General features: G+C 45.9%; 2 protein-coding genes and 1 long non-coding RNA gene across 4 annotated transcripts; 2 read left to right on the top strand and 1 right to left on the bottom strand.

Moving 5' to 3' along the window:
- Positions 1 to 17,566: 17,566 nt before the first annotated feature.
- Positions 17,567 to 87,570, top strand: MYO3B (myosin IIIB). The gene is made up of 7 exons (XM_083152174.1): positions 17,567 to 17,677; positions 20,433 to 20,496; positions 23,023 to 23,131; positions 26,907 to 27,013; positions 38,701 to 38,747; positions 40,914 to 41,078; positions 87,381 to 87,570. The coding sequence occupies exons 1-6, from the start codon at positions 17,601 to 17,603 to the stop codon at positions 41,041 to 41,043; spliced, it is 534 nt and encodes a 177-aa protein (XP_083008300.1). The 5' UTR covers positions 17,567 to 17,600; the 3' UTR covers positions 41,044 to 41,078; positions 87,381 to 87,570.
- On the bottom strand, positions 19,613 to 55,635 carry LOC146019696 (uncharacterized). Of its 2 annotated transcripts, none has more exons than XR_014450664.1 (3): positions 55,525 to 55,635; positions 49,632 to 49,754; positions 19,613 to 20,662 (listed from the first exon to the last, which is right to left on the bottom strand). It is a non-coding gene; the product is annotated as an uncharacterized LOC146019696 (long non-coding RNA). The 2 variants fall into 2 exon arrangements; XR_014450663.1 differs by having other exon boundaries at positions 54,972 to 55,619.
- Positions 87,571 to 96,735: 9,165 nt separating the features above from the next.
- On the top strand, positions 96,736 to 99,411 carry SP5 (Sp5 transcription factor). The gene is made up of 2 exons (XM_083154839.1): positions 96,736 to 97,119; positions 97,967 to 99,411. Exons 1-2 carry the CDS (start codon positions 97,066 to 97,068, stop codon positions 99,038 to 99,040), a joined length of 1,128 nt encoding a protein of 375 aa, XP_083010965.1. The 5' UTR covers positions 96,736 to 97,065; the 3' UTR covers positions 99,041 to 99,411.
- The last annotated feature ends 32,168 nt before the right edge of the window (positions 99,412 to 131,579 follow it).

Genomic DNA, 131,579 nt, shown 5'->3' with positions numbered 1-131,579 from the left:
TGTACCTGGTATGCTGTGATTACCTGTATGCGGCTTGATGTAACTGTACTTCCCTATGCTGTGTACCTGGTATGCTGTGATTACCTGTATGCGGCTTGATGTAACTGTACTTCCCTATGCTGTGTACCTGGTATGCTGTGATTACCTGTATGCGGCTTGATGTAACTGTACTTCCCTATGCTGTGTACCTGGTATGCTGTGATTACCTGTATGCGGCTTGATGTAACTGTACTTCCCTATGCTGTGTACCTGGTATGCTGTGATTACCTGTATGCGGCTTGATGTAACTGTACTTCCCTATGCTGTGTACCTGGTATGCTGTGATTACCTGTATGCGGCTTGATGTAACTGTACTTCCCTATGCTGTGTACCTGGTATGCTGTGATTACCTGTATGCGGCTTGATGTAACTGTACGTCCCTATGCTGTGTACCTGGTATGCTGTGATTACCTGTATGCTGCTTGATGTAACTGTACTTCCCTATGCTGTGTACCTGGTATGCTGTGATTACCTGTATGCGGCTTGATGTAACTGTACGTCCTATGCTGTGTACCTGGTATGCTGTGATTACCTGTATGCGGCTTGATGTAACTGTACTTCCCTATGCTGTGTACCTGGTATGCTGTGATTACCTGTATGCGGCTTGATGTAACTGTACTTCCCTATGCTGTGTACCTGGTATGCTGTGATTACCTGTATGCGGCTTGATGTAACTGTACTTCCCTATGCTGTGTACCTGGTATGCTGTGATTACCTGTATGCGGCTTGATGTAACTGTACTTCCCTATGCTGTGTACCTGGTATGCTGTGATTACCTGTATGCGGCTTGATGTAACTGTACTTCCCTATGCTGTGTACCTGGTATGCTGTGATTACCTGTATGCGGCTTGATGTAACTGTACTTCCCTATGCTGTGTACCTGGTATGCTGTGATTACCTGTATGCTGCTTGATGTAACTGTACTTCCCTATGCTGTGTGCCTGGTATGCTGTGATTACCTGTATGCTGCTTGATGTAACTGTACTTCCCTATGCTGTGTACCTGGTATGCTGTGATTACCTGTATGCGGCTTCATGTAACTGTACTTCCCTATGCTGTGTACCTGGTATGCTGTGATTACCTGTATGCTGCTTGATGTAACTGTACTTCCCTATGCTCTGTACCTGGTATGCTGTGATTTACCTGTATGCTGCTTGATGTAACTGTACTTCCCTATGCTGTGTACCTGGTATGCTGTGATTACCTGTATGCTGCTTGATGTAACTGTACTTCCCTATGCTGTGTACCTGGTATGCTGTGATTACCTGTATGCTGCTTGATGTAACTGTACTTCCCTATGCTGTGTGCCTGGTATGCTGTGATTTACCTGTATGCTGCTTGATGTAACTGTACTTCCCTATGCTGTGTACCTGGTATGCTGTGATTACCTGTATGCGGCTTGATGTAACTGTACGTCCCTATGCTGTGTACCTGGTATGCTGTGATTACCTGTATGCGGCTTGATGTAACTGTACTTCCCTATGCTGTGTACCTGGTATGCTGTGATTACCTGTATGCGGCTTGATGTAACTGTACTTCCCTATGCTGTGTACCTGGTATGCTGTGATTACCTGTATGCTGCTTGATGTAACTGTACTTCCCTATGCTGTGTACCTGGTATGCTGTGATTACCTGTATGCGGCTTGATGTAACTGTACTTCCCTATGCTGTGTACCTGGTATGCTGTGATTACCTGTATGCGGCTTGATGTAACTGTACTTCCCTATGCTGTGTACCTGGTATGCTGTGATTACCTGTATGCGGCTTGATGTAACTGTACGTCCCTATGCTGTGTACCTGGTATGCTGTGATTACCTGTATGCTGCTTGATGTAACTGTACTTCCCTATGCTGTGTACCTGGTATGCTGTGTTTTACCTGTATGCGGCTTGATGTAACTGTACTTCCCTATGCTGTGTACCTGGTATGCTGTGATTACCTGTATGCGGCTTGATGTAACTGTACTTCCCTATGCTGTGATTACCTGTATGCTGCTTGATGTAACTGTACGTCCCTATGCTCTGTACCTGGTATGCTGTGATTACCTGTATGCGGCTTGATGTAACTGTACTTCCCTATGCTGTGTACCTGGTATGCTGTGATTACCTGTATGCGGCTTGATGTAACTGTACTTCCCTATGCTGTGTACCTGGTATGCTGTGATTACCTGTATGCGCTTGATGTAACTGTACTTCCCTATGCTGTGTACCTGGTATGCTGTGATTACCTGTATGCGGCTTGATGTAACTGTACTTCCCTATGCTGTGTACCTGGTATGCTGTGATTACCTGTATGCTGCTAGATGTAACTGTACTTCCCTATGCTGTGTACCTGGTATGCTGTGATTTACCTGTATGCGGCTTGATGTAACTGTACTTCCCTATGCTGTGTACCTGGTATGCTGTGATTACCTGTATGCTGCTTGATGTAACTGTACGTCCCTATGCTGTGTACCTGGTATGCTGTGATTACCTGTATGCGGCTTGATGTAACTGTACTTCCCTATGCTGTGTACCTGGTATGCTGTGATTACCTGTATGCGGCTTGATGTAACTGTACTTCCCTATGCTGTGTACCTGGTATGCTGTGATTACCTGTATGCTGCTTGATGTAACTGTACGTCCCTATGCTCTGTACCTGGTATGCTGTGATTTACCTGTATGCGGCTTGATGTAACTGTACGTCCCTATGCTGTGTACCTGGTATGCTGTGATTACCTGTATGCGGCTTGATGTAACTGTACTTCCCTATGCTGTGTACCTGGTATGCTGTGATTTACCTGTATGCGGCTTGATGTAACTGTACGTCCCTATGCTGTGTACCTGGTATGCTGTGATTACCTGTATGCTGCTTGATGTAACTGTACTTCCCTATGCTGTGTACCTGGTATGCTGTGATTACCTGTATGCTGCTTGATGTAACTGTACGTCCCTATGCTGTGTACCTGGTATGCTGTGATTACCTGTATGCTGCTTGATGTAACTGTACTTCCCTATGCTGTGTACCTGGTATGCTGTGATTACCTGTATGCTGCTTGATGTAACTGTACTTCCCTATGCTGTGTACCTGGTATGCTGTGATTACCTGTATGCTGCTTGATGTAACTGTATTCCCTATGCTGTGTAACTGGTATGCTGTGATTACCTGTATGCTGCTTGATGTAACTGTACGTCCCTATGCTGTGTACCTGGTATGCTGTGATTTACCTGTATGCGGCTTGATGTAACTGTACTTCCCTATGCTGTGTACCTGGTATGCTGTGATTACCTGTATGCGGCTTGATGTAACTGTACTTCCCTATGCTGTGTACCTGGTATGCTGTGATTACCTGTATGCTGCTTGATGTAACTGTACGTCCCTATGCTGTGTACCTGGTATGCTGTGATTACCTGTATGCGGCTTGATGTAACTGTACGTCCCTATGCTGTGTACCTGGTATGCTGTGATTTACCTGTATGCGGCTTGATGTAACTGTACGTCCCTATGCTGTGTACCTGGTATGCTGTGATTACCTGTATGCGGCTTGATGTAACTGTACTTCCCTATGCTGTGTACCTGGTATGCTGTGATTTACCTGTATGCGGCTTGATGTAACTGTACGTCCCTATGCTGTGTACCTGGTATGCTGTGATTACCTGTATGCTGCTTGATGTAACTGTACGTCCCTATGCTGTGTACCTGGTATGCTGTGATTACCTGTATGCGGCTTGATGTAACTGTACGTCCCTATGCTGTGTACCTGGTATGCTGTGATTAACCTGTATGCGGCTTGATGTAACTGTACGTCCCTATGCTGTGTACCTGGTATGCTGTGATTTACCTGTATGCGGCTTGATGTAACTGTACGTCCCTATGCTGTGTACCTGGTATGCTGTGATTACCTGTATGCTGCTTGATGTAACTGTACTTCCCTATGCTCTGTACCTGGTATGCTGTGAGTACCTGTATGCGGCTTGATGTAACTGTACTTCCCTATGCTGTGTACCTGGTATGCTGTGATTACCTGTATGCTGCTTGATGTAACTGTACTTCCCTATGCTGTGTACCTGGTATGCTGTGATTACCTGTATGCGGCTTGATGTAACTGTACTTCCCTATGCTGTGTACCTGGTATGCTGTGATTACCTGTATGCGGCTTGATGTAACTGTACTTCCCTATGCTGTGTACCTGGTATGCTGTGATTACCTGTATGCGGCTTGATGTAACTGTACTTCCCTATGCTCTGTACCTGGTATGCTGTGATTACCTGTATGCGGCTTGATGTAACTGTACTTCCCTATGCTGTGTACCTGGTATGCTGTGATTACCTGTATGCGGCTTGATGTAACTGTACTTCCCTATGCTGTGTACCTGGTATGCTGTGATTACCTGTATGCTGCTTGATGTAACTGTACTTCCCTATGCTGTGTACCTGGTATGCTGTGATTACCTGTATGCGGCTTGATGTAACTGTACGTCCCTATGCTGTGTACCTGGTATGCTGTGATTACCTGTATGCTGCTTGATGTAACTGTACGTCCCTATGCTGTGTACCTGGTATGCTGTGATTACCTGTATGCGGCTTGATGTAACTGTACGTCCCTATGCTGTGTACCTGGTATGCTGTGATTACCTGTATGCGGCTTGATGTAACTGTACTTCCCTATGCTCTGTACCTGGTATGCTGTGATTACCTGTATGCTGCTTGATGTAACTGTACTTCCCTATGCTGTGTACCTGGTATGCTGTGATTACCTGTATGCTGCTTGATGTAACTGTACTTCCCTATGCTGTGTACCTGGTATGCTGTGATTACCTGTATGCGGCTTGATGTAACTGTACTTCCCTATGCTGTGTACCTGGTATGCTGTGATTACCTGTATGCTGCTTGATGTAACTGTACTTCCCTATGCTGTGTACCTGGTATGCTGTGATTACCTGTATGCTGCTTGATGTAACTGTACTTCCCTATGCTGTGTACCTGGTATGCTGTGATTACCTGTATGCGGCTTGATGTAACTGTACGTCCCTATGCTGTGTACCTGGTATGCTGTGATTACCTGTATGCGGCTTGATGTAACTGTACGTCCCTATGCTGTGTACCTGGTATGCTGTGATTTACCTGTATGCGGCTTGATGTAACTGTACTTCCCTATGCTGTGTACCTGGTATGCTGTGATTACCTGTATGCGGCTTGATGTAACTGTACTTCCCTATGCTGTGTACCTGGTATGCTGTGATTTACCTGTATGCTGCTTGATGTAACTGTACGTCCCTATGCTGTGTACCTGGTATGCTGTGATTACCTGTATGCGGCTTGATGTAACTGTACGTCCCTATGCTGTGTACCTGGTATGCTGTGATTACCTGTATGCGGCTTGATGTAACTGTACTTCCCTATGCTGTGTACCTGGTATGCTGTGATTTACCTGTATGCGGCTTGATGTAACTGTACTTCCCTATGCTGTGTACCTGGTATGCTGTGATTACCTGTATGCGGCTTGATGTAACTGTACTTCCCTATGCTGTGTACCTGGTATGCTGTGATTTACCTGTATGCGGCTTGATGTAACTGTACGTCCCTATGCTGTGTACCTGGTATGCTGTGATTACCTGTATGCGGCTTGATGTAACTGTACTTCCCTATGCTGTGTACCTGGTATGCTGTGATTACCTGTATGCTGCTTGATGTAACTGTACTTCCCTATGCTGTGTACCTGGTATGCTGTGATTTACCTGTATGCTGCTTGATGTAACTGTACTTCCCTATGCTGTGTACCTGGTATGCTGTGATTACCTGTATGCGGCTTGATGTAACTGTACTTCCCTATGCTGTGTACCTGGTATGCTGTGATTACCTGTATGCGGCTTGATGTAACTGTACTTCCCTATGCTGTGTACCTGGTATGCTGTGATTACCTGTATGCGGCTTGATGTAACTGTACTTCCCTATGCTGTGTACCTGGTATGCTGTGATTACCTGTATGCGGCTTGATGTAACTGTACGTCCCTATGCTGTGTACCTGGTATGCTGTGATTACCTGTATGCTGCTTGATGTAACTGTACTTCCCTATGCTGTGTACCTGGTATGCTGTGATTACCTGTATGCGGCTTGATGTAACTGTACTTCCCTATGCTGTGTACCTGGTATGCTGTGATTACCTGTATGCGGCTTGATGTAACTGTACTTCCCTATGCTGTGTACCTGGTATGCTGTGATTACCTGTATGCGGCTTGATGTAACTGTACTTCCCTATGCTGTGTACCTGGTATGCTGTGATTACCTGTATGCGGCTTGATGTAACTGTACGTCCCTATGCTGTGTACCTGGTATGCTGTGATTACCTGTATGCGGCTTGATGTAACTGTACTTCCCTATGCTGTGTACCTGGTATGCTGTGATTACCTGTATGCTGCTTGATGTAACTGTACGTCCCTATGCTGTGTACCTGGTATGCTGTGATTACCTGTATGCGGCTTGATGTAACTGTACGTCCCTATGCTGTGTACCTGGTATGCTGTGATTTACCTGTATGCGGCTTGATGTAACTGTACGTCCCTATGCTGTGTACCTGGTATGCTGTGATTACCTGTATGCGGCTTGATGTAACTGTACTTCCCTATGCTGTGTACCTGGTATGCTGTGATTACCTGTATGCGGCTTGATGTAACTGTACTTCCCTATGCTGTGTACCTGGTATGCTGTGATTACCTGTATGCGGCTTGATGTAACTGTACGTCCCTATGCTGTGTACCTGGTATGCTGTGATTACCTGTATGCTGCTTGATGTAACTGTACTTCCCTATGCTGTGTACCTGGTATGCTGTGATTACCTGTATGCTGCTTGATGTAACTGTACTTCCCTATGCTGTGTACCTGGTATGCTGTGATTACCTGTATGCGGCTTGATGTAACTGTACTTCCCTATGCTGTGTACCTGGTATGCTGTGATTACCTGTATGCTGCTTGATGTAACTGTACGTCCCTATGCTGTGTACCTGGTATGCTGTGATTACCTGTATGCGGCTTGATGTAACTGTACGTCCCTATGCTGTGTACCTGGTATGCTGTGATTACCTGTATGCGGCTTGATGTAACTGTACTTCCCTATGCTGTGTACCTGGTATGCTGTGATTACCTGTATGCTGCTTGATGTAACTGTACTTCCCTATGCTGTGTACCTGGTATGCTGTGATTACCTGTATGCGGCTTGATGTAACTGTACTTCCCTATGCTGTGTACCTGGTATGCTGTGATTACCTGTATGCGGCTTGATGTAACTGTACTTCCCTATGCTGTGTACCTGGTATGCTGTGATTTACCTGTATGCGGCTTGATGTAACTGTACTTCCCTATGCTGTGTACCTGGTATGCTGTGATTACCTGTATGCTGCTTGATGTAACTGTACTTCCCTATGCTGTGTACCTGGTATGCTGTGTTTACCTGTATGCGGCTTGATGTAACTGTACTTCCCTATGCTGTGTACCTGGTATGCTGTGATTTACCTGTATGCGGCTTGATGTAACTGTACTTCCCTATGCTCTGTACCTGGTATGCTGTGATTACCTGTATGCGGCTTGATGTAACTGTACGTCCCTATGCTGTGTACCTGGTATGCTGTGATTACCTGTATGCTGCTTGATGTAACTGTACTTCCCTATGCTCTGTACCTGGTATGCTGTGATTTACCTGTATGCTGCTTGATGTAACTGTACGTCCCTATGCTGTGTACCTGGTATGCTGTGATTACCTGTATGCGGCTTGATGTAACTGTACTTCCCTATGCTGTGTACCTGGTATGCTGTGATTACCTGTATGCGGCTTGATGTAACTGTACTTCCCTATGCTGTGTACCTGGTATGCTGTGATTACCTGTATGCGGCTTGATGTAACTGTACGTCCCTATGCTGTGTACCTGGTATGCTGTGATTACCTGTATGCGGCTTGATGTAACTGTACTTCCCTATGCTGTGTACCTGGTATGCTGTGATTACCTGTATGCGGCTTGATGTAACTGTACTTCCCTATGCTGTGTACCTGGTATGCTGTGATTACCTGTATGCGGCTTGATGTAACTGTACGTCCCTATGCTGTGTACCTGGTATGCTGTGATTACCTGTATGCAGCTTGAAGTAACTGTACGTCCCTATGCTGTGTACCTGGTATGCTGTGATTACCTGTATGCTGCTTGATGTAACTGTACTTCCCTATGCTGTGTACCTGGTATGCTGTGATTACCTGTATGCGGCTTGATGTAACTGTACGTCCCTATGCTGTGTACCTGGTATGCTGTGATTACCTGTATGCGGCTTGATGTAACTGTACTTCCCTATGCTGTGTACCTGGTATGCTGTGATTACCTGTATGCTGCTTGATGTAACTGTACTTCCCTATGCTGTGTACCTGGTATGCTGTGATTACCTGTATGCGGCTTGATGTAACTGTACTTCCCTATGCTGTGTACCTGGTATGCTGTGATTACCTGTATGCGGCTTGATGTAACTGTACGTCCCTATGCTGTGTACCTGGTATGCTGTGATTACCTGTATGCGGCTTGATGTAACTGTACTTCCCTATGCTGTGTACCTGGTATGCTGTGATTACCTGTATGCGGCTTCATGTAACTGTACTTCCCTATGCTGTGTACCTGGTATGCTGTGATTACCTGTATGCTGCTTGATGTAACTGTACTTCCCTATGCTGTGTGCCTGGTATGCTGTGATTACCTGTATGCTGCTTGATGTAACTGTACTTCCCTATGCTGTGTACCTGGTATGCTGTGATTACCTGTATGCGGCTTCATGTAACTGTACTTCCCTATGCTGTGTACCTGGTATGCTGTGATTACCTGTATGCTGCTTGATGTAACTGTACTTCCCTATGTTCTGTACCTGGTATGCTGTGATTTACCTGTATGCTGCTTGATGTAACTGTACTTCCCTATGCTGTGTACCTGGTATGCTGTGATTACCTGTATGCTGCTTGATGTAACTGTACTTCCCTATGCTGTGTACCTGGTATGCTGTGATTACCTGTATGCTGCTTGATGTAACTGTACTTCCCTATGCTGTGTGCCTGGTATGCTGTGATTTACCTGTATGCTGCTTGATGTAACTGTACTTCCCTATGCTGTGTACCTGGTATGCTGTGATTACCTGTATGCGGCTTGATGTAACTGTACGTCCCTATGCTGTGTACCTGGTATGCTGTGATTACCTGTATGCGGCTTGATGTAACTGTACTTCCCTATGCTGTGTACCTGGTATGCTGTGATTACCTGTATGCGGCTTGATGTAACTGTACTTCCCTATGCTGTGTACCTGGTATGCTGTGATTACCTGTATGCTGCTTGATGTAACTGTACTTCCCTATGCTGTGTACCTGGTATGCTGTGATTACCTGTATGCGGCTTGATGTAACTGTACTTCCCTATGCTGTGTACCTGGTATGCTGTGATTACCTGTATGCGGCTTGATGTAACTGTACTTCCCTATGCTGTGTACCTGGTATGCTGTGATTACCTGTATGCGGCTTGATGTAACTGTACGTCCCTATGCTGTGTACCTGGTATGCTGTGATTACCTGTATGCTGCTTGATGTAACTGTACTTCCCTATGCTGTGTACCTGGTATGCTGTGTTTTACCTGTATGCGGCTTGATGTAACTGTACTTCCCTATGCTGTGTACCTGGTATGCTGTGATTACCTGTATGCGGCTTGATGTAACTGTACTTCCCTATGCTGTGATTACCTGTATGCTGCTTGATGTAACTGTACGTCCCTATGCTCTGTACCTGGTATGCTGTGATTTACCTGTATGCGGCTTGATGTAACTGTACTTCCCTATGCTGTGTACCTGGTATGCTGTGATTACCTGTATGCGGCTTGATGTAACTGTACTTCCCTATGCTGTGTACCTGGTATGCTGTGATTACCTGTATGCGGCTTGATGTAACTGTACTTCCCTATGCTGTGTACCTGGTATGCTGTGATTACCTGTATGCGGCTTGATGTAACTGTACTTCCCTATGCTGTGTACCTGGTATGCTGTGATTACCTGTATGCTGCTAGATGTAACTGTACTTCCCTATGCTGTGTACCTGGTATGCTGTGATTTACCTGTATGCGGCTTGATGTAACTGTACTTCCCTATGCTGTGTACCTGGTATGCTGTGATTACCTGTATGCTGCTTGATGTAACTGTACGTCCCTATGCTGTGTACCTGGTATGCTGTGATTTACCTGTATGCGGCTTGATGTAACTGTACTTCCCTATGCTGTGTACCTGGTATGCTGTGATTACCTGTATGCGGCTTGATGTAACTGTACTTCCCTATGCTGTGTACCTGGTATGCTGTGATTACCTGTATGCTGCTTGATGTAACTGTACGTCCCTATGCTCTGTACCTGGTATGCTGTGATTTACCTGTATGCGGCTTGATGTAACTGTACGTCCCTATGCTGTGTACCTGGTATGCTGTGATTACCTGTATGCGGCTTGATGTAACTGTACTTCCCTATGCTGTGTACCTGGTATGCTGTGATTTACCTGTATGCGGCTTGATGTAACTGTACGTCCCTATGCTGTGTACCTGGTATGCTGTGATTACCTGTATGCTGCTTGATGTAACTGTACTTCCCTATGCTGTGTACCTGGTATGCTGTGATTACCTGTATGCTGCTTGATGTAACTGTACGTCCCTATGCTGTGTACCTGGTATGCTGTGATTACCTGTATGCTGCTTGATGTAACTGTACTTCCCTATGCTGTGTACCTGGTATGCTGTGATTACCTGTATGCTGCTTGATGTAACTGTACTTCCCTATGCTGTGTACCTGGTATGCTGTGATTACCTGTATGCTGCTTGATGTAACTGTATTTCCCTATGCTGTGTAACTGGTATGCTGTGATTACCTGTATGCTGCTTGATGTAACTGTACGTCCCTATGCTGTGTACCTGGTATGCTGTGATTTACCTGTATGCGGCTTGATGTAACTGTACTTCCCTATGCTGTGTACCTGGTATGCTGTGATTACCTGTATGCGGCTTGATGTAACTGTACTTCCCTATGCTGTGTACCTGGTATGCTGTGATTACCTGTATGCTGCTTGATGTAACTGTACGTCCCTATGCTGTGTACCTGGTATGCTGTGATTACCTGTATGCGGCTTGATGTAACTGTACGTCCCTATGCTGTGTACCTGGTATGCTGTGATTTACCTGTATGCGGCTTGATGTAACTGTACGTCCCTATGCTGTGTACCTGGTATGCTGTGATTACCTGTATGCGGCTTGATGTAACTGTACTTCCCTATGCTGTGTACCTGGTATGCTGTGATTTACCTGTATGCGGCTTGATGTAACTGTACGTCCCTATGCTGTGTACCTGGTATGCTGTGATTACCTGTATGCTGCTTGATGTAACTGTACGTCCCTATGCTGTGTACCTGGTATGCTGTGATTACCTGTATGCGGCTTGATGTAACTGTACGTCCCTATGCTGTGTACCTGGTATGCTGTGATTAACCTGTATGCGGCTTGATGTAACTGTACGTCCCTATGCTGTGTACCTGGTATGCTGTGATTTACCTGTATGCGGCTTGATGTAACTGTACGTCCCTATGCTGTGTACCTGGTATGCTGTGATTACCTGTATGCTGCTTGATGTAACTGTACTTCCCTATGCTCTGTACCTGGTATGCTGTGAGTACCTGTATGCGGCTTGATGTAACTGTACTTCCCTATGCTGTGTACCTGGTATGCTGTGATTACCTGTATGCTGCTTGATGTAACTGTACTTCCCTATGCTCTGTACCTGGTATGCTGTGATTACCTGTATGCGGCTTGATGTAACTGTACTTCCCTATGCTGTGTACCTGGTATGCTGTGATTACCTGTATGCGGCTTGATGTAACTGTACTTCCCTATGCTGTGTACCTGGTATGCTGTGATTACCTGTATGCGGCTTGATGTAACTGTACGTCCCTATGCTGTGTACCTGGTATGCTGTGATTACCTGTATGCTGCTTGATGTAACTGTACTTCCCTATGCTCTGTACCTGGTATGCTGTGATTACCTGTATGCGGCTTGATGTAACTGTACTTCCCTATGCTGTGTACCTGGTATGCTGTGATTACCTGTATGCGGCTTGATGTAACTGTACTTCCCTATGCTGTGTACCTGGTATGCTGTGATTACCTGTATGCGGCTTGATGTAACTGTACGTCCCTATGCTGTGTACCTGGTATGCTGTGATTACCTGTATGCGGCTTGATGTAACTGTACTTCCCTATGCTGTGTACCTGGTATGCTGTGATTACCTGTATGCTGCTTGATGTAACTGTACGTCCCTATGCTGTGTACCTGGTATGCTGTGATTACCTGTATGCGGCTTGATGTAACTGTACGTCCCTATGCTGTGTACCTGGTATGCTGTGATTACCTGTATGCTGCTTGATGTAACTGTACGTCCCTATGCTGTGTACCTGGTATGCTGTGATTACCTGTATGCTGCTTGATGTAACTGTACTTCCCTATGCTGTGTACCTGGTATGCTGTGTTTTACCTGTATGCGGCTTGATGTAACTGTACTTCCCTATGCTGTGTACCTGGTATGCTGTGATTACCTGTATGCGGCTTGATGTAACTGTACTTCCCTATGCTGTGATTACCTGTATGCTGCTTGATGTAACTGTACGTCCCTATGCTCTGTACCTGGTATGCTGTGATTTACCTGTATGCTGCTTGATGTAACTGTACTTCCCTATGCTCTGTACCTGGTATGCTGTGATTTACCTGTATGCGGCTTGATGTAACTGTACTTCCCTATGCTGTGTACCTGGTATGCTGTGATTACCTGTATGCGGCTTGATGTAACTGTACTTCCCTATGCTGTGTACCTGGTATGCTGTGATTTACCTGTATGCGGCTTGATGTAACTGTACGTCCCTATGCTGTGTACCTGGTATGCTGTGATTACCTGTATGCTGCTTGATGTAACTGTACGTCCCTATGCTGTGTACCTGGTATGCTGTGATTTACCTGTATGCGGCTTGATGTAACTGTACTTCCCTATGCTGTGTACCTGGTATGCTGTGATTACCTGTATGCGGCTTGATGTAACTGTACTTCCCTATGCTGTGTACCTGGTATGCTGTGATTACCTGTATGCGGCTTGATGTAACTGTACTTCCCTATGCTGTGTACCTGGTATGCTGTGATTACCTGTATGCTGCTAGATGTAACTGTACTTCCCTATGCTGTGTACCTGGTATGCTGTGATTTACCTGTATGCGGCTTGATGTAACTGTACTTCCCTATGCTGTGTACCTGGTATGCTGTGATTACCTGTATGCGGCTTGATGTAACTGTACGTCCCTATGCTGTGTACCTGGTATGCTGTGATTACCTGTATGCTGCTTGATGTAACTGTACTTCCCTATGCTGTGTACCTGGTATGCTGTGATTACCTGTATGCGGCTTGATGTAACTGTACTTCCCTATGCTGTGTACCTGGTATGCTGTGATTACCTGTATGCTGCTTGATGTAACTGTACGTCCCTATGCTGTGTACCTGGTATGCTGTGATTACCTGTATGCGGCTTGATGTAACTGTACTTCCCTATGCTGTGTACCTGGTATGCTGTGATTACCTGTATGCGGCTTGATGTAACTGTACGTCCCTATGCTGTGTACCTGGTATGCTGTGTTTTACCTGTATGCTGCTTGATGTAACTGTACGTCCCTATGCTGTGTACCTGGTATGCTGTGATTACCTGTATGCGGCTTGATGTAACTGTACTTCCCTATGCTGTGTACCTGGTATGCTGTGATTACCTGTATGCGGCTTGATGTAACTGTACGTCCCTATGCTGTGTACCTGGTATGCTGTGATTACCTGTATGCGGCTTGATGTAACTGTACGTCCCTATGCTCTGTACCTGGTATGCTGTGATTTACCTGTATGCGGCTTGATGTAACTGTACTTCCCTATGCTGTGTACCTGGTATGCTGTGATTTACCTGTATGCGGCTTGATGTAACTGTACGTCCCTATGCTGTGTACCTGGTATGCTGTGATTACCTGTATGCTGCTTGATGTAACTGTACGTCCCTATGCTGTGTACCTGGTATGCTGTGATTTACCTGTATGCGGCTTGATGTAACTGTACTTCCCTATGCTGTGTACCTGGTATGCTGTGATTACCTGTATGCGGCTTGATGTAACTGTACTTCCCTATGCTGTGTACCTGGTATGCTGTGATTACCTGTATGCGGCTTGATGTAACTGTACTTCCCTATGCTGTGTACCTGGTATGCTGTGATTACCTGTATGCTGCTAGATGTAACTGTACTTCCCTATGCTGTGTACCTGGTATGCTGTGATTTACCTGTATGCGGCTTGATGTAACTGTACTTCCCTATGCTGTGTACCTGGTATGCTGTGATTACCTGTATGCGGCTTGATGTAACTGTACGTCCCTATGCTGTGTACCTGGTATGCTGTGATTACCTGTATGCTGCTTGATGTAACTGTACTTCCCTATGCTGTGTACCTGGTATGCTGTGATTACCTGTATGCGGCTTGATGTAACTGTACTTCCCTATGCTGTGTACCTGGTATGCTGTGATTACCTGTATGCTGCTTGATGTAACTGTACGTCCCTATGCTGTGTACCTGGTATGCTGTGATTACCTGTATGCGGCTTGATGTAACTGTACTTCCCTATGCTGTGTACCTGGTATGCTGTGATTACCTGTATGCGGCTTGATGTAACTGTACGTCCCTATGCTGTGTACCTGGTATGCTGTGTTTTACCTGTATGCTGCTTGATGTAACTGTACGTCCCTATGCTCTGTACCTGGTATGCTGTGATTTACCTGTATGCGGCTTGATGTAACTGTACGTCCCTATGCTGTGTACCTGGTATGCTGTGATTACCTGTATGCGGCTTGATGTAACTGTACTTCCCTATGCTGTGTACCTGGTATGCTGTGATTTACCTGTATGCGGCTTGATGTAACTGTACGTCCCTATGCTGTGTACCTGGTATGCTGTGATTACCTGTATGCTGCTTGATGTAACTGTACTTCCCTATGCTGTGTACCTGGTATGCTGTGATTACCTGTATGCTGCTTGATGTAACTGTACGTCCCTATGCTGTGTACCTGGTATGCTGTGATTACCTGTATGCTGCTTGATGTAACTGTACTTCCCTATGCTGTGTACCTGGTATGCTGTGATTACCTGTATGCTGCTTGATGTAACTGTATTTCCCTATGCTGTGTAACTGGTATGCTGTGATTACCTGTATGCTGCTTGATGTAACTGTACGTCCCTATGCTGTGTACCTGGTATGCTGTGATTTACCTGTATGCGGCTTGATGTAACTGTACTTCCCTATGCTGTGTACCTGGTATGCTGTGATTACCTGTATGCGGCTTGATGTAACTGTACTTCCCTATGCTGTGTACCTGGTATGCTGTGATTACCTGTATGCTGCTTGATGTAACTGTACGTCCCTATGCTGTGTACCTGGTATGCTGTGATTACCTGTATGCGGCTTGATGTAACTGTACGTCCCTATGCTGTGTACCTGGTATGCTGTGATTTACCTGTATGCGGCTTGATGTAACTGTACGTCCCTATGCTGTGTACCTGGTATGCTGTGATTACCTGTATGCGGCTTGATGTAACTGTACTTCCCTATGCTGTGTACCTGGTATGCTGTGATTTACCTGTATGCGGCTTGATGTAACTGTACGTCCCTATGCTGTGTACCTGGTATGCTGTGATTACCTGTATGCTGCTTGATGTAACTGTACGTCCCTATGCTGTGTACCTGGTATGCTGTGATTACCTGTATGCGGCTTGATGTAACTGTACGTCCCTATGCTGTGTACCTGGTATGCTGTGATTAACCTGTATGCGGCTTGATGTAACTGTACGTCCCTATGCTGTGTACCTGGTATGCTGTGATTTACCTGTATGCGGCTTGATGTAACTGTACGTCCCTATGCTGTGTACCTGGTATGCTGTGATTACCTGTATGCTGCTTGATGTAACTGTACGTCCCTATGCTGTGCACCTGGTTTGCTGGGACTTGTTTTCAAAACTAAAGATCAATACTTCATCTCGATCCAGTATATGTGATTCCTTGTCATTACTTATAGGTGTCTATACATATACGTGTAATGCATATACAGGTTGAGTAGCCCTTATTCAAAATGCTCAGTACCAAAAGCATTTTGGATAAGGGATTTTTTCGGATTTTGGAATATATTTTTTTCCATACTTGCCTGGTCCCCTGATGGTCCCCCGATGTCCACGGTGTCACCCGGCATCCACAGCGGCCTTCAGGATCCTCTTCAGCTGCATCTCCAGTCCCAGGGGTGCATTTCGCAAGGGCACGCAATGCACCCCTGGGACGGGAGATGCCGCTGAAGAGGATCCCGGAGGCCAACGTGGACATTGAGGGACGAGGTAAGTATGAAAAGGGGGGGGGGGGGACAAAACAAAACCAAAAAAATATTCTGGTTTTCTCAATATTTCGGTTTGTCACACCACAAAGCTTACCAGTAATAATGCCTTAGCTTGCCACACATGGCAGTATCACAGTTCATAGTGGGCAGCTGCTCCTGCTATGGCAAGGTGTGTTGCCCTTTAACAGTATTAATACCAGACAGAGGAGCAGATGTAATAAGCCTTAACAAGAGATAAATGATAGGGTAATAAAGAGAGATAAACATCCAGCCAATCACATCCTAACTGCCATGTTACAGGCTGTGTTTGAAAAAAGTCAGTAAGGAGCTGATTGGCTGGACGTCTATCTCTCTTTATCACCCTTGCATTTATCTCTTGTTAAGGCTTAATACATCTGCCCCAATGACCCTTATATCCCCTATCCTGACTGTGCGAATGAGCCACATGACGCATTCCAACCTATGAGATGAGACCCAAGAGATGAGTGGCTATATCCTAACTCGAGTATAAGTAGAATTCACTTTGATTGGACCATAATGTTAGTGCGAAATCTGCATCTGAAGTGCTTCCTGACAACCATACCAACTGTCCGGGCATCTTTTGCTGAGACCAGATAAAAGACTTGTTGTTGGACTGGGTAAAGCTTTGATATTGTATTATGCTCAATTATCAGACATTAGCTCCAAGAACCCAACAGTGTATGTCTTGTGTATTTGGGATGCTGACCTTGGACCACCCTCCCATCTCCTCCTCCTCCTAATGTCTATCTTAGCCTGTAGCAACATTATTGAATGTGCTAAATAAGAATGTATCCGAATACTCTGGATGAGAGTAACAGTGTTATCTTTTATATCTGGTATTATTGGGTAAGAATGATGTTTTATGGATGTTTAACGCCATGAACTGTGAATACACAGATTTCTGTTCTGCTTTGAATACCTGTATTGCAATAGAATCAATAAATATTCTGTTATATACAATGATTTATAAACTTGTGCCACTTTGAAGTTAATAATATTTTCCAAGAAGTAACCTATGTTTCTTGCTTCCTGTATAGCTTTTAAGGGATACATTGCAAGAAGGAATTATATTGTAATGAAGAATAGCAAATTATTCTCACTCACAGATGAAATGTCAGACTATACATGTACCAACCACAGCAATAGAACATGGTAAGTCTAGATATTTAACAAAATGTGAATGCATAAATAAACATTACAAAGTGATTACTAAGCACATAGGGGTAGGTGTATGAAGCAGTGATAACGGAGGAGAAGTGATAAAGTGCCTGGTACTTTATCACCGGCCAATGACATGGCCGGTGCAGTGCAAAAACATGCGATGTACAATACCAAATGGATAATGGCGCAGCAATTGGAGCTTATGTGAGTAAGGACACATCTCTAAATCTAACTTATACTTGCCTCACTTCAGGCTGTCTCGGTGACCTTAGGTCAGGTAAATTTACTAAGACTAGAGTTCTTTTGAAGATGGACTGTTGTCCGTAGCAACCAATCACATTCTACTTCTTGGGGGTTATTCTGGTTCACACGCAAAGGGAAATTCATTCTCTAATGGACAAAACCCTATGCACTGCAGATGGGACAGATGTAACATGTGCAGAGAGAGTTAGATTTGGATATTATTTTGTTTCTGTGCAGGGTAAATACTGGCTGCTTTATTTTTACACTGTAATATAGATATCAGTTTGAAGTACAGATGGAGTCCCTCTCTTCCTTGCCTGGCTCTCGCCAGATCGTCCCAGATGGCAAGAGCCGGTGAAGAGGGATTCCATTAAACTGGTCCCTGCCCATCTCTGCTTTAGGGAGATGGGCAGGGTTAAGGGGGGTCGGGGCGGCAATGGGGACAGTCGATAGCGGCGGGGGAGGCGGTGGACGGTGGCGGCGAGCTCTGTCGCCACAGGGCGCGTGAGCGTCTTGTGCGTGCGTGCCCCCTGGCAGGAGCTGGTGGTTGAAGCGCAAGCCCCTGCAAGAGAGCCGAGAGTCTCCATCTGTACAGATGTGCGAGAGACGCTCCATCTGTACACCCCCCACCCAAATCTAACTCTCTCTGCACATATTACATCTGCCCCACCTGCAGTGCATATGTTTTTGTCCATTAGAGAGTGAATTTGCCTTTGTGAGTGAACCAGAATAACCCACCTTATATAGCACCTAGATGATAATAGGTAGAATCTGATAGCATAGCAGCATCCCATCTTCAATAGAACTCCCGTCTATTTCAGACAATTACTGCCTACATGGTAAATTACCTGCAAAGAACAAAGAACAGTTAACCCATAGAATTCGGGATGCGATAATTATTAGCTGCGAATAAACCCTGGCATAAATGCTCATTTAAATTTGAGTATCCCAAGCCTACAGTAACTGGCTACGAAATGGTAGTTACGTACTTGGTGAAAGCTTTTAAAGACACAAAAGGCCGAATGCAATTAGTAGTGGTAATACACTGCACTGGGAAAAGAGGGGCAGCCTCAGGTTCTACTGCCTGGGGCTATTCAATTACAGCCTATTTTACTTGCATGGTAAATTACCCGCAAAGAACAGTTAAACCATTGGGGGGGGTTGTTACTAAGATGGGAGTTCTATTTCACATGAGATGTTACAATGGGCAACCAATCAGGTACTATTTATTATCTTCTAGATTCAGGTGCTAAATAAACAAGTAGTAGATTCTGATTGGATGATTGGATGATTGGATGGCCACAGCAACCTCCCACGTGGAGTAGAACTCCTGTCTGTAACTACTGAGGTGCTATGTGGTAATAGGTTTGCGTCACCCGCGATCAGCGCATTTCACATGGATTTCTGTTCCAGCCTCAGGCTCAGACAGAAATCTGCATTAACGGCAGCCCGCCGGCTATATTTGTGAATGGTGGCCTGGCCGCCACCCATTTGCAGCGTGCACTGGCTGCGAATGGATGTTTGACATAAACATCCATTCGCAGCCTGCTGGGGAGCACCCACATCATTCAATGGTTGCCGACCATAGAATGATGTGCTCAGAGCAACCGTAGATCTGCGTGCATGTTCTGAAGGAAGTGGGCAGGAAGCTGACATCCAGTGATGTCAGCTACTCGCCCCTAGAAACCATGTCACCGGGCAATCTCCATGGGAAGCCCCAGCATTTTCATGGAAACACCCATGAAATGCTGGGCGTTCCCATGGGCGAGTCCCCCGGCCCGTCACCTCGCCCCTGACCACAATGTTGAGTGCGTGCACCTGGTGAACAATCACATTTTAAAAACATCGTGCTCGTATGCAAATTCGGGTGGAGTGGAAATTAAATATTAGGGAGCCATCTGGTGAGAGCTTTACTAAGGGGGTTATTCAGACCTGATCGCTTCTCTGCTCATTTGCAGAGCCCTGCGATCAAATAGCAGCCGCCCCGCCAGAGTGAAATCCAACTCTGTGCAAGGCTGAGAAAAGCTTGCGGAAAATATCGCAGCTCGGCAAATAGCTGTAAATCCAATCGCAACTCAATCACTATCGAATGATTATTCCATGGCAGTCTGTGAATAGCCTAGGACTTTCTCGGCACTGCAATAGAAACAGGCCGACCTGGGCCGGAGCGGACGTCGCAGAGCCTCCCTGAAATTTCTTGGGCGCGCCTGCGGTTTCCCTGACATTCCCAGATAACGCCCGGTTATGAATGCCAGCTTCCTGTAAACCAACTTGCAACTTGCGATCAGAAAAGATTGTGGATTTTATCGCACGACGGCCTTACGCATGCGAGCCACGATCTGTATGCATGCGCAGTCATTCGATAGTCATCTGGCCTTCAAATTTACAGCGATCAGGTCTGAATGACCCCCTAAAGCATTGTTTACTACTGATCTTGCATTGTATTGGGTAACTGAGTCGCAGCACAAATATATGAGTTTATATATATCTTTCTGTCTCCCAGGGAAGAGGACGGTGACACGATACATATCACAGAGTCACGCAGGCCGGAGCCGCCGCCGGAGCAGGTAGTCTCATGCGCAGCCTCTGAGCGCTGCATTGTTGCTTTGCATTCCTCTGTCTTCTGTCCTGAGAAGTGTTCACAGCTATTTGGCTGAGCCATGTGAACATGAAACCGTTAGTTATGTTTTGAAGTCTCTGAGACAAAAGCCTTGCTTGCTAAGGACTTCAGTTCTGTGGAAAGACAGGGAGGTACAGTGAAAAGAGAGTATCAAAAGGCTGAAAATTTGCTGCGGAGAATAAAACGCCGGCTGCTCCCTGAGGTGGTGTGTCTGTGCACTCCGCTCCGCTACAGATGTTACAGCCTCTATTTTAGTAAAGACCTCAGGTTCTTTGGTAGGACTTTGATATCCTGCTCGAATTCAATATGTGAAACGGAGGAGTCTCTCTGTGACTTGGAGCACAGTGCAGGCTTTGAAGTTTGATCCAATTTTTGCTGCTTACCATTTGATGTTGAAAGGATGAAATGAGGAAAATGTACATTTTTTTGCCAGTAACTCTGTAGAGCATATGTAAGATAAAAACCGAAAAAAGTCAAAATCCAGCGGATGATGTACTTAGAAATGTTAAGCAGATTAATACCTTCCTATAGCTTTTTGCTGATACAAATGAAGCATGGGGGGGGGGGGGGGGGGGGGGGCAGTGCACAATGTGCCCTGAGATTTCCACTTCATAAAAGTACAGCTTTAAAAGACCTATTTATCAAAAAGACCTTGTGGTTTCAGCTACCGGTTAAGCCGTGTTTAACCATTTCCTGTGCTCCCAGGTTTCCTCGGGAAGGTTGAACTAGTGATTATGGGTCATTGTCTATTAGCCCAGAACTACTGTCAGAGTGGATTTTCCACCTGCTTTGTGGGATATAGGATATATAATCTCAATGTCCATGTTCAGATGATTACAGGTTTTCGGAGGTATTTACCAAAGCACGGAGAGAGATAAAGGGGGTATTCAATCTGTGATTCAGAACGTCCCGACAGTCAGAATCCCAGGCCATTTTTGCTTCTCTCAAATTCAACTCGACAGTTGTAATTCAATGTTCCGACTGTCTAGTGTCAGATCTTTTTTTGTTGGAAACTGCCTTCAATGCTGTCGGAAACTCCAGCATTGAATCGGCGACAGCTGCTTTTTCCGCCGGTGGAAATAGCAGCCAGGATTGAATACCCCCCAATGTGGTAAAAAATAAAGCACTAACCAATCAGCTCCTAACAGTTCAAACACAGCCTGTAAAATCTGCCACTCCCAGTGATCCAGTTGCAGTCCGTGACAGCACTGGCTTCACTTTGGCTAGTAGTGACTTCCTATTGGAAGTTCTACCTGTCATTCACAGATATTATATCCCAATGGGTGGTGTTTCCTTCCTCTGGGACTGCCAGACCAGACTGCTTTTAGCAGAGAAAGTACTTCCTGTGGGAAGCCACTCCCTTCGTTTTCATCAGCCCTAGCTGGCTTCTATGGGCTGCAGAAAACAGTGTTTTGCACATGTGCAGTCCCGCCATTGCATGTGCGCATGTGTGGGTCCTGGAAAGGTAATTTGCAAATACCTAGATGGCGGCTGGCATAGTGTCTCCTTTGTCCTCTAGACCAGGCAGCACGGTCAGCGTCAGCCCCCCGGGACACTACTTAGAAGCTAGTTAGTTAGATTTGTGGAAAGAGTAAGAACATGTCTTCAAAGTCCAATGTACGACTACTTTTGTGTTACCTCATTGATTAGAACTTTTAGATCTTTCACCAAAAATACAGTTTTATTTACTATTATTTAATGTCTTCAACTATTAAAGGCTTATCTTTATTACTTTATTATTGTCTTTACTATGTAACACTTTTATCTGTTTTAAATGTATTTTTTTTACACTGCTTAAAGTGCACCTTAAAATATATTCTCTTGCAAGATGCAAATTTTGTTTGTCTCTTTTAAAGCGCTAGCTCTACCAATGGGCGGCGTTAGGCAGCTGAGTAGGGTTCTGGGATCTGGGGGGGGGGGGGGCAATTTAGTCCGCCTACCACAAAATAAAGGATGTCTATAGGCGGCCATACACTATGCGACTCCTCCTACAGGAGAAGTCACTTACAACTCCCCTGCAGCCGCTGGGACCCGGCGGGGTGGCGATATAGGCTGGCGGGGAGGGACGGTGCAGCATGGGGGGGGGGGGGTTGTCCTGTTCTCTGCACACAAGGACACCATGACAGGGGAGTGCCATACCCATCCTCTGTTGCCCTGATATTAACGAGTATTTGCATGGTTTACTGTGCAATGTTTGGTTTCACTAGTACCTGTAGTTATGTTTTATGCTTTTTGTTTTAAATGATTAACTTTGTTGCAGTCAAATCACAATGTATCACAATAAATATCATCATCACATTCCATCTGACAGAATTTTTAGAATATCTGGCAATGAGGGAATTGACAAGGGCGGAAGGTTGACGGGAAGGGGATTAGGATGCCGGGAAGGATTATATAGCAGTTTATGTGCCAGTCAGATGAGGAATTTAAGGTCCTTTATTTTCTCATATTTTTCTTTTATATTGTGTGTTAGGATCTGGATGACTGTATAACCGCAGTTAGGAAACTGATAGATACAAATGAAGCACACACGGCTGGAAGTAAACGGAATTCAAATTTCTGTGCATCTCGCAGGAGTACAGGTACATTGTGAATTTGGTTCTCACCCAGAAGGTATTGGCCTATGGCGCAAACACTCTTCACATGGCAATTGTACAGGGTTAAGAAACTAGCAAGAAAGAATTTAATCAACATCATTTTTTTTCCATTTGTTTTCAAAATTTCAAATTGTACCGAAATTCTGCATTACGTTCCCAGCTCTAGAAATAAACTATGACTACAGTATTTTGGAATTTCTACATACAAACTACAGGAGCTGTCACCACAAACTAGCCATGCGTACAGTAAAGCCCTGTACACACTGGGTGGTAAATCCCTTCTTCATTGCATCGTCCAGTGTGTATGCCCAGCCTGAGGGCCAATGCACGCTCCCGAGGGTAGTTAATGGCCCCCTCTGTCCTCTGTGCTTGTATAGATGAGGAAGTGCATAATTCACAAGGGCAGCATGGCCCCTGCTCCCCCCACCCAACATCGCTCCTTGCCTACTAGCATCAGCAAGTGTGTATGCACTTGCCAATGCCGGCACTCGATATCGGCGGCAACGGGGATCACCCAGTGTGTACGGGCCATTAGTTTGTGAATAGCTGGACAAATCTGGAGTGGCTTACGTCCTATGTGTACAGTACACATTACATCCAGCCCAGGGCCGGATTAAGAGGGGGGCGGGGGCTCAGGGTGTGTGTACCCCAGGGCACCCTCTATCTAGGGCCCCCGTGTGCTCGGTATGTATTTCTAAAAAATTAGCTAAAGGTTTTGTGCATGGGAGTGGGGTAGTGCTGCAGCTTCACCGATGTGGCGACGTGACAATGATTAATGGTGCTGAGCATCGGGAGCTGAGGCACACTGGGTGGACACCTGGCGTTTAATTGGCACGCCAACAAAAACGGTTGGCGGGCCAATAGAAATGGTAGGCGGGCCCCACGGAACGCAGGCGTCCCCCCTGCCTGCTCAGGGAGGGTGGCTGACCTCACATGACGTCAGCGCCCACCCCCAATTCGGAGAAGACCATGCAGCTGAAAAGTAAGTCCTGGCCTTACTTAACCATCAAAGGATTTTTCGGCTGAATAAATGCAGCCTAGTGAGCAGGTCTGAATCTATATTGGGTGACCGCGATATAGTGTGTACCCTCAAATCCATCTGTGCGCTGTATCGTCATATCGCAGTGAAGAATCACACCATCGTCAGGTGCGGACCCAGTTTATGTCCAGAAACATTGTTATTCCATCAAATCAGGATTCATTTCACAGACATGGAATCATTTTCTCTAGAAAAGTCCTAGGTTTGGGCATTTGAGATTATACAAAAAAAAAATCTAAAGTTCTACAACCACAGTTGCAAAAGTTCTAACCCATACTGTGCTTAATGACCATTTTTATCTTTTTAATTGGATATTAATTATATTATTGATGCTGTTTTCTATAGTCCCTTTCATCTCAAGAGAATTATTTATACCATGTTATGAGTCCGTTAAACACTTCTAACACGGGGTTATTTTGGTTCACTCTTTCTGAGAAATACCTTCTTAGATGGACAAAACCATGTGCACTGCAGGGGGGCCTTCATGGGTCCTGGGTCACTTACAGAGGGGCCCCCTCCCACTTGTCATTACTGGCCGCAAACTGCACCGGAGAATATTACACTGTCAACACACTGGCCCTTATTCTGATCTGTGCGGATATTCCCGCATTCTTACGGAGCGGTCCGCACGCCACGGTGTTTTGCCGCATGCGGCCATCGTCCGTAGAAACGCCCACGTGTCCTCCGCATTCGGACGGACTCACTCTTTAAGAACAGGGCGTGTTTACGGACGACATACAAACCATGCGTGTGCGGGAGAAACACTCCGATTCGGCACGGTATTACAGAGTATTACAGAGTATGCTCGGGAATACCGCATCCGAACGGGAGCCAAGCGGTGCTACCGCACGTAAGCGGAGGATTTACGCCAAACAACCCACTATGAAGTATCTTCTGCAAGACATCACATGACCCACTTATTCAATTACCTATCCTCATAAAAAACTGCTTATTTGGAATTGGAATCAATTAGATTCCAATATATCCTTACAAGCATGCCTAACACATGCATAGCACACATTAACCCTTACAGCAATTGAAGTGCAATGGTTTCAATTAAAGCACTGACAAGCGTCCTATTAGTGAGTAATGAGTAAAGGAGTAGATTGTTATTGGGTTCAGGTGTTAATGGTTGTAGTCATTAGGCGTACGTTCGCCTACCGCATGAACGAGTGGTGTCCGCAAAGCAATAGTACACTTGTGGACACCGCACATTTCAGCCCTTTTTGCTCGCGTGCATTCGGAGTGGTTTCCGAATGTACGCCCCCCAACATAAGTGTACTCCCCCGTGTCCGCCCATGTTTCCGCCCCGTTTTGCCCACTTTGAAACTACGCCCATGTGTCATTCCGCATGACGCCCATAATACGCCCCTATTTCCCGACTGATTGCGGTGACCAGTTTTGGACGGGCTTTGTCCGAACTGGTACCGAGTCAAGGCGTGGCACATGCGCGTAGCGTTCTCCACGCATGCGCAGACGCCGTAAAGACGCGATCCGTAAGAACGCGGTAAAGTCCGCATCAATCAGAATAAGGGCTACAGAGTAATGGCTGTATAAACTTGGTCAATGGGTAACAGCGGGGGGTGGGGATTAATTTATATACACCACATGAAAAGCCTGTGTTTGTCACTCTGTACCTTACTCTGTAGGAGACCTCACAGGCTCAGTGCTGCCCCTGATTAAAAACCCTCCCATGACAAAACCGCTGCTGCTGCTGTCCTCTATGGGCCTGAGAAGCATGTGATGAGCTCCACCAATCAGAGCTCAGCACAAGCCTCTCAGCCTCTGACCTCTTGTGCAATCTCATGGGACTTAGTTAACTCCCAGTAATGCACTGCACACTTGTGCAGTCAGTGTGCCCTGGCCCCGATGATCAGCACTCAGATACCCCACTCCCATGCAGAAAACCTTTAGCTTAAAAAACAAACAAAAAATTGAAAAATTCATGCCGAACACAGGAAGGCCCTAGATAGAGGGGGGCCCAGGGGTACTGAGCCCCCCTTAATCCGGCCTTGGCCCTATATACAGTACTCATTTAAAAACAGCTAAAGCAATACAAATGCTAGTGGGTCAGTATTTTGTTTACATTAATCCATGTTGACATTAGAATAAAAAGAAATGAGATTCAATTACGGAAACCCACTAATTCCACGCAAACCTTGACTATTCCAATTTTAAAGCGCAACGGAATATGCTGCGCTGTATAAGAAACTGTAAATAAATAATAAATAAATAGACTACAGGGACTCCCGCGCAGGGTATTCCATGCTAATTGCTATGTGTAATTAGCCCTGGGGTATGTAGAAATGTAGGTATTGATGTAAAGAAAATAATTTCCGCACTATAGGTTACTTTATAAACAGCTATCATTAATGTTCACTAATGTGTGAAGGTTTGAGGAAATTAGCATAAATGTTTTGGGTAATCTTTATTCCTCTGGGTAGTCATTGTAGTCATATGTGTCCATTTAGAACAGAGACTCACCCAGAACTTTACACATATGTCGTTCTCATCCGCTGTACCTGATGATATCTCATCAATGGCTTGAACATTCTATGTGTGGGTGGTTTTAGGTTTAAAATTTAGGTTCCAAGGAATGAACGAATATAAGAAGAAGAAGAAAAATTTTACAAGAAAAAAAAAGCTTCCTTTGGACCCAATTTTAATTAGAATATTGTGTAAAATATATAACTATTGCATGAGGCCATTTTCTTGTGGCAGGTTCAGAGAAGTTCATCGAGAAGAAATTGAGGACAACACGGAGGCGTTGTCAGCAGCCCAAAACCCTCAGTAGCCCTGAGGACAGCTTGTACTACAACCAGATTAATGTGAGTTCCCTGTTTAATGCTACTTTCCTACATTTGAAAAAATCATGTCAGGGAGATTGTGAAGGTGAAGCGCAGTGGGCGTGTACTGCTACATCTGAGAGGCGTGTCATACAGTGACATACATTCAAATGTAGATGAGCCCCAAAGCAGTTAGTAAGATCTACTGTATTTGCTAAAGAGAAACCACTGATATGTGTCGGGACTTGTTCATGTATGGTGTTTTACACGTGGTTCCATATAAGTGACCACAATATACCTTATTTAAAATGCATGTAGCCATAGGGATCATTGGGGCAAATGTATTAAGCCTAGCGAAGAGATAAACTGGAGATAAAGTAGGAGATAACACACCAGCCAATCAACTCCCAACTGTCCTATTTCATACACAGCTGATTGGCTGGTGCTTTATCTCTTTCCACTTTATCTCCAGTTTATCTCCAGTGTATCTCTTCATAGGCTTAATACATCTGCCCCATTGTGCCTTAAAACCAATGCAGGGAAAAGCCACTTAGGATTATATTTGAATGTCTATATCTCTGATTTATTTTTATTTTTTCCCCAAAAATGTAACAGCTGTGGGTAAGGTGAAATCGGGGAGATTGCTAGGCTATTCAGGGAGAGAGGGAGATTACTGCTATTTCAGGGAGTCTCCTGCAGAATGCAGTAGGGTAGGCAACTATGGATAGAGATATTACCAGTTAAAGGTACCAGTGTCCTGATGCAGAAGTAATATTTAAACTAAGCAACATTAATTTTGATAATTATTAACAACTCCATCTTTCCCTCCGTGCATTCAGAGGTGTAGCGTGGTACTTGGTGCCAGGAGCATACCTATGAACCTATGACAGCAAGTGATCGTTAGTGGGAGTTAGTGGGAGTTAATGAGGAGTGGTGACAAAAATGCACGGGTGTCACAGCCATTTTGGGGGAGGGGTGTATCTGACGTCAGCTGGGATCATGTACGCAGAGAGACATGGTGCTTGCATCACTACTGCGTAGCCAAATATCTCGAGCAGTCGAAGTTCTTCTGAATTGCGTATAGGCTGCGAATGTATACGCAATTGTGAATGAGTTGTGATTGCTGTGGTGGGCATCTCCTCTCATTTCACTTGCTAACATAAGCAGTTCCGTAGCCTAGAAAATGGTAATTGCATTAGCGTACAACCACACAATATATGGGATGTTGTTATGAAGAGTCTGGAGTGGAGACTGATGGGTAGTAGTAGTTTGTTTATTTATAAGGTGCCACAAAGTGTCTGCAGCACCATACATAGTAAACAAAAAACAAATTACAAGGTAACGTACAGGGTGTGTTGATAAAATACAGTATGAATAGGGGTATAGCTGGTAGAACTAAAATCAGCATCAGTTCTGAAGTAGGTGTCGAAATTGTCGAGGAGCCTGAATATGAAGTAGAGGAAGGGAAGAACAGGACAGGAGCACAGGTGAGGTAATGAGGTAGGGTGAGTACGTGAGGAAGGAGGACCCTACTCATAAGAGTTAACAGACTAAAAATAGGTGGGTGGACGAACGAAAAACAATAGGATAAGTAGGAACGGATGGGAACAGATGGAGGGGTAGGGTAGGCAGGATAGGAGGAGCGAAAGAGGTTAGGAGGAGGAGGAGGGATAGGCTAGTCGGAAGAAGTGGGTTTTGATGGAGCGCTTGAAGGAGGTAAGGGAATCAGAAAGCCTGATGGGTGGCGGGAGGTTGTTCCAGTGCAGGGGGGCAGCGCGAGAGAAGTCTTGGACACGGGAGTGGGAGGAGGTGATTAGGTGAGAGGTCAGGCGGCGGTCGGCGGCAGAGCGAAGAGGACGGGAGGGAGTGTGGATAGAGATCAGTGAAGAGAAGTAAGGAGCGGTGGAGGAGGAGAGAGCCTTGTAGGTGGTGGTGAGGAGTTGAAAGAGAACTTGGAAAGGAATGGGGAGCCAGTGAAGAGATAGACAGAGGGGGGGAGGCGGAGGTAGAGCGGCGTGAGAGGAAGATGAGCCTAGCAGCGGCGTTAAGAATGGATTGGAGAGGGGTGAGGCAGGCGAGAGGTAGCCCGGAGAGAAGGATATTGGGTACTCTTTACCTAGAACGGCGACCATCGCGACCATCGTATGCACTAAAAAACGGGTGCGATGCGATGCCCGCGATGGCCGCGATTTCCCATAGGGATCAGTGTTAAAAGTCAGATTGGACGCGATTTTAGTGTTAAATGCCTCAATGCCCGCGATTTTTCCATAGGAAACAATGTTAAATGGGCCACAGAGCCCTAATAGTCCCCCTGAAGTCTGAAATGGCCCCCACAATTTTTAACGGCACCCCACGATCAACGTCAACCCGAAGCGTGGCGAGCGCAGCGAGCCCGCGAGGGGCGGCGGTACGCGTCCTCCGACCTTTTCATACCCCCACTATCCACGTCGGCGTGGAGTTGAGAATAGAATAGTGTGGCGAGCGCAGCGAGCCACCGAGCCCGAAGCGTGGCGAGCACACGCGGATACCTTCACAGGTAAACGCGTCCCCTCGCGGGCTTCACAGGTGTCCGCGTCGCCACGGACACCTGTGAAGCCCGCGAGGGGACGCGTATAACTGTGAAGGTATCCGCGTCCCCTCGTGGGGCTCGCCACGCTTCGGGCTCGGTGGCTCGCTGCGCTCGCCACACTATTTTATTCCCGCGATTTTTTACCGCCGACGCCCGCGATGCTAATCGCGGGCGCCGTTCTAGGTAAAGAGTACCGGATATTGCAGTAGTCAAGGCAGGAGATGACAAGAGAGTGAACTAAATCCACCACTTCAGGGTCAGAGAGTCGGAGCTAGTGAACCCGAACTGGAGTCTGGGGTTGGAGACCAGTGTGAACGAAGCAGAGTGTAGGAAACCAGATGGTCCGATGAAATTTCTTCTCATAGACGGAAGAGAATGATGATAACTGATCAGTGGCATCACTAGGGCTCCGCAGCCCTAGCGGTGGCAGGGGGGGGGGGGGGGGGGGGCTGCACCACAGGGGCGCAGGAGCATGGTGAAGGAGGTTTTATTAGTGAGAATGGCAGGAAGCCGAGGAGGAGGAGCTGGCCCTGGGCGCACTGAGGAGAGAAGTGTTGGATCTGGCATTGGAGATTGTCGAGTGGCAGTTTGGGTCCCCTAAGAGGCAAACAGAGAGGTGCCTGCCAGCGAGGAAGCTAAATTTAGAGTTCTGTAACTGATGCAGGACGAATACTGGAATGCACTGGAACCAGTGATTTTTTAATCCAGGCTGGAACCTATGATAACTGAATCTGGGCTGGCACTGGGCTGGAACCAGTAATCACTGAATCTGGGCTGGAACCAGAATGCAGAATGAGTCTGCAGGTCTTTGGATCTATATCAGACAGAATCACATGAGACACAATGAGAAGCATGGGACTTCAGCTATATGGAAGCTGAATGGCTGGACCTTCGGACACCCTCAATGCTGCACAGCTGTTGGTGGAATAGTGGTCATCTGATCCAAGATGTATGAGCACTGCACCTGAAACCGATGGGAAACACCTGAGATACCAGCTCAGTGGACGGAACCGCTGGACTAAACCACAAATGTATAGGTTTGCCACAGCAGCCAGAATAGGCAGTAACCACATCCTTCTACCCGACCTCCTGTGTGACACACAACTTTGGCTATGGTTGGGGAGAAACTGCTAAAACTGCAGTGACAGGTTAACACCCAGGAATAGCTATTGACCATCAACGATTTGCCACCAACAGTCGATGGTTCCCCATCATCCTAGGTGACATGTCTAATTTTTTTCCTACTGCAGAAAGCATGTAGTTTAGCCCCAACCCTAACGCACTGCTAAGCCCTATCCTATAGCTGATTTGTATGTGGAATGCTGTGCCCCACAGCAGGGATGGCCATCAGTTGGAATATGGCAACAGGTGCAAAGTAACCAGGAATATGGCAACAGGTGCAAATACTCAGTAATGCGTTAACAGGTGAAAAGTAACTAGCATCACAGCATCAGGTGCAAAGTAACCAGTAAAATAGCAACAGCTGCAAAGTAACCAGGAATATGGCAACAGGTGCAAGGTAACCAGTAACACAGCAACAGTTGCAACGTAACCAGTAACATGGTAACAGGTGCAAAGTAACCAGTAACAGATACAAAGTAACAAGTAACACAGCAACAGGTGCAAAGTAACCAGTAATGCAGTGACATGTGCAAAGTTACCAGTAACAGGTACAAAATAACCAGTAACACAGCAACAGGTGCAAAGTAACCAGTAACGCGGTGACATGTGCAAAGTAACCAGTAACAGGTACAAAATAACCAGTAACACAGCAACAGGTGCAAAGTAACCAGTAACATGGTAACAGGTGCAAAGTAACCAGGAACAGGTACAAAGTAACCAGTAACACTGCTACAGGTGCAAAGTATCCAGGAACACAGCATCAGGTGCAAAGTTACCAATAACACAGCATCAGGTGCAAAGTAAAAAGTAACACAGTAACAGGTACAAAGTAACCAGTAACACGGTAACAGGTGCAAAGTAACCAGTAACAGGTGCAAAGTAACCAGTAACATGGCAACAGGTACAAAGTAACCAGTAACACGGTCAGAGGCATAACTATAGCACCGCAGTCCCCGCGGCCGCGGGGGGGGCGCTGTGCATGTGTGGGCGCCGGGGGGCTGTGGTGCTATAGTTAGCCCCCTCCCATCCGCCCATCTGCCGCCCGCCAATCCGCCGCCCGCAGCCTTACCTGTCTTGCTGGTCCCGTCCCGGCTCCCTTGCTGGCTTCATTCTTCTGCTAGTGAGACGGACCACAAAAAAATGTCCGCCCCATATACCAGACAGTTCTCTGAAACTGTCTGCTGTATGGGGGCGGACATTTTGTGTTGGTCCGTCTCACTAGCAGAAGAATGAAGCCAGCAAGGGAGCCGGGACGGGACCAGCAAGACAGGTAAGGCTGCGGGCGGGGGGTGCGGCGGGGGGCACCCCCCATTAACGGCGGGGGGGCGCCCAATTCATAGTTACGCCACTGAACACGGTAACAGGTACAAAGTAACTGGTAATAGGTGCAAAGTAACCAGTAACACAGCAACAGGTGCAAAGTAACCAGGAACACAGCATCAGGTGCAAAGTAACCAGTAACACAGCAACAGGTGCAAAGTAACCAGGAACACAGCATCAGGTGCAAAGTAACCAGGAACACGGCAACAGGTGCAAAGTATCCAGGAACACAGCAACAGGTGCAAAGTAACCAGGAACACAGCAACAGGTGCAAAGTAACCAGGAACACAGCAACAGGTGCAAAGTAACCAGGAACACAGCATCAGGTGCAAAGTAACCAGGAACACAGCATCAGGTGCAAAGTAACCAGGAACATAGTGATAGGCAAAAATTTACCAGGAGACTGATTAAGGCCAGAATTTGCAGATCACTGCGAGTAGATAGCTGCTGTCCAAACAGAGTGAAAATCTGCCCTGTGCAAGTCTGCGAGTGAATTGCGAAAACCTCGCTATTATCTGTAAATCCATAAGCAATTCACTCACCATCAAATGCTTTTCCCAGTCTGTGCGGATTCAGTATTGAATCCCGGCGGTCGGGATCCCGGCGTTCAGAATCCCGACGCCGGAATCCCGACAGCCGAAATGCCGACAAGGGGGGGACGTGGATCGCCCCCCCCCCCTTGCGGGCTCGCTGCGCTCGCCACGCTGCGGGCTCGGCACAATAATTTATTCTCCCTCCAGGAGTGTCGTGGACCCCCAGGAGGGAGAATTTGTCGGCATTTCGGCGGTCGGGATTCTGGCGTCGGGATTGTGAATGCCGGGATCCCGACCGCCGGGATTTTAACTGCATCCCGTCTGTGCAAATGTACGTAACTCTGAACCTTCCACGACTCTGTGACAGGATCAGGTCTCACACCGTCCCTGAAAATGCCTGGGCAGGCCTGAGTATTGCCAGACACTCCCAGAAAATGTCAGGTTACCACCCCAAATGTCTTTCTGTCCGTCACATTGCGAGAGATTGTGAATAAATGTCATTTTGCTATTTCTGTTGCTACTTGAACTCGCACATTCACGGTATGATACGTACACATGCGCACTCAATTCAATAATTGATAGGACTGTGAATTCGCACAACAGCAATCAACTCTGAATAACCCCCCAGGTAGTCATTAACAGGCACAATGTAATCAGGAACACCGCAACAGGTTTAAACTGATCAAGAACACAGCAAAAGGCGCAAAGCTATCAGACATAGAACAAGCAGATACAGCGGCGGATCCAGGAGAAAATTATAAGGGGGGGGGGGGGGGGGGCAACATGATAGGAGAGGGTTAGGGAAGGGGGGTGTTAGTGGTGCCAGTGTACATGCTAAGAGAGTGGCAGAGAGAGGGCAGGAATGGGATTAAAAATAGGCCCTGGCGTTTAAAGTACACAGGCCCACCCTGGTGACAAATGTGAAGGATGTAGTTGTGCGCATGCCGAAGATGTGCTCCGTAAAAGGGGGTGTGGTCAATCAAAAGGGGGTGTGGCCTTGAGTTTAGTGTACCACTCCATATACAACTTCTACACATTATGCAACAAAATACTAGACCCATTTTACTAGCCCCTTACACATGATGCCAAATGGAATGAGCCAAAATTCCCATAATGCCACACGGATTGTGCCAAAATTCATATAATGCTACAGGGATTGAAAAATTCACAATATGCCTCATAAACAGCGACCTTGCATGCCAAATGCGTGCATTAAAAACTTACACCATAATGCCCATTACATGTTAAGCCACGCACCCTAATGTCCATTGTGTATTATGCCAAAAACCATAATACCTATTAAAAATTATGCTAATTATGCTAAATATGCTTACCTATATGTTAATTAAGCTTACCTACATGTTAATTGCCATGGGTTCCATGCTTGTTGCCATGTGGGATTACATGCTCATTGCGAAGTGGGAATACATGCTCGCAGTAACTGGGGGGTACCTGCTGCCGGGCAGAAGTGACAGCCACTGACAGCAAGGCAGAGAGCGAGAGGCTGCCCGGCTGTATTCAGAGCACTGCAGATCCCGGCTATTTGAAATAATACCCTTTTCACACCATAAAATGCAGGGACCTACCGGGAATATGATCCCAGGATCATGCAGGGACATTCCCGGGTTGACCCCTTTTACACCAGCCTAGTCCCTGCATTTTCTGGTGTGAGACCCCCCCTTTAACTGGCTATATTGTTTAACCGGTTATATCTTCGGAACCAAATTACCCATTTACATGAGACCAGTATCATCTTGAAGAGTGGGCTTCAAATGACGTTGGTCCTGTGAAACTGGACCATTTGTTTCCAGAGATATCTGCCCTCAAATAACACGAACAGCCATGAAATTACGTGTGAACAAAATTAAATAAACTGCAAATGGGTTTGCAGCTGTGTATGTTTTTGTGGGCTACCAGACTCCCAAACCACAAACTACACACAAAAATGGAACCACACCTCAGCACTACCCCGATTACACATAAATATATATTATTAGACCTAAAGATCTCATATTTTGAAAACTTTGGGTGGATTTCCTGGATCTTCCGTTTTCTACCATCTCTGAAATAAAAAAAATCGGTTTACCTGCAATATCTCCGGAACCAATTGACCCATATGGACCAGCCTGGTATCAAATTGAAGGCCCCACGATTTGGGTTCAAATGAGCTTTGTGATGCCAGGGGGGGAACTGGCAGCCGTCAGAACTGGATGGGGGTGGGAATTAGCGGGTCCCATGTTATCCTATAGGAAATACGTTCCAGCTTTGCCCAGCGGTATCTCCGGTTCCCTTGGAAAGTCCTGGTCCTCAGCTACAATATGAGCTATGTCAGATATGACAGGGGGGGCACGTGCCTGGGTACCCCCCCCCACACACACACACACACTGAATCCGCCCATGAACAGGGTTGGTGGATGAGTCCAAATCGGAGCTGATAGGGTCATCTGTGCAGGGACAGATTAAACAATGGGCCTGATGGAGCTGTAGCTCCAGGACCACTCTCTATATATGACCATTTTATAGATGAGGACTGGGGCTTTCCATCGAGCCCAGCCCTGCGTCGCTAGCCCCAGGGAACCTGAGATTCCGCCAGGCAAAGCTGGAACCTTTTCCCCACAGGATAACATGGGACCTGCTAATTCCGACCCCTACCCAGTTCCGATGGCTGCCAGTCCCCCCCCCCCTGGCATCACAGAAGCTCGAGGTTGATCTCATTCGAAACCCAAAACACTGGGCCTTCAAACTGATGCCAGGCTGGTTCAGAGATATTGCGGGTAAACCAATTTTTCTATTTCTGAAATGTAATTTCATGGCTGTTCATGTTCTTTGAGGGCAGATTTCTCTGAAACCAAATGGCCCAGTTTCATGGGCCCAAAATCATTCGAAGCCCACTTAAAAGTTCTCCAATATGGTACTGTAAATGTAAATGGGTCAGTTGGTTCCAAAGATATAGCTGGTTAAACGATATAGCCGGTTAAAGGGGGGGGGGGTGTTTCTCTCCCCTTCACACCAGAAAATGCAGGGACTAGGCTGGTGTAAAAGGGGCCAGCCCAGGAATGTCCCTGCATGATCCTGGGACCATGCATTTTCTGGTGTGAAAGGGGTATTATTTCAAATAGCCGGGACCTGCAATGCTCTGAATATAGCCAGACAGCCCCCCGCTCTGCCTAGCTGGTGTCAATGGCTGTCAATTCTGCCCAGCGGCGGCTATTCCCCCTTGGCAGCGAGCATGTAATCCCACATGGCAATGAGCATGGAACCCCTGGCAATGAGCATGGAATCCCTGGCAATGAGTACGTAGGTAAGCAGCACTTATGTAGCATAATTTTTAATTAGCATCATGGTGTTTGTCATAATACATAATGAAAATTATGGTATGCGTCTTAACATGTAATGGGCATTATGGTGTAAATTTTTAATGCGTGCATTGTCCCTGTTTGTGAAGCATATTGTGAATTTTGGCTCAATCCATTTTGTATAGTGTGTATTTTGACTCAATCCATGTGGCAAAATGTGAATTTTTCCTTAATCTGTGTGGCATAACGTGAATTTTGACTCAATCCGTGTGCCATAGTGTGAATTTTGGCTCAGTCGGTGTGAATTTCGGCTCATTCCATGTGGCATAATGTGTAAGAGGCAATTACAGTATTAGGGGGTTACTATTGTGTTGCATGATTTGTATAAGGGGTATATGGTGTGGTAAACTTACTGTAGGTGACCACATAAAAGGTCCTGAAATGTTGTCTACCAAGTTTTGGCTTTCAGTATTTTTTTTATGACTGGAATGCCGCCTCATCCCGCAAGTATCTTAGGACATATAAGGAAGGAAGGAAGGAAGGACTCGGGAGCAGCCCTGCTACCTAGCAGAAAAGAAGAACGTGGGGCGCTCAAAGGTGTACACAATATCAAACAATTTATTAAAACACAAACACACATAAATAACACATTACATTCATTTTAAAAATTAATTCATGCACAATGGATGTGTAGAGATATGCACGTAGTTATTTTTTCTTGTACTATAGCCCCTTTATTACATATTGTCCTCATCTCCTTTATAGTTGCAATTAATTGCCAATTGGAAGGCTAGTCTTTTACTCAATAGTAACTTTGTTGTAAATAAAACTGTCCAATCTCTCAAACTGAGTACACACTGTCAAACCCAGAAAATACCACAATGTCTCTAGGTCAGGGTGGGCGGCAGTGTCTCTGTGTAAACGTTTATATATTCCCTAGCAGGGTTGAATTGCTGGCAAATTGACCCGGGAATTTGTCCCTGGAACCTTTCACACCAGCGCTAGGCACGGGTTGTCCCCGGACCCAACTCGGGAATTTAGGCTGGTGTGAAAGGGGTATAACTTTAATATTGGCTTCAAAATGTTCTGCAAAATAATTCTGGAAAGCTTGAATATTATGTGCCTGCCTGATGCGGAGCATTTTCTCACTGTGCATGTTTTGAATCTGGGCGTATGCAGACATGTGTGATCCAGGTGTAAGGATTTCAGTCACATTTACACCTGTAAATGAGGAGATATAACAGGGCTGTTACGGGGTAATCTGGCATAGGCAAAGCTCATGGTGGAAGTGCTGCTAGAGAAGCGAGCCATGCAGTGAGGGATGTGCAGAGACCCTGTTACCAGGAGTTTCAGTGGTACTAAGTATAGGCTTCTGCAGGTGAGCACTGATGATGATGATGATGAGAAGCAATCCAGAAATGTACAGAAAACACGCTGGGTGTTACGTAACTTACTAGGAGGTGACTACACAGAGGACTGGAGATGCTCTTTCTTTTGGGGCTATCTTGTGTGTGTTGTGGGTATGGTTACATTTGATGCCCTGCTTAAAATGGCATAAACTGTAGAGTTACTGGGCAGATCATCTGCCAGATCTGGATGGTTGGAGTGAAAATCTGGTAACCGATAAGAGCAAATGACAAGCAACTATTTGCTCCGCAAAAAAAGAAAAATCCTGTTATTCAGACAAATTGGCTAGATACTGGATTGTCATTCCAACCAGCCAGATCTGGCAGATGATCTGCCAGATAATTCTGTGGTGTATGCCCACTATAGATGTAAAATCTGCACATACCACAGGGAGATGGTGCAAGGTCTGACGGTGCGACATAGAGTGGCAGGGAACGGCTCACCAAGTGGTATTCCAGCATCTATAGTGGGTGTGTCAGTCCTGGCACAGCGATCACAGGGATGCGTGTACACCAGGGGAAGGGCTGCTACTGGCATGACTGTATTTATTTGTGAATTTGTTGCCTACCCCTAAACATGTTCCACCAGTGGCATATGCAGGTCTCCTCTTCCATACACCATATGGCCCTAATTCAGGTTGGCTCAGTAAGCTGCAAACATTGCAGCTTACTGAGAACACAGCCCTTTTCATACTTCCGCGAGCAGGAGAAATCATTCGATGTTCGCGGACCATCGAATGATTTCTCCTGACTTCCCAAATAAAAATCATTGAAAACTGACTGTTATTTACAAGCGCTATGACGTAGACAGGGCGGGCGGCCTCCCAGAGGCATCGGCCCGCGTATCCATGGGAGCACCCAGCATTTTCATGGGAAAGCTCATAAAATGTTCCCATTGGCGAGCCCCGTTTCACCCCCATCCACCCCGGCCCTCCCTCCTCACAGCAAATGGCCTGGCGAGTGTTTAACTCACCAAAGTTGTTCATTTGCGGGATCCGCACATGCGAAAATATTTGCCCTGTTCGGAATGATTTTGAATTAGGCCCTATATGTGCTGGAAGGGCCACTAAGCCCTTCACTTAATTCAAGCGGTCTTAAAGTTCCTTTCTCTATTTGATGACCCCAAAGCTCCCTGCTTGGTCTATTTAATACATCTCCAACCTTTCCCTCCTTCCTCCATTGTAACAGCCCATCTCTCCATCCCCTCTCTTAACTCCGAGCTGGCTGAACATGTGCCTATGCCCTTTATCAGTTGCTTTCATATCAGGATGTCTCCTTTCACGGTGAATAATTGATGTGGTTTATCAAAGAAAACCAACATGCATGCTTCATCAGGCTCACTTGAGCCCTTTGATCAAAAAAATTATGCTTTGACTTGTGATATTATCAGCATCTGCTTGCATTCAACACAAAATCACTTTGAATTAAAAATTAACGACTCCCTGCTTAGCTTCTGAAAGCGTGTTCTTGGTCCTTCCCGCAGGGAACTCTAGAATATCAAGGGAGCAAGAGGAAGCCAAGAAAACTTGGGTAAATATCTATCCGAATTCTAACAACTGTAAACAGAAGTCCTTTTGTAAAATGGAAAATTTTCAAATATTAAAATTGGTTAATATTGGCCCCAGGATGTGTAACTGGCTTTTTACTAACAAGACTAACAAGTACAGAAAAAACTACCTGTACAGCAGTAAAGAATTTGCATATTTTATATATATATGTATATATATATATATTACATTGTACAATGCTTTGAGGGAAATGTGAACTTTGTTTATGACAAATTATACTTTATAAACTCCAGTCCTGGACCACCTGCTAGGTAAGTCAGTGTGCCCCCCCCTGCAGCCTAACCATACCCCCCCCCCCCCCCCCCACTTAGCCTATCCCTATTAACTCCCCTATATTCCACCTCTACCACAATCCTGAACAGTAATTCCAATAGAAAATCCTGTCCCAGCGGCTTCTTCTTCTGGCATGGTGTAATGTAAAGTTAAGAAGAACAACTGTGGACATTATGTGTATAAGGGACATTACTGTGTGATTTAATATGAATCAAGGGTACTACATGCAGTATAATGTGTATACGATTGTGCTACCATGTGTTGTGGGACCATTATCCCTTTATGGGTGGTAGGGCACAAATTTCCTGGCACTGTCTAGGCTTTGCCTAATAGGGGGGAAGGGGAGGTGGGGGGGGGGGGGGGTGTTAGGGGAAACAAGTTCCGCCACCTCTCCAGGACCACTTTAAGCCCTGCCTATACCCATATATTCTTACATTAGGGATGCGGAGTCAAATTTCCAGCACTGATCTTCTAATCCTGAATACCAATATGCCCAACGTATACAGACCCTTATTCTGGTTCACTCGCAAAGGCAAATTCCTTCTCAAATGGACAAAACCATGTGCACTGCAGGTGGGGCAGATATAACATGTGCAGAGAGTTCCAGTTGGGTGAGTTATTTTGTTTCTGTGCAGGGAAAATAGTGACTGCTTATTTTTACACTGCAATCTAGATATCACTTTGAAGTAAAACCCCTCCCAAATCTAATTCTCTCTGCTCATGTTACATCTGCCCCCCCTGCAGTGCACATGGTTTTGTCCATTTGAGAAGGAATTTGCCCCAGAATAAGGGCCATAGACTCTCACTATGTTAGCACAGGCTGTGGGCTATATATATACTGCCCCCTGTCCCTTCTCTAATATACAGTAGTTCCACTGGTTCCCTATGCAGCCTACTGTATTTAGCATTAGAGGCCCATTGTGGTGAGAAGTCTGATTTACTTCTCACTGGGAAAATATCAGTTATTGCTACAATTGAGCATAAACATTGCAAGGACATCTACACGATAGCCACTGACTCCTGCAACACTGAGCTGTTTTTCTATTGGCACCAGATGTATCAAACTTCAAAAAGTAATATAGCGGAGAGTGGTAAACAGCCAGCCAATCAGCTTCTACCTGTCATTTTTCAAACCCAGCCTGTAACATGACAGGTAGGAGCTAAGGGGTAAATTTACTAAGATGGGAGTGCTATTGAAGATGGGATGTTGCCCATAGCAACCAAACAATCAGAATCTACTTCTTATTTATTTAGTACCTTCTGGAAGATAATAGAATCTAAAATCGAGCTCCTATCTTAGTAAATTCACCCCCAAGAATCCGCAGATGGAAGATTACTATATGTATGTGGTAATATAGCATTTAAGCAGATTGAGGTTGGTATCGCAGATGCTTTAGTGATGGCATTTGAGAGATTCTTAGCTCCTTCAGTGGTGGCGCTGCCAGTGCGGGTTCCCCTGTAATATTTCCAGGCATACCATGATATCTAGGTGCGCATCAATGGTGCTGCACGACCAGTGGCGTAGCTCAAATTGTTACGCCCCCCCCCCCCCCCCGCCGGAAATTATAGGCAGCCCCCGCCACTGTGCACTACCACTACCCCCCATAACAGTATAAATATAAAATAATGTATAAAAGAACATAATAGACAAGTTAAGTAGATTGCCCTCTCCCCCAATAACAGTATACATAATATATAAATGAACATAATAGACAGGTTAAGTAGATTTTTTTTTTTACAGTGAAAACTTTATGTAAAATAAACAACACGCGCACACACACACAGACACACAGATGTTGTAGGCTTATTCTCATGTAAATGACTGGTTTTAATATGTGTTTCTTGTATGTTATAGCCAAGTCAAAGTGTTAGATGGAGAGGATGAATATTACAAACTACTCTCAGCTGCTGACTCCATTCCTGAGGAGGATCTATCTGTCTGCTCCCCCTTAGCACAGCAAGGATTTTTTTTTGCCTCCAACTAAAGTTCTGTTCGCTAATCCAGCCTGCCGCAAAATGGGTAAGAACGTTTAATGCTTACTGCAGGGATAATCGTGTTTTCGATAAAGATTAATATGTTTGTGAAAGCGTAAATCCTGTGTATCCTACAGCTGAAATATTGGCATCCGCAGTATGGGATCATGAGCTTGTTTTTTGGTTTGCCGTCTTCTAGATCAACATGAAACTTGCTAGCTCGGTGCATTCATTCATCCTTATTAAAGATTGCCCTTGATGAGGCATTTGTGACGTAGACATATGTGAGGTAGACTAAAGAATGTGGGATGTTTTCCAGCACATTGATTATAATTGAATCAGCTTCATAATGCAAACCCCGAACTTGTAAAAATGTCACATAATTATAAAGAACTAGATGATGTGCGACACTGTCATAACTAGGGCTCTGCAGCCCAAGTTGTGGCAGGGGGAGCAGGCTCCATAGGGCGCAGGGTCCCAGCGCTGTAACCTGCGGGAGCCGGAGGAGGGATACATGGGGAGGCAAAGTGGTACCTTGGCAGCGTGAAGCGTCCGGGGGCTGTGGGTGTAGTGGTGGAGCGGGCAGTCTACAGTGTCCGGGCAGCGCTGAGTGAGCGGACACTGCGGACAGCGGCGGCATAATTTGAAAATTCAAAAGTTAGGCCGGCCGCTGATTGTCTGAGAGTGCTCTCTCTCTCTCTCAGCCAATCAGCTGCCTATCTTTTGAACTTTCTATTTCTTCTGCCGCTATCTGCAGTGTCTGCTTACTCAGCGCTTCCCGGACACTGCAGACTGCCAGCTCTGACCGCTGCTGCACCCACAGCCCCCAGGCACGTCACGCCTCCCCCTGTATCCATCCCGGACTGCCCGGGGGGGCAGAGACTGTTTTGCAGGGGGAAGAACATTTTCTAGTTATGCCACTGATGTGCGCAGTCTATCCCAGGCCCACATTGCTGTAAGGCAGTTCTACAGAAGCACTTCTGGCTGCAGGAACCGTGGGGCAACAACTCTGCTGCCTACAGGGTTCTGTGCCTAGGCGCGCAGTTGCACATCTCAGTTACTGCCCTGCTCAAACCCCTAACAATGTTCTTCCAGCTAATTAATTTTGCCATTTGTGTACATTTTCAGTAATAAAAAATCTCTCAAATCTTGGTTGTTGTATTGTCTAAATCCAAGTTTGGTGGTTTTCCCTGTATGTGCTCAGCATACTACATGGAATAGGCAATGTCCATGTTGTGATATCTAAAAGGCTAACTGCTCCTCACCTCTATGAGCTGAAGAACCACCAGTGACTAGTGGAGGACACTTGACGGACCAAATGACTCCTTAACAGAAAGTGAAAGCAATGTTTGCAGGGACACTGATTTGTTTCAAACTTGCTGGATATGGAGAGAGGGAGCTGTGAAGACAGAGATTGGAGGTAGGGACTGATAGGGACTGGGGTGAGGTGAAGAGTTTGTGGGCTAAAAACTGTCACAGCTCACAGTGAAAGTAAAAACTGTCACAGCTCAAAGTGAAAGTACATCGTAGTGGCCGTCATTTTGACGGGATTCTATCTAGTATATTCATATTATGTGATTTTTAATAATCTAACACTCTTTAGCACTTTACTTGCTATCTCTCAGTAGTGGGTTCCCTTTGGGTTGGTTTAGTTGGTCTAGCTTAGAGATTGGGAGGGGCCCTAGATTGTACACCCTAATCATCCTGTGAGGTGCTACCTGCTGAGACTTGTAGTGCAGCAAGGAGGAAAGTGCAGGTGCACACTCTAATTACAAATGATAAACGTATGAATAATATTGCTATGTTGCATTCAGAGGCGTAGGGAGGGCGCCGATTGGTCGAATGGCGCCGCCGGCCCGCCCCCCCTCCGCAAATGATACCTGCAGTTCAAGCAGTGGCATAGCCACCGCGTGAGGCAGACCCCGCGACTGCTTGGAGGAGCAAGAGCCAGCGGGGTCTGCGGTCGGCGCATTTAGTTATTGCTCTGTGCTCTGCTCCGGGCCCCGCTGCTGACTGACAGCTTGAGCTTATTGTAACTTGCGACACCCGGCAGTGTGCTTTTCTTTAGACGCAGCCGCCGGTGGAGTACTTATACTAAGCTGAGGCGTCCCGTCCTGAGTGCTTATTGTAAGCAGCACTGCCCTGCACCTCCCCGTCACCCGGCTGGCTGGTCTTACTGCTCTACATCCCCCAGCCGCCTGAGCAAGGGGACGGAAGCCTGGGCAGAAGACACTGCTACAGCAGCTGCCTGTGTTGGGAACATGAGCTACTGTAAGCAGGACTCTGGAGAGTCACCTGACCAGGCCACCACCTAGACTAGCACCTTGACATTTATATAGGGGTGAAGGGTTGACCATTAGGGGACAGCAACATGGCTCCAACTACTGTATACATAAATTATATATACACAGTCACAGTGTTACAGCGTCTTATATAGCACAGCAGATTCCTTTACATTGTCTTATATAGCGCAGCAGATTCCGTTACAATGTCTTATATAGCGCAGCAGATTCCGTTACAGCGTCTTATATAGAGCAGCAGATTCCATTACAGCGTCTTATATAGTGCAGCAGATTCCGTTACAGTGTCTTATATAGCGCAGCAGATTCCGTTACAGTGTCTTATATAGCGCAGCAGATTCCGTTACAGCGTCTTATATAGCGCAGCAGATTCCGTTACAGCGTCTTATATAGCGCAGCAGATTCCGTTACAGTGTCTTATATAGTGCAGCAGATTCCGTTACAGTGTCTTATATAGCGCAGCAGATTCCGTTACAGTGTCTTATATAGAGCAGCAGATTCCATTACAGTGTCTTATATAGAGCGGCAGATTCCGTTACAGCGTCTTATATAGCGCAGCAGATTCCGTTACAATGTCTTATATAGCGCAGCAGATTCCGTTACAGCGTCTTATATAGCGCAGCAGATTCCATTACAGTGTCTTATATAGAGCGGCAGATTCCGTTACAGCGTCTTATATAGCGCAGCAGATTCCGTTACAGTGTATTATATAGTGCAGCAGATTCCGTTACAGTGTCTTATATAGCGCAGCAGATTCCGTTACAGCGTCTTATATAGTGCAGCGGATTCCGTTACAGCGTCTTATATAGTGCAGCAGATTCCGTTACAGTGTCTTATATAGCGCAGCAGATTCCGTTACAACGTCTTATATAGCGCAGCAGATTCCATTACAGTGTCTTATATAGAGCGGCAGATTCCGTTACAGCGTCTTATATAGCGCAGCAGATTCCGTTACAATGTCTTATATAGCGCAGCAGATTCCGTTACAGCGTCTTATATAGCGCAGCAGATTCCATTACAGTGTCTTATATAGAGCGGCAGATTCCGTTACAGCGTCTTTCTTATATATTTTAAATGCAACATGCCAACACATGTTAGCCACGCCCCCAATTCATTACGGGGGGGGGGGGCGCAAAATATGCCCTTGCTCCAGGCACCATGGCACCTAGCTACACCGCTGGTTGCATTTCAGAGGTTCTTAGCATAATGATGGCCATTATTATGGGCCTGCCCACCGCGCCCAAGTGACTCAGTCAGGTCTCTAATACTACTATGGGTCAAGTCCATGGGACCCCCCAAGTCAGCCCAGCAGAACCACACCATGGCGTCACATTGGTGTAAAATGAAAGTGATAGTAAAGGGATATAGGGAAAATGATGTGATAAGTCTTACATAAGTAAGAGGTAATGATAAAATGTGAAAATAGCTCAGAGGTTGTCCCATGCCCTACATAAACTTAAACCCTTAGAATGTTAGGGATCGAAGATGAGGTTACCTGGTTACCTGGATATGGTGGGTAAGCCCATAACCTTGACCAAATATATGCATTATTTAATGGCGAAATGTATGACAATTCTATTGTGTAATGTTTGAATAGTGCATCTGCCCCTTTTTTCTTTGTGTGTGGCACTAAAAGTCTCAGCAGAGTACCACCTCTCATTACATGTGGTTAGAGCAGCGGTTGCCAAACTGTGTGCCTCAGGGCATATGCAAGGGTGTCTCGGGTTGGTGGGCCAGGACCAAAATAAATGATTTATAGTTAATTTGATAGGTAATCATACAATATGTGGACAATTAGAACTACAACTACAATATGTCCACCACCACATGACAGAACCCAAGGGTGACAGTTAGGCACACTTTACTTAATTTAATATATAGTCCAGCATCTATTCTTATCGCAAGCTGTTCCCAAATTGATTGATAGTAAGCTGTCATTTGTGGGGTCATCCAGATGTTTTCTGATAGTGTCTGAGAAAACACAGGCGTTCCCAATCGTTTGCTGTGTCATCAGTCTTGATCAGCCTGTTTCTATCGCACCCACTGAGTAGGTCCTGGGCTACGCACAGACTGCACGCAGTGGGGAAATCATTCAATGGTAAATGAGTTGCGATTGGATTTGCAGCTATTCGCCGGCCTGAGATACTCTGCAAGCCGCTCACAGCCTTGCACAGGGAGAGATTTCACTCAGGCTGTGGTTATCTGATCGCAGGGCTCTGCAATGTAGCAGAGAAGAGATCAGGTCTGAATAACCCCCACTGTCTATGTATGTTCCTCCTTTGTTTGCTTGAATTGCCTCTTATACCCCGGCTCGACAACCCTGCTTTTTACCAATAATTATTTATGTAAAAATATATATATATTTTTTTTTCTGATCCAGACCATTTGTTTGGTTGAGAAATCAAGATTTTTGAACTTGTTGAATATTCCAGACTAGGTGATTCATCGCGCCCTCCGGGCGCTCTTCACACCGTCGTGAGGGGCTTCGCCCCATTAGAAGTATAAATATGTGAGTGTGAGATTAAGTGTAATTGTTTTTGAATAATGTGCTTGAAGTGCATTTGAGTGAGAGCATAAATGTTTTAAAATGAAAGTGGTTATAATTGCAAAGGGGGTGTAGTATGTGATAGTGTTATGAAGATTGTTTATTTACAGAAATGTGACCTCATGTAGTTGTAGGAAATATGTATTTCAATAGAAATAATTGTTAAGAAGAGTTTGAGTACAGGTTGTGTTGTGTTAAGCTTTTCCTGTAAACATTGTAAAAATTTAGTAAAGTGCTCTCATATAAAGAAGGTTTGTAAACTCACATTTTGTAGTACAGGTTGAGTATCCCGTATCCGAATATCCGTTATCCGAATTATTCCGAAAACCATACATTCCAGAAAGTGAGAAAAAAAAATATTTTTTGCTAAAAACTCACTGGGGACATATGTAACAGCACTACTGAGGACATGATATGTAACTGCCACTATATATGTGCAAGACAATGATTGCTTGGCATTCAAATTCAATATCTGAGATAGTACACACATTTTGTTTCATGTTTTGAAACCTTGTTTTTTGAACAAATAAAATATATTTGTGTGTATTTTATGTGGTAATAAAATATATTTGTGTGCATTTCATGTTTTTGATGTGTTTATATAGCATAAATGCAAGATACTTCAAAATACATCATTGAAATATTGAAATATTCCAAAATACGGAATAATCCGTTATCCAAAATTCTCCTGGTCCCGAGCATTTTGGATACGGGATACTCAACCTGTACTTCGACATGTTACATTTGGAATACTTCGTGGAAAACCACATTTGTGTGTGAGTAGTTGTGAGTATTGGATGGAAGGGTGTGTTTGTGTGTGTGTAGTTGTTAATATTGCAGGCATGGATGTGTGTTTGTGTACTTGTGAGTATTGGAGGCATGGGTGGGTGTGTGTAGTTGTGAGTATGGGAGGCAAGGATGTGGCTGTGTGTGTGTGTGTGTGTGTGTGTTTGTGAGCATTGGAGGCATGGATTAGTTTGTGTGTAGTTGTGAGTATAGGAGGCATGGAAGGGTGTGTATGTGTGTAGTTGTGAGTATTGGAGGCATGGATGTGTGTGTGTGTGTGTGTGTAGTTGTAATTATTGGAGGCATGGAGGTGTGTGCGTGTGTAGTTGTGAGTATTGGAAGCGTGGATGGGTGTGTGTGTGTGTGTATAGTTGTGAGTATTGGAGGCATGGATTGGTGTGTGAGTAGTTGTGAGTATTGGAGGGATGGATGGGTGTGTTTGTAGTTGTGAGTATTGGAGCCATGGATGGGTGTGTATGTGTATTTGTGAGTATTGTAGGCATGGAGGTTTGTGTGTAGTTGTGAGTATGGGAGGCAAGGATGTGTGTGTGTGTGTGTGTTTGTGTAGTTGGGAGTATTGTAGGGATGGGTGTGTGTGTGTGTGTAGTTGGAAGTATTGGAGGCATGGATGGGTGTGTGAGTAGTTGTGAGTATTGGAGGCATGAATGTGTGTGTTTGTGAGTATTGGAGTCATGGATGGGTGTGTGTGTGTAGTTGTGAGTATTGGAGGGATGGATGTGTGTGTGTGTGAGGGTGTTGTTGTGATGATTAGAGGCGTAGATGTTTGTGTGTGGTTTACAATGACGTTGCAGCGGCAGTGGCCCAACATAGTAAAGTGCACTGTGGTACAGAGTGAGTTTTGAAGGGAGCTTGAACTAAATTCTAAAAGACATAGATTGAAGTGTGGCAAAGTATGTGTGATGATTGGAGGCATAGGTGTGGGTGTGTGTGTGTGTGTGTGTGTGTGTGTGTGTGTATTTTATAGTTGTGGAGGCATGGATGGGTGGGTGGGTGTGTGTGTGTGTGTATGTATGTGTGTGTGTAGTGGTGAGCATTGGAGGCATGGATGGGTGTGTGTTGTAGGCATGGATGGGTGTGTATGTGTGTAGTTGTGAGTATTGTAGGCATGGAGGTGTGTGTGTGTGTGTGTGTAGTTGTGAGTAGTGGAGGCATTATTGGGTGTGTGTGTGTGTGTGTAGTAGTAAGTCTTAGAGGCATGGATGGGTGTGTGTATGTGTGTAGTTGTGTGTATTGGAGGCATGGATGTGTGTGTGTGTGTGTGTGTGTGTGTGGGGGGGGGGGTTGTTGGGTGCGATAAGACATAACATGAAGTGTGCTAAAGGTGTAAAAAGTGGTAAATGTAATACAATATAGTGTGAGCTAAAATGTTTAAGGGAGGAGAGGTGTGTTTAAAGAGGCGTTTGTGGTGTAGCGGTATGGTTTGCTGTGTGGTGTAAGACATACAATGAGGTGTTGTAAAGTGTAATGAGGTGTGCTGAAGTTATAAATGGAGCATGTACCGATCTGATATGGTAATGCACACAATACAGTGTGAGCAGAAATGTTAAAGGGAGGATAGTTGTGTTAGAAGAGCTTGTGGTAGTGTAGTGGTATGGGGTAGTTGTGAGTATTGGAGGCATGGATGGGTATGTGTGTGTGTGTGTATATGTGTGAGTATTGGAGGCATGGATGGTAGTGTATTTGTGTGTGTGTATATGTGTGTTTATTTGTGAGTATTGGAGGTATGGAAGGGTGTGTTTGTGTGTAGTTGTTAATATTGCAGGCATGCATGTGTGTCTGTGTTTTTTTGTACTTGTGAGTATTGGAGGCATGGATGGGTGTGTGTGTGTAGTTGTGAGTATTGGAGGAATGGATGGTAGTGTATTTGTGTGTGTGTGTATATGTGTGTTTATTTTTGAGTATTGGAGGTATGGAAGGGTTTGTTTGTGTGTGCGTAGTTGTTCATATTGCAGCCATGGATGTGTGTGTACTTGTGAGTATTGGAGGCATGTGTGTGTGTGTGTGTGTGTTTGTCTGTCTAGTTGTGAATATTGTCATGGATGGGTGTGTGAGTAGTTGTGAGTATTGGATGGATGTGTGTGTGAGTAGTTGTGAGTATTGGATGGAAGGGTGTGTTTGTGTGTGTGTAGTTGTTAATATTGCAGGCATGGATGTGTGTTTGTGTCTGTGTACTTGTGAGTATTGGAGGCATGTATGGGTGTGTGTGTGTGTTTGTGTAGTTGTGAATATTGGAGGCATGGATGGGTGTGTGAGTAGTTGTGAGTATTGGAGGCATGGATGGGTGTGTATGTGTATTTGTGAGTATTGCAGGCATGGAGGTTTGTGTGTAGTTGTGAGTATGGGAGGCATGGATGTGTGTGTGTTTGTGAGCATTAGAGGCATGGATGGGTGTGTGTAGTTGGGAGTATTGGAGGCATGGATGTGTGTGTGTGTGTGTGTGTGTCGGTGTGAGTATTGGAGGCATGGATGTGTGTGTGTGTGTGTGTGTGTGTATGTCTGATTTTTGTCGGGCTGGATGTGTGTGTGTTTGTGTTTAGTTGTGAGTATTGGTGGCATAGATGTTAGTGTGTGGTTGACAATCATGTTGGTGCATTAGTGGGCAGACGTATGAAAGTGTAATGTCGTACACAGTTTTGAAGGGACCTTTAACCCAAAGTAAATATTTGAACACATCAATGAAAGTGTGGCAAAGTATTTTTGAGTATTGGAGGTGTGGATAGGTGTGTGTGTATGTGTGTAGTTGGTAGTATTGGAGGTATGGATGTGTATAGTTTGTAGAATGTGAGGCATGTATGGGTGGGTGGGTGGGTGTGTGTGTGTAGTGGCGTGATATTGTTCGGTATGGGGTGCTGGGTGGCACGCAGGTGGTAGTGGCCTGAAATGGAAGGTAGCTGTGTTTGTAGATTAGTTGGTGGTGTAGTGGTATGGGGTGTTAGGTAGTACTTACAGATGGGTGGGGTAGAGTTGTTGTTTTTTTTGGCAGGTGTTGCATGCAAGTTGCTTTCGGCGGCAGCAGGTCGTATAGGGTGGCGGTTGTCGGCAGCAGGTTCTGGAGGGTGTTGAAGGGACCCTAAAGGCAAATCAAAAATTAAAAGACATAAATGGAAGTGTGGCAAAGTGCTAAACCTTGCAGCTGTAGTTGTGATTATTGGAGGCATGGATGGGTGTGTGTGTAGGTGTGAGTATTGGAGGCATGGATGTGTGTGAGTGTGTGTGTGTGTAGTTGTGATTATTGGAAGCATACGTTGGTGCATAAGTGGGTGTACTGTGTTACAGCGAGTTTGAAATCCTGCAGGTCCCACGCTGATATGGGAACTTGGCCCATATAGTGTGTGATGAAAGGTGTTATGGAGGAGAATGGATTGGTGGGTAAACCCAGCAGGTACGGTCCAGTGATAGAAACCCAGGCAATATTGATGGTGGGAAAGGTGTGTTTAAAGAGGTTGGGCAGGGGCGTAACTATAGCACCGCAGCCCCCGCCACAGCGGGGGGGGGGGGGGGGGGGCGCTGTGCATGTGGGGGCGGCGGGGGCTGCGGTGCTATAGTTACCCCCCCCCCAATCCCCCGCAGACTTAGGTAACTCGCTGGTCCCGGCGGCTCCGTTCTTCTGATGAGGACCACCACAAAATGTCCGCCCCCATATAGCACACTGTTCTCTGAAACTGTCTGCTGTATGGGGGCGGGCATTTTGTGGTGATCCTCAGCAGAAGAACGGAGCCGCCGGGACCAGCGCGATAGGTAAGACTGCGGGGGAGGGGGTCAGCATGGGCGGCGGGGCGGCAGGGGGGGTGCTTGAGGGGGCTGTGGCGGGGGGTGGGTATGGGCGCCCCCCCCCTTAACGGCGGGGGGGCCGCCAAAACGTAGCTGTGCCACTGGGTATGGGGTGCTAAGGTGCAGCAGGTACTGTCGTGAAACGGAAGGGAGCTGTGTTTGGAGATTAGTTGGTGGTGTAGTGGTATGGGGTGGTGGGTAGTACTTACTGTAGGGTGGGGTACAGTTGTGGTCTGCCGCAGGCGTTCTGGAAACGTAGGCGACAGCAGATCCAGGAGGGTGTTGGCCGGTGGCTGCAGGTCCTGGAGGCTTGCGCTTGGCGTCAGCAGGTCGTGGAGGGTGGCGGTCGGCAGCAGCAGGTGGGTAGATCCAGGAGGGTGTTGGCCGGTGGCTGCAGGTCCTGGAGGCTTGCGCTTGGCGTCAGCAGGTCGTGGAGGGTGGCGGTCGGCAGCAGCAGGTGGGTGGTGGGGCTTGGCTGAGTAAGTGTGTGAAGGCAGGGTGGTGCTCTTTATGACTGCAGGACAATGTTTCTTTCCCGGGCAGCTCTGATTGTGGGCCCCCTTGTGTGTGCCCCCTGGTGTGGTTAGCTGGAGCGTGCTGTGCTGTGGTGGGTGATGGGTCTGTGTCAGCTGGGGGCGGCAGGCAGTGTTTGGTTTACCTTAGGCTGGTGAGGCTGGCAGCTGATCCGTGCGGGTGTTGAGAGACCTTGGCTTGCACGGGAGTGTGCGCTCGACGGGGCAGAGAGCCTGGGCTGGCCTGAGAGAGAGGCTGTGGGGGGCGGGCGCGGTGTGGGGGGGCGGGCGCGGTGTGGGGGGGCGGGCTTAGGAGAGCATGCACTGCGGGCATTGCAAGTGTTGGGGGCGAGGAGGGGGCGGATCGCGGCGGGACTCTTTAGTTGTGCAGGCATCAGGCTGCCGTATAAGCCTGGCCTGTGAAGATAGCGAGGCTGTGGTGGGCGGGCGCGTTGTGGAGCAGTGGGAGAGGAGGGGGCGGATCGCGGGGATGCGGCTGCTAGATGCCGAGCAGGTCTGAATAGAGATAGGCTGGGGGGTGGGGGGGCGTGCGCGTTGTGGAGCAGTGGGAGAGGAGGGGGCGGATCGCGGGGATGCGGCTGCTAGACGCCGAGCGTTGTCTGAATAAAGATAGGCTGGGGGGGGGGGCGTGCGCGTTGATGAGCAGTGGGAGAGGAGGGGGCGGATAGCGGGGATGCGGCTGCTAGACGCCGACCGTGGTCTCGGAAGTGAGATAGGGTTTGGGGGAGGGCGCGCTGTGTAGCTGGGAGTGGCGTGCGAGGAGGGGGCGGCAGGAGCTTGTGAGTAGGACGGCCAGATGGTGCGGGGGTGCGGTGTGTAGCCGTGGGGCGGGGTTGTATGGTCGGTGGTGGTGTGTAGGACAGAGCTGTGTAGAAACTTAGAGCCCTTGGGTTGCAGTGTGGATAACGGTGGACGGGCCTGTCAATCACCCGTGTAACCCCGCCCACCGTTCTCTACACTGCCTTGAGTGACGGATCTGGCTAAATATATAAGAGATTTCCAGTCATTGGAGAATTGTGACAAACCAATATGTATCGGGCCATAGCTGCCTACCCTCCTGCACTCTGCAGGAGACTCCCTGAAATTGCAGCAATCTCCCTCTCTCCCTCATTAGTCTAGCAATCTCCCTAATTTCACTTAGCCCACATTACACTAAGTGTTCCCTCTAAGCTGTGCGCGAGTGCGCGCGCACACAACTTGATGAGCGTGCGCACAGACATTACAACAGAGCGCACAAAGCAGCAGTGGTCCCTTTTTGCAGTTGTGGACTCAATTAATTTGTGTTTCACCCATTAACTACATTGTGTGCTGTGTTTTGAATGTTTAAATGTTTAATATAATTTTGAAGTAAAGTTAACACAAATGCTGAACTTCATTTTCCAGTTATACTTAAGCGACGCACAAAAATTTTAATTACCTTCCAAACTTGCACAGCCAAAATATTTTGCCGCACACAGCCTTTGTAAAATTAGAGGGAACATTGATTACACTGTTACGTTATTTTGGGGGGAAAAGGAATGAGAGATCGATACATTTACACTGAATCATCAGCACCATTTCCCAGCACTTTACCAAGTATAGTAGCTCTTACTGACTTCTTTGGGGCTCATCTACATTTGGATTTAAGTCAATTTAAAAGATTCCTCTCAGATGTAGCAGTACACACCCACCCTTCTAGGTGCCACATTCACAATCTCTCCATATATGGAACTAGACACGCCTTTTGGGTGGAACATGACCCGCCCCCTGGGGCTCTGCACAAAATTGTACTACCAACTATAATCTCCCTGAAACTAGTTTTCAAAAGTAGGCAAGTATGTTCGGGGCCTATAGTTAGAAATGTCACCTATAGTTCAATATTTACCATTGCAATTCTTACTTGCTGGTATTATACGCTCCATTTACCCATGTGACTAGGCTGGAGACATTATAACTGAAACAGGTATCAATGATATAACAGGAAAGTATAGAAACAGGAAAGTAGTACTGCATATGTGACTTCTGCACTAGAACCCCCTAGCAGCACTTATACCACATTATAATGCTGTGCTGGAATTGCTGAAATTCTAAGGTCTCATTTTTTTTCTTCTTTCGTATTTCTAACAATCCTTAAAAATCTGCCCTGCAGCAGTGGCTGGATCAAGAGATCAAAGTATCCTTCCATGTCAAGTTCTCTTTTTTTCCCTCACTCCCTGCTCTTTCATCCGCGTTTCCTAGGTCCCATTCATGATCTTCCAATAAACAGTGTAACAATAGCAGAGAGCTGGGGATTTCAGGCTGCACTTCCGGCCCCCTTCGCGACACAGCTGTACGTTGCGCTCGTTTTTATGTCTTTGTTTTAGCTGTGCTACAATAAAGCCCTGGTCTTAGTTTTATTAAAAAGTAATCACATCCAGACAGCTTTAGTGTGGGGTAAACAAGACATCTCTGATTACTCCTCCACGATAGTACTGAACACATTTTATTGAAGACACATTGAGGCCGACATCAAACTACTGAGGCAGCATTTTCTAAGTGGGCTTATATTTACATCAAAAGGGGAGAAAAGTTGATGTTTGTCATGAATGGCTTTCCAGGCTAAGAATAAACTGCTGCTGCTGCTGCATACATATAGCTACGGTACCAATAACCATTATTCCAAATGGGCAGGAATAAAGGAGTTCAGGTCAGAGAACATATGGGGTAGAAGAATATACAAGCTGACATAACATGCCACCTGTGAGACAGATCAATACCAACAATCAACTTCCCATACTCCCTGTGTTGCTAAACTAGAGTTCCCTTGATAATCAATTAGTTGAGCCTCGTGGGCAGTAACAGCTGGGCTGATGAGCTCCAGAACTTTGTGCATTTACTTCCTGGTGTTGATGCGAGAATCCGCCCCCCTATACCGAATAGCCGCAGCTGTAGCCGTCGTTAATAGTATCGGAACACTGTGTGCATAAGATCTATCAGAAACAAGAGTCCCATCTATAGCTGCATTCTCAGAACAAGGATATCCGCTCACTATACTCCCATAACTCCCACAAGTTCTGTGTAGCTACATGGTCCAGCTACTGCCCGCTTACGTTCCTCTGAAAGAGTGTCCCGTCAATGGACAGATCAACTTATACTAAAGATGTGCGGGTTCGGATTTCCCTGGATTCTCAAAGTGGGATCTTATTGGCTATCCAGCTGCAGGGCCGCCGATAGGGGGTGCTTTGGGTACAGCTGTCCCGGGCCTAGGCTGCTCATTTTGTCCACCGCAAACACCCCCCCCCCCCAACTGCCTCCGCTGCGCTTGGTGCACTGAACGAAGCACAGGCCTCTTCAATGCAAGATGCCAGCAGCCAATTAAAATGCTGCACTGGCCAATCAGAGCTAGTGCATCGTTAGCCAATCAGAGCGGCTGCCGGTACACGATCTCTGATTGGCTCACCAGCCGGTGCTGCATTTTAATTGGCCTCAGGCGCCTGCATTGAAGAAGCCTGTGCTTCGGGACCTGGAGGGGATGAGGTAGCAGGAGTTGGGCAGTAAGTGAAGGGAGGGGGCGGAGATGAGGGTGGGAGAGGGGGGGCCCAGAAGGGCCTGGACTGGAAATCAGTCTCGTGCCCCAAATTCCTAGTGACAGCCCTGTCTAGCTGTCATATGTTTTGGATGGGCAATAAGAACAATCCCAAAAATCCGAACTTGCGCTTATTTGGTGGTAAGAACCAAGTAAATCCGGACCCCCACATGTCTAATTTGTATACATCTCTAACTTGCCCACTCTGTATTTGTGTGCTTTCCTGGTCTGGCCCATTATCTGCAGCAGGGGAGTTCCATGCTTATTGCCATGGGGTGATTACACGCACGTAGCCCAGGGGATGGGAAGGGTTTACATGCTCGTTGCCTAGGAGGCTCCCTCCAACCATGTCAGCTCATGACCCTCTCCCCACACCGCAGCACTGTCATGTGCAGGTGAGCTGCCTGAGGCTGAGCTACTATTTATAACTCAAACTCACCAACGGCGATTCTCCAGACCAATCCACAATGGTGATTCTCCAGACCAATCCACAATGGCGATTCTCCAGACCAATCCAGGAGAAGGACCACCAGGTAGTCGGCGTCCAGACTCCTCCGATGGGCGCCTGTGCTGTAGCCGCCGCCTCAGCTGCTGATGTCATGGCAGGGCCGGCCGGCATATGTCTGTGTCCCACTGGCAGTGACTCCTGGGCCCTGACCCCAGGCTGCGCTGTTCATTGGTGGGTGGCAGCAGTGTGGGGCACAATGTGAAGGTGAGGGGGGGCAACATCCACATATTAGCTCCTCTGCACTGCACAGATCACGTGTGGAGGGGAGCCAACAAGATCTCAGACAATAAGGGAGGTCTTACAGGATAGCTGACAGCCAGCCCAGCAGAGCCCTTATGTTATAATTACAGTGTCGGGGGAAGCAAAAAAAACCCAAAACTAATAAACAATAAGGGGGAGGGGTGGCACAAAAAAACCAGCCATGATATTATCTACAGTGTACAGTATATGTATTAAGCCAGGCAGGGCAGAAGAGTGCACTTACAGAATAGACTTTTTTACAGGGTCAGGTCAAGCAGCGGACTCAGCCTCCCTGAGCTCCTGCACTGCACCTTCTCCTTCCGACCTGATGGCTAGGCTGGAAAATCCGGTCCCAGGCTGCTGCTGCTGTGGATACACAGTCAGACTCGCGATATGATGAAATCATCATCTCACGAGAGTGTCTGTGTTGAGCTCCGCAGCGGTGGACGACTGCTGCCACTGCACACAGTGTGACCGCTGGCTTGCTCTCCCTACTCCTCCGTATACCCGGCGCCCGGCCTCCCCCGCCTGCGCTCCCACCACCGCTACAAGGCTGACCCAGCTCCCGCCGCACTCGCTGCCAAAGTAAATTAAAAAAAGTGTGTGTGTGTCTGGACCCGGGCCCCCCTGACAGGCCCGGGCCCAGGTAAACTGTACCCGCCCCCCCCCCCTCCCTCTCGGCGGCCCTGCACATGTGCATACACAGGGTGCGTGTACCCATGGCGAACAGACTGTTCGCCAGGTGCATGCACCCAGGACAGCGGGCAGGGGGCAGAAAGGGGAACGGGGCAGCGGGTGACTCTATTACCATATGGGAACACAGAGCATTTCATGGGCATTCTCATGCTAATTAGACCATGACGCAGGTGCGATCAGTGCATGGTTCTGTCCAAAAAATTGTGTAATTAAAAACGGCGTGGGGTCCCCCTCTGAGCATAACCAGCCCCAGGCTCAGAGAGCCGGTCCTGGTTTTATAAAATCATGGGGCAAACTTAGTAGGGGTCCCCCAGCTTTTATAAAACCAGCACCAGGCTCAAGGGCCGGTCCTGGTTCCCAAAATACGGGGACAAAACGAGTAGGTGTCCCCTGTATTTCAAGAACCAGCACCGGGCCCAACCAGCCAGCAGGGTAATGCCACAGCTGGGGGAGACTTTTTATACAAATGCCCCGGCCAAAGCATTAACTCCCTGACCGGTCAGCATGGGCAGACATCCTGGGGAAGTGGGGACCCCCCCCCAATGAAGGGGTTCCCCCCTCCACAATCCAGGCCCATGTTGAAGTGCGGGGCTGTCCCTGGTGGCCACCGAGCTGATAAATGTGTAACACACACCAGAAAAATAAAACTTTATTACATATGGAGCCAATTCATACAGATACTTACCTATCTTGATCGTAATTCAGGTCCCCCTGTCCAGCAGAATCCATGTGGGGTTCCTGTTGAAAGAAAATATACTCACCAGCCCTGGAACGCTGTACACACAAGACGGACTTGTGTTTACATATGTGGCTCCGCCCACAGACCAGGAGTTAGGCCCGCCCACCAGCCAATTGTGTTCGGAATTTCTCCAAACTTCATGACAGGCACCAGGACCAGCGCATGCGCAGTACCCACCTATGTATTGCGCATGCAGACAGTTTCTATGGGCTGCTTCGGCAACAGCCCATAGACGTGAAATTGCGGTCCCGGCACCTGTACAATACAGATCGTACAGTACCGACGTAGGTTCCATTACCCCTGGTTCTATGTGCTGCTTTGTATGCAGACCATAGAAGCCAAAGACGCATCCCCGAAGCGAGGGAACACCTTCCAATGGGACTGCCTTGGGTGACTGGCAATAGGAAGTCACTGCCAATCGCAGTGAAGCCAATGCAGTCTCACAGTGGCGGCTTTTACCTGGGGGGCTGCAGCCTTGCAGCCAATAGGTAAAAACTGCCACTGGTGGAGAGACAGATGGTGTCCCGCCTTTTATGGTACAGAACCGCCCAATGGACACTGAGCCTAGTTCCATCCGCTGATGCACCCGTGAAGCCCCACCTCCAGACTGTGATCGGTACGCAGCTCAATGAATTATAAAGCACGGTGACCATCGGTGGCAGATGGTTTTATACCATCAAGGTTATATGCCACTGGTATTATTGAGGATTAACCCACCAATAGCCATCCCTATTGTATTGACACTTATAGTAGGTATGCAATAAGAAGCCTGAGGGGAATGCTGCCATTTAGTTCTTTGCTTACATTGAGCACACTTCTGATACATAGGATGCTCATACTCATTCAGGATAGGGCTGTCTTACATGACTTTTCACTGCACTCATTTGCTTTCCGGTACATCGCTTATATTCTGATAATCTGCTGCACAAGGTGAAAGTGCTAAGTATGAATGCTGACAGCTGCCATCCAGAGTTCAGCTCTAAGCTGCTACCGGGTCTAACCCCCTCGTCAGAAACTTTAGGCGCCTTGCCAGAACAGACAGTGGCGTAAGTTCGTCCCAGTTGCCCGGAGGCAAGATAAATATTGGTGCCCCCCAACACACACACACACACACACACACCACCTTATATAAATAAATGTATGCATGTATGTATGTTATGGATATTATGTTTAGAATAAAGTGAGCGTGGCATCTATGGACCTGCTAGGAGGAGGAGACAGCCACAGAAGTGATGTAAATGGCTTTCAATTAACTGATTCAAACTCACAGTGGAGGAGAGGTGCCCCCTTGGGAGCAGGAGCCCGGCGGCAGATGACTCCATTGCCTCCCAGAGTTCTGCCTCTGAGAACAGAAGATGTTGACTTAGATCAAAATGCTTTTGCACGTTTCTTATTTAGGTCAAGTCACAACTTTTCCACACTAGCCAATTTTGAATTTCTCAATTTAAATGTTTTCACTCCGCCCTAATATATACGTGGTCGCGTCTCTTCGCCCCCTCCCAAGAAAAGCAACCATTGTGGCCCCATGTAAATCTGATTCAGATGGGGGATACAGCTTAACAATGTCAACACGATAACTGTTCACACTGTGGTGTTGACATTATGAATATCAATACCTCCTTGAGCTGCACCGACTCCAATAAAAAGAAAATGGCAATGTTTGATTAGTCCCCACATATCAGCTTAGAGCAGGGGTGGCCAAACCGGTCCTCGAGATCGACCAACGGTCCACGTTTTCCAGGTTACCTAGCTGGTGCACAGCTGTAGTCATTACTAACTGTCTCATTTTAAAACATGCTGCATTCATTCCTACTATAGATCCACAGGTTGCCTGAAAACATGCACCATTGGTAGATCTTGAGGACAGGTTTGGCCACCCTTGGCAGAGGAATCTTTGCCCAATCCTTCTTACAGAACCGATAATCCTAGAGGTTCACACACTTTCCAATCATTTAATTGTCCACTTATTTAAATGTAACCCTTTAAGTGCCAAGTGAATGTATCAAAATAGGTGTGAAAATATTTATTCATATTTATTCATCCTAATGACCTGTAATGTTTACCTTATATAGGAAACAATCTTTTTTTACACAGCATTTTTTATTTGAATTTATATAACAAATGTGAGCGACGCTGGTATTTTTAGCAGATATTTTGATGTTCTCTCACAGCAACATTGACACTCAAAGGCTTAATGTTGACAAATGAAAAAAGCGTACCATTTATTGCATTTTCCATCTTAAGATCGTCATCAGAACATATTTAAGGTCACGTTTCTACGATATTCTAAAGGGATCACAAACTTTCCAGCAGCAATGTATGCCCTGATAAATTGGTGAAATTAATGTTTCCTTCATTCATTCAGTGCAACATTTATCATTAATTATATCTCCAGTTGCCAGACGTTAGTGTTGTAAATGTTCTGCTAATAAGTCTCCTTTTATTGCGTTACACTGTAGAGTTGAATATGCGTCTGCCACAGAGAGACGCTGGGTCCGGGGCTCATACGTCTTTCTGTCTGAGCCGCTGTGCATTGTTAATCATTTTGATAGGCTCTATTTAAGTGCAATTTATGTAACATTTTTTTAAAGCCTTCCTTTCACAGTGATTTTTAATATACTGCTTTTGATCTACTGTTGCCACGTGGAGATAAGAATGAAAGCTAAGACGTTTGAAAATTGGCTTCTAACCAAAGCCATCAAATCACTAAGTAGTTGACTGCACACAAACTAATAGAGAGGCCCGATTGAGGCATAACATGTCTTTGCTTCTGAAACCATAATGAATTGATGTTCTGAAAAGAACTTCTGTGGGTACCCACTTGAACAGACAATCTAAGGTTGACACTTTAACTGAATCAAGGTCATTTGCAAGCGCGTATTTGCGCATGTGCAGGCCCCAGCAACGAACGGCCTCGGCAAGTTGCACCAGGGCCGTCTTTACATAACACCGAGCCCCATGGCAAAATAATTCGGCCACCCCCACACACCTACCCATGTGTTGTAGCAGCGTTGATGATGGGCGATCCGGGCAGCGGGGGCAGGGAGCTTGTAGCACTATTTGCTGGCCGGGAAGCGCTGCTGATTTTGAAAAGACTGGTTGGACGCTGATTGGCCGGACGTTCAGCCAATCAGTGTCCGGCCTGTCTTTTCAAATCAGCAGCGCTTCCCCCCGTCAAATAGCGATACAAGCTCCCAAGCTACCGCTGCCCAGATCCCCGGTGCGTTTAATGGGCGTCACCATGAAACCGATGGGCATTCCCATGGGTACATGGGTGGCTGACGTCACACTATGACAAATTGCAGCATTTCTAAATGAGGCCGATTGAGAGGTGTAACATTTGTGTGTAATCATTTTAAGGCCATTAAGATCTAAAACAAAAATGTTTTTGAACGCTACTAAAGTAATCAAGACAAACATTATAGGTGCTGTGAATCTCACATTTCCCATTTCTCGGATTGATGATTATTTTATATGATATGTTTACAAATCAGTGGTGGAACAGGACACATCCCCCGGACTCCCAGATCAGCACAGTGAACTATTTGGTTTACTTCGACCTGATTGCATGGGCATGAATTCGCACAGCGGGCGACTATCGATAGACTGAGAGTGGGTACGGCCCGTAATACGCATGCGAGAGGCCGTCCTGCTATAAGCGCCTGCTACTTTTTTTGATCGCTGGCCCTTCGCAAGGTGATTGACAGGAAGTAGAAATCTGACGTCAGCATCAGACCAGGTACGCCTGGTTTTATAGCATGGCTACTCTGCGCCTGCGATGACTGGTGCCCAGTGTATCAATCATTCGATGGTGACCGGCTTACAAATGGTTTTGAACATATTCACATTTGCAGCCGTACATATTAATTCACAAGGCGGGATTTCACTCTGGCAGGGTGGCGTCTACCTAAATGCTGCAAATTCATGGCCATGCGATCAGAATTACCCCCATTGTGCGGAAACTACTGGCCCCTGCTCTTCTCTGGGTCCCAACACCGCGACATTCATATCTGCAACTGCAGCTTTTTCACTAATGGTTCAAATCAATAATATACTGTAAGCTGCCGAAATACTGTCTCCAGAGCACAGCTGTATGGCAGAGATGAGGACCTGCACCGCTCAGAGCTCTCAGTAGTTGCTAGGGGTGTGGTATAACACCCCAACAGTCAGGATTCCGACAGTCATTAGCCCGACATCGGAATCCTGACTGCCCGGACTCAGACAGCGGGGGAGCGCAATTAAGCCCCTTGCGGGCTCGCTGCACTCGCCATGATGCAGGCACAGTGCTCGCTGCGCTCGCCACCTATTTTATTCTCCCTCTATGGGGGTCGTGGACCCCAACAAGGGAGAATACCCGCTGCCCGTGTATCAGGCTTTTAGCAGGGGGATTCCGACGTCGGGGTAGTGACTATCGGAATCCCGACTGCCGGGCAAACCTCACTTGCAGCATACACAGTAAAATCCCCTTGTGTCCCCCACATTAGCACCCCAAGTGGTGGCATCCGTTGTTTCTTTCAGTGAAGCTTTTGAATCTATAATGGCAGAGCTGTGTCACCCCCGATGCGACCTCTTTGTGATGGAATTACACTAAGGGGACAGGGCACAGCTTGCAGATGGACACAGCACAGTCACTTGTAATGGATGGTCACAAGGTCGACATTGACAAATGTTTAACACACAGAAGGTCAACATTGAGAACAGGTTGACAGAAGCAAAATGTCGACATGCCAATGGTACACATCACTGAAAAGGTTGACATGAGTTTTTCACAATGTTTTTATTCTTAATTTTTTTTTTCTTAACATTTTTCACTTTTTACCATTCACTTGGATTCCTATTGGGAACAGTAACATGGACCTGAAGCATGGGGGTCAATGAGCTCAGGTGTCAACATTGACACCACGAGAACCTGAAAAACTAAAGTCGACCTTTTCGTGTGTCGTCCTATTACATGTCGATCTTTTGCTTGTGTCTACTTTTTAACTGTCGATCTAGACCAGGCATGTCCAACGTTGGCCCTCCAGATGTTGTGAAACTACACATCCCAGCATGCTTTGCAATAGTTTTAGCATTTTCTAATAGCAAAACTGAGGCAAAGCATGCTGGGATGTGTAGTTTCACAACATTTGGAGGGCCAACGTTGGACATGCCTGATCTAGACACTGTGAACCCGTTGATCCATAACCCTCCAGAACACTTCCTGGCAATGGCTGCCACACATCCGCACTTCACTCCAAAGACATTAAGGATGGACCTGTCCCTGAATGGCAAAATTAAATTATATTTTGACTCCTGAATGGTTGTGGTGCTCCTGTCCTAAAAAAAAACATGGTGGCTCCCTGCCCTTAATGAGTAGGCAAATGAAAACTAAGAAATGGGAACAAAGCTTTTCTCCTAATTCAGGCATGTCTAATCTGTGGTCCTCCAGCTGTTGTGAAACTACACATCCCAGCATGCCTTGCCATAGTTTTAGCATTCCCTAATAGCAAAACTGTGGCAAGGCATGATGGGACTTGTAGTTTCAAAACAGCTGGAGGGCCATCGTTTGGACATGCCTGGCCTAATTGCTAATATGCTGACGGTGTTTAGGCCCTTATTCTGATCGGTGCGGATATTCCCGCATTCTTACGGAGCGGTCCGCACGCAACGGTGTTCTGCCGCGTGCGGCCATCGTCCGTAGAAACGCCCACGGGTCCTCCGCATTCGGACGGACTCACTCTTTAAGAACAGGGCGTGTTTACGGACGACATACAAACCATGCGTGTGCGGGAGAAACACTCAGATTCTGCACGGTATTACAGAGTATTACAGAGTATGCTCGGGAATACCGCATCCGAACGGGAGCCAAGCGGTGCTACCGCACGTAAGCGGAGTATTTACGCCAAACAACCCACTATTATGTATCTTCTGCAATATATCACATGACCCACTTATTCAATTACCTATCCTCATAAAAAACTTCTTATTTGGAATTGGAATCAATTAGATGCCAATATATCCTTACAAGCATGCCTAACACATGCATTGCACACATTAACCCTTACAGCAATTGAAGTGCAATGGTTTCTATTAGACCCTGTGTAAAAGATTATAAACAATCTACACATATACTGTTTAATGTGCAAAGAAAACCAACAACTGTGAACTTGCATAAAACATTTATTATAAACCAAAATTAACATGTCAATCACAAAATATAAAATTATAAATTATATCAGGAGATCGCGAAGGTCCTGCAGATCTGCTAGTAAGAGCCTCAAATGGTGCTCCGCCCGCAGGAGGGCCCCAATAACTCCCTCATCTGCCGGTGTGGTGTCATCTGTGGGCATGTCAAAGGGGCAAAAATTTGTCATGATATTCATGCATACATTTCACATACTGCTACATAAATTGCACAAATGCTAGGTGACATGTGTATATATATATATCTATGTAGAGAGATAGAGACACACATAGATAAATAGATATGACACATACATATCTACATACATACACACTTATTTACTACATACTGTGTTTTTGTCCCTCTACCCTTTACTCTGCAGAAGACATAACAGTCATAGTGTTTCTTCTCAGTCACAACCCACCCATGACTAACCAATGACAAGCATGTCATGGCCTCCGTCAATAAGAACTTGTCACAATCTCCTCAGTCTAAGTTCAGTGATGGTTCGTGCCATGGGAGTTATGCAAATGTCAGGAATGCACAGTACACATCCTCCAAATCATAATTCTGTCTAAACCAACCTACAATTCTGTGACGGCAAAAAAACAATCTGAACTACAGGGGGTGTTTAGGTAGAGGAGGCTCCTGGGACACTGGCAACTTGTGACTCCATTCCAAGGTAGGCCGGCCCATACTCCATTTATAGCATACATCCTATAGTTTAGAAATAACATTCACCAACAATATAGATTCCACTATTTGATGGGTCATAATCAACGCTTGCAGCAGGTGAATTTAATCCACAAATGATCCACTCATCCCTTTACTCCAGGATCCTGTTTATCTACAACGGTTATGTGGCAGTCAAAATGGAGCTCCAAGCCATCCCACAAACCTGTGTAATTCAGAGGTGTCCTGGATGAAAGGGATGCCTTGGACACCCCATCTAACCCGTACCTGTATCTGTAGCTACCCACTTTGGGGTCTGTATTAATAGTATTCTAACAACATTTATCATCACCAGTGCTACATAACAAATACCAGTACAACTACTTCATGAATGATGCATTATGTAAACATACCGATCAGATGTGACTCCGGGGCCTGACATGCCTCCTCCCCCTCGGAATCGGACACCTCTGGGGCAACCGTGGCCTCCTCAGCCCCCTCCTCCGCCAGCTCCTCCGCCACCATGACCTCGTCCACCTCCTCCGCCACAACCACCTCCTCCACCACCACCACCTCCTCCTCCACCTCCTCCTCCACCACCACCACCTCCTCCTCCACCTCCTCCTCCGCCACCAACACCTCCTCCTCTGCCACCAACTCCTCTTCCACCTCCTCCACCACCACCTCCTCAGGCACCTCCTCCTCCTCCACCACCTCCTCCACCATCTCCTCCACCATCTCCTCCACTTGCTCCTCCAACATTTCCTCCTCCTCCACTTCCTCCTCCTCCACCCTTGCCGCCACCTCCTCCTCAGGGTCTTGGGCCTCCTCCTGGGCCAGGGCTGCCTCGGCCTCTTCACGGGCCTGTTGGGCTCGGGCTCGTGCTGTGTGGTAGAAAAAAAAAATCATGGTCAATGTCGGGTCATTGGGGCACATGTATTAATCCATAACAAGACATACATGGAAGGGTGATAATGATGGCAAACGATGCAGGAAAGTAGCTCCTTACTGTTAATGGGCTCCAAAATGTGACATTTAAATTATTATGTGATTGTTAGTAATTTGTTCAAACATTACAACCCTGGCATTTATCAATGTGTAACACATATTAGATCTGGCACATTGTATGCATCAGAATCCTCAATGCTATGTCATTACATATAAAAGCCACATGACTGCATGTTAACCAGGAAGAAGCACACATAACAGTCTATGGACTTTTAAACCCATGGACACCCACTTATCATGAGACACATTTTATTGTTTATATATGCTATGTTGTAAGTGCGAAATTTCATAGCTAAAATACTCACAATCAGCAATTTCGCCCCTGATTTGCTGTAGCAGCTGGGGCTGGCGCCTGCGGAGGTCCGACCACCGCCTCTCGAGCTGCCCGATGGACCTCCGCACCCGAGTGCGGGCGCAGCATAGGCCCTCCGCTTATGGCGGTTACTGATAAAGGGCCCCGCACGGCCCAGCCTTGTCTCCATGACGGAGACCAGAACCCTCAGCTCCGCAGGTGAAAAGGGGTCTGCCCTTCGTGTCTCCGCCATGTTAACAATGGCATCTATCAACCAATCAGGTGGTGGCATTGGTTTATCACAGTTATTTGTGTTAATAACTTTATTGTTCATCTTTACATGAACAGCGTCTCTGCGCCAACACAAATGGTGACAAATTCGCATGCCTTCAAAACAGTAGTGCTGATGTATGGCAATGAACAAATCTGATATATATAAAACACAGTGTGTATGCACTTAGCAAATCCAATGACGCCTCGCTCCGCCAAGCAACGCGTGCTATAGCTTAGCAACGCATAGCTGTAGTTAGCATTACTTACTCTATGCATCTATGTGTATGCGTACATTTATGTTTAAAAGACACATACACATACTTGCAGGTATCCTGAGACCAGCATTATACACCAGCCCTGCCTGCCTGCCTGCCTGCCTGCCTGGGTGCCTGGCTGCCTGGCTGCCTGGCTGCCTGCTCCTTGAAATGTTGAAACATGTTAATAAATTCAAATATCATATATATAGATATATATATATATATATATATATATATATATATATATATATCTGCAAACAAATCATACATCAACACAGGAAAAAATCCCCAACACATTAGAGAATAAATCAATGTACTCACCAGTCATCAGGGATAGTATCAACTACAATAATGAAGATATAACAAACACATAAGATCCCTTGTACAAGGTATAATAATGAGCACCTATATTGAACTTCCCCCAAAACTAAGCACATATGATAAATATCTCCTATTTCTTTGCCATTAGGAGGGCAGGCTGGCTAATTTTCGTTTTGTAACACTGACAACTAACACACTGTACTTATTTGAAGGGGTGATTTTTACTAAAATTGGTGTGTTCTGTCAACTCGATAACATGTACCTGAAGTATCTTTGCGCCACAGAGTCCCGCAGCTGGTATCCCCTCCGGCATTCAGGGGCGCGGGATGGGCGCATGGGCGGATCTTGCGGCTCAGATGGTACCTCCCACTCATCAAAGGGTATCTCACGCCGCACAGCAATGTTGTGGAAAAATATACACAGGCCCACGATCCTCGACACCATTTGAGGCGCATATTGTAAGTCACCACCAGTGCGGTGGAGCACTCTAAATCGACCCTTTAAAAGGCCAATTGAGCGCTCCACCACTTGCCTGGTGGCAACATGCGCCCGATTGAATGCCTCCTGTGGGCCCGGTGCTGGGTAGCTGTACGGCGTAAGTAGCCAGGGCGTACATGGGTAACCGGAGTCACCCAGAACCCACGCATCACGGCCTTCCAGCTCTTGTAGTCTTTGCCATATCCCGGTTTGTCGGATGACATGAGAGTCATGGGCACTTCCGGGAAACTTCGAGTTGAAGGCGAGAATCTCCATGGATGGGCCACATACCACCATCACGTTCAGTGAGTGGAACAATTTGCGGTTCCTATATATCTTCTCACTTCGAGATGGAGGCACAAATGGTACATGGGTGCCATCCACAGCCCCTATCACATTAGGGAAGCCAGCAATTTGATGGAAGGCCTGCTGGCTTCTGCGCAGGGTCTCGGTGGCAAATGTCATGGCCATGAAGTGCCCCTTGCGCCTGAACATGGCCGACGTCACACGCCTCAGGATTCGGCAGAAGGCCGGCTGAGATATTCCAGCAAGTACTGCCACTACTTGTTGGAATGATCCTGAGGCGCAGAAATGCAACACCGCCAGCAGCTGTGTGTGAGGCGGAATTGCTGTCGTGATCCCGTGTAGAGGTTCCAGATCACTCTCAATTAACGAGAGCAGATCCAGAATTACATGTGGCGGTAACCGGTACCTAGTAAGTACCTCATCATCGGGCATAGCAAACAGAGTCACCCGTGTGCGATAGATTCTAGCACGTCCTGGCCTCCTTGGGCGACGAGTGGGGAGAGCCGCAAGTGCCCTTAGCCTCCTCTCCATGTAGCGCATCATTGCTTCAGCAACCTATAAAGAAATGAACATAAATACTGATGCACCTATGCACATAATGGCCATATCCGACTACAAATAGATTTGTATGCTTCAATACGTACAATAGATGGCCGCCCCGTGAAATCCCGCAGATCCATTTGACTCTATAATGATGTAACAATAATATGAACTCAATACACACCGTCCTAAACACACAGATAAAGGTGTCAGCATTTTTTGCCGACATCATGTACTATGAGACATTTCATCTATTGCTGGGACATGTTGTCCTGCAATAGATGAACCCACACAGGTTTAAGACCTGTGAGTGAAATAGTGAACATGTGACATGTTGCAATAATGCGACACGCACTTTGCTGGCCCAACAATCTGTAGGCAGTGAGGCAATGGTGCATACATTCATACACTTACATTGTTAATGGATATCATATCTACAAGGAGCATGGAAGAGCTTACCTTAGACCCTGACAAGTCCAGATCTGGAGACAAATGATTCTAGCAGCCAGTCACTATTTATAGGCCTCTCACATGTGTGGTCTATAACAGTAGAGATGAGTATTGCATGACTTGTGGCCTGGATTATCTAAGGGATTGGGCTACTTTTAGCTTGCAAACAAACTCCACAATACCACAGTAGTCATGAATCAAATGTCATGTCATGCTAGCAAATAGCATGTGTATTGTGCAATAGTCACAGGTGTATCAGAAGATTCTATGCAATGTTAGCATTGGTGACCAGTATTTCATGTCGAACTTTCGCCAGGTTTTACACAATGGAATTTCCGCCACCGTATGCGGCGCGAAAAAACAGCGACGTACGCTCACGCACGGAACGCAGCTGCCGCTGATGTCCGCCAAACAGGATACACAAACAGTATATAAAGGTGTATTAGAAGGTGACAATGTTGTTGCTAACATGTCTGGATCACAACCAGAGGTGGACCCAGACCTGCAGCAACTATTTGACCAGATGGACTCCAGCACCACCTATGTGCCACTGCACATGCGGCCAGTGGGTAATGAGGAGGCTGCTGGCCCTTCTACAGCAGGGCAACCTGCACCTGACCATTCTACAGCAGGGCAACCTGCACCTGGCCCTTCTGCAGCAGGCCAACCTGCAGCTGGCTCATATGCACCATCAGCAGAATTGTTTGGAACACAACCGGGGACTTCACAAGGTAGTACCATGGCCAGCACTTCAAGTGCAGCGACACGTGACAGGGGGCGTGGCCATGGACGTGGCAAGGGGAGAGCCAGGGCAACAGAGGAACCACCAAAAAAAAATAAGGCATATGAAGCACAGGAGCTTGCCATCCTGGTTCCCCGAGCACGTGATTGGATTGAGTGTCCATCGGAGAAGCTGACACACACACGCAGATGGAAGATTTGGGAACAGATAACGGCAGAGATTAATGAAGTAGCGCCACAAGTTCGTGAGACGGACCATGTGAAGAAGAGGCAAGTTGTTTTGTGATACATGTGCCCAGTAATAGCCAAGTAATGATTTAATTGATGCTTAGATGGATTTTGCAAATGGCCCGTGAGGTTGTTACGATACACAGACATTATTGACATGTTATTTCGTTGAGAGTTAGAGTAGGGTGATTGTGAATGTGTATTGGAACGGTTGATATCATAGTTGCATGTAATATTATTTATTGGACATTAATCACATGTCGTAATATGTAGCACAGAGCAATGGCTGCAACAGCTAACATCTGGAGTGACATGTATTAATATGTCAACTTACATTGCAGGTGGCAGGACTTCAAAACCAACCTGAAGAGGAAGATGACCAAGCGGTGGGAACACAGCCAGACATCTGGGGCCGGGCCCATGCCATCAGGGCTAGAGCTCACCCCCCTGGAGTTGATGGCCGAGAGCTGTATATCAGTTGAGGAGATCAGGGGGGTGAGCACGATGGATAGCGAGGCCCCAGCTGAAGTGTTTGCGTCTTTTATTGAAGGTAAATATTGGTCATGCCATAAACTTGTGCAAGTAATTATCTTAGAATGTGTCCTAATTTTGTTTATCTTTTTCCACAGACAACCCACCGCTTGGTGCCGACTCTGCTCAGGAGGTGGAGGAGTCCGTGCCACCTGGCCCCAGGGGTAGGCCTGTGCAGCAGCAGCCATCGGACCAAGCCGATTTGGCCGCCTTGGCCAACATGCTTGGGGACATCAACCAGCAGGGAGAGTTGGCATCAGAACGGATGCATAGGACCGAGGAGATCCTGGCGAGCTTGGTCAGCACCCAGCAGGCCATCGCTGCGAGCATGCAGGCCATGGCTGAGTCACATCAGGCCATGGCTGCAAGTGCTCAGGTGCTGGCCGAGCAAGCCACCCGCCAAAATGATCTCCTCCTCCACCATAATGAGCTTATGGTGGAGCTGGTTACCAGCAACAGGGTCCTAATGTCATCCGTTTCTGGTGCATTACCACCGGCAACACTCCCTGCTGGCAGGAGGGGTAGACCAGCCAACCCCTCAACATCATCTGCTCCACCTGCCCCAGCATCTGCCCGTGCCAGAAGAGCTGCTGCACAGGCCAAGGAGCCTCCCAAGGCCAAACGTGGTCGCAAATGAACTTGTGGCTGCATTAATCTCCACCGTTATGTGGTCCCAAATCTTCCATTGTGCTGTGTGTGTCAGCTTCTTCTGTCCAATCACGTGCTGAGGGTAACCAGATGAGCCCTTGCTTCATATGTCCTTTTTGGTGCCCCTGTTGCCCTCTTTTGCCTGCCATTACTGTCAGCTGTACTTGAAGTGATGGCCATGGTACTATCTTGTGAAGTCCCCGGTTGTGTTCCAAATGATTCTGCTGATGGTGCATATGAGCCAGCTGCAGGTTGGCCTGCTGCAGAAGGGCCAGGTGTAGGTTGCCCTGCTGTAGAATGGTCAGGTGCAGGTTGGCCTGCTGTCGAAGGGCCAGCAGCCTCCTCATTTCCCACTGGCTGCATGTGCAGTGGCACATAGGAGGTGCTGGAGTCCATCTGTGTGCAATTATATTTGTTTTGTATTCTTATTTATTTTTGTACATTCCTGCCATGTTGTTTTTGTTTGGGATTTTTTATTTTTTGGTCATTGCATCACAGTGGCATTGACTGTGACATGTATAGAAATAAATTTGTTTACTTTACCAAAAATGTGTGGTTTCATGAGTACATGTCGAATACACATGTGTATTGCTAGTATTAATATTCAGTCATGTCCATTGTTAGCAGTTTTAAAGTGTGTGACAAGTACAGCATATGTGGGGGATTAGTACGGTTTCCTTGAAGCAGCAATGGTTTCAATTAAAGCACTGACAAGCGTCCTATTAGTGAGTAATGAGTAAAGGAGTCGATTCTATTGGGTTCAGGTGTTAATGCTTGTAGTCATTAGGCGTACGTTCGCCTACCGCATGAACGAGTGGTGTCCGCAAAGCAATAGTACACTTGTGGACACCGCACATTTCTTCCCTTTTTGATCGCGTGCATTCGGAGTGGTATCCGAATGTACGCCCCCCAACATAAGTGTACTCCCCCGTGTCCGCCCATGTTTCCGCCCCGTTTTGCCCACTTTGAAACTACGCCCATGTGTCATTCCGCATGACGCCCATAATACGCCCATATTTCCCGACTGATTGCGGGGAACAGTTTTGTACGGGATTTGGCCGAACAGGTACGGAGTCAAGGCGTGGCACATGCGCGTTGCGTTCTCCACGCATGCGCAGACGCCGTAAAGACGCGATCCGAAAGTATGCGGTAAAGTACGCGTCAATCAGAATAAGGGCCTTAGTGCTGAACCTTCAGAGACAGAGCTATTAGCCTATTAATATATACCACTAGGTGTCTCTCTTCTGCTAGGACGCATGGATTCCAGTTAACTTCCACTAAATTAACATGGCAGCTCCCACCTATACCATTTATTTTATATATTTATTAACAGTTTCTTATATAGCGCACACATATTCTGCAGCGCTTTACAGAGAATAGTTGAATATTCACATCAGTCCCTGCCCCAGTGGAGCTTACAATCTATATTCCCGACCCTACCACATGTACACGCACACACATTCATTCTTGGGTAAATTTTGATGGAAGCGCTTTAACCTACCAATATATTTTTGGATTGTGGGAGGAAACTGGAGTACCCAGAGGAAACCCACGCAGGCAAGGGGAGAATATACAAACTCCACACAGTTAGGGCCATGGTGAGAAATCGAACCCATGACCGCAGTGCTGTGAGGCAGTAATGCTAACCATTACACCGTCCCTGCTTCCCCATGCTCCATGTAGGCACAAAAAAAACGTTGCGTATGTAATAGGGTTTAAATTGGGCAGAGGTGCATGGCCAATTATTTACAAGGCATAACCATGCTTGTAAATGATTGCCGCTTTAAAAGGAAAAAGTCTGAGTTCCGCCGGCATCTGGCACCTCTGGCAAACTCCGGCCCTATCACATATGCTCCAATGTGTTCAAAATAAATGTCCATATGTTTATCAAAACAATAGTAAAGCAATTTGAATGATCTGTTCTATATATAACAATTAAAGAGACTATGGGTGGAATTCAATCCGGGATTCAGACTTTCGGAATGTCCCGACAGTCGGAATCCTGGACCGTTTTCTTCCAGCTCATCTGAAACTCGACAGCCAGAATTCACCGTTCCGGCAGTCGAGTATCAGAAAGTGGGCGTGTTGGCAAAAACGGCCAAGGATTGTCGAGAAACTGCCGTGAATTCGACAATCTGCATTAGTTTCCGACAAACAGATCTGACTTGTTTAAATGTCGGATCTGTTTTGTCGGAATCTGCCTTCAATGCTGTCGGAAAAGGGCAGCATTGAATAGGCGGCGGCTGTTATTTCCCCGGTGGAAACAGTGACCGGGATTGAATAACCCCCTAAAAGAAGTATAGACAGTTATCTGTTCACACCTTTGGTACAGTGTTACAGCCTTTGTATTATTGAGGATATAATCACCCAAAAAGCCTCACCCTATGGGGGTTATTCTGATTCACTCGGAAAGGCACAGTCCCTCTCTAATGGACAAAACCATCTGCACTGCGGGGGGGGGGGGGGGGCAGATGTAATATGTGCAGAGAGAATTAGATTTGGGTGGGGTTTTTACTTCAAAACTGATATCTATATTGCAGTGTAAAAATAAAGCAGCCAGTATTTACCCTGCACAGAAATAATAAAACACCCAAATCTAACTCTCTCTGCACATAGTTACATCAGCCCCACCTGCAGTGCATATGGTTTTGTCAATTAGAGAGTGATTGTGCCTTTCCGAGTGAATCAGAATAACCCCCCATGTATAAGCATAGCATTCCAGGAGATTTTAGGAAGTTTAGCATAAGCACTGTCCCCGTGCCTTTAGAAAGAAGCGTAGAAAGATCCAGGCTGTATGGATCTTTAAAGAAAAAAAAATCTAAAAGAGAAGATAAAAGACAGCCTAGAGTATGAACATCAAAGGGTTGTTAATGACAAGAAATACCATTAGGCTTTGCAAGTCTTTTGTTTTAACCCGCACCCCCTCTCCTCTGCACCTGCAAAGTGTTACACGGCTTTGTTCACAAATTTGAATCTATTCTGTCAACAGTAAATGGTGACAAAGGGAACACTGAAATACACCTATTCTGCTCCGTCCTGTTCTAAAAATAAGATATTGACGCTGTACTGTCACTCCCTAAAGGTATACTGTACATTAGCACATCCTAAGCTGGGTTTTGTTGATTGTAAATGAGCTCCAGTTGAAAGGAAGGAATCGCTTTTGTTACTAGAGAAAGAGAAGGTAATCAGCAAGTATGAAAGACTTTGGCAGGGGTAAGAATAGCGCAGAGCGAAATCAGAGCGTGAAATTCAGATTGGTCCTCCGCAGACCGTGATAGGAAGGGGTAGCAAAAGATCTGGCTTGGCCAAAGGTATAACCTATTTCATTTGGGCCTTGAAATATATGAAAACAGATGGAGGGACCAGCTGCCCTCTTCCATCCTTTTAATAAACCCTTACATGGTGGCAGTAGGAAAAGTAAAATGAGTTTAGATATGTAGCCAGGGGGGATGAGGAAATCTGTCTCAGCTGTACACTGTGCCAAGACGGTAAATATTAGGAATGAACAGCAGGAATGTCCTAGCTATAAAACCAAATACATGATTTTGGGTACTTATGTATTATCTGGACTCCCATGTTAAATGCACCCCATTTTTTCATACCCCTACTATCCAACTACGCATGGATTTGATTTTATATAGTGTGGCGAGTGCAGCGAGCCACCGTGCCCGAAGTGTGGCGAGTGTAGCGAGCCCCGTGAGGGGACGTGGTCTCATAAGAAAAACGGGAGCCCAGATATTACATAAGTACCTGATTTTGAATCAAAAGTATTAAGAGCTAGATTTATCAAGGGGTGAAGACTTGTTGAGATTTTGACTAGATGGTCAAACGGGGGGATGTACTAACGCAAAAATGCGGTAAAAAACCTGTTATTTGGGTTTTTAGCACATTTTGGGATGAACTAAAGCCCAACCGCCGGGTTACTGTGATGGGGGGGGGGGGGGGTATCGCCAGCAAAACCTGATGATACCCCATAGAAGCTTATGGGCTTCTTAACTCGACTCCTGCACTGATGCATGCCACCCCCCCCCCACACACACCTGAGCTGCCCATACCAGTGACCTCCTCCTCCCTAGCCCCTATATCACCTTCCGGTTGCAGGGAGGAGGAGGCGGAGCAAGCCCCACCGGGGGCCCGCTGCCATCGCCAGGATGCATCACAAAGGAGCTGTCCTCTGTGCGATAATGACTGCATATGTGATCTTTATCTATGTGGTAGCCGGTGATATGTGGTGGACTGGGGCTGCGGATGTCCGTGCTCCCCCCCCCCCCCACCACCAAATCTCCTAGAAGGTCAGCTAAAATGTCCCAGTTTTTCTCCTGCCTTAGGTCAGCACCTGAAATGAATTGACCTGGCTAAGTTTGACAGGGTCAGAAGGTCGACACAAGCAGTAGGTCAACAATGGAAAGGTCGACGGTCAAAAGGTCGATATGGGTTTTTCAAATTTTTTATAGCCGACATTTGCCGACAGGCGGCATTTCATGCCCTACCATCCAACACTGTAGAATAGTGTGCCGAGCACAGCGAGGGGGGGGGGGGGGGGGGGGACGCAGTACACTTTGGCGGTATCCACTATGTCGACATTCGGGACAAAAGCCAGAAAAACTCATGTCGACCTTTTGACTATCGACCTTACCATTGTTGACCTGATGCTTGTGTCGACCTTAGCCATGTCTCAATTTATTTCAAGTGTTGCACTAAGGCCTGTCGACCTTCAGTGGGGTCGACCCAATGCACGTCGACCCTAATTGTGTCTACACAATGACTCAGACCTGTCAGTATCTCTAGCATAGATAGACTGTGCAGGCAACGCAATTTGGATTAGGTCATAGACTATCATTACTTAGTCCAAATCTCCAGTGCATCTGGTCTAAATTGTTTAGTCAAAATTGTCCCTTAGCCAATATCTCATGGTGTGTGCATGACTTTAGAGAGAAAGAGATAAAGCATTAACCATACAGCTTCTAACTGCCATGTTACAGGCTAAGGGCGAGATGTACTAAAGGGAAAATGCGGTAAAACCCCCGTTTTACCGCATTTTCCTATGTACTAAAACCCGTTCGCAGCGATATCGCAGGGCAGGGTATCGCCACATTTGGGTGGCGATACCCTATAGAAGCCTATGGGCTTCTTTTCGCCGCCCGCCGCAACCCCGCCGCCTCGCCGACCCCCCCTTTCCCCCCTCCCTTGGGCTTACCTTCTTGCAGGTCCTCCTGGACCCCGGAAGGTAAGCCCTTCCTCCCCCTAGCAACGCAGCCGGACGTCCTTCCGGCTGCAGGGGGGAGGAGGAAGCGCCGGGGACAGCTTGCTTAGCTGTCCCCGGCGTGAAAGCAGCAGAAGCCGGTTGGGAGGTGACGGAGACCCCCCGCAGACCACAGTACAGGTATCGCGGGGGGCCTCCGTCACCGCATCGCGATGCCAGCCGCATATGTTAGTACATATGCGGCGGCATCGCGGCGGGGGGTGCGCGAAGGGCGGCGATGTATTTTAATACATCCCGCCCTATGTTTGAAAAATGGCTGAAGTTTATTGGCTAGTACAGTGGTTCCCAAACTGTGTGCCGTGGCTCCCTGGGGTGCCTCGGGACACATGCAGGGGTGCCCCCCGGTTGGTGGTCCAGGACCAACTCAAATTATTAATGGTTAATTATTTATGAGCAAAACCAGTGCTGGTGGCTGCCAATCATAGAATGTGTACAAACAGAAGCAAATCCTGCCCTTTACCACATAACTGCTGCTAAGAATCGCATATAAACCCAATCTACTTAATTTTTTCGGGACCTGGGGGTGCCGTGAAAAAAATTCTGATTCTCTAGGGTGCCGTGAATCAAAAAAGATTGGGAACCCCTGGGCTAGTACTTTACCTTTCTCCAAGCTTTGATAAATCTAGCAAACTAAAAGTCTGCTACAGTTCTAGACAATGGCGGGTTTTACCTATGGGCTGCAGGGCCACAGCCACCCCCCCCCCCCCCCCCCCCCCCAGGTAAAACCCGAAACTGTGTGAAGCCAGATATAGGCTGTGAGACTGCACTGGCTTCACTGTGACTAGCAGTGACTTCCTATTGGAAGTCCGACCTGCCAGTCACCCACGGCAGTCCCATTGGGAGGTGTTCCTTCCCTCCAGGATGCCTCTGGGCTACTGCAGGGGCAGCCCATAAAAACAGTACCTAGGACGATACTGCCCATGAGCTGGATGCGGGACCGTGAATATGCGTCTATGGTCTGCTCCTGAAGCCGCCCATACATAGAGGCTGGGGGCCAGCGCATGTGCAGTATGATTTTGAATAAACTAGACTAGCATGATACCTCCCTAGTGTGACAGGAGGCCAGTGAGTGCACCCCTGATGGTGGTAAGCAGCAGGAGCAAGTCATTATAAGCCCTCCTTTCATATGCACCTCTGTCACTGAAAGCTGAATGTATAGAAACATGATTGATTCCTTATGTGTGTACAATCTGCACCCACACACGTGGAAAATGCATTTTAAATACTGGGGAACAAAAAAGATTAAACTTGACTTTTCTTTTTATATATTGTATTTGAGTGTCATATGCTTATTGAGTATGCTGTAATAAAGTAAAGATTTTTTTATTACCTTGAAAATTATAAAAGAAAAAAATTATTGGGATATTTCTGTAATAAAAATCTTAAGGCCCCCATACACTAGCCGATTTTGGTCAGATTTCGGCCAGATCAGTCGGATCTAGCCTAAATCGGAACAAAATCGGCTAGTTTTGATGTCCCCTCGGATCCGATGCGCGGTCCCGTGCGCATCGGATCTGCATCGGGTGGTCGGACCTGCTGCACGTCTGACCACCCGACTTGGGACCTAGTGGGGCGGCGCGGCAGTGGAGGGATCAGGGGGGGCTGGGGACGCTGCGGGGGACACAGGCGGCATAGAGCCGGGTAGGGGGAGTCGGGAGCTGTCAGTAATGAATTTTTAAAAAAGCCCATACAATGAATGGGCGGCCTGTGATTGGCTGAGCGCTCTCTCAGCCAGTCAGCAATTGGCTGAGAGAGCGCTCAGCCAATCACAGGCTGCCCATTCATTATATAGGCTTTTTTTTCTAGCACTGACAGCTCCCGGCTCCCTCTGCCTGGCTCTATGCCGCCTGTGTCCCCCGCAGCATCCCCAGCCCCCCCTGCTCTCACCAGCAGCCCTGCTCTGTAGACGATTTATCACATGTAAAAAATGGCACATCAAGTGCCAATCTAATCAAGCTCCCCCGGGGAGCAGCCGGGGAAGCTCAGGGGGAAGTCGGGGGCGACTTGTCCTAAGACCATGGGACAAGGGGACATGACTACATCAGCAGATGCGATATATCTAGAAGATAGGTCCTTAATAATATGTAGTATGTACGGACTATGGGGGTTATTCTGGTTCACTCGCAAAGGCACATTCCTTCTCAAATGGAAAAAACCATGTGCACTGCAGGTGGGGCAGATGTAACATGTGCAGAGAGAATTAGAGGTGGGGTTTTACTTCAAAGTGAGATCTATATTGCAGTGAAAAAATGAAGCAGTCGGTATTTACCCTGCACAGAAACAAATAACCCACTCTAATCTAACTCTCTCTGCACAATTTACATCTGCCCCACCTGCAGTGCACATGGTTTTTTCCATTTGAGAAAGAATTTGCCTTTGCGAGTGAACCGGAATAAGGGCCTATATGCTGTGGGGTTTATTTACTAAGGTGGTAGTTCTATTGAAGATGGGATGTTTCTATGGGCAACCAATAAGATTCTATTGATTATCTTCTTGAAGGTGCAAAATAAATTAAGTCGATTCTGATTGGTTGCTATGGGCAACAGCTCATCTTCAATAGAAATCCCAATTTAGGAAATAAACCCCTAAAGGTTAAATTGGCTAAGATGGGAGTTCTATTGAAGAGAGAATGTTGCCAATAACAAACCATCTATCTTCTAGAAGGTGCTAAATTCCCATCTTAGCAAATTTACCCCAAGCTGGCCATACATCAGGAAGACCTGCTCACAATCATGATTGTGTCCAGATTTCTCTTCAACTCCCCGGCAGAATTGGTGGTTTTTTGCACACGCAATGTACTCAATATGTGCACACAATCCGTCGTACTATCCCACTGCCGCATACAATCAAGGGGCCGGTGCTCGTTGCCAAGAGTTAATGCTCATTGCCAGGGGTTAATGCTCATTGCCAGGGGTTAATGCTCGTTGCCAGGGGGTTAGGAATGTGTCGGAATTGGTTACAGATCAATCTGTTTGTGGCTCTGGTATATGTAGCAACAACTTATGTAACAAATTGGATTATACAGTGGTAAGTAAAATATTTGGGACAAAGTTTTTTTGTGTTTAGTTTTTGTTTATTATAAATATATACGTAAATATATGGACGCATACATATTTATAGAACCAGGCTTAGCTGCAATTAATGAATCATTTTTCTTAATTAAAGGTTTGTTTTATAATTGGACTTCCCGCAGATCTTCTCTCGGATTAGTCAGACGCTAGAGGTCCTATTTGACCTCTAGCGTCTGACAGGGAGCATAGCGGTGCATCGTTACCCGGAAGTGCCGGGAGGACATAGCGCTGTGCTCCCTGTCAGACACTAAGTCAAATATGATCTTTGTCGTCTGTCTCCTCCGAGACAGAGGAGTGCAGGACACAGTGGCGGTGGGTGGGGGAAGGCGGTGGGCGGAGGAGTGCGGGGAAAGGCGGCATCGAGGGAAGGCGGTGGACATGTTGAATGATACGACTTTTAAGCAAATGCAATCTGGTCCCAATCATGACTGATCAGATGTGCAGCTCTGCTGATCAGAGGACCAACCATTTGACCCACTGGACCGTGCATTGCACGATTGTGTGTGCATGATATGTACACAATCTGCTTCCAATACATATTACAACCCCTCGTGATTGTACGCTTGGGTGCAATCTCATTGTGGTGTATGGGGGCCTTATGTGTCTACAGAGACATGATTGGAAGCTCATGGTCCTCTAATCAGACATCATTCAGCTACAGTAGGTGCTATGATTGTTTAGTGTGTATGTACAATATTGTGTGTTTTTAATTGTTAGGGAATCGCCAGGTTGGTGTGCATTTACATTGTTCAAGTGAGTAGACCACATAAGACTTCCCTGCCTGTCAGCACTGCTAAGCTGGGTACACACTAGACTAGACCAGTGGTTCCCAACCTGTTTTCTCTCCCATATCCCTTTGATTAGGCTTATCATTTATGAGTACCCCTCCTCTCAATTTGAAATATCTACAGTACTTACAAGTGGAGTGGAAGTGAGCACTATTGGATGATGACCATCCGACCATCAGATGATGTGGGTGGGTCCCACTAGGCTACAAAATGGATGGTACTGTGTAACATCCATTCGCAGTCCCTGCAAGAGAATCGCACAGGCCACCCTTCACAAGGCGGGGTTTAGTGGACTCGCAAAGCTGCGATTTCACTACCTTGCAAATGAACCAGAATAACCCCCTACATTCCAGTAATGTACGACAAGCTTAAGTTTTATCTGCTCCTTGAGTAACTGATGTTGGAAAGACAACAGTCTCATTTAACTTTACACAATCTGTCTCCAGTGGGATCAGCTGAGTTATATAGTATGCCCGACAGTACTAAAGGGTCCTGAAAACACCCGGAGAACTCATTCTGATTCAGTGGGATTATTCCATTTGGATCTGCCGCCCCTTTGTAGCTTAGTAACAGCTCATGGTTTTAGATAAGAGATGACAACTAATTAGTGACAATCTGTAACCCTTTCATTATGAGACATTTTCTGCTTTATAAGGGATGGAGAAGCCGGGAGGAACAAACATTGGCCTTTAGGAAGCCTGTCAATCACTGTTAGTGAACTGAGGGAAGATTAAAGAAGTTTGGAAAAGCCAGGGGCTGGGGGTGTGTTTGTTGCGGCTACAGGAAGGAAGCAGTCAGTTAAGGTGAACAAGGACTTATTGCCTGGGGAAACACAATAGATATTAACTACAAGGACTGAATGGGGATTTAATAGAGCTCATTTGCCTGCCATTATTGTTCTGTGTCATTTTGTGCTTTTGTTGCTCTTGCAATGTCTGATTGATGTAATCTGAGCAGGGGTGAGGATGCTTTTGTAAATGTTTATGTTCCATTGGCAGGAACAATGCAATGGGAACCGTTAGCAACCAGTCACAGATAAATCACATACAATCTTCTACAACTGGAGTTCCCACCCACAGGACTCAGGGGTAAATTTACTAATACCGGTCGCACACCCGGGATTTTGGTGGACCTCCATGGTCCCCGATTCCACTGCCCTGTTTTCCCAAGTTTTCCTGGGCTGATCCCTTTCCCACTGAACAGTGATGGCCAGGTGGGCACCAGCAGGGGGGTCATCGATGGGAGGGCGGCACCGGCCAGTATGCGGGCAGATCAGCAATGGGCGGGCTCAGGGGGGGTCAGCGGTGGGCGGACTCCGGCAGGGTGGTATGTTGTCAGAGGCGGGCAGCAGGAGACACGTCCGCAAAGGCAGCCACCCACTAAAAACCTTGCTTGGTTCCTGGGTAAGAATCACGGGTCATTAGACTTGGGATTTTTACCTGGTCACCATTTCCTCTGACAAAAATCCTGGGTCAGTGCACGTGAATAAAAAACGTGATTTTTAAATCGGGTGAAAAAAGGGGTTTTAGATGGTTCTAATGAAGATGGCATGTTGCCGATAGCAACCAATCAGATTATATTCTTATCTTCTACAGTGTGCTATGGGCAATGTCCTATCTTCAATAAAACTCCCATCTTAGTAAATTTACCCCTAGAAGTCCAGGTTCAGGTGACTTAAATTATGACCTCAGTTATTTTAATTGATCCCTTTGTGCTTAAGCAGAGATATCACTATAAGCTGGACTATTAGTGTAACTTGAGGAACAAGGTCGGGAATAACTGTTATAAAAAGTTCAGCGATGATTAATAAACTATGCATACAAATGCAGCAACATCACTGGGAGTCTGTCTGGGCTTTCTACCAATCACGGACATTGTAAGGTTCGCAATTAAAACTTCTACCTCCTGGCACCTACTGTCGGTGACTATATATTCTAACATGCTCTCGTCCCCTAACAGAGTGGTTTATAAACTTTCTTGACTTGGCCTAGAGTATCAGCATTTCACAGCACCCCTAGGATAAAAGTGTCTTATTGATATATTTGGAAGAGGTTAATCCTAAATTAAGCAAGTTGGGCCTACCTGTCATCTTCAGGGTCTGTTATGTGGTGGTGTACATTTGTGCTTCTGTTTGTCTGCATGTCTCAATAATTGATTGATTACATTTGTTTATGAGGCACCCCTACAAGAGTCTTGCATCACCCCTTGCGCAGTTTGTGAGAAATAAATAGAAGAGCTCCAGAAGTAATGTATTTTCCAAAGCACTTTTGGAAAATACATTTTCCTCTGTTGGTGCCACTTTAGTAGAACTCCACCCAAAAATAAATTAGCAGTGTGATACTCCCATAATCTAGCAAAAGCCTGGAATGGGAACACTTACTGTATACTGCTTTCAGATCACAATCGGATCTTGACCCAACCAGGCTATGACCCAGGTCCGGCACGTTTACGCTAAACTTGGGTCGCCCACTATACAGAGTGCGAATTTCCGGCTTGGTCGACCCAGTTTAGTCGTTGTGGCGCTTTCACACCGCACCTTGACCTAGCAGCAACCTGGTAATAACCCGGGTTGCTTTTGCAATCTGAAAGGGGTATCTGATACTTCTTGTGTTGAGAGTGCTGATTGGACAGCTCCTGTCTTGTGGAGGTGTTGAAGTTCATTCATTTGGAATTTTCCCTGGCAGCCTATATCACTGACGAGCAGCTGCTGGGCTGGTAAGAAAATCAGACCCTCAAACTTATAGTGGCTGGGCAGAAATGGTAGTTACACTACGACTCATATCCTGGTCTTCTATAACTTACATTTTCAGAACCTAGACAAATCCCATAAATACCGTCAATTGCAGTAAGTAACCTCAATGAAATCCTGATGCCATTTATACTGTAGTTCCTCTGATATGTCTAGAACAAACACAATGCAAAAAAGTCAGGCTCTTATCTAATAGAGGGTGGCTAGGTCACAACTAGAGATAACTAATGTTATCTCTTGTGTTTTATTATGATTGTAAATCTCTCAGGTGATGAAAAAAACTGCAAAACAGCCGAAAACATGATTATTTTACTACTGTTTCTGTGATCTGATGTACTGTCATTAAAGAATCATTGCTGAATTTTGGTCAAAGTACTTCCCCTGGAATATACTGTCAGAAGCAGTCATACAGCACCAAATAGGAGATGATGGGGTTAGAGGTTCTGCCTGTTTTACTTCTTCCAGCCACAACTACTGCTGTTTTACATCACTATGAAATGCTACATATAAATAATAAAGATCAATTAAGGTTGGTCCCGGGTTTGACATGTGCTCAGGCAACCAGTGGTTCTGATCACCCCCAACAGAATGCAGTCAGCATCCCATCGATCAGGATGTCAGTGTTTAATATACCGACGCCGGCTTTGCAACTGCCTTCAGAAGACCGGCACCGGAACTTTAAAAGAGTAAGGATGCTGAGTCTGGAATATTGGGGACTGGTGAGGCGACTTAGGGTTATGCTGTGGGAGGGATGGGTTAGGGTTAGACAACTAGAAGGGTTAGGCTGTGAGTTGGGGGGTTATGTGCCCATACACTATGCGATTTTGGGCTGATTTCACCTGAAATGGGTATTCGAATTTTAAAATAACCTGTCAAATGACTGGCCAGCCTCTGATTGGCTGAAAGCTCTCTCAGCCAATCAGCCCCCGCCCGGAAGGGAGGCAGCTGATTGGCTGAGAGTGCTCTCTCTCAGAATGCAGTCAGCACCCGGCGATCAGGATGTCAATGTTTAATATACTGACACCGGCTTCTCAACTGCCTTCAGAAGACCGGCACCGGATCTTTGTAAGGGCGGTATTCAATGAGGCTGATTCGCCATGTTTTTATGGCGAATTTGTGCTGTTTGGCGAATTTTTGACTAAAACGGTGAATCACCCTATTCAATGACCAGATGGCGAATACATTTGAAGGTTTTTTTCGCCATGATTCACCTAGTAGCAATCGCTATCTTTTTATGGTGAAGTGGAATGTGAACTTTTAAAATAAAGTGTTTTGTTTTTTACATTTGATGGGGTGGTTAGATTTAGGCACTGGTGAGGTGACTTAGGGTTATGCTGTGGGAGGGTTGAGTTAGGGATAGACTTTAGGGAGGGTTAGGGTTAGGCACCTAGAAGGGCTAGGCTATGGGTTGGGGGGGTTATGGTGCCCATACACTATGCGATTTTGGGCAGATTTCACACAATTTCAATTTTAAATAACCTGTAAAATGACTGGCCGGCCTCTAATTGGCTGAGAGTGCTCTCTCTCAGCTAATCTGAGGCCGGCCAGTCATTTGACATGTTGTTTTAAAATTCTAATATCCGATGCTGCCCGTCCCGCTGACCACCGGCCGCTAGCGCTAAGCACCCTCCGCCCGCCCCACTGCTCCTCACCGCCCGCTGCAGCTCCCCGGTATTTTACATGTGATAAATCGCATGCGATTTATCACATGTAAAAATTGTCACCTCAAGTGCCAAATCGTATGTGAGCCTCCTGGGGAGCTGACGGGAGACTCACAGAAGAATTGGATCCGACTTGTCCCTAGGACAAGTCAGCCTAATGTTTGGGGGCCTTATGTACTCATGTATATTTCAAAAGGTCCTAATGTTCATTAAGAGCTTGATATTTGTCTGGTCAATTTGTATAATGCTAATTATGCCGCCTAAGTACATTACTGCTCACAATGATAAATGTCTGCCTTGCTTGTACTATTCCGAATGCTTCTCTTTGAGTGGAACTGAGCAATGTTGCAGTTTCATATTTGTTTTTGCTTATTATTAGCATGTGTCTGTATGAGGGATTGACATATGTGCAACACACTTCAAAGACTTCTGCTCGCAGTGGTGTCATAGTCACTTCTGTGGCTGGCTGCCCAACTGGTAGAGTTATTATAGAGACATAGGATGACAATTAAAGCACTCACGGCCCATATGTTTTCAAAAGGAATCATAAAATGTGTACAGTGTATCTCACGTTTCACAGGCAGGGCGAGCTCGGCCGGTAGTGGCAGAGAATGTTTGCATTAGCTTTGTGAATCTTAATAGGCTTTTAGGAGTATCCTTGTATTGAAACCTGCTGGCCACATGTGGCAGATCACACTAGGCTTTGTGGTCTTGACCACACATGTGGATTGTTTGGCATGGCAGGCCTAGATGCAGAGACATAAAATGCATTCAAGTGAGGAACAACAGTGACTAGAGGTACAGGGGAAAATTTACTAAAGGAAATTTGTAAAATAAATAGGTTTATTTGTATCCAGAAATACACTTATTTTTGACATTTACTATGCCGAAAATACGGCAATTCGTATTCGTATTGCTGTGCTATCAATACGAATACGAATTGCCGTATTTTCGAGATAGTAAATGTAAAAAATAAGTGAATTTCTGAATACAAATACACCTTTTTTTAAAAAAAATTTCCTTTAGTAAATTTCCCCCACTATGTCTTTGCATAACCAAATAACCTATGTAGTAAAAAAAAGAATTAATCCCGGATAATATACAGGACCCCGTCCATTAATAGTTTAGTACCAGACAGCCGTTCGTGTTTATGGAAATGCCCAATTCTATCAGGAACCAGTAAAAAGTCCCATAAGGACCTAGGGATTCAGTATTGAATCCCGGCGGTCGGGATCCCGGCGTTCAGAATCCCGACGCCGGAATCCCAACAGCCGAAATGCCGACAAGGGGGGGACGTGGATCGCCCCCCCTTGCGGGCTCGCTGCGCTCGCCACGCAGCGGGCCCGGTGCCTCGCTACGCACGGCACACTATTTTATTCTCCCTCCAGGGGTGTCGTGGACACCGACGGAGGGAGAAAGTGTCGGCATTTCGGCGGTCGGGATTCCGGCGTCGGGATTCTGAACGCCGGGATCCCGACCGCCGGGATTGTAACTGCATCCCGGACCTAGGGAGCAGATGTATTAAGCCTGGTGAAGTGATAAAGTAGAAGGTGATAAAGCACCAGCCATGCCATAACTGTCATTTTTCAAACCAGTGAGTGACTTGGCAGTTGGGAGCTGATAAAGTGCGTCATCACTTTCCACTTTATCACTTCACCAGGCTTAATACATCTGATCCCCGGAATACAGAACAATATTAGTCAGTGGCCAATGTAATTCCTAGAACTCCTTTAAGAAGGTGATCCCAACAATAGGGCAGATGTATTAAGCCTGGAGAAGAGATAAAGTGGAGATAACATGGAAGAGTTAATGCACCAGCCAATCAGCTGTGTTTGAAATATGACAGTTGGGATCTGATTGGCTGGTGCGTTATCTCCTTCCACTTTATCTCCAGTTTATCGCTTCACCAGGCTTAATACATCTGCCCCATTGAGAGCTGAATTCATTGGAACTCAGACTTCTCCAGTGGGATATACAGCTAATACTGAAGGGGCCTACACACGGGGAGATTTTGCTGAGCGATCTGAGCGATGTTCAGATCGCTCAGCTTCTTCTTTAATTAGCACATTCTAGAAGATCATTGATAGAGGCGGACATTTTATAGTGAGAGATTTGGGAAGACATCTCCAGTTTTTTTAAAGCGGCAATCATTTACACTGCAAAATCGAACTGGTTTAGCAGTGTAAATGATTGCCGCTTTAAAAAACTGGAGATGTCTTACCAAATCTCTCATTCTATTACATTTCACCCATAATCTGATTGGTTGCCACATCCCACCTTCAATAGAACTCCCATCTTATTAAATGTAACTCCTTATGTTTTGGGGGGTGGAATTATTACATTTTGTTTATTACACGTTTTAGGGAATTCTTCAGTCTTTTTTAACGAATGCTATGAAGCGTCAGCACGAACCTTTACACCGAAGCTCAGGAAGCAGCAATACATTATACTCCAAGGAGAAGCAACTAACTAGTGCCAAAGTAAACTACCAAATTCAGAAACCTGATGGGCAGCCAGCTGCTGCTGTGACTGCAGAGTGGAATCAGCTAACCTGGTACTCAGAACACGTCTACATGAGTTACTGTAGAGCTGGCCATACATCAGAACGACCAGCATACGATTTCCCCGGCAGCTTCCCAGACACACGATAGATATTGTGTATCGCAGGATCTACAACTCCCAGCATACTGGTCGCTAGCAGCATCTTCAGATCTGCATACCCAAACACCTCACGTTGTGCACACAAATAACACACAATGCATCACACGAACATGCGTTCCGGCCTGAAATCCTTCTGAGGTATGGCCAGCTTTAGCTAGACCCAAACACAGAGCTAAAGCTGGCCATACACCAGAATGACCTGATCTTTTGCAGGTCGTAAGAGTGGTATGGATCATTGGATAGACAGCAAGTAGGTCGACAACCATTAGGTCGACGTGACTCAAGGTCGACATGCAGGAAGGTCAACATGACTGAAAGTCAACATGGGTTAGATCGACAGGGTCATTAGGTCAACACAGGCATTAGGTCGACATGGGGAAGGTCGACAGTCACAAGGTCGACCTGGGGGTTCTTTTTGTCCCGAATTTTGACACAGTCGACATGGACACTGATACGTAGCACCACGACCCCTCGCATGGCTCGCTGCGCTCGGCACACTATTTTATTCTCCCACCACGCCCTAGTGGATGGTAAGGTATGATATACCGCCTGTCGGCACATGTCCGCTAGAAAAAAAGTGAAAAACACCATGTCGACCTTTTGACTGTAGACCTTTCCTATGTCTACCTAATGCTTGTGTCGACCTAATGACACTGACGACCTTACCCATGTTGACCTTCCTGCATGTCGACTTTAATGCATGTCGACCTACTTGCTGTAGACCTAGTGACCGTGTCCCGATTGGACAAGCGATTGTATGTGCTTTAAAAGCTCATATGATCTGTTTTCATCCGCAAGCAAAGCTGACGTGATCTGAGGATCGACCTCCCAACCAGCGGGACTGCGCATCATACTGATATACCTCACGATGTGCACACAATCGATGGCAAGACCCATTGAAATCATGCAGATCGGCCAAATATTATTCTAGTGTATGGCCAGCTTAACAAATTGTACCAACTGAAAGTAGTGACCTTCCAAATTCCAGGTCAGTGGTCTCTCCTGAGACTGGTGATTGTAGCAGCTAAATGTGGCAGGTTTCTGGAGGGTTACCCCACACAGACAACCTCGCACATAATGTGTTGCCCAATTTACATACATGCGCCCTCAGGCCACACGATTTGTAACACTAGCTCTCCTAGCGTATAAATTTCATGCATGAGATCCAACAGGAATGGATCCGATTGCAAGAACAAAATCTCTGAAAATTAAAGAGGGCAAAGTTTGATCTCTTCCATATTGAGACCTCGGAACAATAGATTCTTTATACTACAACCCAACGCCAGGACATCAAAGCACTGATGAGGGACTAATCTAAGTACATAACACCATTTTCTAAATCTCCGCGGCTATACAGATGTCCAGCCCAAACCTGGCGTTGTTATCACAGTTCATACAACCAGTAGCCTTTTTTTTTTTCTTTTACAAAATATGCTATAAAATATATATCACTGGATCTATATAATACTGGATCTATATATATCACTGGATCTATATAATACTGGATCTATATACATCACTGGATCTATATAATACTAATATATTTTTTTTCTTTAATTTTATAGGTGGCGTCAGGATAAGAAGGAAAACGGGAAGATTTTGTATAACTGTCTTATGGGCACTAAAGCATTATTAATAAATGTCACAAAAGTTTTTTGTTTTTTTTTTTCCTTTACATAGCATTGTATGATGTTTTATACATTTTATTTATTTGTTTTAATATGTAAACTTCTGATTTATTACACATTGTCAAACAAATAATTTGGCTATTTGCTTGGGGTTTTTTTTGTGTTTTTTTTTTAGTATGTTCCATATTAATTTTTTGCCTTCACAAATTATAACTAGACTATAGACAGCCTTAAAGACATTGGTCCTTATTCAATGTGGCCGGCGAGGGAGTTAAATGGCAGGGATTGCTGAAAACAACCGATCCTCGCCTTTTAACCCCCGTGCCGGCCGCTCACCCTAATCAATGAACCAGGGAAATGCTCGCTGTCAAGGATGGCGAGGATTCCCCCCATACAGCGAGGCTTGTGGCTAATGCATGGAGCCCGCTGCATTTAGCAGCGAGCCTCCCTGGTTTAGCGGCCGCATATGCTAATTCCTACTCATTTCAAACCGTAGCGAGGGTGAAACGGCATGTGCGGGGGGGGGGGGGGGGGTCAGTTGAATACTGACGTGCGAGCTGTCACAGATCGCAAAAAGCATTGAATACACCCCATTGTTGTACTGAATGTGTACCCACCGCCTACTTACAGCGGGGGCTGTCATTTCATGGGCTCGATAAATGTTTATGAGAGTGCGGCCTGTCCAATCGCTAGAGAGTAATGGCACCACTATGTCCCCTGAGGGATCTGTGGGAGAACGGTACTGTGGGGCGTTGCCATGCCCATTTGCAAATATTGCACCTCTCTTTATGTGTGTCAGAGGCAATGGACATGATATGTTGGGATGTGGCTGCACCCCCTGGTAGGTCAGAGATCATCGACTGGCTGATGGGTGCCCCATGTCAGTCTGTTACCCAAATAGCAGTACCCTGCGTACCCACTTGGCCTGGAACATATAACCTTACTTTGCACCTATGTAAGTACACAGATTGTCTGCACTTAATAAATGATTTGATTGCAGGTAATACATTTTAGCGACATTTAAATCATTTCCAAAGCCATATATAAAATTCTGTAATTAAGCTGCTTCACTTGAGGTTCTGACATCAGATAACATGGATCCTGGAGGCTGCTTCGCAACATTGACTGTGAATAAATGTATACTTGGAGCTGATCCTGTAGGGCTCTTTATTGTAAGTGTATTTAGGCAGCGTATACAGAGGTATAGACAGTAGCGCACGCATGGGGGGTTTCTGAGTCCCCAGAAGTCTAAGGACACTAGGCTGAAAGCTGAGAGTCCCCTCTTTCCATGGGTACAATAATTTAAAAAATCGGCCCTAGGGAACTGGAGATATCGGACTTCAAAGCAGTGGTCCCCATCCAAGCCTGTTAATTGCTCTTCCCAGTCAGATATTTCAGGTTCTGTCTGACTAATGCAGGGTACACACCAAAACGATTTTGGCACAATCCCATCAATCTGGATCCAATTCAGACTGATTGGATGCAGATTGGATGCAGATTTGGTAAAAATCGTTTGGTTGGATCTGAATTGGATCCAAATCCGATCCTACCTGCTGCAGGTAGGATCTGTAAAAGATCCATTCATCTGAATACAGAGGGGATCAGATCGTATGCAAATCCTATGCAAATCGTATCTAAATCGTATGCAAATCGTATGCAAATCGTACGATCCAATTTGCATACGATTTGCATACGATTTGCATCCAATCCAAATCGTTTTGGTGTGTACCCAGCATTAGAGTTTTTCTGAGGGTATATTCCAAAAGCTGAGACTCTCCCACTTTGATGAACACTAGTAGCTTGTCTCTACTGTTCCCAGAACCAGAGATACTGTATCAGCCTTCCAGCAGCTGGTTACTGCTCCAGCTCCACACACCTGGTATGTAGTTTTATATATTCGTTGGCAGATTGCTCTGCCTCCTGAACTCTGATTCCCTAGTCCCCAATACCATTTGGTAGGTGGGATTCTTTAGTTTTTAATTCCATTAAAATCTAAGAAATCTAATTCTGGGAACTGGAGATATCTGCAGTCAAGCAAGCTGTCCTCCCACCAAAATTATGAATAAAAAGCCCACTCCACTATACACCCCTCCTCTGCATATTAAACATCCTCTACTACCCTGGAAGTTATGTATCAGGGCCCCTTCATTCAGCCCAATGCCCTCTTCTCCCACCTCATCTTCCACCATCTGTGCAGTAAAGGGGTAATTAGTGGAAATTACTGATCCAGGCCCTACATGCTGAGTGGTTGTTACACTACCCCCTACCACCCGGGGGACATCAAAGCTTCCCCCACCCCTACAGCTGGAGGATCGGTAGCTGCCCCAATACATTGCTATGCCCAGGGGTCTACACTGCTGTTGACACCCATGTATGTATGTATATTATTATTATTATTATTATTAATATACATTTGGTCTATCTATAATACTTTAACTGACCCGGCATATACTGGGTCACCTAAGTGTCCATCTCCGTGCTTTGCTCCGCCCCTCTGGAAACCTCCTTCTGAAAATCCTGCGTTTGCCACTGATAGAGGAATAATAGAATAGGTGGTGAGGGGCTTGAATGTGCTCGCCCCCCTGTTGGGCTCCTGGCAGTCGGGATTCCGATGTCGGAGAAAACAACTGTCGAAATCCCAACTGTTGGAAACTCGTACCATATCCCCCTGAAGACTTTGCCCACCATGGGCTTTATTTGTAAGTATGGGCAAAATACAAGTGGGGCTCAATAAGTACGGTAACAAGTTAACATGTGTAATGTTCTCTATTCTGTTCTAATTTCCAGAGCAGGCTCCTCATACCAGTCATGGGGGTATATGCATGCGCAGTGTATCGATAATCAGCGAGAATTCGCAGCCGTGCAATCAGGTCTCTCCCAACATCAGGTGTAAGCTGAGGGGGCTGGCGGAAGACAATATACAAACAAAATATTGGTAGTATCTAATCACACCGCGCACCTCAATGGGTGACGTTTAATAGGATGAGAGATTCAGCAAATGTAATAGGATGAGAGATTTAGAAAGTGAGAGATTTTGTAAGAAATCTCCAGTTTTTTTAAAGCGGCAATCATTTACACTGCAAAACCAGTTTGATTTTGCAGTGTGAATGATTGCCGCTTTAAAGAAAAACCTGGAGATTTCTTACGAAATCTCACACTTTCTAAATCTCTCATCCTATTACATTTCCCCCTTTATATCTTAAAGGCAGTGGTGTATTTATAATGGGGGCAGAGTACGTGGTGCTGCACCTATTTTATTAATACTTACCCTCCGGAGTACAACGGTGGCGGCAGGAGCGCTGCAGAAATCACAGGAAAATTGTCCGTCGTGCCATTTCTCCAGAGATCCGCACATGTGCAGTAGGGTCTGAGCACTGACCATGCCTGGTGCTTCTGTCTCCAAACACTGGGGCCCATTTACTATGGGTTGCATATACAATACGATCTAGGTGGGATCTATCACCCAGGGTCACATCGCAATATGTCCTCTTTCTGAAGATGCAGGAGCTCTGAAAGGAGCCCGTCCCTGCAATCTGCTTCGTTGGATGCTGGGGGTCTGTGCATGAGCGGTTAGTGCTGACCTCAGGCTGACCCAAGACGACTGTATTGCCCCATCGGCAGTGTGGTTTGTAGCCCATAGGGCATCTCAGAATGGTGGTAGCCCGAGGACCCGATACGATGCTGCCTGATATTGAAACATCGGGCACCATCGCATCCCCCATAGAAACCTATGGTGGAATCGGCTGCGAGTGGAGCAGTAAGGATCGCAGCAGGTTTCGGCGATTCTGTTGCAGTCCCTCCTAGGATACAATCGGAGAATACTTAATGTTTGCGGCTAACCCCCGAAAACTGGTATCTTCGGTTAATTAGCCGCAAACATTACATGGTAAATGGGCCCCTCTGACCGCAAACCTCGGGGACTTTGTATCTCTAGAGAAGACTTTACATTATGCCAAATCAAGTCCATTCCCTCCGGTTCCCACAAGAGCTGCTTTACATGCTGCAATTTTTATGGCCATTCTTGTGATTTTACTTCCAGTTTTATTGTCTGGGGTGTTTTATCCGCTGCTGTGTGTTACTGTTGATTTATTTGATGCCTGGATTAAAAGCTAAACATTCCCTTAAGGCCCTAAAATCATGTAAGTCCTTTCCTTAAGCCCTTGAAATTGGTTGTCTGAAAGTGTTGCAGGTAAACTAAAGTTTATGTGTAGAGCTGAGACAGTTTGTGTGTGGAAATGCTCGCACTTTGCTCATCTTTGTAATGATCGGGGTTGAAGTCATTTGGGACATAATAGTGGGATTTAAATGATATAGATGGGGAAGAAGATAGGCAAGAAGACATTCACCCCAGTGACTCATGTGATGAGCTTTTACCAGATGCAGGGCCGCCAACAGGGGGGTGCCAGGGGTACAGCTTTCCTGGGCCCCGGCCACTGGAGGGGCCTGGGCAGCTGCCCACAGTGGCACAGCACCACCCCCCCACAAATCCCCCCATCCGGCGGCCAGGCGCACACATACAGTGCAGCCTGCAGAGCGCCAAGCCTAGGATACAGAGGGGCTCAGCGCTCTGCAGGCTGCACTGTGCAGTGAGTGCCCCGAGTCCCAGAGGGAGAAGATGCTGCGCCACCGCTGGTAAGTAATAGTAATTGGGGGGGAGGCGGGGTGCCAGTGCGCAAGGGGGGGGGGGTGCCGCTGGGGGTCCGGGCATTACTAGTGGCGGCCCTGACCAGATGGCAGTGGCGTTACTGACTGTTGTCGTTAGGGTGCAATTTGCATATCCTACAGGGAATATAGGAGTCACTAATGACCTGCACTCACATTGACGGACCTACATTTTTGGGGGCCTGAAACTCTTATTGCGGCCCCTTTGCAACCAATAACAAAAGGCCAACAGGTAAGAGGCGTGGATCTGGCTGCTTTTTTTAGAGAAGCCACCTCCTCACTAGAGCAATATTGAATTGCTTCAGTCTTTATGTATCCACCGCGATGAGTTGTATACCTGGCATGGCTCCGATGACACAATTTCTGCCACTTTGTATTGCTACACTCCCACCGCCTGTCATGCACCACCAAGAGCGGATGTGCGGGGGTCAGCGCCGGGAGCAGTGAGGGGGGAGCAAGCAGATTATGGGAGACTTTTTCTAGGTGGCTGGGAGTACTTACAGTCTGGGAACCTCCTGGCCATTCCAGGAGAGCAGGTAAGTATGGAAAACCCGCACATGCATAATAGACTCAGGAACAATACCAAAGTCAACTGCGCCCCAGAGGAGGAGCCCTGCACCGAGCCTGCACACGGACCCCCTTATCTGTTAAACAGAACTTGGGAGCAAAGCAAAAGAGTCTGTGCTCCTTGGTAAAGTCTTGCTGTGCTGGAGGTGGGGCAGATGTAACGTGTGCAGAGAGATTTATGTTGGAGTTGTACAGCGATACCATTGACTGTATGAAGATTGACATACATTAGGTTGACACATGAAATAGGTTGACGAGCCTTAGGTCCTTCGACAGGGTTGGAAGGTTGACACAAGCATTAGGTCGACAATGGAAAGGCCAACATGAGTTTAAAAAGAAAAGTTCAAAAACAGGCAGCATTTCTTACCCTGCCATCCACTAGGGCGCGGAGGGAGAATAGAACAGTGTGCCGAGCGCAGCGTGGTGCTATGCCGATGCATACCGAGGGGATGTGGTACACTGATACGGTGTCCATGTCAACTTATGTCGACTAAGGCACGAAAAAATGTGAAAAAGCATGTCGCTCTTCTGACTGTCGACCTTCCCATTGTCGACCTAATGCTTGTGTCGACCTTAGTCATTTTGACATATTTCATGTGTCGACCTAAGCCTTGTCGACCTTTAGTGGTCGACCTACTGTATGTCAACCTTTACTCTGTTGACCCTATGACCCTATATACCTGTTGTACAAACTGACATCTAAACTATAGTGTAGAATACAGCTGCCGCGTGATTGTGGGCAAAGGAACCAGTATTTCCCTTGCACGCAAAATCTAAATACATTGCACCCCGGGAACTGCAACAAGGGAGGTTATTCTAGTTCACATGCAGCGTTGCGAATTTTGCAGCGCTGCGTGTGGCTTTGATGCAGTCAACCATCAAATGATTTGACAGAAGCACGCAAAACTAAGTCACTCTCAGGTGCCTTATCTTTGCAGGCTCCCTGTAGGGGAACAAGGTGGTCGCGTCACTGCCTAATTTCCATGGGAACGCCCAGCATTTTCTTGGCAACACCCATGGGCGTTCCCATGTGCCCATCTCCTCACCGCCACCTCACACCTCCCCGTCTGCACTGGTGGGTGCGAACAGAGCGGCAAACTAGCAGTGTGTTGTGCCCGCTCACACCCAGCACATGCGCATTACGAAAACATTGGTCCCCCGTGAGAACGTGCGGGGGACCCGAGTAAACTAGAATAACCCCCAAGGTTTGTGTACTTGCTCTTTTTGTGTAGCCCCCAACTCACAATCAGTACCCAAAAGTGTAAGGGGCCCCCAAAGTATAGAGGTAGCGGGGGAAGCCTCAGATTTACAGCGCATGTTGTGATTGTGGTCACTGCGGTGGTTGCCGATCAGTGTAATGCAGAGTTTGGAAGAGAGAAAAGTGAGACATAGGTCCTTATTCTGGTTCACTCGCAAAGGCAAATTCCTTCTCAAATGGACAAAACCAGGAGCACTGCAGGTGGGGCAGATGTAACCTGTGCAGAGAGAACTAGATTTGGGTGGGGTTTTACTTCAAACTGATATCTATATTGCAGTGTAGAAATAAAGCAGCCAGTATTTACTCTGCACAGAAACAAAATAACTCACCCAAATATAACTCTCTCTACACATTTTACATCTGCCCCACCTGCAGTGCACATGGTTTTGACCATATGAGAAGGAATTTGCCTTTGCGAGTGAACCAGAATAAGGGCCTCTGTCACTCCCACTCTTACCAGGAGTTCAGGCTAAAGCCATGAGAGAGGACTTGGCACTTTAATCCCTTCAAAGGGACCAATGTAATACAGGTCCAATTTCCCTGGCAAGTCTTTGAGGGGTATAGTATTGATCCAGCCGGGAGGCCACATAAAAGATCGTTCTCCTGGTAAAATGAACAATGTACAGCTATGATCACATTACCCGCAGCTAAGGGACTGGGCAGGAATCACTCATGTGCGTGGAAACACTACAGCTAACATATCAATAGCCGCATTGCTTACAATCTGAGATAAATAAGTCATACACATTTATCTGCACCTAGGTGGGTGCACTATGCTGGGGACCAGACATGGTGCAGGAGAGCAACTAGCTGCCAATTGCAGATTGTATGATGCAAAACACGAGGCACAACTGAGAAAACGGGGGAAATTTACGGAGACAAATACGCCCCAAAAATTCATATTTTCATAGTAAAATACGAATTTTTGAGGCGTATTCATATTTTTTGCATTTACTATGCCAAAAATATGCATATTCGTATTTGTATTTACAAATACGAATATATACGCCATCGACAGAATACAAATAGGAATCACCATTCAAAAGAATGGTGATTCCTAATTTACTAACCGGACATATTTTCAATATGGACGGTAATTATTGGCAATTAGCGGGATATGCCCGCTAATTGCCGGCCAAATAGTGTGTAAAAAATAGAAAAATATATAAATAAAAAAACAGCGTGGGGTCCCCCCACGGCCGTACTCAGCACCTGGGGCTGGTTCTAGAAAATCAGAAAACCAGCCAAATAGAGGGTTCCCTGTATTTTTTTAAAACCAGCCCCAGGGCCGGGGCTGGTTCCCAAAATACAGGGGACAAAATTACTAGGGGTCCCCTGTATTTTAAGAACCAGCCCCAGGCCCAACCAGCCAGCAGAGTAATGCCACAGCCGGGGGGGGGGGGGGGGGGGAGAGAGACTTTTTATACAAGTCCCCCCGGCCAAAGCATTCAGCCCTCTGACAGGTCAGCCTGGCCAGGGTCCTGGGGGAGTGGGGACCGCAGGCCGGCCAATAGCACTATTGGAAGGGGGGGGACAGAGCCGCACGATGTAAACAATGCCGGACTGAGCAGGCTGTGGCATTACCCTGCTGGCTGGTTGATATAAAATACGGGGGACCACTGGTCTTTTTGTCCCCCGTATTCTGGGAACCAGCCCTGGCCCTGGGGCCGGATTAAAAAAATACAGGGAACCCTATTTGGCTGGTTTTCTGATTTTTTTTTTAGAACCAGCCCAGGCTCTTTCAGCCTGGTGCTGGTTACGGCCGTGGAGGGGACCCCACGCTTATTTTTATTAATTTTTTTATTTATTTTTCTATTTTTTTTTAACACACTGCAGCCTGCACGGATCTGACTGAGCCGTGCAGACTGCCTATACGAATGAATACTCCATCGGGGATTACAAAGCAGTCGTATTTGGCTGCTTTGTAAATTCCACTCCGGAATACGAATTTGCATATGGCTAAAACAGCCGTATACAGTCGTATTCATCCCGTATTAAGAATGTGAATACGGAAAATTGTATTCTTAGTAAATTTCCCCCTTAGATTTGTGTGAGTTATTTTGTTTCTGTGCAGGGTAGATACTGGCTGCATTATTTTTACACTGCAATTTAGATTTCAGTTTCAACATATCCCACCCACATTTAACTCTCTCTGCACATGTTACATCTGCCCCACCTGTGGTGCACATGGTTGTGCCCATTTTGAGAACAAATTTGTACTGCGATCAGATCTGAATAAGGGCCTATGTACTTATCTTTGGAAAGGGATAAAGTGGACAGACAAAACTATCATTTTTTAAACTCAGCCTGTAACAGGGCAGCAGGGATCTGATTGGCTGGTACTTTATCTTCCTCTACTTTATCACTCTTCCGGGGTTAGAGGTGTAACTAGTATATCGCAGATAAGAAGGAATTCTAAATAATGTATAGCTTGCATGTGAATGTCCTCACAATACTACTACTACTATTAATACTAATATGAATAAGAATAAAGTCCTGAGTGCTTAGTGTATGACTTTATCATCCAAATTTGGCCAAGAGCAGGAGGTAGAGAGAACAAAATCTATCTGTATACACAAATAACAAAGGGAGATTGTCTCTTTGCTACAAATCCTTAATTATAAAAAAAAAGAAGAGAGGAGGGGGATCCTGTCCTGGAGAACCAATGTGAGGGTCTCCAGGAGATGAGGGTCCCTTTGATCAGGAAAATCCAATTATTTGTGTATATACATTTCCCACATAGTGATTACTTCATTAATTGTCCCGCCTGTATCACCTCCCTTCCCACCCCCTGTAATAATCAGCTCTTTTATCCAGACCAACAAACACTCTGTAGGAGCTTTTGTAGATTGGAGGATTTGCTTTCTCCTGTGAGAGAGCTGCTGTGCTTTGATGATTGGGCAGCTGGGAACTTCAAAGGGACAGACCCGGGCTGTGACTGGCTGGCGGCCCAGCAAAGTCCTCATCACATTCTTGGAGGTGCTCCGGCTACACTCAGTGTGCTGGGGGGAGAAGCAACCTGCACAGAGCCCGGCCGGGAGCAGGCACTCACAACCTGGGCACAGAGGGGCAGGGACTCCTCCATGAGTCTGCAGCAGTCTGCTGCCCACCACTACCCAGTCATCACCCAGGACCATGGCCGCTGCTGTCGCTGTGCTGAGGAGCGACCAGCTGCAGACATTCCTACAGGTCAGTGCGACTATGCGACTACTTTCCTCCTCAGGCGCAGGTAGTGGTGCCGTCTAGTAGCAGCGGGGCACGTGAGATGACATAGAGAATGGCCATAAACAGGCACAGGGTGAATGACTGCAAAGCATGTGGCTATTTCATGAATTAAAAATACTTTGTCATTAAAAGTAGACTTTCTTTGGTTTAAAAAAAGAACTCTAAAACTCTATGTTTATTATGTGTGTGTTTTTAAGAGATTATTATATAATATAATCTTATGGAGAAAAGTGAAAAATTATAAAATATATTGATTTAAGGCTTTTATATATATATATATCTATCCTTCTAACTCATAGTTTCAAACAAAAGTTTTCGATTAGGGCTTTAACAGATTGAAAAGCTGAGATTTTTGAAGTTTTACTGTGTAAGTGAGATTTTATATATGTTGCCGTACACTTTGCGTATGATGCTCCATTATAAAGCAAAGTTATAAAATGCAGCGTTGCACAAGAACGGTAATAGGGCAGCCAGACAGATCTACAGTAATGTGCAGCAACAACTTATAGCCTGTACATTTCTATAGAATACTATGAATGGCAGCCAGGCAGTACTGCCTAAGTGAGGTATAGTTCTGATTTGACCATGGTTTTGCACATGTCCGTATGTTGTAAATACAGGAACTTCTATACTTGTGGCCAAAGTATTTTCAGTTGATTCAGTTTTTCTTGTTTCTGTAAGTGCAGGATTAAGGCATTTTTAACTCTTTAAAAGTTACCTGTACGGGAAGTATGTATATATGTTGATGGGTATTTATAGATCACACAACTGCAACACTTTCTCATGTATCCTTAAATGACTTTATTTACAGGACAGAACACCCAGCGCTTCACCAGATGTGGGTAAACATTCCCCTTTGGCTCTTCTGGCAGCTACATGCAGTCGAATAGGTCAACCAGGAGGAGGACATGACTTTATTCAGGTTCCTTATGATCCGACCATCGGTTCTCCATCGAGGATTTTCCACCCATGGACTAATGACCTTTCTACGCACTCTCCAAATGGAATTCATGCACACAATGGTCTTGGACTTACGGCTCCAAAAAATCAGCTCTCATCTCACATCCAGTCTTCATTTGTAACTCATGAACTGCCGCTGACCCCCCCTGCCGATCCCTCCTACCCGTACGAATTTTCCCCGGTAAAAATGTTATCTTCACCGATGGCAGCTTTTCCGTCCTCAAACTGCCAGGCAGCCTATGTATCTTCTGTACCCTATGCTCCAGCAGCTCCCATTGCTTCTGCAATTCATGGTTTTGTACCAGGTCATTCCAACCTGATCCGGCAACAGCCAAGGCAGCTGTCGCCCAATCCGGCAGAAGATATTTCTTGGTGGAGTATTCAGCAGTCAACCCCAGTCACCCACCCTTCACCAATTTCTCATGCCCATCACCGCTTCCCCATCCAGAGAAGTTTAGTTCTAGGACACTCAGACTTTGCGCAGTACCAGACACAAATTGCAGCACTCCTGCAGACCAAGTCACCATTGGCTACCGCCAGGAGATGCAGGCGATGCAGGTGTCCTAACTGCCAGTCTTCTAGTGGTCAAGATGAGCCCGGGAAGAAGAAACAACACATCTGCCATATCCCAGGTTGTGGAAAGGTGTATGGAAAAACTTCACACTTAAAGGCTCATTTAAGGTGGCACTCGGGGGAAAGACCATTTATTTGCAACTGGTTGTTTTGTGGCAAGAGTTTCACCCGGTCTGATGAGCTGCAGAGGCACTTAAGGACTCATACCGGAGAGAAACGCTTTGTCTGTTCGGAATGTGGGAAAAGGTTCATGAGGAGCGATCACTTGGCCAAACACGTGAAGACGCATCAGAACAAGAAGATAAAAGGGGTTGAAAGGACAGTAAAACAAGAGCAAATCAGAGACCACTAGAGGAGCTCAATGGATCCTTCTACAGTGCAATATACTTGAATACAGAGTCCTTGGAAAACTGTTAAATGTATTTAAAGCACAATACAGGTTGTGAGATTCTCCATTTTTTTATTTTTGGATCTTTCTAGTGAATCCGTGGATTTGTATATTTCTGCTGAACAATGTTGTGAAATAGACTCCGTGTAATTCAACCGTTTTAGACGTTCTCTGAAGCCTCCATCGGTTCCCAACAGACTATTAGTGTGTTTGTTAAACTTCTGCAGGTATCTCTCCCCCACCCACCCACCAACCCATACCAGCATGCATTACTGATTCTGTAAGTGGGATATAACCGTTACACTTTCAAATAAACAAAACTCTTGTTAAAAGAATTACGGCCAAATGTGCTTTGTGTGAATCTGAATTTAGATGTGACATGTCTATTGTACTAATGACATGGGAATTGTCCTTTAACAAATACTTTTTCGTCCCTTCCAGCTGTTTACATTTTGCTTTGCGTGACCTCTAATTCTTATGCTGTGTACACACGGTACAATTTGACATTCGATTTTGACTATATAGTCAAAATCGAATCGGGATTGCATATACATCGTATGGAGATAGAGAATGTTTTTGAGCTTTCTATCCCGATTCGATGCTGATGCGCGATCCCGTTCAGCTGAAATCGAAAAGCCAGATAGACAGGGCAGCAATGACTATATAGTTACTATCGAATGTAGATGGTATGAATGGTATATAAATAGTACAGAGTTAGCAAAGATTTCATAGCAATAAAATCTTAAGTCGAATAAATAGCAGGGGAATCTCACCGTGTGTACACACCATTAGTTTGCCATTTGAGGGTATTTTATTTATTGTACTATTTTACTGACTATAAAACTTCATCAACTTACATATATTTGGTCTGTCTCATATTACACTATAAATATCTAAACTGTTATTGTTACTGAGACATAAGTATTTTGCGCTACGTGTAACTGTATATGAGTTATATTCTTATTTAATCACTTTGGTATTTAAAATGTGGAAACATACATCTGGTTGGATTTCCCTATGGTGTTCAATTAAAACCAAACAAAATGGTTTGATTGAGTCCAATCAATAATCAACTTCTTGCCATACAAAATGAAGCAATGCAGCTGTGATTGGTGATTTAAGTTAATGAACATAATGAAAATATTCAAATATAAAAGCATACTTGCCTACCTGACCCTCTCCTTCAGGGAGAAAATGCTCTGCTCCTGTACTCCCCTGGTAATGTAGGATTGCCATCACCTGTGGGGAGCTAGGTCATTGATAAGAAAGGTGTTTCACCACAGGTGATGGCAATCCTACATTACCAGGGAAGTCCAGGAACAGAGCATTTTCTCCCTGAAGGAGAGGGTCAGGTAGGCAACCATGTATAAAAGGCTTATTTACTAAAATGTTATTAGATCCACTGTTGTGTACATTTATAGAGTAGCCTTTCCTGTGCTAATAAACATACCATATGTTATCTGTTTTTTTAATAATAGCTTTTTACATACCCTTTAAACAATATCATTGGGATCATATTATTTATCATCCATTACATTGTGTTAAATTATAGTGAGTAATACCCCGTTCTCACTGCAGGCAAATTCCCGGGTCTAGCATGTCGACCCGGGAATTTGCCTTTTAACACGGGATTTTTGGCAGTGTGAACGGGTCACATACCCGGATCTCATACACGGGTAAAACCCTTCTTTTTACCTGTGTCTGAGATCCGGGTATGCAGACACGGGTTGACCCGTTTACACTGCAGAAAAACCTGTGTTTAAAGGCAAATTCCCGGGTAGAACTTCTTCACCTGGGAATTTGCCTTGCAGTGAGAATGGGGGTCCAGCGCGGCCCCATTTTAATGCCGGGTAAAAGCCGTGTCTTTCTCACTCGCAGTGAGAACACGGCATTCGTGACCCTGTATCTTAAAATACATTTAACAAGCAGTACTAAAAGGGGGTTATTATTCTGGTCCGTTCGCAAGGACTGTATGTTCGCACCGGGCCTGATGTTTTGTGTATGCACACCCGCATTTCTGCGCATGTGCAAATGCCGAGTGCGTGTGGCCACGGCGATCAGACTGTTCGCTGGGTGCACGCATCCAAGGCTGCGGGCGAGGGGTGGCAGCAGATAGTCTCACTCATGGGAACGCCCGATGACATGAGCACCGGGGGCGGGCAGCTGCCAGCCCACTTCCTTCTGAATACCCACACGCAAGGTTACCTCAGAGTAACCTTAGATGTGCGTGTGCCTTCCACATCATTCAATGGTTGGTGACCATGGTGTTCCCCCCACAGCCTGCGAATGGATGTTAATGTTAAACATCCATTCACAGCCCGTGCATACGAATGCGGCATGCGAGGGGGGGGCATGCGTATCTGCATTCGCAGGGTGGCGTCTGGTGGACTCACAAGGCTGTGAATTCGCAGCCTTGCGAATCAACCAGAATAAGGTCCTAATTGTAGTTGTGGTTTACTTTGTAAATTTCCCAGTAACTTTGCTGGAGAAGCAATTTCACAAGGGATGTTGCTTTAGGCAACCAATCAGGGCCAATCTATTATCTTCCAGAAGGTGCTAAGTAAATAAGAAGTAGATTCTGATTGGTTGCCCATAGCAACATCCCATGTAAAATAGAACTCCCATCTTAGTAAATCTCCCCCTTATGTACAAATGACTTACCATTTAAATACACATTTTCTATGTATTTAGATTCTTTTCTTTTTTTCCAGTTTCCTAGTTCAGTTGTTCTCACCTTAAGCGGAGTACACACTAACACAGCGGAGTACACACTAACACAGCGGAGTGCATACTAACACAGCGGAGTGCACACTAACACAGCGGAGTACACACTAACACAGCGGAGTGCACACTAACACAGCGGAGTGCACACTAACACAGCGGAGTACACACTAACACAGCGGAGTGCACACTAACACAGCGGTCCTCAAACTCTGGGTCCTGACCCCAAAGTGGTTCCCGACCACCTCAGCATGGGGTCACGACTCTATGTTGCTGATCATCAGGTTAATGTGTCTGTGGAGGGGGGGGGGGGGGGGGGGGGGCAGGGTATAACTCATTAAGTAAACACCCACTGCTTCCCTCTTCCGTCCCGTTGGCACCTTTTTCCATCTCCCCCATTACCCACTGCCTCCCAGTCACAACAGCAGTCACTTCACTTCACTGACCACACGTGTCGGCCATTCAGTAGTAACTTGCTGGGGTCCTGTAATAATATTTATTGTCTGACGGGGTCCCAGAGCAAATAGTTTGAGCACCACTGCACTAATAGATATATCTACAGACGTATTGGGCAGCAGGTTCCCCATACACGCTGCCAGATCCCTCAGGACTGAGATCACAAATGAGTGGGCGCATTGAGCTGTAATTCACTGGCGGCTCCCGGCGTAGCTGTACACACTCGTACACACATCACGATGCGCAGATATATCTTTAGATATATCGGGCATTGGCTGTGGCGCACAGCTGATGCGATATATCTGTAAACGAGGCCGTTCACAGATATATTGCTCGTACACACTGGCTGATACATCGATATATCGGCCACTCAATTGAACAGTCAATATATCGGCTAGTGTGAACGCACCTTTACTGAAGTAGTTCAAAGGCTCGGTCCTCAGGACCTCCAAACAGAACTAGCAGGTGCACAGGTGTGTTGATTACTCACTGACAAGATCCACAGGAAGAGCAAATTATTACACTTGCGATTCTGTAAGGAGACCTAGAAAACACAAATCTGTCATATAACACAGGTTCTCAAACAGTAATCCGGACCCCGCACAGAGCATGTTTTCCTGGTCTCCTCACAGAATCACAAGTGAAATGAATCACTCTACCTGTGGATCTTTTAAAATGTGTCAGTGAGTAATAAATGCAACTGCTGAGGACAGAGATAGAGAATCGCTGCCAAATAGTATAAGTACCCTATTACTAGCAAAGGATTATGGGATCTATGTTAATGCTGCTCAGGTAAATTGCTGATATACCCAGCTGATATATAAAACAATGTTATAGTTCTTCTTTTATAGAGCATCACTGTTAGGGTGTGGACGCATGGCCCACATTCCGAAATAGTAGAAAGACTGTGGTGCTAAGTCTGCGATTTGTATTAATTTATATGCGATTTTGACTACATAGACAAAATCGATAGTACAAATGCACAGCGTGTACACAGCAATACTCTGGGAGTGAGTAATTATTAAAAGCTTAGTTTATTTACAGTACCTCTCCAGGCGTAAATCAGCAAAACATTGCCCTGTTCCCGTGTGAGAATCATACAGCTGATTCTTCGTTTGGAAACAAAGCAAAAATATCAAATAACTTTACATTGGGGATTAAACCATGCAACAGTGCAGGTGGTGCAGATGTAAACCAGTATAGTATGGTAAGTCTATGCAGATGTAACCTGCAGGGAGATTAAGATTTGATAGAGGTGTGTCTCAATGCTACTCTAAATTGCAGTGTAATAATAAGCTGCCCGATATATGTGAGCTACATGCAGCCAGTATTTACCCTGCATGCAATACATTTTCCACCCTTGCATGGCAGCATGGTTTGTCCGGGTGCAACATTACTTCCATTGTTTAATCTACTTTGCTACCGACTATGGGGCAGATGTATTAAGCATTAACAAGAGATAAATGCAAGGGTGATAAGGAGAGATAAACGTCCAGCCAATCACCTGCCAACTGCCATGTTACAGACTGTTGGGAAAAAGTCAGTTAGGAGGTGATTGGCTGGACATTTATCTCCCTTGCATTTATCTCTTGTTAATGCTTAATACATCTGCCCCAGTGTCACAGATAACCGCATTTCAAAGTCCAGAATAGAACATGACAATTTTATAAGTATCTGTTCTTAAAAAGTGTGGCCATCAACAGCCATAGGGGCTTCACATTTGAAATGCATTTAACGGTGTCCATACTTCTCTTTAACAACCAGAAAGTGCAATTAGCAGTCGCATTTTTCTGGCTGAAAATCAGACGAAATACAATGTGACAAAGTCTACATCTAATATGTCATAATCGTTTATTCTAGGATTATGTTATGATTATTTCCCCTACAGTACCTGTAGTTCTGAATGGATGCGGCCAAAATCTCAACAGTCAGTCCTGCCAGATCAGGAGGTAGGTACAGGGGGAAAAGGCCCTAGGGGAGGTTTATGGGGATGGGAAAGGTTAGGGTTATGCTGGCCACACATCAGACCAACTTTCCTCCAACCATCCAACTAGTTGGTTGGATGGAATAAAAACCTGGTACTGGATAGGAGCAAATGTAATTGGTAATTAAGTCATTTGTTTCCCAAATCGGACAATGGACAACAGCTGTCAGTCAGACAATGTACAGAAGTTGGACCTCTTTGATTTAAACAACTTCACTGAATGTTTTTGTCCATTCGGCTGAGCTTGTGAGCAAATTTCTTATTGGCATTTGCCCCCACACAGTACCAGATTTTCAGTCCAACCAACCAACTAGTTGGATGGTTGGAGGAAAGTTGGTCTGATGTGTGGCCAGCATTAGACTGTGGAGAAGGGGGGAATTTAGGATCAGGAAGTGGGGTTAGAGATATAGGGGGTACACAAGGTTCAATAAACACTTTTTTCCTATTCGATTTTGCTTATATTAGCTAAATCAAATTGCAATCGAATCGAAAGGAGATTAAACGCTTTTGATTCGATCCCAATGCCCAGTATTGAAATTGAATGGAAAAATACACTGTGCAGGCAAGACTATATAGTACAGATCTGTACTGTGGATCTGTTCTGGTTCACTCGCAAAGGCAAATTCACTCTCTAATGGGCAAATATATGCACTGCAGGTGGGGCAGATGTAACATGTGCAGAGAGAATTAGATTTGGGTGAGGTTTGTACTTCAAACTGATATCTATTTTGCAGTGTAAAAATAAAGCAGACAGTATTTACCCTGCACAGAAACAAAATAACACCCATATCTAACTCGCTCTGCACATGTTACATCTGCCCCACCTGCAATGCATATGGTTTTGTCCATTAGAGAGTGAATTTGCTTTTGCGAATGAACCAGAATAACCCCCTATATGTAATGTGTGTACGTATGTAATGGAATGTGTACTCTGTACCATGCTACTTGATCCCAATTCAATCGGGATAGAATCGAAAGTACATCGCACTGTGTTAACACCCCTTTAGGCTGCAGTAAGGGTGGGTTTGAGTTAGGATTAGGGGTTGGGTGAAAATGCTTAATGGGACCTGTTGGTCTTCTGACTTTGTACCTATTCCATTGTGAAAGTGCCAACTATTGGGCAAAGTGAGAGCGTTATCTCTAGCAGAAGGATTTGCAAAGCAGTAAATTGTACCATTTACCAACAAGGTGCAAAATTTACAAGGGATCACAGAAATGAATAATCAGTTAGATTCAGGGCCGCCATTAGGGGGATCTAGGGGTACCTGAGTCCCGGGCCAGGACAGAAATAAGGCCCAGGTGGTAGCAGTTAGTATCGGGCTGCCAGTGTAGTTTTTATTCAAGAGAAATGTCTGGCGCATGATGCACGGCATTTCCGCTATTGCAGGGTCCCTGGCAGCTCCACTTACCCCAACCTGCATCCCCCCCAGTAGCTGGAGAAATAGGAAAAAGCTTGTCAATCTCTGGAGGCAGCCAGAGCCACAAGCGGGAGGACACAGCAGCCAGGCACGTCCCCGCCCTGCACACTCTCCTCTGGCATGCGGCTGCTGCTGTCACCTTTTAGCGCAAGGCTATGTGCACCTGACGGGCTGCAGGAGGAGGCAGAGAGATGCTCCTTGCCATACCAGGCTCCGCGGACAAGCAGCGCTGGTGCTGGGATACATGTTTGGTGGGCTGCAGCAGGATTCAGGGAGGGAGACCGCTCCTTGCTTCCCGCCGTGGCAGGCTGTGTTGACGGAGATTCCCTGAACCTTCCACCTACAACATCTGCCCCACAGACATACACCCTATCCCTTACCAGACCTCACCCACTTACCCTATCCCCTGCCGAACCTCACCCCACACCCACTTACCCTGTCCCCTGCCGAACCTCACCCAACACCCACTTATCCTGTCTACCGCTGAACCTCACCCCACACCCACTTACCCTGTCCCCTGCCGAACCTCACCCAAGACCCACTTACCCTGTCCCCTGCCAAACCTCACCCCACACCCACTTACCCTGTCCCCTGCCGAACCTCACCCAACACCCACTTATCCTGTCTACCGCTGAACCTCACCCCACACCCACTTACCCTGTCCCCTGCCGAACCTCACCCAAGACCCACTTACCCTGTCCCCTGCCGAACCTCACCCAAGACCCACTTACCCTGTCCCCTGCAGAACCTCACCCCACACCCACTTGCCCTGTCCCTTGCCGGACCTCACCACCTACCTATGTGCCCCACCTTTCCCCTATGTGGGCCCTGCCCATTTTTATCAGTCCCGGGCCCCACTATTTGTGATGGCAGCCCTGGTTAGATTGTATCTAGGCTGTGCAAATAAGACAATGAAAGTAGGTCTTTATTGGTTACTCAGCTGGCATAAATGTTCTTTTGAGGATAATACAATAAAATACATTTCTTGCTTGGTGAATGGGATATGAATTGCTCCAGTGTAAAGGCTGGGACAGGAGGGGCTGGTTCTCTTATGGGTGCATAGTAACTGCACAAGTAACTTTCTATCTGGAATGAACCATGTTGCACTGCAAAGGTGCAAATATAGGCTCCCCATACTATCCCTTCAAACTGGGACACTTATGAATTACACAGGTTCTGTGGCTGGCTGAATTTAGCCTATATTTTACCTGGTTTTAATCAGCCACAGAGCCATGAGCGCCCCGGGTTAAAGGAATAATATGTTAAACCTTTTTGCATGCAAGGTAAACACTGACTGCTTTTGCATGTAGCCCACACATGTACATGTGTATTTTATCATCTTTACTGCAAAATCTCTGTTCTCTGTAGTTTGTACAATTTAGCCTCTTTGTGTTAAATGTCATGGTTTTGAAAGATATGTGTCTCAAAATGACAGATTTAGTCACAATTTTGCCTTTGTAACCTATATATATATATATATATATATATATATATATATATATATATATATATATATATAGGTAAATCAGGCAACAGGCGTCACTCGGAGTCTTGAAGTAAATAAAGTGCTTTATTGCATATCAGGTGACCTACACCAGTGTTTCGAGCCCAGTGCTCGTCCTCAGGGTACAACCAAGCAATGACACAGAGTCAAATTTAAAGCACCCTGCTACCATCCCCCGCCTCCACACAGCTGAATAATCAAACTCATACTCACCTGAGAACGGTCAGCATGAAGCCAGTGCAGTGTGTAGCCGGATCGCCTCAGAGCCTCTGCGCACTTCCGGGTTACGTCATAGAGACGTCCCACTACCGGTGAAACGCAGATCTGGCGTCCTGGCAATCCCAACTTCCGCCCCTTGAACCGCATCACGCCTCCGTCTCAGGGAGCTGTCAGTGATATAAGAAATATGGCTTTTAACCAAGAGCAGGCTAAAGCATAATACATTTATATGTGCATGTGAAATAAACAATATAATAACAAAACCACACACATAAAAAATAAAATAAAAATTCAAAAAATGAAAAAATAAAAAATATTAAATATTAAAACTATATATTATTTCAAGTAAATTTGATATTGAATGTGTTTATTGTCATTTTAATCAGAGGCCCCTGCACAATAACATTTCTTGAGTTTTAACCGGTTGAGCATTCAACAAGAATGATGGTTAATGGTGCAAAGTATTAATTACTGCATCATTAATTATATATGAATGTTCATTAGAGGCAAAAGCAGACTAGCTGGTCTAGACTATATATTATTCCATTTTAAATTATTCACTGAATTAAATAAGGAGAGTTTGAACACGAAACATCTCCTACAAATATACTATTGTTTAATTTATATGTAATTTCATTTTTCTCTTATGATTGCACCTGGTTTATGATATCATCCCATGCATGCACCTGCCTTAGGTTACCATCCCATGCATGCACCTGCCTTAGGTTACCATCCCATGCATGCACCTGCCTTAGGTTACCATCCCATGCATGCACCTGTTTAAGGTTAACATTCCATGCTTGCAGCAGGTTTATGATACCATCCCATGCATGCGCCTGGTTTATGATATCATCCCATGCATGCGCCTGGTTTATGATATCATCCCATGCATGAACCTGCCTTAGGTTACCATCCCATGCATGCACCTGGTTTAGGTTATCATCCCATGCATGCATCTGGTTTATGATACCATCCCATGCATGCGCCTGGTTTATGATATCATCCCATGCATGCGCCTGGTTTATGATATCATCCCATGCATGCACCTGGTTTAGGTTACCATCCCATGCATGCGCCTGGTTTACGATACCATCCCATGCATGAACCTGCCTTAGGTTACCATCCCATGCATGCACCTGGTTTAGGTTATCATCCCATGCATGCATCTGGTTTATGATACCATCCCATGCATGCGCCTGGTTTATAATATCATCCCATGCATGCGCCTGGTTTATGATATCATCCCATGCATGCACCTGGTTTAGGTTACCATCCCATGCATGCGCCTGGTTTACGATACCATCCCATGCATGCGCCTGGTTTATGATACCATCCCATGCATACACCTGGTTTAGGTTAACATCCCATGCATGCACCTGGTTTAGGTTAACATCCCATGCATGCACCTGGTTTAGTTTACCATCCCATGCATGCACCTGGTTTAGGTTACCATACCTTGCATGGTCCTGATTTAGGTTACCATCCCATGCATGTGCCTGGTCTAGGTTACCATATCATGCATGCACCTGGTTTAGGATACCATCTCATGCATGTACTTGGTTTAGGATACCATCCCATGCTTGTACCTGGTTTAGGTTACCATCCCATGCATGCACCTGGTTTAGGTTACCATCCCAAGCATGCACCTGGTTTAGGTTATCATCCCATGCATGCACCTGGTTTAGGTTATCATCCCATGCATGCACCTAGTTTATTTTACCATCCCATGCATGCACCTGGTTTAGTTTACCATCCCATGCATGCACCTGGTTTAGTTTACCATCCCATGCATGCACCTGGTTTAGGTTACCATCCCATGCATGCACCTGGTTTAGGTTACCATATCATGCATGCACCTGGTTTAGGTGACCATCCCATGCATGCACCTGGTTTAGGATACCATCCCATGCATGCGCCTGGTTTAAAATACCATCCCATGCATGCACCTGGTTTAGGTTATCATCCCATGCATGCACCTGGTTTAGGTTACCATCCCATGCATGCGCCTGGTTTACGATACCATCCCATGCATGTGCCTGGTTTATGATACCATCCCATGCATGCGCCTGGTTTATGATACCATCCCATGCATACCCCTGGTTTAGGTTAACATCCCATGCATGCACCTGGTTTAGGTTACCATACCTTGTATGGTCCTGATTTAGGTTACCATCCCATGCATGCGCCTGGTCTAGGTTACCATCCCATGCATGTGCCTGGTCTAGGTTACCATATCATGCATGCACCTGGTTTAGGTTACCATCCCATGCATGCACCTGGTTTAGGTTACCATCCCATGCATGCACCTGGTTTAGGTTACCATATCATGCATGCACCTGGTTTAGGATACCATCTCATGCATGTACTTGGTTTAGGATACCATCCCATGCTTGTACCTGGTTTAGGTTACCATCCCAAGCATGCACCTGTTTAAGGTTAACATTCCATGCTTGCACGAGGTTTAGGTTACCATCCCATGCATGTGCCTGCGTTAGGTTACCATCCCATGCATGCACCTGGTTTAGGATACCATCCCATGCATGCACCTGGTTTAGGTTATCATCCCATGCATGCACCTGGTTTAGGTTATCATCCCATGCATGCACCTAGTTTATTTTACCATCCCATGCATGCGCCTGGTTTAGTTTACCATCCCATGCATGCACCTGGTTTAGTTTACCATCCCATGCATGCACCTGGTTTAGGTTACCATCCCATGCATGCACCTGGTTTAGGTTACCATATCATGCATGCACCTGGTTTAGGATACCATCTCATGCATGTACTTGGTTTAGGATACCATCCCATGCTTGTACCTGGTTTAGGTTACCATCCCATGCATGCACCTGGTTTAGGTTACCATCCCAAGCATGCACCTGTTTAAGGTTAACATTCCATGCTTGCACGAGGTTTAGGTTACCATCCCATGCATGCGCCTGCGTTAGGTTACCATCCCATGCATGCACCTGGTTTAGGATACCATCCCATGCATGCACCTGGTTTAGGTTATCATCCCATGCATGCACCTGGTTTAGGTTATCATCCCATGCATGCACCTAGTTTATTTTACCATCCCATGCATGCACCTGGTTTAGTTTACCATCCCGTGCATGCACCTGGTTTATGTTAACATCCCATGCATGCACCTGGTTTAGGTTAACATCCCATGCATGCACCTGGTTTAGGTTACCATACCTTGCATGCACCTGGTTTAGGTTACCATACCTTGCATGTGCCTGGTCTAGGTTACCATTCCATGCATGTGCCTGGTCTAGGTTACCATCCCATGCATGCGCATGGTCTAGGTTACCATACCTTGCATGCACCTGCCTTAGGTTACCATCCCCTAGACCTTCTTTAAGTTACCATACCATGCATTCACCTGGTTTAGGTTACCACCTATGCATGCACCTGGTTTAGGTTACCATCCCATGCATGGTCCTGGTTTATGTTACCATCCCATGCATGCACCTGGTTTAAGTTACCATCCCATGCATGGACCTGGTTTATGTTACCATCCCATGCATGCACCTGGTTTAGGTTACCACCCATGCATGCACCTGGTTTAGGTTACCACCCATGCATGCACCTGGTTTAGGTTACCATCCATGCATGTACCTGGTTTAGGTTACCATCCATGCATGTACCTGGTTTAGGTTACCATCCATGCATGCACCTGGTTTAGGTTACCACCCATGCATGCACCTGGTTTAGGTTACCATCCATGCATGTACCTGGTTTAGGTTACCATCCCATGCATTCACTTGGTTTAGGTCACCACCCATGCATGCACCTGGTTTAGGTTACCATCCCATGCTTTTAATATTTGCAGTCTGCATATTCTGATCCAGATTGTTTTTGTGCCTCTTTATGTCATACGTTGATCCCATGTACCCAAGAGAACAGTAAGTAAGGTATCTTATACATCTAATGAGACATTGACCAGAATCAGTGGTATAATTTATGATGCGGAGTACAGATTAGACGGTGAAAGCCAATATCTTATTTTTTGTGATGTTTTACATATTTTTGTATACTATATTCTGATAAAGCTTTATAAATGTCCCCCGGGGTGTTTACAAATGTGAAATCATCATTAAGTTTGTATTCAGTGTGAAACTGCATGACTGAGTGCACACTCAGACATACAGTAAAACTACAGTAAATAAAAAAAGAATATGTGTAAGTATCGGCTAATATGTAAAGTTGTCAGTAAGACCATGGAATACAGTGTGTACTCTGGAAATGAAAAGGTTAATGGCAGACTTATGTTATATTGCTGCTGCAGGGCTACACTTGTCATCTACTCTTTTGTGCAAATCAGAAGACTCTTTTATATGATTTTATGCTTTATTTGGAAGAGGAACAGAGTCAAAGTATGACGTAGTGGTGTATACTGTGCTTATAAAGGACACTCTTGTAGCAGATCATTAAGATGCGTCTGCATTCAATTGGTGAGCTGAAATAAACCATCATAAAAATTGTGATTTACAATAAGCAACTCTGCTGGTCACTCCTTGCTAATCATGGTCACACCAGCACTGTGACTGGAAGATTGTTGGGAGACCCTGACTAATGTTGTGTACCAATCAGAGTGACCATAGCTGGTATTACCAAGCTTCCACTAGGTTGTGCAGAGATACAGCACAGGACCATGGGAGGGGTAAGTAGACAATGTGGATCTGTATTGTGTCACAGTCACAGAGAATTGGGGATATTCTACACTGCAATCAGATCATTGGGGTTCTTCACCAAAGTGCCCTATGAGACTGATTCAATGCAGCCCAAGGTTCAGACATTGCATAGAGTTCCAGCCATTATGGTATTTACTGTAGGCGTTGTTGGGGTTTGGGATGTGATCTAAAGTTCTAGGCTCTGAATTGAATAATAATAAAGGTTTGTCTATGTTATGTCGGCATATGTATCAATGATATAACAGTTTTCTATGTTTTACTAGTTGTAGAAAACCATATCCATAATGGACAAACCAGGCCCACCGAGTTGTAGTCCTGCCTATTTTTCCATAGTGGTGTGCTACTAGTACAAGAGCAGATCAAAAGATGCCTGCCCTTCCCACTGATGTCACTGGCTTTTAGCAAGCTGATTGGCTGCATTCCGGACCAATCCACAAACTTAATGCCTACACGCCCAGTAAACTTTCTCACTCCAAGCTCAAGGTTCTTTTAACTGATCAAGAAATGAGAAACAATGAACTTTTTGAATATGGAACTCTAACCTTTTAATAAAGTTTTTATAGCAACAATAAAAATGTGATTCAACAGAAGGGGAGAGGGCAGAAAGGTGAAAAGGGAAGGGGAATGGACACAGATTCTGGTACAGTTATAGCTGATCATCAGTACCAATAGCAATGCACTGGGGTCACTGAGGACTAATGCTGCCCCGCCTCTACCTGTCACCAGAGGCGAACCTACATCGTACAATTATCGCGTGGTCTGTGTATTGTATTTAGCACTGTATGTTTGGGACCAGCTAATAACTTTGCGGTACACTATGTAAGCACATAAGCACTTGTGCAATTCTGAACGTGCCGTCACATTAAAGCTGAGTAGTGTGGCTAAAATCTAATCGCTCCATAATATATATGTACACTCTGAATATTGGATAAATAGAAATACTATTATTGGGACCTGCACAGCCTTACCAGCAGTACATTCACTGCTTATATAAATATAAGACACGCCAGTGCAAACGAAAGCAGCGAGCCAGTGTATAGCTTAAACGCTACCGGGCGGTAGCGCATATTAGCCAAGGAGACTTGATCTCTGGCTGACTCACGTAAGGGGAGATAGGGAGTGCTAACCGTCATATAGACACACTCCGCTATATAACTATAAAACCCCGCAGATTGATACCGATAATAGCAGGAGTAGGAAGCGTGCGCAGGGCTATTTTTGTGCAGGCTCTAGCAGGAACTGTGGCCCTTATTCTAGTTCACTCTTTCTGACAAAATATTTGTTAGATGGACAAAACCATGTGCACTGCAGGTGAGGCAGGTGTTACTTGTGCAGAGATAATTAGATTTGGGTGGGGTTTTACACCTGCCTCACCTGCAGTGCAAATGGTTTTGTCCATCTAACAAATATTTTGTCAGAAAGAGTGAACTAGAATAAGGGCCACAGTTCCTGCTGGAGCCTGCACAAAAATAGCCCTGAGCGTGCGTATATACTCCTAGCACTTGCATTTAGCTGGACGGCAGTAGAAGCCGCATAAGCTATCAGGAGTTTGACATATCATTGCCTGCTAAAATTGGTACAATTATCGCGTGGTCTGTGTATTGTATTTAGCATTGAATGTTTGGGACCAGCTAATAACTTTGCGGTACACCATGTAAGCACATAAGCACCTGTGCATTTCTGAACGTGCCGTCACATTAAAGCTGAGTAGTGTGGCTACAATCCAGTCGCTCCATAATATATATGTACACTTTGAATATTGGATTAACAGAAATACTATTATTGGGACCTGCCCAGAGCTTGGCAGGACACAGCCTTATCAGCAGTACATTCAATGCTGATATAAATATAAGACACGCCAGTGTAATATCGGAGGCACTGTTAATACAGCAAATGAGTATATGATATACCCAATTTGACCATTGCCTAGTGTGTATGCAAAAAAGACCAACACGGAGTTTGTTTATTAAACACACAATATTTGTGAGGTGGGAATTTATTTACCACAGCACTATATATAGGGACGTGGAATAAACGCCACTACTAACATATGGGATGCCATACATAGGTTTGGGGATCAAACCAGAAGGCACTAATAATCCCTAAATAAGTGTTACTCCCTGTCTATTAATAACTGAAACATCCACTTAGTGCTTTGGGATCAAACCATATGGCATAAGATATCCCTGCAAAAACAATATCCGATCGCAGTGATAATCAACTGCAATACACCCTTAACGCTGTGGGTATACTCTCAGCGTATATATAAACTGCTGATTGTCTGGCATTAACAGACCCGAATAACAGCGAACGAGCACGAACCCGAGTGCAGGCACAAAATATAACACTGCTATTTATGGTGCTCAGCAGCTTTGGTTTAATAAAAGTATCACTGCTACCGGCCACGATCATTAGCAAAAGATTTTTTGGTACTTGTTTCCTATCTGGGCGCCCAGGTTTTCTACGTACGGCACCGTAATGAAATCGGATCGCATCGCATCGTACACATACACGATATTGAACGATGCGATGCGATGCGATCCGATCCGATTTCCCATAGGAAACAATGTGAAATGGCTCAATTTAGCCAAATTCTCATAGGAACAATAGTAAATGGGCCAAAAACACCCCTGAACATTGAAATGTCCCCCCAAAAGTAGTTGACGCCACCCCGCCATCAACGTGAACCCGAAGCGTGGCGAGCGCAGCGAGCCCGCGAGGGGCGGCGGTACGCGTCCTCCGACCTTTTCATGCCCTACTATCCACGTCGGCGTGGAGTTGAGAATAGAATAGTGTGGCGAGCGCAGCGAGCCACCGAGCCCGAAGCGTGGCGAGCGCAGCGAGCCCCGCGAGGGGACGCGGATACCTTCACAGTTATACGCGTCCCCTCGCGGGCTTCCCAGGTGTCCATGGCGACGCGGACACCTGGGAAGCCCGCGAAGGGACGCGTTTACCTGTGAAGGTATCCGCGTCCCCTCGCGGGGCTCGCTGCGCTCGCCACACTATTCTATTCTCACTCCACGCCGACGTGGATAGTAGGGCATGAAAAGGTCGGAGGACGCGTACCGCCGCCCCTCGCGGGCTCGCTTCGCTCGCCACGCTTCGGGTTCACGTTGATGGCGGGGTGGCGTCAACTACTTTTGGGGGGACATTTCAATGTTCAGGGGTGTTTTTGGCCCATTTACTATTGTTCCTATGAGAATTTGGCTAAATTGAGCCATTTAACATTGTTTCCTATGGGAAATCGAATCGGATCGCATCGCATCGCATCGTTCAATATCGTGTATGTGTACGATGCGATCCGATTTCTCTACGGAGAATAGCATGGTGCGCAATTAACTTAGCGGGCGCCCAGATAGGAAACAAGTACCGATTTTTTGGCAAAAATAAAAACCTCTAGTAGACACATCGTGTCACCAAATTATGAGGTCATGAGTATGCAAAATTAACCTAGTGAGAGAACCATAATTGTGATCAACACCATCTCATCTGGGGACAGGGTGTTGGGCCGCACGGCAGACAACTCTGCCTCCGGGCACTAAGGTTATTGGAGTAGTGGCATCACGCAATAACATCGTGTATAATAGGCAGTGATACATACACGCATCACGAGATAACAGACAACAGTGTCACCTCATGCTTATCAGGGCATTAAGGAGTACAGGCTCCAAAGCATAAATAAGTGTTAGCATTCGAGAAGCAACACAATAATTAACATTATCAAGCTACATATTGCACATACTGATTTTAATCTTATTATTCTTCACTTTTCTTATACTTTCACTTGATTTTAATATTCTTCGCTACTTGAATATCCCTGGTACAGGGAACTAATCTATAAAGGTCTATAATTAATACAATTGTATAAATACAAATAACTAATTGCCGGTTAAGTTAAACCAAACTAATAAAATATACACCTATATATAGGTAAAAATAATTTTTATTCAATAGTCCGTAAGGGACTTGGTGGATGAGGAGTGCGTCCTAATGTAAACTGATTTCTTTTCTTTCCATTTTTTTACTGTACCTAGATATTCGTAGGCCCCATAGCAAAAGTTTGTAAGGGCCCCCTAATTAGCAACTGATGGTAATAAATGTATGTAAAACATATTAATTACACAGCAAAGATGGGCCCCCTTCAGCTCTGGGCCCCATAGCAGCTGCACCCCTTGCACCTATGGTAGTTACGCCTTTGCCTGTCACACTGCCGTGTTGCATATTGTGAACTTGGTTTGGGGTGGAGGAGGGGGGCTCAAATTATATTTTGCACCTGGGCCCATAACCTTGTACAGGAGATGGACTACCCAGAGCAAAGCTCATACTATTTACCAGGGAGAAAGTGAGGAAGGAGGGTGATGTGGAAAGATCAGTATATAGGAGACAGAATGGGGGAGGGAACAAAGTAAATTTCAAACACCAAGTAAATAATGAAAATGGCTAAATACGTTTCAAAGTGGTCAATCAATGAACACACACTATGGCCCTTATTCTGATTGACTTGGTCGGGCACGAATTTGCACCGGGACCGTTGTTTTGCAGCAGCATTTCTGCGCATGTGTGTGCGCTGGGAGCATGCGAACTCGGCGCAAAATCTGTTCGCTGAGTGCACACTCCCTGCCTTTCGAGCAGGGGGTGGGGAGGGGCGTGGGGTGCCAGCCTGGGCCATTAGCATATGTGAACGCCCAGTGTTTCATGGGCATTCCCTAAAAATACGCTGGGCGTACACATGCTAATGCGTTTGTGACGCACGTGCGGGGGGCGGGCAGCTGACATAACCGGATATCAGCTGCCCGCCCTATTCCCTGGAATTCTACACACATATGTATGAGTGGTCTGGACCACCCTTACATATGCGTGCGCCTTCACCAACATTCGATGGTTGGCGACCATCAAAAGATGGTGGAGGTTCCCACTGGCATGCAAATGGATGTTTAGTGTTCCCGCTAGGCTGTTTTAGCTCGATTTTTAAAGGGCAAAATGCGCCCTGCCCCTCCAGCAGCACCCTGCTAAAAGAGCCTGCTGCCTGTCTTGCTGGTGTGCCCAGGGAAGCTCCAGGCACCGCAATCTCGGCGGTGCCAGGCTTGAAGGGCAGCTCAGGGACTTCGGCGGGGCCAGGTCCGCCCCCCCTTGCACGACGGTGGCGGGCCGGGCCCGCCCCCTATAGTGATGCGGCCGCCCGGGCCCGCCTCCTTTAGTGAAGCGGCAGCCCCGGCACGCCCCCTTTAGTGACGGCGGCGGCCCGGGACCTCCTACAACGATGACGACGGCGGGCCCGGTCTGCCCCCATGCAGCATCGCCCTGCCACCAAAAATTCCTAGAGGGAACACTAGATGTTTATGTAAACATCCATTCTCATGCCGGGCGAACGAACCAGGCGTGTGAAGGGGGGCGTGCGTACAACCATTCGCAGGGTGGCTTCTGGATGACTCGCAAGGGTGCGAATTTGCGCCCGAGCGTGTCAACCAGAATAAGGGCCTATATATGTATTTAGTGTTTTATTTATTGATTTGTGTAAGGAAGACATTTCTTACACAAGACGGATTATTCCAATAAACAATCCAAATGCAAACAAAACAGAAAAGGACAACATTATAACTAATACATGTCTGATACATGTCAGACAGCCAGGGAAACTTCAATCTGATCTGCATATATTTCATGGGTTCATGTTCCCTGGTTGCTTCTGCTTCTGCGATATTAACAGCCAGGTCCGAACAGAGATTCCAACACATCGAATGTTTTTATCTGTGTGGCTTAGATTTAAATGGGGAGAGGATCTGGTCCCAATGGAGGATGAGGAGTGGTCTCTGATGTTAGCCAGTCCTGCGTCCACCATCTCTGTAGTATGTTTTCAACAGATGCAGGTTTTCATACTACATAGGGTTATCCTGCCCCCTTGAGTGTGGTCTCTGATAAGTGTCCCACTCCGCAGTGCATGCATTACAGGCCTTTATGTAGTTAATGCTTTGACTCTGGCCAAAGTTTGCATTGCACCCTCTTGGATGGCCATGTACCAGGTATATATAAAGGTGGGGACGCTACTACCTCTAGGAGTCCTAGATTTGATGAATGAAGTGTTAGGACTAAAACTATTTTTATAACCTAAGGGCAACTGTATTGTTACATATGACCATATGGGGTGCCTGGACTGTTTACTTCTATTATATTGTGCTGGGGGTGTGGTGGGGCATTGCCTGAGTTTGGGATAGCACCTTGCAAGACAGCATGGTAATTTTGTGATATTCTACGATTGATTCCGATTCTCTATTCCGTAATTGATGATTGTTTGTATTATTGGTATTAATAACCTCCTTATCTGGCTTATAATCACTTATACATTGCTGACCTAGCATTTCTACATGTTGGGTATAGTGGGTGTCAGTAAAGTTCTAATTTCTATTTTGTTTTCTTCATTTGTTTGTTGTATTCTACTTAACCCCTTACCGCCGCAGCCTGTTTTTGCCTTCCTGACAGAGCCCTTTTTTTCAAATCTGACAGGTATCACTTTATGTGGGGATAACTTTTTTTTGCTTTTACTTATCCCAGTGATTTTGAGATTGTTTTCTCGTGACACATTGTACTTCAAGTTAGTGGTAAATTTTGGTCGATACAGTCTGTGTTTTTTTGTGAAAAATACCAAAATGTCGTAAAAAAATAGAAAATTTAGCAATTTGCAAAATGTTAAATTTTCTGCTTGTGAGACAAATAATCATACCACTCAAAATAGTTAATAACTAACAAAGACCATATGTCTACTTTATGTTGCCATCATTATTTCAACCTCCTTTTAATTTTTTTGGACACTAGGAGGCTTAAAATATGAATAGCAAATTCTCAAATTTTCAAGAAAATTACAAACACTGATTTTTTTAGGGACCAGTTCAGTTCTGATGTGACTTTGAGGGACTTGTATGTGAGACACCCCCATAAATGATGCCATTTCAAAAACTGCACCCCTCACAGTATTCAAAACAGCATTTTGGAAGTTTGTTAACCCTTTAGGTGTTTCACAGGAATTAAAACAAAGTGTAGGTGAAATTTAAAAATTTCATTTTTTTTGCAGATTTTCAATTTTAATACATTTTTCTAAGGAACACAGTAGATTTTACTAGAGAAATGTGACTAAAAATTGATGGTACTTGTGAGTTATCCGGGCTGCCGATTTTGTCCTTAAGTTTGGTTAACTTAAGGACACCCGACCGACGCGATGCCCACGATTTAGCTCCAAATCGGGGGCATCGCGTCGGTCGTGGCCGTTATAAGGGGCCGCGACGCGATGCCCCCGATTTCCCATAGACAGTAATGTTAAAAGACACGATATCGGGGGCATCGCGTCGGTCGTGGCCGTTATAATGGGCCGCGACGCGATGCCCACGATTTCCCATAGACAGTAATGTTAAAAGACGCGATGGACCCGATTTCCCATAGACAGCAATGTTAAAATAAAATTACAATGTGAAATTGGGCAATATGTTTTTTAAAAAAATGTTTCATGGCCCCCCACCACCGTTAACGCCACCCCGCTATTGACGCCAACCCGAAGCGTGGCGAGCGCAGCGAGCCCGCGAGGGACGGCGGTACGCGTCCTCCAACCTTTTCATGCCCTACTATCCACTAGGGCGTGGAGTGAGAATAGAATAGTGTGGCGAGCGCAGCGAGCCACCGAGCCCGAAGCGTGGCGAGCGCAGCGAGCCCCGCGAGGGGACGCGGACACCTGTGAAGCCCGCAAGGGCACGCGGATACCTGTGAAGGTGTCCGCGTCCCCTCGCGTGGCCACGCTTCGGGCTCGGTGGCTCGCTGCGCTCGCCACACTATTCTATTCTCACTCCGCGCCCTAGTGGATAGTAGGGCATGAAAAGGTCGGAGGACGCGTACCGTTTTTTTAAAAACATATTGCCCAATTTCACATTGTAATTTTATTTTAACATTGCTGTCTATGGGAAATCGGGTCCATCGCGTCTTTTAACATTACTGTCTATGGGAAATCGTGTCGGAAATCGGGTCCATCGCGTCTTTTAACATTACTGTCTATGGGAAATCGTGGGCATCGCGTCGCGGCTCCTTATAACGGCCACGGCCGACGCGATGCCCCCGATTTCGGGCGCGATGAAAAAATCAGCAGCCCGGATAACTCACAAGTACCAAATTGATTCCCCCAATTCTTTTGTTTTCATAAATATCCTATATGTGGCCCTAGTGTGCACGTTGACCAAACCACAGGCTTCATAATAGAAGGAGCACCTACTTGATTTTGGAGCCTCCTTTTTATGAGATTATTTTTTAGGCACCATGTAGGTTTCTAGGCACCATAAGATGCTAAAAGTTAGGAACCCCCCCACAAGTGACCCCATTTTGCAAACTACACCCCTCAGGGAATTCATCTAGGGGTATAGTGTACATTTCAAACCCCCAGGGGTTTCACCAATTTTGGTACAACTGGGCTGTGAAAATGAAAAATTACATTTTTTTACACAAAAATGCAGTTCTGGCTCAAAATTTTTCATTTTCACAAGAAATGAAGGAGACAAAGCACCCCAAAATCTGTGCCGCAATTTCGCTCCGAGTACGGCAATGCCTCATATGTGACCAAAAAATACCATTTGGGTGCATGGCAGGACTCAGAAGGGAAGGAGTGATATTTGGATTTTGCAGCACAGATTCTGGTGGAATGAATGGTGGGTGGTATGTCGCATTAGCAAGACCCCCGAAGCACCAATACAGTGGAACCCCCCCCACAAGTGACCCCATTTTGCAAACTACACCCCTCAGGGAATTCATCTAGGGGTATAGTGTACATTTCAAACCCCCAGGGGTTTCACCAATTTTGGTACAACTGGGCTGTGAAAATGAAAAATTACATTTTTTTACACAAAAATGCAGTTCTGGCTCAAAATTTTTCATTTTCACAAGGAATGAAGGAGACAAAGCACCCCAAAATCTGTGCCGCAATTTCTCCCGAGTACGGCAATGCCTCATATGTGACCAAAAAATACCATTTGGGTGCATGGCAGGACTCCGAAGGGAAGGAGTGATATTTGGTGTTTGCAGCACAGATTCTGGTGGAATGAATGGTGGGTGCTATGTCGCATTAGCAAGACCCCCGAAGCACCAATACAGTGGAACCCCCCCACAAGTGACCCCATTTTGCAAACTACACCCCTCAGGGAATTCATCTAGGGGTATAGTGTACATTTCAAACCCCCAGGGGTTTCACCAATTTTGGTACAACTGGGCTGTGAAAATGAAAAATTACATTTTTTTACACAAAAATGCAGTTCTGGCTCAAAATTTTTCATTTTCACAAGGAATGAAGGAGACAAAGCACCCCAAAATCTGTGCCGCAATTTCTCCCGAGTACGGCAATGCCTCATATGTGACCAAAAAATACCATTTGGGTGCATGGCAGGACTCCGAAGGGAAGGAGTGATATTTGTATTTTGCAGCAGATTCTGGTGGAATGAATGGTGGGTGCTATGTCGCATTAGCAAGACCCCCGAAGCACCAATACAGTGGAACCCCCCCACAAGTGACCCCATTTTGCAAACTACACCCCTCAGGGAATTCATCTAGGGGTATAGTGTACATTTCAAACCCCCAGGGGTTTCACCAATTTTGGTACAACTGGGCTGTGAAAATGAAAAATTACATTTTTTTACACAAAAATGCAGTTCTGGCTCAAAATTTTTCATTTTCACAAGGAATGAAGGAGACAAAGCACCCCAAAATCTGTGCCGCAATTTCTCCCGAGTACGGCAATGCCTCATATGTGACCAAAAAATGGCAGGACTCAGAAGGGAAGGAGTGATATTTTGATTTTGCAGCACAGATTCTGGTGGAATGAATGGTGGGTGCTATGTCGCATTAGAAAGACCCCCGAAGCACCAATACAGTGGAACCCCCCCACAAGTGACCCCATTTTGCAAACAACACCCCTCAGGGAATTCATCTAGGGGTATAGTGTACATTTCAAACCCCCAGGGGTTTCACCAATTTTGGTACAACTGGGCTGTGAAAATGAAAAATTACATTTTTTTACACAAAAATGCAGTTCTGGCTCAAAATTTTTCATTTTCACAAGGAATGAAGGAGACAAAGCACCCCAAAATCTGTGCCGCAATTTCTCCCGAGTACGGCAATGCCTCATATGTGACCAAAAAATACCATTTGGGTGCATGGCAGGACTCCGAAGGGAAGGAGTGATATTTGTATTTTGCAGCAGATTCTGGTGGAATGAATGGTGGGTGCTATGTCGCATTAGCAAGACCCCCGAAGCACCAATACAGTGGAACCCCCCCACAAGTGACCCCATTTTGCAAACTACACCCCTCAGGGAATTCATCTAGGGGTATAGTGTACATTTCAAACCCCCAGGGGTTTCACCAATTTTGGTACAACTGGGCTGTGAAAATGAAAAATTACATTTTTTTACACAAAAATGCAGTTCTGGCTCAAAATTTTTCATTTTCACAAGGAATGAAGGAGACAAAGCACCCCAAAATCTGTGCCGCAATTTCTCCCGAGTACGGCAATGCCTCATATGTGACCAAAAAATGGCAGGACTCAGAAGGGAAGGAGTGATATTTTGATTTTGCAGCACAGATTCTGGTGGAATGAATGGTGGGTGCTATGTCGCATTAGAAAGACCCCCGAAGCACCAATACAGTGGAACCCCCCCACAAGTGACCCCATTTTGCAAACAACACCCCTCAGGGAATTCATCTAGGGGTATAGTGTACATTTCAAACCCCCAGGGGTTTCACCAATTTTGGTACAACTGGGCTGTGAAAATGAAAAATTACATTTTTTTACACAAAAATGCAGTTCTGGCTCAAAATTTTTCATTTTCACAAGGAATGAAGGAGACAAAGCACCCCAAAATCTGTGCCGCAATTTCTCCCGAGTACGGCAATGCCTCATATGTGACCAAAAAATACCATTTGGGTGCATGGCAGGACTCCGAAGGGAAGGAGTGATATTTGGATTTTGCAGCACAGATTCTGGTGGAATGAATGGTGGGTGCTATGTCGCATTAGCAAGACCCCCGAAGCACCAATACAGTGGAACCCCCCCACAAGTGACCCCATTTTGCAAACTACACCCCTCAGGGAATTCATCTAGGGGTATAGTGTACATTTCAAACCCCCAGGGGTTTCACCAATTTTGGTACAACTATGCTGTGAAAATGAAAAATTACATTTTTTTACACAAAAATGCAGTTCTGGCTCAAAATTTTTCATGTTCACAAGGAATGACGGAGACAAAGCACCCCAAAATCTGTGCCGCAATTTCTCCCGAGTACGGCAATGCCTCATATGTGACCAAAAAATACCATTTGGGTGCATGGCAGGACTCCGAAGGGAAGGAGTGATATTTGGATTTTGCAGCAGATTCTGGTGGAATGAATGGTGGGTGCTATGTCGCATTAGCAAGACCCCCGAAGCACCAATACAGTGGAACCCCCCCACAAGTGACCCCATTTTGCAAACTACACCCCTCAGGGAATTCATCTAGGGGTATAGTGTACATTTCAAACCCCCAGGGGTTTCACCAATTTTGGTACAACTGGGCTGTGAAAATGAAAAATTACATTTTTTTACACAAAAATGCAGTTCTGGCTCAAAATTTTTCATTTTCACAAGGAATGAAGGAGACAAAGCACCCCAAAATCTGTGCCGCAATTTCTCCCGAGTACGGCAATGCCTCATATGTGACCAAAAAATGGCAGGACTCAGAAGGGAAGGAGTGATATTTTGATTTTGCAGCACAGATTCTGGTGGAATGAATGGTGGGTGCTATGTCGCATTAGCAAGACCCCCGAAGCACCAATACAGTGGAACCCCCCCACAAGTGACCCCATTTTGCAAACAACACCCCTCAGGGAATTCATCTAGGGGTATAGTGTACATTTCAAACCCCCAGGGGTTTCACCAATTTTGGTACAACTGGGCTGTGAAAATGAAAAATTACATTTTTTTACACAAAAATGCAGATCTGGCTCAAAATTTTTCATTTTCACAAGGAATGAAGGAGACAAAGCACCCCAAAATCTGTGCCGCAATTTCTCCCGAGTACGGCAATGCCTCATATGTGACCAAAAAATACCATTTGGGTGCATGGTAGGACTCCGAAGGGAAGGAGTGATATTTGGATTTTGCAGCACAGATTCTGGTGGAATGAATGGTGGGTGCTATGTCGCATTAGCAAGACCCCCGAAGCACCAATACAGTGGAACCCCCCCACAAGTGACCCCATTTTGCAAACTACACCCCTCAGGGAATTCATCTAGGGGTATAGTGTACATTTCAAACCCCCAGGGGTTTCACCAATTTTGGTACAACTGGGCTGTGAAAATGAAAAATTACATTTTTTTACACAAAAATGACGTTCTGGCTCAAAATTTTTCATTTTCACAAGGAATGAAGGAGACAAAGCACCCCAAAATCTGTGCCGCAATTTCTCCCGAGTACGGCAATGCCTCATATGTGACCAAAAAATGGCAGGACTCAGAAGGGAAGGAGTGATATTTTGATTTTGCAGCACAGATTCTGGTGGAATGAATGGTGGGTGCTATGTCGCATTAGCAAGACCCCCGAAGCACCAATACAGTGGAACCCCCCCACAAGTGACCCCATTTTGCAAACTACACCCCTCAGGGAATTCATCTAGGGGTATAGTGTACATTTCAAACCCCCAGGGGTTTCACCAATTTTGGTACAACTGGGCTGTGAAAATGAAAAATTACATTTTTTTACACAAAAATGCAGTTCTGGCTCAAAATTTTTCATTTTCACAAGGAATGAAGGAGACAAAGCACCCCAAAATCTGTGCCGCAATTTCTCCCGAGTACGGCAATGCCTCATATGTGACCAAAAAATACCATTTGGGTGCATGGCAGGACTCCGAAGGGAAGGAGTGATATTTGGATTTTGCAGCACAGATTCTGGTGGAATGAATGGTGGGTGCTATGTCGCATTAGCAAGACCCCCGAAGCACCAATACAGTGGAACCCCCCCACAAGTGACCCCATTTTGCAAACTACACCCCTCAGGGAATTCATCTAGGGGTATAGTGTACATTTCAAACCCCCAGGGGTTTCACCAATTTTGGTACAACTATGCTGTGAAAATGAAAAATTACATTTTTTTACACAAAAATGCAGTTCTGGCTCAAAATTTTTCATTTTCACAAGGAATGAAGGAGACAAAGCACCCCAAAATCTGTGCCGCAATTTCTCCCGAGTACGGCAATGCCTCATATGTGACCAAAAAATGGCAGGACTCAGAAGGGAAGGAGTGATATTTGGATTTTGCAGCACAGATTCTGGTGGAATGAATGGTGGGTGCTATGTCGCATTAGCAAGACCCCCGAAGCACCAATACAGTGGAACCCCCCCACAAGTGACCCCATTTTGCAAACAACACCCCTCAGGGAATTCATCTAGGGGTATAGTGTACATTTCAAACCCCCAGGGGTTTCACCAATTTTGGTACAACTGGGCTGTGAAAATGAAAAATTACATTTTTTTACACAAAAATGCAGTTCTGGCTCAAAATTTTTCATTTTCACAAGGAATGAAGGAGACAAAGCACCCCAAAATCTGTGCCGCAATTTCTCCCGAGTACGGCAATGCCTCATATGTGACCAAAAAATACCATTTGGGTGCATGGTAGGACTCCGAAGGGAAGGAGTGATATTTGGATTTTGCAGCACAGATTCTGGTGGAATGAATGGTGGGTGCTATGTCGCATTAGCAAGACCCCCGAAGCACAAATACAGTGGAACCCCCCCACAAGTGACCCCATTTTGCAAACTACACCCCTCAGGGAATTCATCTAGGGGTATAGTGTACATTTCAAACCCCCAGGGGTTTCACCAATTTTGGTACAACTGGGCTGTGAAAATGAAAAATTACATTTTTTTACACAAAAATGCAGTTCTGGCTCAAAATCTTTCATTTTCACAAGGAATGAAGGAGACAAAGCACCCCAAAATCTGTGCCGCAATTTCTCCCGAGTACGGCAATGCCTCATATGTGACCAAAAAATACCATTTGGGTGCATGGCAGGACTCCGAAGGGAAGGAGTGATATTTGTATTTTGCAGCAGATTCTGGTGGAATGAATGGTGGGTGCTATGTGGCATTAGCAAGACCCCCGAAGCACCAATACAGTGGAACCCCCCCACAAGTGACCCCATTTTGCAAACTACACCCCTCAGGGAATTCATCTAGGGGTATAGTGTACATTTCAAACCCCCAGGGGTTTCACCAATTTTGGTACAACTGGGCTGTGAAAATGAAAAATTACATTTTTTTACACAAAAATGCAGTTCTGGCTCAAAATTTTTCATTTTCACAAGGAATGAAGGAGACAAAGCACCCCAAAATCTGTGCCGCAATTTCTCCCGAGCACGGCAATGCCTCATATGTGACCAAAAAATGGCAGGACTCAGAAGGGAAGGAGTGATATTTTGATTTTGCAGCACAGATTCTGGTGGAATGAATGGTGGGTGCTATGTCGCATTAGCAAGACCCCCGAAGCACCAATACAGTGGAACCCCCCCACAAGTGACCCCATTTTGCAAACAACACCCCTCAGGGAATTCATCTAGGGGTATAGTGTACATTTCAAACCCCCAGGGGTTTCACCAATTTTGGTACAACAGGGCTGTGAAAATGAAAAATTACATTTTTTTACACAAAAATGCAGTTCTGGCTCAAAATTTTTCATTTTCACAAGGAATGAAGGAGACAAAGCACCCCAAAATCTGTGCCGCAATTTCTCCCGAGTACGGCAATGCCTCATATGTGACCAAAAAATACCATTTGGGTGCATGGCAGGACTCCGAAGGGAAGGAGTGATATTTGGATTTTGCAGCACAGATTCTGGTGGAATGAATGGTGGGTGCTATGTCGCATTAGCAAGACCCCCGAAGCACCAATACAGTGGAACCCCCCCACAAGTGACCCCATTTTGCAAACTACACCCCTCAGGGAATTCATCTAGGGGTATAGTGTACATTTCAAACCCCCAGGGGTTTCACCAATTTTGGTACAACTATGCTGTGAAAATGAAAAATTACATTTTTTTACACAAAAATGCAGTTCTGGCTCAAAATTTTTCATTTTCACAAGGAATGAAGGAGACAAAGCACCCCAAAATCTGTGCCGCAATTTCTCCCGAGTACGGCAATGCCTCATATGTGACCAAAAAATGGCAGGACTCAGAAGGGAAGGAGTGATATTTGGATTTTGCAGCACAGATTCTGGTGGAATGAATGGTGGGTGCTATGTCGCATTAGCAAGACCCCCGAAGCACCAATACAGTGGAACCCCCCCACAAGTGACCCCATTTTGCAAACAACACCCCTCAGGGAATTCATCTAGGGGTATAGTGTACATTTCAAACCCCCAGGGGTTTCACCAATTTTGGTACAACTGGGCTGTGAAAATGAAAAATTACATTTTTTTACACAAAAATGCAGTTCTGGCTCAAAATTTTTCATTTTCACAAGGAATGAAGGAGACAAAGCACCCCAAAATCTGTGCCGCAATTTCTCCCGAGTACGGCAATGCCTCATATGTGACCAAAAAATACCATTTGGGTGCATGGTAGGACTCCGAAGGGAAGGAGTGATATTTGGATTTTGCAGCACAGATTCTGGTGGAATGAATGGTGGGTGCTATGTCGCATTAGCAAGACCCCCGAAGCACAAATACAGTGGAACCCCCCCACAAGTGACCCCATTTTGCAAACTACACCCCTCAGGGAATTCATCTAGGGGTATAGTGTACATTTCAAACCCCCAGGGGTTTCACCAATTTTGGTACAACTGGGCTGTGAAAATGAAAAATTACATTTTTTTACACAAAAATGCAGTTCTGGCTCAAAATCTTTCATTTTCACAAGGAATGAAGGAGACAAAGCACCCCAAAATCTGTGCCGCAATTTCTCCCGAGTACGGCAATGCCTCATATGTGACCAAAAAATACCATTTGGGTGCATGGCAGGACTCCGAAGGGAAGGAGTGATATTTGTATTTTGCAGCAGATTCTGGTGGAATGAATGGTGGGTGCTATGTGGCATTAGCAAGACCCCCGAAGCACCAATACAGTGGAACCCCCCCACAAGTGACCCCATTTTGCAAACTACACCCCTCAGGGAATTCATCTAGGGGTATAGTGTACATTTCAAACCCCCAGGGGTTTCACCAATTTTGGTACAACTGGGCTGTGAAAATGAAAAATTACATTTTTTTACACAAAAATGCAGTTCTGGCTCAAAATTTTTCATTTTCACAAGGAATGAAGGAGACAAAGCACCCCAAAATCTGTGCCGCAATTTCTCCCGAGTACGGCAATGCCTCATATGTGACCAAAAAATGGCAGGACTCAGAAGGGAAGGAGTGATATTTGGATTTTGCAGCACAGATTCTGGTGGAATGAATGGTGGGTGCTATGTCGCATTAGCAAGACCCCCGAAGCACCAATACAGTGGAACCCCCCCACAAGTGACCCCATTTTGCAAACAACACCCCTCAGGGAATTCATCTAGGGGTATAGTGTACATTTCAAACCCCCAGGGGTTTCACCAATTTTGGTACAACAGGGCTGTGAAAATGAAAAATTACATTTTTTTACACAAAAATGCAGTTCTGGCTCAAAATTTTTCATTTTCACAAGGAATGAAGGAGACAAAGCACCCCAAAATCTGTGCCGCAATTTCTCCCGAGTACGGCAATGCCTCATATGTGACCAAAAAATACCATTTGGGTGCATGGCAGGACTCCGAAGGGAAGGAGTGATATTTGGATTTTGCAGCACAGATTCTGGTGGAATGAATGGTGGGTGCTATGTCGCATTAGCAAGACCCCCGAAGCACCAATACAGTGGAACCCCCCCACAAGTGACCCCATTTTGCAAACAACACCCCTCAGGGAATTCATCTAGGGGTATAGTGTACATTTCAAACCCCCAGGGGTTTCACCAATTTTGGTACAACAGGGCTGTGAAAATGAAAAATTACATTTTTTTACACAAAAATGCAGTTCTGGCTCAAAATTTTTCATTTTCACAAGGAATGAAGGAGACAAAGCACCCCAAAATCTGTGCCGCAATTTCTCCCGAGTACGGCAATGCCTCATATGTGACCAAAAAATACCATTTGGGTGCATGGCAGGACTCCGAAGGGAAGGAGTGATATTTGGATTTTGCAGCACAGATTCTGGTGGAATGAATGGTGGGTGCTATGTCGCATTAGCAAGACCCCCGAAGCACCAATACAGTGGAACCCCCCCACAAGTGACCCCATTTTGCAAACTACACCCCTCAGGGAATTCATCTAGGGGTATAGTGTACATTTCAAACCCCCAGGGGTTTCACCAATTTTGGTACAACTATGCTGTGAAAATGAAAAATTACATTTTTTTACACAAAAATGCAGTTCTGGCTCAAAATTTTTCATTTTCACAAGGAATGAAGGAGACAAAGCACCCCAAAATCTGTGCCGCAATTTCTCCCGAGTACGGCAATGCCTCATATGTGACCAAAAAATGGCAGGACTCAGAAGGGAAGGAGTGATATTTGGATTTTGCAGCACAGATTCTGGTGGAATGAATGGTGGGTGCTATGTCGCATTAGCAAGACCCCCGAAGCACCAATACAGTGGAACCCCCCCACAAGTGACCCCATTTTGCAAACAACACCCCTCAGGGAATTCATCTAGGGGTATAGTGTACATTTCAAACCCCCAGGGGTTTCACCAATTTTGGTACAACTGGGCTGTGAAAATGAAAAATTACATTTTTTTACACAAAAATGCAGTTCTGGCTCAAAATTTTTCATTTTCACAAGGAATGAAGGAGACAAAGCACCCCAAAATCTGTGCCGCAATTTCTCCCGAGTACGGCAATGCCTCATATGTGACCAAAAAATACCATTTGGGTGCATGGTAGGACTCCGAAGGGAAGGAGTGATATTTGGATTTTGCAGCACAGATTCTGGTGGAATGAATGGTGGGTGCTATGTCGCATTAGCAAGACCCCCGAAGCACAAATACAGTGGAACCCCCCCACAAGTGACCCCATTTTGCAAACTACACCCCTCAGGGAATTCATCTAGGGGTATAGTGTACATTTCAAACCCCCAGGGGTTTCACCAATTTTGGTACAACTGGGCTGTGAAAATGAAAAATTACATTTTTTTACACAAAAATGCAGTTCTGGCTCAAAATCTTTCATTTTCACAAGGAATGAAGGAGACAAAGCACCCCAAAATCTGTGCCGCAATTTCTCCCGAGTACGGCAATGCCTCATATGTGACCAAAAAATACCATTTGGGTGCATGGCAGGACTCCGAAGGGAAGGAGTGATATTTGTATTTTGCAGCAGATTCTGGTGGAATGAATGGTGGGTGCTATGTGGCATTAGCAAGACCCCCGAAGCACCAATACAGTGGAACCCCCCCACAAGTGACCCCATTTTGCAAACTACACCCCTCAGGGAATTCATCTAGGGGTATAGTGTACATTTCAAACCCCCAGGGGTTTCACCAATTTTGGTACAACTGGGCTGTGAAAATGAAAAATTACATTTTTTTACACAAAAATGCAGTTCTGGCTCAAAATTTTTCATTTTCACAAGGAATGAAGGAGACAAAGCACCCCAAAATCTGTGCCGCAATTTCTCCCGAGTACGGCAATGCCTCATATGTGACCAAAAAATGGCAGGACTCAGAAGGGAAGGAGTGATATTTGGATTTTGCAGCACAGATTCTGGTGGAATGAATGGTGGGTGCTATGTCGCATTAGCAAGACCCCCGAAGCACCAATACAGTGGAACCCCCCCACAAGTGACCCCATTTTGCAAACAACACCCCTCAGGGAATTCATCTAGGGGTATAGTGTACATTTCAAACCCCCAGGGGTTTCACCAATTTTGGTACAACAGGGCTGTGAAAATGAAAAATTACATTTTTTTACACAAAAATGCAGTTCTGGCTCAAAATTTTTCATTTTCACAAGGAATGAAGGAGACAAAGCACCCCAAAATCTGTGCCGCAATTTCTCCCGAGTACGGCAATGCCTCATATGTGACCAAAAAATACCATTTGGGTGCATGGCAGGACTCCGAAGGGAAGGAGTGATATTTGGATTTTGCAGCACAGATTCTGGTGGAATGAATGGTGGGTGCTATGTCGCATTAGCAAGACCCCCGAAGCACCAATACAGTGGAACCCCCCCACAAGTGACCCCATTTTGCAAACTACACCCCTCAGGGAATTCATCTAGGGGTATAGTGTACATTTCAAACCCCCAGGGGTTTCACCAATTTTGGTACAACTATGCTGTGAAAATGAAAAATTACATTTTTTTACACAAAAATGCAGTTCTGGCTCAAAATTTTTCATTTTCACAAGGAATGACGGAGACAAAGCACCCCAAAATCTGTGCCGCAATTTCTCCCGAGTACGGCAATGCCTCATATGTGACCAAAAAATACCATTTGGG

This window comes from Crinia signifera, chromosome 7, assembly GCF_055691185.1.
Source record: "Crinia signifera chromosome 7, ASM5569118v1, whole genome shotgun sequence".
Classification (NCBI taxonomy): domain Eukaryota; kingdom Metazoa; phylum Chordata; class Amphibia; order Anura; family Myobatrachidae; genus Crinia; species Crinia signifera.
This window is presented reverse-complemented; position numbering and strand designations above follow the sequence as displayed.

Coding starts and splice junctions, on each gene's coding strand:
- SP5 (XM_083154839.1), top strand. CDS start 97,066: ATGGCCGCTGCTGTCGCTGTGCTGAGGAGCGACCAGCTGCAGACATTC. Junction 97,120..97,966: donor AGCTGCAGACATTCCTACAG/GTCAGTGCGACT, acceptor CTTTATTTACAG/GACAGAACACCCAGCGCTTC.
- MYO3B (XM_083152174.1), top strand. CDS start 17,601: ATGAAGAATAGCAAATTATTCTCACTCACAGATGAAATGTCAGACTAT. Junction 20,497..23,022: donor CGGAGCCGCCGCCGGAGCAG/GTAGTCTCATGC, acceptor ATTGTGTGTTAG/GATCTGGATGACTGTATAAC. Junction 27,014..38,700: donor TGTACTACAACCAGATTAAT/GTGAGTTCCCTG, acceptor TCCTTCCCGCAG/GGAACTCTAGAATATCAAGG.